This window comes from Rhinopithecus roxellana, chromosome 8, assembly GCF_007565055.1.
Source record: "Rhinopithecus roxellana isolate Shanxi Qingling chromosome 8, ASM756505v1, whole genome shotgun sequence".
Taxonomy (NCBI): domain Eukaryota; kingdom Metazoa; phylum Chordata; class Mammalia; order Primates; family Cercopithecidae; genus Rhinopithecus; species Rhinopithecus roxellana.
This window is the reverse complement of record NC_044556.1, coordinates 113,216,348-113,360,526: the sequence shown is the minus strand read 5'-3', so window position 1 is coordinate 113,360,526 and position 144,179 is coordinate 113,216,348. Positions and strand designations below refer to the sequence as shown.

The following is a 144,179-nucleotide window of genomic DNA, read 5'->3' as shown; positions in this document are numbered from 1 at the left end:
CCCTTAATTTACTTTATTTTTCATTTGTTGCAAATGTCATTGTTTCTGCTAATGTTGTTTTTTTAACATCTGTCAAGATAAAAAATTAAAAAAATCTCTTGTAATCCTTGTAGGTTGTTTTCTTCATGAGTCGTAGATGCTACTGTATGATAAACTTCAAGCAGTTGGGAAAAATATGTTTGATTAAATGCTTTGGAGATCATTCCTGAGCAGGAGTAGCATAATGCATTAATAAGTATATAGTGAAACTTCAGGAGAGATGGAAAGTGTTTACTCATTGAAGTAATTTCTGGGAAAGAAACTTGGAACAGACTTTAGAGGATTCTGTGTTCTGTTTCTGGGTCTTCTTTTGTTAAAATGGCAAAATTACAGCTTTGGAGATGATGGGCTTTATCTTCTTGACTCTAGACCTCAAGCTGTTTCCAGTAAATGCTATTACCAAATTACTCACTGACTTGAAGTACATCTGAAATTGACAACAATAGTGAAAATGGCAATAGTAGTAATGTTAGCTCTCAGCTATTGTGTGCATACAGTAGGTCAGAACTATACTAAATCCTTCTCATAGGTTATTACATTTAATGTTTAACAAAACTTAAAACTAAACATTTTAACTCCATTTTATATTAGAGTTTAATTATCTTAAGCAAAGTTACACAGTGAAGGAGCCAGTCTTTTGTTTGATTCTAAGGCATGTGTCCTTAACCAATACAATATTCTATCTCTCAGATTCACTGAGTCTTTTTTAAACCAACACGTGTATATGTGTGTGTGTTGTGTGAATGTGTGTAAATGTCTCCTCCTTTTTTTAAAAAATATTACTTAAATTCTGGGATACATATGCTGAATGTGCAGGTTTGTTACAAAGGTATACATATGCCATGGTGGTTTGCTGCACCTATCAACCTGTCATCTAGGTTTTAAGCCCTGCACGCATTAGGTATTTGTCCTAATGCTCTCCCTCCCCTTTACTCCCAACCCCCAACAGGTCCCAATGTGTGATGTTCCCCTCCCTGTGTCCATGTGTTCTCACTGTTCATCTCCCGCTTATGAGTGAGAACATGCAGTGTTTGGTTTTCTGTTTCTGTGTTAGTTTGCTAAGGATGATGGTTTCCAGCTTCATCCATGTCCCTGCAAAGAACATGAACTCATTCATTTTCATGGCTGCATAGTATTCCATGGTGTATATGCACCACATTTTCTTTATCAGGTCTATCATTGTTGGGCAGTAAATGCCTCCTTCTATGTATAAAGACACCTATACAAATGTATCTTTGCACTTCTGAGTATAGAATGTTTGCAAACATGTAGTAGAACTATTACCACTCACAGTGAGCTGCAGCTATAGAGACTCCTTTTATTCTCTCTTCCCTACAGTCCAACCAATACAGCTTTGCAGAAGTAATTTTATTTTAAATAGATCTGACCATGCCACTACTGCCCTCAGAAAACTTTAGAAGTTCCGTATAATGTAATAAAGCCTAAACTCCTCAGCCCTCTGTAAACATTTCCCCTGCTGAACTTTCTAATCCTGTATTTCATTACATCTTCCCTCCAATTCTAAGCTCTTCTTATAGTAGGCTACCATCATTCCCACCAATATACACACAGTTTCCTGACTGTGTATCTTTTTTCATGCTGTCCCTTCTGCCTGACATTCAATACTTGTCCTAAGTCTTAAACATCTTTTAAGACCCAGATGAAAACACTTAAGAACAGAATCTGCCTTATTTTCACATTAAATATTACATTTGATTATGGTGTGTTTCAAAGTTTGCCTTAGAGCATAATACTCATTTGTGTATGCATCTGTCTTATCTCACAACTCTCTTCCACCTGTGCTCCTTTCAAGCATGAGAACACCTGGTTTATTTTGTATTTAGAATTTCTTGCATAATGCTTAACACATGCTCAAAAAATGTTGGTTAACTTGAAGCAAATATTCACTAATGTCATTTATTTTTATAACTACTTCATGCCACCAGTGCAAAGAATGTACCTATGCTATGAAATGGCCAAAATGTAAATATTTTTCTGACATATTTAAAAATATGCCATGTTTGATCCATTATCTCTCTATCCTCAAGGAGCCACTAACTCAGATGTTTATGTCAAAACTTTTATATATCTCATCTATAAGACATGAATCAAAAATTTTTTTAAAAAGTTATTATTTTAAGAAAGCTCTTCCTATACAATGAAGAGATTTAATTCAATGCCTCACTTCCTTTATTCCAGTGCTAGCTGTGAAACGTGAAGAAGTAGCCTGAGGTGCTTGAGATTAATACTCTATGGACAATTAATCTAGTTCAGTCTTGAGCATAGAATACTTAATACAAGTACTATACTTATGTAGCCATTCATTTTCCTAACAAAGACTGATTATATCCCCAGGAAGTCAACCACAGTTCTCCATCACTTACAGTCACTGGCCAAAACTTCATTACCAGTGAAAATAGTGTGTCTTTTTCTATTTTAAATATTTACATATTATTTTTATACATGAATATCTGTGTATGTCACTGTTCTCTATCTTAAACTAAATATTTAAGAATGGAATGGCCATGCCAAAATCTGGTCAGCCTGATCATTTCAGTCATTTTAATTTAAAGAATGAATTGGATAAGCAACTTAATGATCTGAGTTAAGCTGGTTTGGAAGTCAGATAATGTGAGAATAAACGACCGTGGGTTGCATAAGTGTGATCCATACCTACCTGGAAGGAAACCACAAACCAGAATAACCATAGTCTGAAACATGGGGTGGAAAAACAGTTTTATCACAAGAAAATATTTTACTCCCAGTTTCTTCAGGTAGGGGAGGGCCTTCTAGAGAGAGACAAAATGCAACTATACCTAACAAGAGTTTAGAGCGGTGGAAGGGAATCTCCCAGCTATGTTCAGACCAGAAGATAATATATTTCAAGTAAGCCACAGAGGTCGTCATTCATTCATTTAACAAGGCCTGCTCTGTGCCAGGCACCATTTTAAGAACTGGGGATACAGTTAAGAACAACAACAAAAATCTGCCATTATTAAACTTACATTCTAGTCTGAGAAGAAAATAATCAAATGAACACATAATACAATATCAGTTATTATAGAAGAAAAGTAAAGTAGGGTCAAGACATCTAGCATTTGGGGATAAGTCAGATAACAGATAGAATTTCAGAGAGAGTGGTCAGGGGTCTCTTACCTAAAGACAAGTGAGCAGAAACCCAAAGGAGGCAAGGAAGCAAGCCATGAAGAGATCTTGGGAAGAGTGTTTCAGGCAAAGAGAACAACAAGTACAAAGACTGGGTGAGAGTGGTTGGTGGGTTTTAGGAACAACCAATAAAGTCATAGTGCCTGGGACACTGTGAGCTAGGGCTAGAGTGATTGAACATAAGATCAGAGAGGTAGCCAGGAAGATCATATTAGACCCAAGCACAGATTCTTTTTTAATTGAGGTAAAATTTACATACAGTGAAATGCATAGATTTTAGGATTAGATAACTTTTTTAAAATTTAGGAATAGGATCTCACTTTGTTGCCCAGGCCAGAGTACAGTGGCTTTTCCTAGGAATAATTGTAGAGAACTATTGCCTCGATCTCTTGGGCTCAATAGATCCTCCTGCCTCAGCCTGCTTAGTAGCTGGGGCTATAGGTATGTGCCATTACACCTGGCTGAGATAGATTTTGACAAGTATATTCCTTCATGTAACCATCACCTCAAACAAGTTACAGAATATTTCTATTTTGGCCTGGTGCAGTGGCTCACACCTGTAACCTCAGCACTCTCAAAGGCAGAGGCTAGAGGATTACTTGAGTCCAGAAGTTCAAGATCAGCCTGGGCAGCACAGCAAGACTCTGTCTTGACAAAACATTTAAAAATTAGCCAGGTGCAGTGGAATGCACCTGTGGTCCCAGCTGCTTCAGAGACTGAGGTGGGAGGATCATTTGAGCCCTAGAGTTTGAGGCTGCAGTGAGCTGTGATTACAACACTGCAGCCTGGGTGAGAGAGTGAAACCCTCTCTCTAAATTTTTTTTTCCAATTATCCCTAAGAGTTCCTTCATCTCCACTTCCAGTCAATCTCCACCCTGTCTCCTGATGCATATGGTCTAGTTTTTCTTCTTCCCACCACGAATTAGTTCCACCCATTCTAGAACTTCATATGAATGAAACCATAGAGTATACATTCTTTTGGTAAGGCTCTGTTTGTTCAATATGTTTTTAGATTTAGTTATGTTTTTGCATACACTATTAGTCAATTCTTTTTTTAACTGCTAATTAGTTAATATTCCCATATATAACCATTCCACATTATTTATCTATTTTTCTGTTGGTATTCATTTGAATGGATTCTAATTTCTGACTATTATGAATAAAGATATTATTTTATATAACTCACTGTGTTGACATATCTTTGTATTTCTCTTGGGTATAAATGCTTCGAGTGGAATTGCTGGGGCATAGGGCAAGTGTATTTTTTCCTTTTAATGAAAAAAAAAAACCCCTGCTGAACAGTTTTCTAAAATAGTTGTACCTTTTTTCAAGTTCTTTTGAGGCACTCATTTATTTATTTTGGAATTCAGATAAGAACAAACACATCATAGACAGTCATTGTACAAAGTAATTCAGTTATCTCAATTGCAATTAATAAACATTTTTTCTTCAAGACAGTTAACACTTTTTCAGATCAATCTGAGTGCCACCTTCTGCAAATGCTAAATTAAAAAAAAAAGTCTAAATAGATTAAGAGAGTAGAAGCCAATTATGCTTTTCTCAGTTGGAACTATTTCAACAGAACTGTTTCAGTAATATAAATCAGATCAAGAGGAGGTCAACTTCAGTTTAATTCTTGAAATACAATTCATAAAATAAGACATTTATGTTTAAGAGGTCCTTTAAACTGGCTTTTATTGTACTGTCATTTCCAAAATCTCACTAAGAGGGAGAAGGAAAAAATAGCCTTATTTAAAATGTTCTGACTTTTAGTAGCCACCAGTTTTATGTCTTCTTTATGCCATTTAGAAGGGAATCTTTTTCCATTTGGTAACCACTTTTCTTTTTCTTTCTTTTTTTTTTTTTTTTTTAGAGACGGATTCTTGCTCTGTCGCTCAGGCTGGAGTGTAGCGGCACGATCTCAGCTCGCTGCAACCTCCGCCTCCCAGGTTCTAGCAATTCTCCTGCGTCAGCCTCCTGAGTAGCTGGGATTACAGGCGCAGGCCGCCACCCCTGGCTAATTTTTTTTTCTTTGTATATTAATAGGGATAGGGGTTCACCGTGTTGCCCAGGCTGGTCTTGAACTCCTGAGCTCAGGCGATCCACCTGCCTGGGGCTCCCAAAGTGCTAGGGTTATAGGCATGAGCCACCGTGCCCGGCCGGTAACCATTTTTTTCCCAGTGTTCTCCCAGCTGTTGTAACAGAGCCCCAATTTCTTTCCCTGAAGAGATCCCCACTTTCCTGATGTCGTGACACTTGCAGTAATGGGATTCACCACTGCTACATTTCCTTTCAGAGACAGTGCTCTCCTTGGTACCTCAGTAGCTCACATACACGAGTAGTTGCATCACGAGCAGTTGCATCACATTCCCTAGAACCTATAATGAAGTCTTAATCGAGTTTTAATGGTTCTGAACTATCCGTTGCTTTAACTAAATTTTCATATTTTTAACCATAAATAATCCAAGGCTTTTCTCTTTTGGTGCAGTTTCAACCTCAAATCCACTTTTGCAACATCATCCTATCATTTCAATAATGAGGCAAAAAGAGTCATTGACTTTGATGAAAAACTTTCAACATTTTTACTGACCTTATTAAACTCTTCTAAACTTTAATTAGCAGGTAAACCTACATAAGGAGCCACATCAAGATCACAGATAGGGGAATCAAATGATTTACATGGTTACCAACAACATTTTCTTCAGTCCCACCCAAATCGTCATTCCTGATATTCCAGCCAAGTGTTTTGCATTTTCTGCAATTGTTTACAAAGTCTCAGGACCATGGTCACCAGGTTGCTCTACAATTGTCCCATAAAAGTGTAGGAAGGTCTAGCTAAGTTGGGAAGAATATTAAGAGGAAATTTCAACCTGTGCTAAGTGGAAGCTCATGAGTTTCTTATTTTAATTTAGCAATCAACACTCTGAGAGTTTCTACAACTCCTGGAGCATTTTGGAAGCTTGAACTTGAATATTGCAGCAATTTTCATGTTTAGTTAAAAGAAAACATTTGGATTTTGTTCTAACTTATCCTGTTCAGATTGTGGCAATTAATATGATTTTGACACTGAATTCTCTAAGGTGTTTGGACCTTTCCAAATAATGTTATTTGCAGTTCCTGTTATTATTTTCAAGGATATATGTAAATAATTATAAGATTTCATTAGTAAGAATATTTATCAGTCAGTCATGATTCGTACAAGTATTTTTAAAAAGCCAGTACTCTTATAAAACCTGAAATATCTTAAAAGTATAAGATAATCCTCTTTTATTTCTGTTTGGCATGTCCAACAGATCTAACTTTCTTATTTTTTAAATCATAACCATTAAAGTCATCAAATAAGGTATCATTAAAGTCTTAAAACAGAATTTACAGGGACAGCCTTGTGTTCAGCATCTTTCTGCCGGTCAGTTGTGACTTCGATTTCAGCATATCATCCGTCAGTGGCAACATCAATCTCTAGTGTAGTAATCTTAACATTTTCTTTGTGAAGCCTGGCAGTAATTGTTCTGCGCTCTTCTCCTTTGTTGTTTATCATCCAAATCCTGGCCGCCTGAAACATCGTCTTCATCTGAGTAGGAGTGGCAGTGTTGGCAAAGTCTACATTTCCAGGCTTTAGTCCATTGAATAAACCCCTCACTGTTCCTGCCCTCCTGCTTTTTTCTTTTTTCTTCTTCTTCTTCTTCTTTGAGATAGGGTCTCTGTCAGCCAGACTGGAGTGCAGGGTTGCTATCTCAGCTCACTGCAACCTCCACCTCCTGGTCTCAAGTGATTCTCTTGCCTCAGCCTCCTGACTAGCCATGCCTGGTTAATTTTTGTATTTTTTGTAGAGACAGGGTCTCGCCATGTTGCCCAGACTGGTCTTGAACTCCTCAGTTCAAGCAATTTGTCCATCATGTCAGCCTCCCGAAGTGCCAGGATTACAGGGTGAGCCACCACACCTGCCCCCTCTGCTATTCTTAATTCATGATTCTCTTTCACAAGTAAATTGTAAAACTCTTCAATCCTTCTGAGAAAAGTGACTGGAATTATGAATACTGCCACTTCATTGTAAATACACGTTGCTTCGGAAGGCAGACTACTACAACTACAGCTCAACGCTGGCCTGTGCAGAGGATACACGGGTCTCAGCATCTGGAGAGAATGTCAGCAGCCTTACAGGGACCCCACCGATGCTGCACCCATATTTCCTTCCCTTCAACAATGTTCCAGAGTTCTGGTTCTTCCACATCCTACCCAACATTTAGTGTCATCAGTCATTTTAAATTTTAATCTTTTTTTGTAAGTGCATAGAACCATCTCATTGTGGTTTCAATGTGCCTTTTTTTTTTTTTTTTTTTTTTTTTTTTTGACATGTAATGATGTGGAACCCTTTTTCATGTGTTCATTGGCCATTTTTTTTTTTTTTTTTTTTTTGACAGGGTCTCAGTCTGCCGTCCAGGCTGAAGTGCAGTGGCGTGATCTCAGCTCACTGCCATCTCCACCTCCTGGGTTCAAGTGATTCTCCTGCCTCAGCCTCCCAAATAGCTGGGATTACAGGCATGTGACACCACGCCCAGCTAGTTTTTGTATTTTTAGTAGAGACGGGGTTTCACCATGTTGTGCAGGATGGTCTCGATCTCTTGACCTCGTGAGCCACCCTCTGGGCATCCCAAAGTGCTGGAATTACAGGCATGAGCCACTGCCCCCAGCCCATTGGCCATTTTTATATCATTCTTTGTAGAGAGTTTGTTCAAGGGTTTTGCCTATTATATTACTGGTTTGTAGGAGGTATTTATATATTCTTTATAGATTCATATAGGTTATACAATTTTCTAACTGTGAAGGAAAGCCATCAGAACGTTCGGAACAAGGCAAAGCCAGTAGTTTAGTTATGCAGAATTTGCACTGTGCAATTTTAGGGGCTGCCATTAACATTTATAGTCATCATAGGTATGTATATTTGTTACAATTTTCCTTGATATAACAGTATATTTTGAGGAAGAAACAATTTTTTTTCTAATTTGCTCAGAAACACCACTTGAGGTAATGGTGGACCACTGCCATAGATCTTGATAAGGATTATTTTGTCGTTTGTATGGATAATTAACTGTGAGGAGGCAAGGAGAAGAGGTCATCCAAGCAGAAGGTTGAAAGTGTCAATGAGGTGTTTTGGGAAGTTTTGTTGTACTTTTTGTTTTTGACTGAATAAGGTATGAGAAGAAAGAGGCAATTTAAAGTAGTAGCTATTCAATTTATGAACAAAATTTAGAAGAAATATGAGGGGCCCCAATTATGCTGGATTGGAAGATGAAACTTTTTCACATCTCCTATCTCTCTAACTGATGTAATATTCTCAAAGTAAGAAATAGCCTCAGAATCTAGATCAAATCAAGGGCAAGACTATAAACCTTTTGTTAAAATCCTTGAAAAGATTTATGGCTATGCTTGCTAGACTCTCTTAGCTTGGCAAAAAAGCTCCTGAGAATTTTAAAGGCATTGTCCTGACACGATGTCTAAAGTGGAGAGAAACCTGCCCGAAAAATGAGTTGTTGGAATGGATTTTGTCTTGTTTGAATTATAACCTGATAGATAATAGAACCCCCACAAAGTTTTAAGAGAGATGTATTATATTAAACTAAAAACATCAGAGATACTACAAAATGAAAGAGACTTCTTGGCTTCTAACTTTCCACAGGCTGAAAGTTTGCTGAGAGAGCTACTCAGCTGCCAACACAGCCATTGCTTATGAAAAAAGATGTTCCAGCGGGTAGAACCAAGACCTGGAGCAAGAAAGACCCAGATAGGGAAAAACAAGAGATGAGAAGAACCATGGGTTAGGGAACTATTAATACTTTCAGGGATTAGAACTGGGCCCTAATCGAGAAATAGTCCCTACTGTGGGAGGTGAAATTAGCAACATGTCCATGGCTGGAGGTAAGAATTGCTACTCCTTCCATGAGTTTCTTGTCCTTCACCTTTTGAATGGGAGTGTTTGTAGCCAATATCCTACTACTTTTTCAACATTACATATTGTAGGTATTGGAGGAGATGATGTCATTTTTGTTCAGAGGTATCTAGATTAAGAGGAGTGGTGGCCGGGCGCGGTGACTCAAGCCTGTAATCCCAGCACTTTGGGAAGCCGAGACGGGCGGATCACGAGGTCAGGAAATCGAGACCATCCTGGCTAACACAGTGAAACCCCGTCTCTACTAAAAAATACAAAAAACTGGCCGGGCGCGGTGGCTCAAGCCTGTAATCCCAGCACTTTGGGAGGCCGAGACGGGCGGATCATGAGGTCAGGAGATCGAGACCATCCTGGCTAACACGGTGAAACCCCGTCTCTACTAAAAAATACAAAAAACTAGCCGGGCGACGAGGTGGGCGCCTGTAGTCCCAGCTACTCGGGAGGCTGAGACAGGAGAATGGCGTGAACCCGGGAGGCGGAGCTTGCAGTGAGCTGAGATCCGGCCACTGCACTCCAGCCTGGGCGGCAGAGCAAGACTCCGTCTCAAAAAAAAAAAAAAATACACACACACAAAAAAAAAAAAAAAAAAAAAAATACAAAAAACTAGCCGGGGGAGGTGGCGGGCGCCTGTAGTCTCAGCTACTCGGGAGGCTGAGGCAGGAGAATGGCGTAAACCCGGGAGGCGGAGCTTGCAGTGAGCTGAGATCCTGCCACTGTACTCCAGCCTGGGTGACAGAGCGAGACTCCGTCTCAAAAAAAAAAAGAAAAAAAAAAAGAGGAGTGGTATCAAAGATGTGCTTGAGAAACTACATCCAAAATGCCTCATCAGTATGTGGACCAGATTTATATGATGAGATCAAGAATTTTAAGTCTGATGCTCTGATTGAATGAGAATGTAGAAGGGATATGAATTACTCTGGCCTGAATTGGCTGTGGTAAATTGTTTCCAAAGGTGGTTGCAACAGCTCCGCATATTCTGCATGCCCCTCCTCCTATTTGGAGGCAGAATTTGTATCCCCTGTCCTGAATCTGGGATGTCTCTGTGACTTGTTTCGATCAACAAAATGTGGCAGAAATGATGGTGTACAATTTCTGAAGCCTGGCACAGTGATATCTTGTATCTTCTACCTCCAATCTTTTTGAACAGTTTCCTGAGGTTACCTAGGATGAAAGAAAACACAGAGAGAAAGTCTGAGCCATTAGCCAGAGCCAACTGACAGACTTGGGAGTGGGGGCATCTTGGGGCTCACAGCTCAGCCAACCCTTCAGGTGAAGGCAGCCCAGACAAAACCAGCCAATTCATAGAAGTGTGAAAAGATAATAGATTGTTATTGTTTTAGGCCGCTAAGTTTTTGTGTGTTTTATGACACGATAATAGATAACGAAAGCAGAGATTGACTTCGTTATAAAAAATCTTTCATCAAAGAAAACTGGTTCGATGGCTTTACAAACAAATTCTATTATCTTTATGGAGGAATAAAACCATTCCATATGAACACTCCCCAAGATAAAAGAGGAAGGAACACTTAAAGTCTAGTTTTATGAGATCAGCAAAACTGTGATGTAGATAATAAACAAGTACATTAAACAAGTACATTTCTTATAAGAAAAAAAAGCATTGGTTCACTATTCCTCATAATTATAGGTACAAATATCCCTAAGAAAATATTGAAAAATTGAATCAGGCAATATATAAAATGGAAAATATTTCAGTACCAAGTGGGTTTTATTCTAAGAATGGAAGATTGTTCCAGGGGAAAAAATATAATCATCTCAATAGATGTGTAAAAATTTGAAAATCCAATGCCCACTGATGATTAAGAAGTACTAAGAAAAATAGAAATAGAAAGAAATTTTCTCTGGTAAAGAACATCTTTAAAAATTCTACAGTGAATAGAATGCATTCTCTCTAAAATCAAAAACAAGGAAAGGATATGTGCTCTTATCTCTTCTATTCAGCATTGTGTTTGAAGTCCTAGCCAGCAGTAGGTCAAGAATCAGAAACAAAGGTTCAGGGATTGGAAATGAATAAGTGCTGATTGTCAGGCCTCTGAGCCCAGTCTAAGCCATCCTATCCCCTGTGACCTGCACGTAGACATCCAGATGGCCTGAAGCAACTGAAGAGCCACAGAAGAAGTGAAAATAGCCAGTTCCTGCCTTAACTGATGACATTCCACCATTGTGATCTGTTCCTGCCCCACCCTAACTGATCAATTGACTTTGTGAAAATACACTGTCCCTGCCCTTGTGATAATGTACGTTGTGATATTCCCCTGCCCTTGTGAATGTACTTTGTACGATACACCCTCCCCACCCTTGAGAAGGTACTTTGTAATATTCTCCCTGCCCTTGAGAATGTACTTTGTAAGATCCACCCGCTGCCTGCAAAAACTGCTCCTAACTCCACCGCCTATCCCAAACGTATAAGAACTAATGATAATCCCACCACCCTTTGCTGACTCTCTTTTTGGACTCAGCCCACCTGCACCCAGGTGATTAAAAAGTTGTATTGCTCACACAAAGCCTGTTTGTTGGTCTCTTAACACAGATGCATGTGACACTGATTATTGATTTAAATATTTATTTTAAAAAAATGTGTCATTTAAATTGAAATTTCCAAAGAATCCTACTCCCACTGGAAATTTTTAAAGCAAAGGAATAGCCTGCTTAATGAATAGGAAAGCTATTTGGGGAAAGTTTAACGCAGAACAGGATGCTTACATCATTTTAAAACATCTCCTATTACAGATCACATTAATTACAAAGAGAAAAATGGGAAAACCCCATAGATCTCATTTTAATCAGGTGGTCAAAGTAATGTCACCCATGACTGGACATACAATGACACAAAGTTAATGTCATTAATCATGTACCTCCTGATATGATGCACAGAGAAGAAAAAATATCACTGAAGTAGTGCTCCTGTTCAAGATTCATAATTAAATCTAACCATGGAGAAATATTTTTTAGAAATCCAAATTAAAGGAAATCCTAAAAATTGACCTTTTTTCTCCAAAAATGTCAACATCATAAAGGTTGAGGAATTAGAGTCATGACAATAATGAAATTGATTTTGGATTGGATCTTGAATAAGAGGGAAAAAATGATATAGAAGACAAAAACTTTGAACATAGACTGAATGGTAAATAGTATTATTCTCGATGTTAAATTTTCTAAATTTGATCAATATACAATGGTTTTAAAAGAGATACTCTGTATTTTTTAATTTTGGTCTATGCTATCCTTCATACTGGAAAATCATTCTTATTTTCTCCATCTATGCATTTTCTGCTGATCTTCAGATTCCTTGTAGAATTCTCTCTTCTCTGAAACCTGTTCTGATGACCCTAGCCCACATGCACATCTCCCTCCACAGAATTCTTACAATATTTAATGTATGTAACACACTATTATATTGATTGGTAAGTTAATGAAATAGAAGGCACATCATATTAACAGATTGAAGAGACAGGGTCTGTACCTGGGCATGTCTTCTGTTTAATAACATTCATTTCTACCTGTTACTTGACTCCCTTTCCTCCTTAAGACATTTCCTCCTTGAGAGATTTCCTAATCTCTGAAGAAGCAATCTACACTAATATATATGCAAACTTCAAACCACAGCCAATATTTCACCCAGACTTACTGTGTATATAACTACATCTCCCACAAAAAGTTTATACTTATCTTTAAGAGTGTGGTGAACAGAATGCCAGAAATGTATCAGATATACATTATTTGCTTCAGAAGGCACAGGAAACTCATTGAGTATGAACAGTGAATGAAGAGACACTAAGGTTGTGTGTCTCTGCTCATCACAAATAAGCAATTCAGAAAATTGCTTCTACTTTAAATGGACAATTGACCAATCTTCATCCCATAGCCTTGTAGCAAAAATCTCTCAAAGAATTAGAGTGCTATATCAAGTATAAGCAACCACTTAGTTCAGTGCCCATCCTTCCCCACCCCCGCCATCTTTGCATTTCACAAGAAAACAAAACAAAGCAATGGAGTACTAATAAAAGTAAATTAATCACCCAAGGGTATACAATTAGAGGGAAAAAATGTCTCTATAGTCCAGGTCTCATAACTTCTGGGTTTTTTTGGTTTATTTTCTTTGCATATCAGCCTCTCCGATTTTACTCTTAAATACAGAAACTACATTATTTGGGTTATAGCAACTACTGTAGTAGTGGGAGTACTTTACTTCTGCACATATAGTGATAACAAGGAAAGGTGGAAGGCCTGCTGTTTCCCAGTTGTTTTGAATGAAGTAACAATTTTAACCCTGAAGATAAGAAAATGTCCTATTTAGCCTTTTTTTTTTTTTTTTTTTTTTTTTAATTTTTACCACTTGTTTCTTCCCAGGGCACCAGATAAAGGAGGACTGATAAGCATAAATGGTCCTGGGGACTCTAGGACAGGGCTTGGACAAAAGGCAACAGCACCAAATAAGTTCAGTTTATTCTCCATCACACAAAACATTCCTTCAGGCTTACTCTAGCCTTGTGCATACCACTGGACTGAAAATAGACCCAATGTTTATTCCTGGAACATTGTTTAGTTTACTATTGTTAAATTTTCCAGGCAAAATGTTTTTCCTAGGAGATTACTTCTGGGGATCACAAAAGCTAAGGTTCTCCTGGGTTACTCCCCCAAAACATACTGCTCTCCGAGTCCCTCCTAACATAAACACAAACTCTTGTCTTTCTCCAATACACAAATTTAACAAGCCAGCTGTCATTTCCATGCCTCTGTTTTCTTGCCTGTAAAATGGGAATAATAACTGCTCTTGGTTATTTCATGGGTTTTGTGCAGCTCTAAGTACATAAATGTGTGCAAATGCACAGGATTATTATAGTTGTCAGAGTCTGAGAGGTATTTTTTTCATTTTTTAATTGTAATTTAATATTAAAAAGATAAAAATGTGGGAAAAGTTTCTCTAAATGTTATCTTTGTACTTTTAGCCTGTTCCTCTGGTCTCCCACAACTTCTGACATTTATGCAGTTTCTCTCACTCCACCTCCACTCTGCTGTATTGGCCACAGAATGGAGACTGACTTGACTTTGCCAGACAGACAAATGTCAATCACTTGTGCAAAGTCCATTTAAAGTCTACTGTTGCCATCTTATAATCAATAATGGGAAAAGTGACTACAAATGGAATTGAATTTTTGTAATGTGTCTTTATGGATTTTTTTAAAAGGACATCTGATTAACATATCCTGTTGTGCCTCTTATATGGCATATAGAAACTTGCTACAAATAATCAGATAACTGTCTTAAGAGGACCCTATTCTAACTAGTCAATGTATTGTGCACTTCTTTTTATATAAATCCAATATGCTATGAGCTCCCAAAGGTTAATGATCAGGTATTGTAAATTTTTTATCATTTGCAGAGTTAATTAATGGTAAAAGTAATTTAGTGGCAGAATAGTATTACTGAATGAATTGTCATCAGATACTGAACTTTAGACTGCTTTTAAAAGTAGTACGAGAAAGGCATGAGTTGACACAGCCTTCATTGATATCAGGTATGGCCAAGGTGTGGGTAGAGTCAATGAAGATGAAACTGGGTTAAACAAATCAGCCTATGTGTACTAAATCCACCAAAAGCTTAGTATCTTAGAACTAAGGTAACCACCCAGAGACAAAGTAAGAATAGCTCCTATTGGTGTTGTTAGCATTATCACTATAACATTTTTTCTTTTTTTGGCCTGGCTAATAAGGGAGAAAATAGGATTTAAACAAATATTGACTGTATACCTACTATGTTCCCTGCTCTCCTTCAAAGTTCACAAAAATCTTATGAGGTAGAAAGGGAAATTATGGTTATGTTAATATGAAATGCAAAGATCTCTTTTCCATGTCTTCAACCCAGGTCTTTTGACTCCCAGATCAAAATTTTGAATTTTTTCTCTAACTATAAACATCTCCTCTCTCAATGCTTTTGATTAAGAAATGTCATGAATTCACAATCAATAGTGAAAGCCATGAGTTTGATGGAGTATTATGACCTTAGTTTACAGAGGAATAAATCAAGTAAAAAGAGATAAAGAGAGGCTTGTTTCTTTTTTTTTTTTTTTTTTTTTTTGAGACGGAGTCTTGCTCTGTCGCCCAGGCTGGAGTGCAGTGGCCGGATCTCAGCTCACTGCAAGCTCCGCCTCCCGGGTTTAGGCCATTCTCCTGCCTCAGCCTCCGGAGTAGCGGGGACTACAGGCGCCCGCCACCTCGCCCGGCTAGGTTTTTGTATTTTTAGTAGAGACGGGGTTTCACCGTGTTATGCAGGATGGTCTCGATCTCCTGACCTCGTGATCCACCCGTCTCGGCCTCCCAAAGTGCTGGGATTACAGGCTTGAGCCACCGTGCCCGGCCGAGAGAGACTTGTTTCTAATCAGCCAACAATTAGATGTAAAGTCCAGGTTTATTTTATTTATATCATTCATTCATGTAGCTATTAATTTGGTGAATATTTGTTAATTACCTACTATGCACCAGGTATCTGGAATATGCTGGGAATCTAGAAATGAATAAAAGGAATGGAAATCTCTGCCCTTAAGAAACCCAAATGTTAGTGGGAGGAATTAGACAATAAAGCAGAAAGGACATAAGGAGAATATCGTGTATGTGTTGAAATTTTAATTAGAACCATAGGAAAAGTCTCATTGAAAAGACAATATTTGGGTAAAAGTCTGAAGGAGGTGAGAGAGACAGCCACGTAGCTGTCTGAGGAGAGCATTCCAGGGAAATGGAACTGCAAGGGCAAATGCCCTGAGTTACAGCAAAGAAACTAGTGTGGTGAGGACAGAGTGAGAGGAAGGGGAGTAGAAGACAGAGTCAGAGAGGTAGCAGTCATTGGACCTAGGGATGGAGGGAACATATGTCAGTCTTGAGACCTTGAATGTTATTACTCCAGCTTTGCCTGATGATATGGTTTGGCTCTGTGTACCCACATCTCATCTTGAATTGTAATAATCCCCACTTGTCAAGGGCAGGACCAGGTGGACGTAATTGGATCACAAGAGAGGTTTCTCCCATGCTGTTCTCATGATAATGAGTAAGTCTGAAGAGATCTGGTGGTTCTATAAGAGTCTAGCATTCTCTCACCTGCCGCCCTGTGAAGAGATGCCTTCCACCATGATTGTAAGTTTCCTGAGGCCTCCCCAGCGATATGGAACTGTGTGTCAATTAAATCTCTTTCCTTTATATATTACCCAGCCTTGGGCAGTTTTTTTATAGTGACGTGAGAATGGACTAATACGGTAAATTGGTATCCATAGAATGGGGTGCTGCTGTAAAGATACTAACAAATTTGGAAGCGACTTTGGAACTGGGTAACAGGCAGAGGTTGGAACAATTTGGAGGGCTCAGAAGAAGACAGAAAGATGTGGGAAAATCTGGAAGTTCCTAGAAACTTGTTGAATGATTTTGACCAAAATACTGATAGTAATATGGACAATAAGGTCCAGGCTGAGGTGGTCTCAGATGGAGATGAGGAACTTCTTGGGAGCGGGGACAAAGGTGGCTCTTGCTATGCTTTAGCAAAGAGACTGATGGCATTTCGCCCTTGCCCTAGAGATCTGTGGAACTTTGAACTTGAAACGTGATTTAGGGTATCTGCTGGAAGAAATTTCGAAGTGGCAAAGCATTGAAGAGGGAGCAGAGGAGGAAAGTTTGGAAAATTTGCAGCCTGAAGATGCAATGGAAAAGAAAAACCCATTATCTGAGGAGAAATTCAAGCCTGCTGCATAAATTTACATAAGTAATCAGGAGCCAAATGTTAATCATCAAGACAATGGGGAAAATATCTCCAGGGCATGCCAGAGATTTTCACGGCAGCCCCTCCCATCACAGGCCCAGAGGCCTAGGAGGGAAAAATCGTGTCCTGGGCTGCGTCCAGGGCCCCCTTGCTGTGTGCAGCCTTGGGACTTGGTGCCCTGCATACCAGCCACTCTAACCACACCACAGCTAAAAGGGATCAGAGTACAGCTCAGTCCATTGCTTCAGAGGGTGAAAGCTCCAAGCCTTGGCAGCTTCCATGTAGTGTTGGGCCTGTGGATGCACAGAAGTCAAGAACTGAGGTTTGGGAACCTCCACCTAGATTTCAGAGCATGGGTGGAAATGCCTGGATGTACAGACAGAAGTCTGCTGCAAGGGCAGGGCCATCATGGAGAACCTCTGCTATGGCAGTGAGGATGGGAAATGCAGGGTTGCAGACCCAGTAGAGAGTCCCCACGGGGGCACTGCCTAGTAGAGCTGTGAGAAGAGAGCCACCATCCTCCAGACCCCAGACCCCAGAATGGTAGATCCACCAATAGCTTGCACTGTGCACCTAGAAAAGCCACAGGCACTCAATGCCCCCTGTGAAAGCAACCTGGAATAGGGCTGTACCCTGCATGGCCACAGGGGTGGAGCTGCCCAAGGTTGTGGGAGCTCACCTCTTGCATCAATGTGACCTGGATGTGAGACATGCAGTCAAAGGAGATCATTTTGGAATTTTAAGTTTTAATGACTGCCCTATTAGATTTCGGATTTACATGGGGGCTGTAGCCTCTTTGTTTCAGCCTATTTCTCCCATTTGGGGTGGGAACATTTACCCAATGCCTTTACTCCCATTGTATCTTGGAATTAACTAACTTGCTTTTGATTTTACAGGCTCATAAGTGGAAGGGACTTGCCTTGTCTCAGATGAGACTTTGAACTTGGACTTTTGAGTAAATGCTAGAATGAGTTAAGATTTTGGGGGACTGTTGGAAGGGCATGATTGTGTTTTGAAGTGTGAGGACATGAGATTTGGGAGGGGCGGGGGTGGAATGATATGGTTTGGCTCTGTGTCCCCATCCAAGTTTCACCTTGAATTGTAATAATCCCCATGTTTTAAGGATGGTACCAGGTAGAGGTAATTGAATCATGGGGGTGGTTTCCCCCATGCTGTTCTCATGATAATGAATAAGTCTCACAAGATCTGGTGGTTGTATAAGCATTTGGTATTCCCTGCCTTGCACTCATTCTCTCTCCTGCCACCCTGTGAAGAGGTGCCTTGTGCCATGACTATAAGTTCCCTGATGCCTCCCCAACCATGCGGAACTGTGAGTCAATTAAACCTCTTTTCTTTATAAATTACTCACTCTTGTGTATTTCTTCACAGAAGCATGAGAACAGCAAATACACCTTATATTCAGCAAGATGGAAAGCCATCAGGAAGTTTTGAGCAAAGATGTGACCATACAGTGACTTAGCTCTTCCCATAACGTGATCACTCTGATGGGTGTGTTAAGAATAGACTAAAAAAGACAAGTGTGTAGGAATGGTAAACATTTAAGAGGCTAATTCATTAACTCAAATGAAAGATGGTGATATCTTGGGCCATGCTATCAAGCGCTGGTGGTTGTGAGAGTATTTTTTTCTAATTGTCACTTAGGGCTATCACTCCTCTTACTTTGTTGTATCACTTTTAAAAATGCCCAACATTTAGAATGATAATCCTTAAAAACTCAAGTGGACGAGAAATGCAAAACAACTATTGGTCTTTAAGGGTACTTATGGAGTAAAGAAGTTATGCACAGATAAAAATAAAATGCTAATTACTTGAAACACTTTTTTCCCACTAGATATAATAGCAATCATCTCCAAAGACTCACACATCACATAAAACTTAGCCCTATTTGTAATCACGCTTCTGTTGTTGATTAGAAAAGATAATTTTCTAGTTAGTTCTTCTTTGTACCCATAGTTGGCATTTGCTTTATGAACAAAGTCAAGTTCTGGAACATTCTTTGGTTACTATATTGAGCATCCTTATTAAGGTGGTGGTGCATCTCAAAAACCACAACAGATTTATGGAATAGGTTTGTTTTTCAGAGGTCTTGGTCCCAATCCCAATGTGCCCCTTTTTGGAGACTAGAGACTCTAGCATCAGTTGAGCTGTGCTTCCTCCTCAAAAGTGTGGACTACAGGTCCAAGGGGCCACTCATTCAAACTTTTAAGTTTGACTCCAACCAGATACCTTATTCCCCCAACTCTAGAGGTGGTAGCTGCTTCCTGCAGTTTCTACCCTAGTGATAATTTTGTGTTTACTTTTTTGCTTTTAAATGTACTCAGTGAACAATTTTTATACCTAATTGACAGTTTTTCATATTGAATCCTTTCTGTTAAAATTACCTGTGATTTTGACCTCTGGCCAGGCACGGTGGCTCCTGCCTGTAATACCAGCACTTTGGGAGGCCAAGGCAGGCGGATCACCTGAGGTCGAGAGTTCAAGACCAACACGGAGAAACCCCATCTCTACCAAAAATACAAAATTAGCCGGGCGTAGTGGCGCCTGCCTGTAATCACAGCTACTCAGGAGGCTGAGGCAGGAGAATAGTTTGAACCTGGGAGGCGGAGGTTGCAGTGAGCCGAGATTGTGCCATTGCACTCCATCCTGGTCAACAAGAGCAAAACTCTGTATCAAAAAAAAAAATTACTTGTGATTTTGACCTTCTGACTGAATTGAATCAGAAATTGGAATCAATATTGTCTCAGGACATAGTCCTTTGAAGATGGAATTTTGGCATTGGTTTGGTAATTCCTTGGACTTGAATTCAGTGCTGAGATTCTGACCTTGGGAAATGAGATGCTGGTAATTTATGAAATTCAGTGTCATCATAGTAAAATTATTATTTGTGATTGATTGAACTGGTATGTCTAGTGCAGCAAGTGCCTCAGGGTACCAAGTGTCTCATACACTTAACTCTATGGCAGTTACTTAGTAATAAGTTCTGCAAGGACTATGATATGTGTGTGAGGGGGGTGGGTAGGGGGTGTGGGTGGGTGTATTCAAGCAGTTCAAGAGAATGACAAGCTCAGATGTTTATGATTTAGCCTCTTAAATGTTTACCATTCCTACACACTAAGCTTGAATCATGGTGAGAGAGCCCTAAAAAAGTCTCTAATTTTGTAGCCAGAAGGTCAATATTTTCAAAAACCAAACACAAGATTTAATTCTATAGGTTGCAGAAGTGTCATAGCCTCCCGAAGTTTCTCATGTGAAACTTTGAGCCCCTGTGGATCCATTGGGAAGTAATGGATCCATGAGGATAGGTAAATCTGGATGGACTCAGCTATCTCAGCATATTGAAACCTGACTCACTGTGACTCTTCCTTGATAGTGGGAACAGTCTTCTCTTTTGTATCTGAGGAAGCTAGTCTTCTCTTGCTTGAAGAAATTTTAGTAACCTTAATTAGATGCTCATTATCCTCAAAACCCACCCCAGTGAAAACTATGAAACATAGAGAAAAAACATAGGGGAAACACTTCATTATTTTGATCGAGGCAAGGATATTTTGAACAAGACCCCAAAAGCATAGGCAACAAAAGTAAGAATAGAAAATGGGATTTCATCAAACTAAAAAGCTTCTGCACAGCAAAGAAAGCAATCAACAGAGTGAAAAGACAACCTATAGAATGGGAGAAAATATTTACAAACTGTGTATCTGATAAGGGATTAGTATCCAGAATATATAAGAAACTCAAAAAAGTCAATAACAAAAAAATTAATCTGATGGGCAAAATATCTGAATATATGTTTCTCAAAAGAAGACACATAAGGCTAAAGAATATATGAAAAAGGGTCCCATATCACTAATCATCAGGGAAATGTAAATCAAAAGCAGAATGAAATATCACCTCACTTCAGTTAGAATGACTGTTGTCAAAAATAAAAAATAACAAATGCTGGTAAGGATGTGGAGAAAGGAGAACTCTTATATACTGTTGGTGGAAATGTAAATTAGTACAGCCATTACAAACAACAGTATGGAGGTTCGTTTTTATAGAACTACCATATGACTCAGCAATCCCACTAATGGGTATATATCCAAAGGAAATGAAATCAGCATGTCGAAGAGATATCTGCACTCCCATCTTTATTACAGCACTATTTGTAACAGCCAAGATATGGAACCAATGTAAGCGTCCACCAACAGATGAATGGATACAAAAAATGTGGTATATATGCACAATGGAATACTATTCAGCAATTAAAAGGATGAACTCCTGTCATTTGCAACAACATGGATGAACATAGAGGACATTATGTTAAGTGAAATAAGCCAAACACAGAAAAACAAATACCACATGGTCCCACACATGTGGAATCTAAAAAGTTGATCTCATAGAAGTAGAGAGGAGACCAGTGGTTACTGGAGGCTGGGGAGGGGAGGGAGGAGGAGGGCATGGAAAGAGGTTGGTTAACAGTTAGATAGGAGGGATAAGTTCTGGTGTTCTATTGCACAGTAGAGTGACTGTATTTCACAATAATGTATTGCATATTTCAAAACAGTTAAAAGAAAGGATTTTGAATGTTCTCACCACAAGGAAATGTCAAGTGTTTGAGGTGATGGACATGCTAATTACCATGATTTGATCATTACACAATGTATACATGTACCAAAACATTACACTATACCATATAAATATGTGCGATTATTATGTATTCATTAAAAACAAAATAAAACTCAAAAAGTCTTACCACCATGACCTTATGTTGCTCCCAGACCCATAAATAGACTTCAGTCTCAGCAAATTTGGATGGCGGCAAGTGTGAAGTCTGACCTGGGAGGAAATAGCTTATACGCCAAGATAATTGCAAGGTTTTGCTAATTTATGTAATTCAAATTGGTGGAATGTGTAGATCAAGGGGTATGGAATATAACCTTGGGTTGTGTCTAATTTATTGATGAGTTCTCCTGCCAGATACTCTACAGTACAGCTGGAAGTAGTGATAAAAGTGTATTTGGTGGATTGATTAAAACTTGGGCTATGTCTTATGAGGGTGAGATATTAGATCTTTCCCAGCTTAAAGAGAAAGAAAGATATTGGAGATATAGGAATGCTGAAAAAGATTTATCATTTGTGCCTTACACACCCACTAACCCCTACACTTCATCCCTTAATGGGGTTCAGGTAGCAATTTCTTCTTCCCCGTGGCATTAATACATTAGTGGGAGGAGCAGCAGCATCCTTAACAACTTGAACTATATCTGTACCCTATCACCCTGTGATTGCAGTGGGAGATGCCACCATTAAGATGGGCTCTCTGATTTCACTGAGATTGTTAAGAGTCCTGGGATAGAAGTGGTCAACTGGCAATGCTTTATCACATATGACAAGGTGGATACTTTTATTGTAATGGGCAACAGGGACACAGTGGTAGTCAGAATTCTTCTGACTCAGAAGACTTTGTAGTGGCCAGTTAATCTTGAAGAAATCAATAGAGGCTGGGCTCAGTGACTCACATCTGTATTCCCAGCACTTTGAGAGGCTGAGGCGGGAGGATCCCCTGAGGTCAGGAGTTTGAGACCAGCCTGGCCGACATGGTAAAACGCCGTCTCTATTAAAAATACAAAAATTAGTGTATTGGTGTATGTAGTGCACATCTGTAATCACAGCTACTTGGGAGGCTGAGGCACCTGGGAGGCGGAGGTTGCAGTGAGTCAAGATCATGCCACTGCACTCTAGCCTGGGTGACAGAGTGAGGCCATCTCAAAAAATAAATAAATAAATAAAAATATAAATATAAATAGAGAAGCAGCTCACTAAAATTTTGCTTTACATAACAGGAAAAATTCCAGTTCTGTTGGTCGGAAACCTGACTGGTCATCTCAACAAAGACAGGGGTCTTTAACCTAGTCTCCACACCTAAGCCAGTTCACAGTCCAAGTCCTTTGAGTGCTGAGAGGTCAGGTCTCCTTGAGAATCTTCTCTGTTGCTCTGTCACAAGTATACACTGTAAAGATTCTTCTAAGCTTTCTGTAAAGGGACCTGTGGCTATTTAATAAGATAGCCATACATGGAGAAAAGGAGAACCCAGGTCTTTTAGGAATTACTAAATACTGCCTGTTGAGGATCCAATCACCACTTTGGTCCACCAGTCACGGTGGTGGCTTATGGAGGTCGGGTGGTACAATGGTGGTCCCCAATCTTTTTGGCACTAGGGACCGGTTTCATGGAAGACAGCTTTTCCATGTAAGTGGGGTGGGGGGTTGGTGGTTTGGGGATGAAACTGTTCCTCCTCAGATCATCAGGCATTAGATTATCATAAAGAGTGTGCAACCTAGATTCCTTGCATGCACAGTTCACAATAGGGTTCATGATCCTATGAGAATCTAACACTGCTGTTGATCTGACAGGAGGCGGAGCTTTGGTGATAATGCTCATTCACCAGCCACTCATCTTCTGCTCTGTGGCCTGGTTCCTAACAGGTCACGAACTGGTACTGATCAGGCGGCCTGGGAGTTGGGGACCCCTGAGGTAATATATTGAATTTTGGCCAAGTAAGTCCATCATTATTTCTCTGGTTCCTGAATAAAAAATTGAAAAAAAATATATTGGCAACTGGCAGATACCCCACATTGGATATCTGACTATTTGAGTAAAGATCATTATTATAGGAAGGGCCAAGTGAAAACCTATGGAATCTCTATTTTCTACTATGTTAGTAAATCATAAAAATACTGGGTTTCTGAGAGAACTGTAGAGGTTAACCTCATCATAAAAATCTTAAAAGATGTAGAGATGTTGACAGCTCTGTTATTCTAATTTAAGTCACATGGTTAGCATTTGCAAAAGGATCTTAGAGAATGGCTGTAGATTATAAACTTGATCAGGAAGCAACTCCAATTGCAGCTGCTCTTCTAGATATAGTAACTTTACTAAAATAAATCAGCACAACTCCCTGATAAGTGGCATGCAGTTAGTGAGCTGGCAAATATTTTTTCCCTATACTAATTTGCAACAAACATCAGAAGCCAATTCTTTTTATCTAGTATGACTAAGAGTAAAACTTCACAATCTTGCCTCATGGCTATATCAATTTGACTGCCTTCGGCCATAATGCACTCTACGGAGATTGTATTTATTATTTATTTATTTATTTATTTATTTGTTTATTTATTTTTTGAGACAAAGTCTTGCTCTGTTGCCCAGGCTAGTGTGATCTTGGCTCACTGCAGCCTCTGCCTCCTGGGTTCAAGCCATTCTTCTACCTTGGCCTCCCAAGTAGCTAGGACTACAGGTACACACCACCACTCCCAGCTAATTTTTGTATTGTAGTAGAGTGGAGTTTCACCACGTTGGCCAAGCAGGTCTCAAACTCCTAACATCAAGTGATCCTCTCACCTTGGCCTCTCAAAGTGTTGGGATTATAGGTGTGAGCCACCGTACCCAGTCTCTACAGAGATCTTAATGGTCTTCTTGTTCCCTACAACATTACACTGAGGAAAGAAGTTGGCTGATAGCCATAAAAGGTATCATTTTGCATACATATGTACAAATGGTGGGAAGGGCTGACACAGAGCGTCTCCTGATGTAATTCACTAAAAAGAACCTATTAGTTTCCTACTACTGCTGTAACAAATTACCACAAACTTAGTGCCTGAAAAAGCACAGATTTATTCTCAGAAGTCTAAAGTGAATGTCACAACAGGGCCGTGTTTCTTTCAGAGACATTGGGAAGAGTGATTACTGGACTTTTTCAGCTTCTAAAGGCTCCTCGCTTTCCATGACCCCTTCCTTGCACCACTCCAAACTTTTACTTCCATCATCAGATCTCCTTCTACTAATTCTGATCCTCCTGCCTTCCTCTTGTAAGGACCTTGTGATGACATTGGGCCCACTGAGATAATCCAGGTTAATTTCCCTATCTCAAGATTCTTATTCTTAACTTAATCACCTTTGCAAAATCCCTTTTACCATATAAGGTGACATGTTTACAGGTTCTTAGAACTAGGACATGGACATCTTTGAGGGAGGAGGGCATTATTCAGACTACCACAAGAGCACGGCATCAATTTTGTGGCTTGTTATAGAATTGGTCATGTGGAAATATCGGATGGACTAAGTTTGAAAGTCATCATAAAGAATTAAAGAGCTGGACTTTTTGAAACTGTCAAAGACTTAAAAGAGAGGAACAGAGGAGCTATTGCAGATTGAAGGAGATTCATAAAATATGATGACTAAATACAACACACACGTGATTCTGAAATAGAAAGTTTGGATACTTAGTAAAATTTGAATGGAGTCTGTGGATTGGATGAGTGTTATATCAATATTGAGAGAAAAACATATGATTATTTTAATGGATGCAGAAAAAGACATTTAAAAAGGAAAAGAACTAGGCCGGGCGCGGTGGCTCAAGCCTGTAATCCCAGCACTTTGGGAGGTTGAGACGGGGGGATCACGAGGTCAGGAGATTGAGACCATCCTGGCTAACACGGTGAAACCTCGTCTCTACTAAAAAATACAAAAAACTAGCCGGGCGAGGTGGCGGGCGCCTGTAGTCCCAGCTACTCGGGAGGCTGAGGCAGGAAAACGGCGTAAACCCGGGAGGCGGAGCTTGCAGTGAGCTGAGATCCGGCCACTGCACTCCAGCCTGGGCGACAGAGCGAGACTCCGTCTCCGAAAAAAAAAAAGGAAAAGAACTCCTACAACTCAGTAAGAAAAAGGTACCCAACCCAGTAGAAAAATAGAGAGAATAACTGAACAATTGACAAAAAAAATTTAAATGGTTAATATGCATATATAAAGGTGCTCAATTCACTTGTTTCAGAGAAATGCAAATTAAAACCTTGATATAATACCACTTAACAAGCAAAAGAATAGCTAAAAGTATAAACAGTATCTAGTGTTGATTAGAATGTAGAACAAGTGAAAGTTTTATAGATTGCTGATGGGAGTGTAAATTGGTACAGACATTCTGAAAAACTGGTGGTATCTACTAGAAACTAAATATATACTCCATGTCCAAGCAATACCAATCCTAGGTATATATAGCCAACAGAAAGGAGTCCATATGTTCACCAAAAGACACATTCATAGAAGCAGAATTCATAATAGCCAAAAATTAGGAAAACCCAATGCTTATCAACAATGTAATGAAGAATAAATTGTGGTATAGTCACAAAATTACAGTAATGATTTTCAAGCTTTTTGGTCTCAGGACATCTTTACTTTTTAAAAAATTTTTGCAGAACCCAAGGAACTTTTGTTTATATATTTTATATTTTGTTGTATCTATGGCATTTATCATATTGGAAATTAAAACTGAGAAAATTTTGAAAACAAGAATGCATGAACACCATCTACATATCATGTAGCCTCTGGACAACTCCACTGTACACTCATGAGAGAATGAGAATGAAGAGACATACTATATAGTACCATTTTATAAAAATGGTTTAGATCTTGTGAACACACTGGAAAAGGTTGCAGGAATCTCAGGAGTCCCCAGATCACATTTTTTAAAATCTCTGCTTATACAACAATGAAAATGAAAAAACTACAAGATGCAAAAGTATGGATTAGTTTCCCAAGCTTCATGAAGAGGCCTGATACAAAAGAGTACATACTATACAATACCATTTATATAAAAATAACCAGGACCAGCAAAACTAAACTGTGCTTTTTACCGTCAACATACTACAGGAATAGGACAAAGAGGGAGAACAGGCAGGGCTTCTGGGGTGCTCTTAGTGCTGTTTCTTAATCTGGGTGCTGGTTGTACGAGTGTGTTAAATTTGTGAAAATCCATAGAGCTCTACACTTGTAATACATTTCTGTATGCATATTACACCTCAATAAAGAGTAAGACAAATAAATAAAATATAATAAAAATGTAGTGAGCTGCTGATCTATTTACTTTACTGAGAGCCATAAATTATTTCCAGATAAGAGTCATTGAGTTTGAGAATTCCAGTCTCCCAGCAACAAGCTTTGACTCCAGCCCATCCCTCTGGTCCTCACGCAATTATAGATAATAGTTTGGGTGTAGACGCGCTACCATAATCTGCCTCTTGATCCCCAGCTGTTTCCCAATTACATCTTCACAATAGATACATTTGTTCCTTTTGTCAGGTAGAGAACACTTCTTAGGAAATGCTGGAGAATATCCTGAGGCAATCCGTTTGTCTTTTACCATAATCCCATTCCTAAATCTCCTATTTTCCTATAGTTTCTCTCACTAATTTTACCTTGGGTAAAGATTCCTAAACTTTTTTATGCCACAGACACCTGGGGAGTGTAAGTGAAGCCTATAGACTCTTTCTCAGAATAATATTTTTACATAAATTTTTTTTACTATTTTCTATATTTTTTATTTTTATTTTTACATATTTTATTTTGCATAAAATAAAATGCATAATGCACAGACAACATAAATTGAAATATAGTTGTGAAACTATTAAAAACATATGATATAAGTGTCTATAATTCATGTAAATTAATATTTAAGATATGCAAAATTAATATATAGCCATGGATCTACTAAAATTTAAAAATAGTTTTGAATGTAAATGATATTTTAAGATATTTGTGACAACTATAATGTGACATGAAAATATCTGTGAATTCTGTTGGTGACAAATTACAAATATCCATCTGTGGGTTTGTTGGTTCCACATTTATAATTACAGGAAATGCTAAATTTCAGTTAGAGGTTAATGAAAAGAAAGATATCACTTTTCTCTCATTCAGGTTCACATATGCTTTCAATTTTATCAACAGGCTCTCAAAGCACCCAACACACGTGGAGTCCTGATGAAGAACTCATGGGTCATGCTCAGCTTTTCAAACCTGCATAGCTCCAAATTATCAGACGCTTAGTTCACTTGGCTGCAGGTGGACTAAGTATGGCAAAACCATATTTCCCACATTTTTTTTTTTTTTGTAGACAGGTCACTTTTAGCCCAAGCTTGTCTCTATTCCAGGCATGATAAATGGTCAACACAAATCAACATTGTAAATAGAGGGTTCCTTATGGCTCCATGTCCTACCTCTTGCATCCAATCACTTCCGCAATTTAAAATCTGCTACTCACAGTACCCTAATGTGTGTACCAATTTTCTCTCTGTTAGTTTATGTTCCAAATAACATAAATCCCAATTCAAACAGTGTTAACCAATAAGAAGATTTAATAAACCACATATCAGAAGTTTCATGCAATGGTAGAATTCAGGTTCAGGATGCTTTTAATCAGTAGCTCAACAATGTCATCAAGGTTCCAGATTCTCTGCTCTTCTCTCAGCATTATTTCCCAAAATAAATTCTAAGGAACACTAGCCCAGGAAAAAAGTGTCTGACAAAACAAAGTAACAAAACCTCAGTGAAAAATATCCGCAGGAAACATTTCACAGGATATTCTCATCTTACAGATGCACAGTGTTCATTGGCATATCAATGTATGTACAAATATTAGTCTTAAATAATGGTTTTGTTTAATTTTATAATTTATAGGAAAGAATGTGCATAGTCATTTTGTGGAAGGAGGCCAATAGTGCTCTGTTTTAGGGCCCAAATTCCTTCTCTTTGATGGGAGGAAAAGTGCCAGTGCTGAATGTCTTTCAGGGACCATTCTTCAACAGTGTTCCTTCATGCAAAAAACCCAGAGTAAAGGCATGATTGTTTTGGTTCTGTTCTATAGGAAAGGTGAACTGAACAGTTGAGTCTTTTTATATTTTTAACTGTTATTTTAGATTCAGGGATACATGTGCAGGTTTGTGATATAGGTAAACTTGTGTCATGAAGGTTTGTTGTACAAATAATTTCACCACCCAGGTACTAAGCCTAGTACTCAATAGTTATTATTTTTTTTTTAATCCTCTCTCTCCTTCTACCCTCCTCCCTCAAGTAGGCCCCTGTGTCTGTTGTTCCCCTCTTTGTGTTCATGCATTCTCATCATTTATCCTCCACTTATATGTGAGAACATGTGGTATTTGGTTTTCTGTTTCTGCATTAGTTAGCTAAGGACCACACTTTGAGTGGACATTAAAAACCCACTGGAATTTATGAAGCCAACTGTAATGTGAATACTTGGGGGTTGTGAAGTTTAGTTGGCAAGGTCACTGTGAATCAAAATTTATTTCAAATTGAATTTCATCTAGAATGACTTTAAAGTAACTTTATCTACCCTTTCTCAGGGCCAATCACAAGCTGAGAACCCTGGAGCCCATAGCATGCTCACAATGGTCCTACAAAGTTATCTGCAAAATACTTGACACTTATTTGAGTCTTACATGATAATATCTTCAGTGAATTCAGTATTAGAGTTAACTGTTCTTATATTCAGCACAGTTTTTGTGATTGCAAATGATGACCTATAAAAAATCTCCTAAAAGTAGTTTGCTGACAGGTTATAAATCTCCACCGTGCTATCTATAGCTGAAGTCAATCTGCCTAGTTATTACACACTATAGAGTTGATGTGTAATGAGAAAATAAAAAATGTTTATTTATGGATCTTATTGATTTGTTTCCTTCACAAGACAGTGAGGGAAATCTGTGAGGGCTGGAGCCCATCTGCTTTGTGAGTCTTTGCACTGTCACTTTTCACATGGTTAAAATTTCCCAGGCCAAGAGGTTTCACTAGGCCCACTAGGCTGCAAGAGAATTGAAGCTCAAATGGTGCCTCATGTCACCCTCTCCTGACTTTGCAAGTCTTCAGGATAGCAAATCCTCCCTGCCCCCCATGCATTTGGCAACCTTCGACAAGGGGATGAGACAGGTAAGGAGCGCTCTTCATGGGTCTCTTCCTGACTCCCACATTAGCACAGGTAAAGCTCTAAGAAGTCCTGGTGAAAAAAAAAAAAGTTTAATTTTGTTTTAAGCACTGTTTATAAGCTTATTTAGCAAGAAACCCACTAACATCCTACAGAATCAGTGCTCTACTGAACATGCCTTTGGGAGGCCTTCATTACATGACTTCTGCCTGGCTCTGGCAACCTTTTTCTCTAAAAAGGTTTAGGTGTCTGCATATAGGAGTGTGTATAAAATTTGTATTTTATATTAATTAATTATTATTACTTAAATGAATAGACGTGGGGTCTCACTATGTTTACCAGGCTGTTCTCTAACTTCTGGCCTCTAGTGATCCTCCCACCTCGACCTTCCACGGTGCTGGGATTACAGGTGTGAGCCACTGTGCCTGGCCTAAAAACTTTTAAATGTAGTTTGGATATAACCCAAATGTCTAATAATTCCCTTAGGAAAGTGGGGGAAAGAAGACTGGGGAAGAGATTTCAATTTATTTATAAGATTAATTTGTTTTCTAATGTTTGCTTTCATTCTGGCGTAGAAATGTTAACATCTCCCTCTCGCAACTGCTGTCATGGGTAAAGGTACTATTCTTTGTCTTCCTCTATTCTCTAACTACACTTTCGTAATTTGCTCCTTTATAAGTAAACCCTCTTCCAATTATCCTAATTTGAGTGTGCCATCTGTTTTCCCACTGACACACTAGTATTGCATGTTTACTATGAGACAGAAAGATTCTAGGTACTTTAGATGAGTTAAATCATTTAATCCCAAAATGTAGCTACATCTATTAACTATATTTTATAGATGAAGTGACTGACATCAGAGAGTTTGGATAACTTGCCTAAGGTCACATAGCTAGTTAGCAACATGGGTTTGAGTAAACCCAAGCAGCATTGCTCCAGAATACTTGCTTTCAACCATTATACTATGCAGTCTCTCAAATAAATGATTTTGACTATGTAAGATGAAATACATACAGCATTTACAATGAATGACATAGATCAATATGAACCAACATGGGTAGAGCTCAAGAATCTAAGGTTAAGGCAAAAAGAAAGCTTCAGAATCATTCCATTTTATGTATATTTTAAAATAAATATGCAAAACTAACTTTAGATTGTTTATGGATATATGTGTGTGTGTTTGTAGTAAATTATAAAAGGTTATTTGAAAGCAAACTAAATGCATCATAATGGTTTTCTGGATAATGGAAGAAAGTGTGTCTAGGGTAGAGAACAAAGGAGATTTCAACTTCACCTGTAATGATTTCTTTGTTTAAAACCACAAAGTAATAGAGAATCTGGGGGGAAAAAAAGACAAAATTTGGCAATTTTTGATTCTAGGTCATGAGTACATCAATGTTTGCTATATTACCAATTGTACTAAAGCAAACACTTTTTAAAGCTCAATTCCAAAAAGCAAAAAGCAACAATAACACAAAAATTCAAGAAAATGAAATGTGAATAGTAAATAGAAGGCGAAGGCATGGAGATTAGATATGGAAAAATTCTTAAAAGACCTTTGGCCATAATGGGGAGAGATAGGGAGCTGTGGTTGGTGGTAGGGGTGAGATTAAGGGTAGGTTCTTGAAGAGAGACTGGAGCATGGTTGTGTGATCATGGAGAATGAGCCAAAAGGAAGGGAAAAACTGATGATGAAGATAGAGGGAGATTATATAGAAAGGAGCAAAGCCCTGTATCTGGGAGCAAGGGTATATGTATGTAGTAATAGAAATGTGAAGGTGTTCGTTTCTAAAGGATTCACCCTGGAGTGAAGTATGGATGTGGTGCAAGGCCTTGAGGAGAAGGTATGAGATAGTCATTTCAGCAAGTGGGAAACTGAACTTAGTAGAGGAAACTGGTAGAATTTCTGGGGAGGGCCAAGTACCCATTTGAAGTTACTGATCACAGATTTAACATGAAATCTGTCTTTCCTGTGTGAGAACCTATATGATTCTCTTCAAGAACATTTAGTTGCTTGGTGAAATTAGAGTAGGTTTTGCTATAAGAATACATTGGAGAAATCGGGAGTCAAGGGAGTGTTTGCAAGAGTAATCATACTTTAGTCCCATGGAGCCCAGCCATGGGACTAAAGTAGGAAAATAAATAGAAGAGCTATTTGAAGACTGATAAGAAAGTAGAGTTCAATCAACTGATTATCTGATGAGGTCAAAAGATTATTTTAATGGGATTACTTGATCAGTTAATCTCAAACAATAGGAGATGGTGTCAGAAAACGGAAGGTTTGGATTTGAGATCTTGCAGGTGGAGAAGTTTCTGGTAATGATGAAATTCTGAGTGAATTATTGGTGGAGTGACTGACGCAAAGCTAATTATAAATGAGTGTTTTTAAATCCCTGGTGGAAATGTCAACTGAAGGGAGATTCAGGGAGGCTTTCCCCTGAATACAGATGACACAATGAATGGAAGATTGTGATCTTGCAGTTGAAGTTCTTGGAGCATAGGAGGAAAAGCCAGGAGGGAGAAGACAGTTTTGTTTTATTTAGCTTCAAACATGGATTAAATAAAGAAAGAGTTTTGTTTTTGTTGCATAACCAGAAGCCTGGATGTAAGCTCTCCAGGCTGATAACAGTAGCCACATTATGCCAATAGCCTCCTTTTATCCTTCCTTTAAACCATCTTTAGCTTGTGGTTTTTGCCTCCACACCTGCTGCCTCATGGTTATCAAGATCCATCATCAAGTTAGCATTACACTCAGCAAGAACAGACAGGAGGGGTACAAAATGAGAGAGCCAGCTGACTCTTCCCCCATTTCAAGTGAGTTCTTGCGAATTCTGTCCAGTATTTTCTGTTTTCACCACATTAACTAAAACCATGTGACACGGCTAATCTTAGCTTCAAGGGAAACTTAAATTTTAATTTTTCCTTTAAACCTGGGCATATTTTTGCTCCATTCAAAATCAGTTTTCTTTCTTTTGGAAAAAAGCATGGAATGCATAGCAACTAATAGTATCTGCCATGTGTTATATCCAGGATGTGAGTTTTAATGAATAAATTAATTTTGTGAAACCAAGGAGGCTTGTTAATCTGAAAATAACTATGTATAGCAAAAGGGAAGACTAAATTACTTTTTGGTCCTGAGATCCACAGGATACAAGTAAAGAAAACTATATTTATTTTTTCTTATTTGAGGTACAGTTCAATTTCATTGAAGTCCAGGAAGTGGTAGAAATGAAAAGAGAAGAAGAAAAAGATAGGGAGAGTAAGCTAATTCATAAAGACACAGATATAGGAGGGCCAGTGATATGGATGTAAGAGAAAAAGGAATTGGAACAAAATAGTGTGAGATTAATAGTTGAGGAATGGTGAGGCTTCTGTCGGTGCCTGAGGTAAACAGAGACATAATATAGGATGGTGTTGATCCCTAACAGTATATTGGAGGAGGTTGTATATCATTTTGTGGCTGTGGTCTAGATACTTAGGTTAGTGGTGTAGTGGCTCCCAGGACAGCTGTCCCCTCGACTTACATGCAGAACCATGAGAGAGCTGTGAGGAAGCCTGCTCCTCAGTCTTCACTGGAGCTAAGATGCTGTGTGTCAGTGGCAGGCATGCCCAGCAGTTATGGAGGTTGTGTTCTGCACAACAGCACACGGCCAGAAGAGTTTGGTTATCTGATGAGCCAGTGCCTCTGCCTTGGTGCTTCGAGAATCAAACCATATACTTAGGTGTTTTGTCCACCTGGAAGAGCCTTTCTTTTCTTTTTTTTTTTTTTTTTTTTTTTTTTTTTTTTTTTTTTTTTTTTTTTTTTTTTTTTTTATTATACTTTAAGTTCTAGGGTACATGTGCATAACGTGCAGGTTTGTTACATATGTATACTTATGCCATGTTGGTGTGCTGCACCCATCAACTCGTCAGCACCCATCAATTCATCATTTATATCATGTATAACTCCCCAATGCAATCCCTCCCTCCTCCCCCCTCCCCCCTCCCCATGATAGACCCCAGTGTGTGATGTTCCCCTTCCCGAGTCCAAGTGATCTCATTGTTCAGTTCCCACCTATGAGTGAGAACATGCGGTGTTTGGTTTTCTCTTCTTGTGATAGTTTGCTAAGAATGATGGTTTCCAGCTGCATCCATGTCCCTACAAAGGACGCAAACTCATCCTTTTTTATGGCTGCATAGTATTCCATGGTGTATATGTGCCACATTTTCTTAATCCAGTCTGTCACAGATGGACATTTGGGTTGATTCCAAGTCTTTGCTATTGTGAATAGTGCCGCAATAAACATACGTGTACATGTGTCTTTGTAGTAGACTAATTTATAATCCTTTGGGTATATACCCAGTAGTGGGATGGCTGGGTCATATGGTACATCTAGTTCTAGATCCTTGAGGAATTGCCATACTGTTTTCCATAATGGTTGAACTAGTTTACAATCCCACCAACAGTGTAAAAGTGTTCCTATTTCTCCACATCCTCTCCAACACCTGTTGTTTCCTGACTTCTTAATGATTGCCATTCTAACTGGTGTGAGATGGTATCTCATTGTGGTTTTGATTTGCATTTCTCTGATGGCCAGTGATGATGAGCATTTTTTCATGTGTCTGTTGGCTGTATGAATATCTTCTTTTGAGAAATGTCTGTTCATATCCTTTCCCCACTTTTTCATGGGGTTGTTTGTTTTTTTCTCGTATATTTGTTTGAGTTCTTTGTATATTCTGGATATTAGCCCTTTGTCAGATGAGTAGGTTGCAAAAATTTTCTCCCATTCTGTAGGTTGCCTGTTCACTCTGATGGTAGTTTCTTTTGCTGTGCAAAAGCTCTTTAGTTTAATTAGATCCCATTTGTCAATTATGGCTTTTGCTGCCGTTGCTTTTGGTGTTTTAGACATGAAGTCCTTGCCAATGCCTATGTCCTGAATGGTACTACCTAGATTTTCTTCTAGGGTTTTTATGGTATTAGGTCTAACATTTAAGTCTCTAATCCATCTTGAATTAATCTTCGTATAAGGGGTAAGGAAAGGATCCAGTTTCAGCTTTCTACTTATGGCTAGCCAATTTTCCCAGCACCATTTATTAAATAGGGAATCCTTTCCCCATTTCTTGTTTCTCTCAGGTTTGTCAAAGATCAGATGGCTGTAGATGTGCGGTATTATTTCTGAGGACTCTGTTCTGTTCCATTGGTCTATATCTCTGTTTTGGTACCAGTACCATGCTGTTTTGGTTACTGTAGCCTTGTAGTATAGTTTGAAGTCAGGTAGCGTGACGCCTCCAGCTTTGTCCTTTTGACTTAGGATTGTCTTGGCAATGCGGGCTCTTTTTTGGTTCCATATGAACTTTAAAGCAGTTTTTTCCAATTCTGTGAAGAAAGTCATTGGTAGCTTGATGGGGATGGCATTGAATCTATAAATAACCTTGGGGAGTATGGCCATTTTCACGATATTGATTCTTCCTATCCATGAGCATGGTATGTTCTTCCATTTGTTTGTGTCCTCTTTGATTTCACTGAGCAGTGGTTTGTAGTTCTCCTTGAAGAGGTCCTTTACATCCCTTGTAAGCTGGATTCCTAGGTATTTTATTCTCTTTGAAGCAATTGTGAATGGAAGTTCATTCCTGATTTGGCTCTCTGCTTGTCTGTTGCTGGTGTATAAGAATGCTTGTGATTTTTGCACATTAATTTTGTATCCTGAGACTTTGCTGAAGTTGCTTATCAGCTTAAGGAGATTTTGGGCTGAGACGATGGGGTTTTCTAAATATACAATCATGTCATCTGCAAACAGGGACAATTTGACTTCTTCTTTTCCTAACTGGATACCCTTGATTTCTTTCTCTTGCCTGATTGCCCTAGCCAGAACTTCCAACACTATGTTGAATAGGAGTGGTGAGAGAGGGCATCCCTGTCTTGTTCCAGTTTTCAAAGGGAATTTTTCCAGTTTTTGCCCATTCAGTATGATATTAGCTGTGGGTTTGTCATAAATAGCTCTTATTATTTTGAGGTACGTTCCATCAATACCGAATTTATTGAGCGTTTTTAGCATGAAGGGCTGTTGAATTTTGTCAAAAGCCTTTTCTGCATCTATTGAGACAATCATGTGGTTCTTGTCTTTGGTTCTGTTTATATGCTGGATTACGTTTATTGATTTGCGAATGTTGAACCAGCCTTGCATCCCAGGGATGAAGCCCACTTGATCATGGTGGATAAGCTTTTTGATGTGCTGCTGAATCCGGTTTGCCAGTATTTTATTGAGGATTTTTGCATCAATGTTCATCAGGGATATTGGTCTAAAATTCTCTTTTTTTGTTGTGTCTCTGCCAGGCTTTGGTATCAGGATGATGTTGGCCTCATAAAATGAGTTAGGGAGGATTCCCTCTTTTTCTATTGATTGGAATAGTTTCAGAAGGAATGGTACCAGCTCCTCCTTGTACCTCTGGTAGAATTCAGCTGTGAATCCATCTGGTCCTGGACTTTTTTTGGTGGGTAGGCTATTAATTGTTGCCTCAATTTCAGAGCCTGCTATTGGTCTATTCAGGGATTCAACTTCTTCCTGGTTTAGCCTTGGGAGAGTGTAAGTGTCCAGGAAATTATCCATTTCTTCTAGATTTTCTAGTTGATTTGCGTAGAGGCATTTATAGTATTCTCTGATGGTAGTTTGTATTTCTGTGGGGTCAGTGGTGATATCCCCTTTATCATTTTTTATTGCATCTATTTGATTCCTCTCTCTTTTTTTCTTTATTAGCCTTGCTAGCGGTCTGTCAATTTTGTTGATCTTTTCAAAAAACCAACTCCTGGATTCATTGATTTTTTGGAGGGTTTTTTGTGTCTCTATCTCCTTCAGTTCTGCTCTGATCTTAGTTATTTCTTGCCTTCTGCTAGCTTTTGAATGTGATTGCTCTTGCCTCTCTAGTTCTTTTAATTGTGATGTTAGAGTGTCAATTTTAGATCTTTCCTGCTTTCTCTTGTGGGCATTTAGTGCTATAAATTTCCCTCTACACACTGCTTTAAATGTGTCCCAGAGATTCTGGTATGTTGTATCTTTGTTCTCATTGGTTTCAAAGAACATCTTTATTTCCGCTTTCATTTCGTTATGTACCCAGTAGTCATTCAGGAGCAGGTTGTTCAGTTTCCATGTAGTTGAGCGGTTTTGATTGAGTTTCTTAGTCCTGAGTTCTAGTTTGATTGCACTGTGGTCTGAGAGACAGTTTGTTATAATTTCTGTTCTTTTACATTTGCTGAGGAGTGCTTTACTTCCAATTATGTGGTCAATTTTGGAATAAGTGTGATGTGGTGCTGAGAAGAATGTATATTCTGTTGATTTGGGGTGGAGAGTTCTATAGATGTCTATTAGGTCCGCTTGGTGCAGAGATGAGTTCAATTCCTGGATATCCTTGTTAACTTTCTGTCTCGTTGATCTGTCTAATGTTGACAGCGGAGTGTTGAAGTCCCCCATTATTATTGTATGGGAGTCTAAGTCTCTTTGTAAGTCTCTAAGGACTTGCTTTATGAATCTGGGTGCTCCTGTATTGGGTGCATATATATTTAGGAGAGTTAGCTCTTCCTGTTGAATTGATCCCTTTACCATTATGTAATGGCCTTCTTTGTCTCTTTTGATCTTTGATGGTTTAAAGTCTGTTTTATCAGAGACTAGGATTGCAACCCCTGCTTTTTTTTGTTCTCCATTTGCTTGGTAGATCTTCCTCCATCCCTTTATTTTGAGCCTATGTATGTCTCTGCATGTGAGATGGGTCTCCTGAATACAGCAGACTGATGGGTCTTGACTCTTTATCCAGTTTGCCAGTCTGTGTCTTTTAATTGGCGCATTTAGTCCATTAACATTTAAGGTTAATATTGTTATGTGTGAACTTGATCCTGCCATTATGATATTATCTGGTTATTTTGCTCGTTAGTTGATGCAGTTTCTTCCTAGCCTCGATGGTCTTTACATTTTGCCAAGTTTTTGCGATGGCTGGTACCGGTTGTTCCTTTCCATGTTTAGGGCTTCCTTCAGGGTCTCTTGTAAGGCAGGCCTGGTGGTGACAAAATCTCTAAGCATTTGCTTATCTGTAAAGGATTTTATTTCTCCTTCACTGATGAAACTTAGTTTGGCTGGATATGAAATTCTGGGTTGAAAATTCTTTTCTTTAAGAACGTTGAATATTGGCCCCCACTCTCTTCTGGCTTGTAGAGTTTCTGCCGAGAGATCTGCTGTTAGTCTGATGGGCTTCCCTTTGTGGGTGACCCGACCTTTCTCTCTGGCTGCCCTTAAGATTTTTTCCTTCATTTCAACTTTGGTGAATCTGGCAATTATGTGTCTTGGAGTTGCTCTTCTGGAGGAGTATCTTTGTGGCGTTCTCTGTATTTCCTGAATTTGAATGTTGGCCTGCCCTACTAGGTTGGGGAAGTTCTCCTGGATGATATCCTGAAGAGTGTTTTCCAACTTGGTTCCATTTTCCCCCTCACTTTCAGGCACCCCAATCAGACGTAGATTTGGTCTTTTTACGTAATCCCATACTTCTTGCAGGCTTTGCTCATTTCTTTTTCTTCTTTTTTCTTTTGGTTTCTCTTCTCGCTTCATTTCATTCATTTGATCTTCAATCGCTGATACTCTTTCTTCCAGTTGATCGAGTCGGTTACTGAAGCTTGTGCATTTGTCACGTATTTCTCGTGTCATGGTTTTCATCTCTGTCATTTCGTTTATGATCTTCTCTGCATTAATGAGTCTAGCTGTCAATTCTTCCACTCTTTTTTCAAGATTTTTAGTTTCTTTGCGCTGGGTACGTAATTCCTCCTTTAGCTCTGATAAGTTTGATGGACTGAAGCCTTCTTCTCTCCTCTCGTCCAAGTCATTCTCTGACCAGCTTTGATCCGTTGCTGGTGATGGGCTGCGCTCCTTTGCAGGGGGAGATGCGCTCTTATTTTTTGAATTTCCAGCTTTTCTGCCCTGCTTCTTCCCCATCTTTGTGGTTTTATCTGTCTCTGGTCTTTGATGGTGGTGACGAACTGATGGGGTTTTGGTATAGGTGTCCTTCCTGTTTGATAGTTTTCCTTCTGACAGTCAGAAGGACTCTCTGTTGGTCTGTTGGAGATTGCTTGAGGTCCACTCCAGACCCTGTTTGCCTGGGTATCAGCAGCAGAGGTTGCCGAAGATAGAATATTGCTGAACAGCAAGTGTACCTGTCTGATTCTTCCTTTGGAAGTGTCCTCTCAGGGGTGTACTCCACCCTGTGAGGTGTGGGGTGTCAGACTGCCCCTAGTGGGGGATTTCTCCCAGCTAGGCTACTCAGGGTCAGGGACACACCTGAGCAGGCAGTCTGTCCGTTCTCAGATCTCAACCTCCGCGTTGGGAGATCCACGGCTCTCCCCAAAGCTGTCAGACAGAGTCGTTCGCGTCTGCACCGGCTCCCGCTACTTCCCCTGTTGGTCTTCAGCTGTGCGCTGTCCCCAGAGGTGGAGACTACAGAGACAGGCAGGCTTCCTTGAGCTGCTGTGAGCTCCACCCAGTTCGAGCTTCCCAGCGGCTTTGTTTACCTACTTAAGACTCAGCAATGGCGGGCGCCCCTCCCCCAGCCTCGCTGCTGCCTTGCGGATAGATCGCGGCAGACTGCTGTGTTAGCAGTGAGGGAGGCTTCGTGGGCGTGGGACCCTCCCGGCCAGGTGTGGGATATATTCTCCTGGAATGCCTGTATGCTTACAGCGCAGTATTGGGGTGGGAGTTACCCGATTTTCCAGGTGTTGTGTGTCTCAGTTCCCCTGGCTAGGAAAACGGATCCCCTTCCCCCTTGCGCTTCCAGGTGAGGCGATGCCTCGCCCTGCTTCAGCTCTCGCTGGTCAGGCTGCAGCAGCTGACCAGCACCGATTGTCCGGCACTCCCTAGTGAGATGACCCCAGTACCTCAGTTGAAAATGCAGAAATCACCGGTCTTCTGTGTCGCTCGCGCTGGGAGTTGGAGACTGGAGTTGTTCCTATTCGGCCATCTTGCTCCGCCCCCCGAGCCTTTCTTTTCTACTTCTCATTAAGAAAATATTTCTAGGCTAGGCTATGATATTTGTGGGTATTCCTATTTATTTAATTAACTTACTTTGTTTTACAGTAACAGAGATTTACTTATACAGGCTCTCCAGCCTACATGTTTTGGGGGACCCAAAGACAAATAAAACACGTTCCCTATTTATCCTCAAGAAGCTTAGTGTATATCAAGGAAATAAGACACAATAGCTGTAATCACCCAGACTCAAAGAGCCCCAGCATGTTAGAAATGGAAGGGAACTTAGAGGCCATCTATTCAAATCCCTCATTCAGACACGGGGACCAAAACTAAATAAAAACATTTGTGAAGAAGGAGATTAGGAATTGCAAGACTAATCCTCAATCCAAAAGATGTTTCTTATTTTGTAGAAAAGGAATTAAGTCTAAGACATTTTGGCTCAGAGAGATAAAAAAGGACTTTGTTTTTAAAATGTCCTTCAGTGCTACACTGGATATTTGTAGTGAGAACATGGACTTACAGAATGTTCTTCCAACAGAAATTATTTGTCGGGGGAGGATGCTGTTCTCCAGGGAAAGGGACAGCTTTTTTAATGGCCACTACTGACCTTGAGGATAAATACAACATTAGAGTAATTATACCAGAAAAGCAGGTCTCATAAAACTATGTTGACTGTTCTTTTTAGAGACAGAGTAGGACTCCTTGTTTATAAATATTATCCAGAGGCAAAAAGCATGGAGCCTGAACCCAACTCCATCCTACTTCTTATATATTGTATGTGGTGAGAGATTCCTGAAATTTCCATTAGAATTATCTTATTCTATGGTTGAGTGGGGTTTAGATACAGTGAGGCCACCCCCCAGAGAAAATTCTATCAAAACATTTAATAATGTAACAAAATAGGGGTTTTCCAGTCACAATTCTTTCATGAACCAAGCAAAGAGAGCCAGTGAGAATCCTTCTAAAGCTTCTATACCTTCACCACCTCCTCAACTAAGGAGTTACCAAAAAAGCCCCCAGCCCCTCACCTTTTGTTCCCTTAATAAGTTTTCTTAGAATAATCATTTTATTAATTTTCTTTTCACTTTGTCTCAGAATGGACCTACACATTTCCAAACCTCAGCCTTCCCACTCCATTCACTCTGCTCACATCTCATTCTCCTATTAAAATTAATTAACCTTATGGCTCCTTTAGTTAACATCATTTCTCTCCTTCCAATCACCCTTAACCTCCTGAAAAAAGAAATCTTTCCCCATTGCTTTAACTACCTCAACTCCCATTCACTAGCAAATTTCTTACAAATGGAGTTCTGCACCCACAACTTCTCCGACATCATAATCTTCAAGATATTTTTTCAGTCAACTAGCTTAGATAAACCTAAATCAAACCATACCCATCTCACTCCTATTTACTCCTGGCTTAATTTAGGATTCCTTAGTGCTCCATATGCATAATCCAGATTTAAGCTATTCATTACCCTACTCCATTCTCCAGATTCCAACCAAGACACCAACATACGACCAGGTTTAAAAAGCCAGTGTACACAGTAGAGTCAGGCATAGCCAGTGTAGAGTCCTGACCTTCATGTAGTCTATCTTGGGAGAAAACTCTTACAGGAGGTAGTTCCACAAAAGATAAAATCCTAGACAGAAATTAACAGCCATGAGTAAATTCAGTGTCATGGAAAAAATTTTAAATAGCACGATGGTAATTTCAATAGCAAATCTTTGTTGAGTGCTCATTGTGTGTAAGGCACTGCTATAAATGCTTTTAGGCATTGTCTCCTTTAATTTCACTTTATAGAAAATACTGAGGTGCTCAAATTTTAAGTAATTTGCCCAGTGTCACAGTTAGAAAGTGATAGAACTATAGTTTGAATTGGACACTTTTTCTTCAGTCCGTACTCTTAACCACTATATTATACTGCCTCCTAAAAAGTCACTGGAATCCTTTAAAAGTGTTTTTAAAAAATTCAAGGCAATTAAGCCAGGCCATTATATTCATAAAACTAGAACAAGAACAGTTATTCAAAAGAGCCAAATAGAAATCTTAGAAATAAAATGTATAGTCATTAAAATGTTTAATTCAGAAATAATTGATAATTCTTTAATAAGAATAAAGACATACAGCCTGGTGTGGTGGGTGGCTCATGCCTGTAAGCCCAGCACTTTGACAGGATGAGGCAGGTGGATTGCTTGAGCCCAGGAGCTCGAGACCAACATGGGCAACATGGTGAAACCCTATCGGTACCCCAAAAAATACAACAACAACAAAAAAAGAAAATTAGTTGGGCATGGTGGTGCATATCTGTAGTCCCAGCAACTTGGGAGGTTGAGGTGGGAGGATGACTTGAACCTGACAGGTTGAGGTTGTAGTGAACTGAGATTGCACCACTGCACTCCAACCTGACTGATAGAGCCAGACTATGTCTCTAAATAAATAAATAAAATAAAGACATACCAAAAAAAAAAAAAGAAAGAAAAGAAAAAGAAAATTACAGTTGTAATTTTAAAATAAATATCATACTTAATGAGGAAACACTAGAAAATGTTCACTAATATCAGGAATAAGGCAAAAACATGTATTTCTCAATATTGTACTATAGATATTAGATAACATAATCAAAGAAAATCAATTAGAGTCATACAGTTTGGTAAAGAAAAAGAAAACCATCCCTTTTGGCAGAAGGCATGACAGCAGGCCTCAAATACCCTAGAGAAATGACAATAAAACTACCTTGAACAATAATATAATTCAGTGAGGTATCATAATATACAATTAATAGGCTAGGCACAGTGGCTCACACCTGTAATCCCAGCACTTTGGGAGGCTGAGGCGGGCAGATCACGAGGTCAGGAGTTTGAGACCAGCCTGGCCAATATGGTGAAACCCCGTCTCTACTAAAAATACAAAAGTTAGCGGAGCATGGTGGCATGTGTCTGTAGTTCCAGCCACTTGGAAGGCTGAGGCAGAAGAATTGCTTGAACCCAGGAGGCGAATTTTGCAGTGAGCCAAGATCATGCCACTGCACTCCAGTCTGGGCAACAGAGTGAGACTCTGTCTAAAAAAAAATAAATAAATAAATAAAAATAAAAATAAATATATATATATATATACACACACACACACAATTAATAAGAAATTAATTAGATGACATAATGGTAGAGAAAATCTCAATTATAATAGAAGCATAGAAGATTAAATACTTAGGGATAAACTTAGCAAGAAACGCATAAAACTAACAAAAGGAAAATTATAAAACCCTCTTGGCAGATACACAAGTAGACTCAAACAAATGGTAAGCTATTCCTGTCTTTGGATAGCCTCACTCAATGTTATAAAGATGTCAGCTCTCCCTAAATTCATTTATAAATTTAACGCAATCCTAATAAAAATTTCAACAAGCATTTTTTAGGGAGTAAAATGACTTGATACTAAGGTTCAACTTGAAAAGAATGAACATACATGAATGCCTAGACAGTAAACACACTACCAATCTTGCATAATTAAAACAGTATTCTACTGGTACACGAAAGGATAAATATACTGGTGGAAAAGAATAGTCCAGGAATAGACTTAAGTACACATGGAAATTTAGCGTAAGATAAAGATATTCTGTAATTTCAATTTGTATTTCTTCTTTTCACTCAGTTATTTAATAGAAAGTTTTTGAATTTCCAGGAAGAAGGGGCTTTTAGGTTTTGTTAATCACAGCTAATTTTATTTCATTGCAATCATAGAACATTGTTTGTAATATTTCTACTTAATTAGACTTACTAATTTTCTTTTTGAATTATTATACCCTAATTTCCCATGAATATTTCACAGGTATTTGAGAAGAAGTTAGATCCTCTATTAGCAGGGTGTGGAGTTTGATATATATCCATAAGAACTACGTGTGTGTGTGTGTGTGTGTGTGTGTGTGTGACCATAATACTTATTTTTTGTTCTCTTTCTTGTACTAAGAATAAGGCAGGCCAGTCTCTGATTATTAGTGTGTTTCTATGTACCAGAAAGGTAGTCGCTGTGTTATTTTGTGCAAAAATATTTATATTTAATATTTCCATTTTAAGTTGTAGCTTTTAAGCCTTAAAAAGTATTTGCCTTTGTTATGTTCAGTACATTTTGGCTTGGATTTATCTTCTGTCAGGTTTACTTCTCTTGCTTTCTTGTTGTTTATGTCAGTTATACCCTTGTCCATTTCTTTATGTTTAATCTTTCTAAATAACTTTGTTTTAGGTATGTCCTTTGTATGCAGAATATAGTTAGGTCTTACTTCTTACTTTTTTTTTTTTTTTTTTAATGGAGATGGAGTCTTGCTCTGTTGCCCAAGGTTGGAGTGTACACTATCATAGCGCACTGCAGCCTTGAACTCCTGGGCTCAAGTAATCCTCCTGCCTCAGCCTACTGAGTAGCTGGCACTACAGGCATCCACCACCATGCCTGGCTACCTTTCTTAAAAATTACTTTTGTAGAAGTGGGGTCTCACTTTGTTACCCAGGCAGGGTTTTATTTGTAAGCCTAACTAAAACTTTTCTTTTAATGGAAAATTTATGAACATTGACATTTACTGATATATGTTTGCTCTCAAAATTCTATCACACAATATTGTATAATTGTGTGTCTTTTATGATATTTTCTATATTTCATTCTCTATGAACTGTTTCTTCTTTGTCTTTTAATCTTTCTTTTTTTATTTTTTGATACGTAGGAGGATTTATATTTCTGTTCTAATGGTTACCTTTGTATATATACTTTTCTTAGTGCCTTTCATCTCCTGTTTTCTTCTTTAGCCTGTTATCTGGTTTATCCAATTTTATTGGTATTCTTTAACAGCTTCTACAATAATCAGTGATCTATTTCTACTTTTCTCTTCTCCTTTCTTCCATATTTAGTTTCATTATTTTTATACAGAATTCTTGCACACCAATATTAAAAAGTCAGATAATTAAATTGTTTAAAGCATGGGAATATACAACTAATGGAAGAAAAATTAAAATGGCCAATATATATATATGAATGGAAGCTCAAATTCCCTAGTAATTAGAAATATACAAATGAAAAATACTTGGTATTTTTTGCCTGTCACTGGAAAAAATCAAAGCCTGGCAAGTGTTGTATATTGGGGAAAATGAGGCTCTCATACATTTCTGTTAGGAGTCTAAATTGGTCTGATTGCGTGATAATTTTGCATGTTACACCTCTCAGCAGTTTCATTTTATGAACTACATTATAGATAAATGCACCAGGAGACATATATAGGAATATTAATTTAAGTACTTTTGCCAGAAGCAATTAGAAATGACCTAACTATTTAACAATGGGTCTATAAAGAAATGCAATTATATTTAGATTATTTGATTCTAATGATTCTTAGATTCATGTGACAGAATTCTTTCCAGCAATTAAAAAGCATAAACTAGAGGTATAGACTTTATACTTCCCATGTTAATACTGATGGTTTTTAATCCTAAACAATTTCATTTCCATTTATATGATCAGATGTTTTCTCTTTGAAATAGCAAAAATTATACCACTTACCTCATGCTTTTGTTGTGATTGTGGAAATATATGAAGTGTTTTAAAAGGTGATTAATACATAGAAATTATTCAATAATGTAGTTGTCATTATAATCTAAAAACAAAAACAAAAAATCATAATTTTAAATAATAAAAGATGCAGATTATATTTATATAAATCAAAACACATACCAATAATTACCATATACTTTTTATGAATCCATATTGTCTTAGTTTGTGCTGCTATAACAAAATACCTGAGACTGGGTGCTTTATAAATAAAGAAATTTATTTATTGCCGTTTTGCAAGCTGGGAAGTTCAAGATCAAGGTACCAGCAGGTTCAGTGTCTGATGAGAGCTGCTCTCTGCTTCTCCAAGATGGTGCCTTGTTGCTGTCTCCTAACATGGCAGAAAAGCAGAAGAAAATGAACTGCCTCCCTCAAGCCCTTTTATAAGGGCTCTAATCTCATCCATGAGAGCTCTGACGTCATGGCTTAATCACCTCCTAAAGGCCCCACCTCTGAATATTATCACATTGGTGATTATTAAGTTTCAACACATGAGTTTTGGGGGAAGCATTCAGATCATAGTACATATGTATATGAGGACATTAAAAAATAATCTGGAAGACCATACACGAAAATCTTAACAGGTCCTGAGTGTGATGAAAGGGGGAAAATAATGGACATGAGAGTCCTCTTTTTTTCATTAAAAAACAAAAAGGCAACATAAACTATATACTTTTAATGAATCATATTGTCTTAGTTTGTGCTGTTATAACAAAATACCTGAGACTGGGTACTTTATAAACAGTGGACATTTATTTCTCACAGTTCTGGAAGCTGGGAAGTTCAAGATCAAGGTGCCAGCAGGTTCAGTAGGACTGTATTTAATATAAAGTCCAGGGACTTTAGTTTTATCCATTGCCTCTTTATTTCTTTAAATAAAAAAAGGCATGGAAGCAATATCACAACCTATTGACAGTATATATTTCTGAGTGGTAGAATTATAAATTGAGCTTGCATGCAGTTTAAAACATTTATCAGAAAGAAAGAGAAATCAAGCAACATGAAGGTGAAGACCTTGCTTCTGTTTACTCCATGTGCTCCCAGCTGGCTTTAGGGCGAGACTCTCACTGAGAGTAGGGAGATTAGTGAGGAGACGCTTGTTCACAATGGATGACATAGTCCCAGAGGTCCCCAAATTGGAAGTGATAAAATGCATCTCAATAAATATATTGCTAATAATAGTTAAAGACACTTACACACGATTTAAGGAAATGAATTAGAGCTGAATCAGAGCAGTTGTGTGGGCAGGAGATTCTTTCATCTGATGAAAATGTTCAGTGTCTCTCACTACTTCCACTTGTACAGCTAACTCCTGCCTTCTGTAGAACTCTAATATCTAGCGATTTGGATCCCAAACCCCTATGGCATCCTCCAGGGCAGATGGATATCTCTTTGAAGCACCCCCTGAATTCCTTTCCCTGTTTCATTAGGTACCAGTCCTAATCACCTCTTTTCACATTCCATGAGGAAGTGGTTGAAATCACTCAGAATACGATGGCTTGTTTCTCTTTTTCTTTGCTATTACAGATTTATATCTTTTTCATATATTTACTGTCATTTCTGAAGGATTCTCAGGAGGGAAAGGAGATTTCAAAGTAGTTCAATTTATTTTTTCAAAGACTTCAAATTTATTTTACATTGAATACTCTCTTTTTTTTTTACTGTGGTTAAAAAAACATAATACAAACTATTCTCTTCACAGATTTTTAAGTGTACAGTACATTTTTGCTAACTATGGGCACAATGTTGTACAGCAGATTCCTAGAAATTTTTCATTTTGCATAACTGAAACTTTATACCTATTGAAACTTGATTGAATAGCAGCTCCTCCATTTGTCCCATTTCTAACCTCTAGCAATCACTATTTTACTTTCTGCTTCTAGAGCACACTCTTTTACATACTCTCTGGCTATCCTATCCTTACAAAGTTTTAAAAACAAGTAAGTGTTGGATTTAATATTATTTCTATAGAATTTTACATTTTGGGTTCTGCTCCATGTTTTAGTAAATCGAGATAATTTTTATTCTTGAATAGTCCATCACATGATCTCCTTTGGGACAATCAGAAACACGCTTTGATTTTTAGCCCTCGCCAAGACATCACCCTCCATTGCTCTACATTAAACTTAGGGTTTTTCTTTTCCATATTGTTATCTCCGCAAGGTCCCTTGGTATCAAATAGTGATTTAGACTCTTGTCCCAAGGAGTCTCTTCTACTGGTTTTATATTCCCATTATTAGATTTAATGGTCAACAACAGTGTCCCTATCTCTCAAAAATGATAATTAATTGATTTGCTGATGTTTACTCAGTCAGTAGATGGCAGAACTTAGTTTGTTTAACTCATTCAGTATTTACAGATGTCTATGTGCCTGACATTGTGCTTAGTGTTTGGAAGGCGGAGGCAGGAGAATTGCTCGAAGCAAAAAGCTCAAGACCAGCCTGGACAACAAAGCTAGACCCTGTCTATACAAAAAATTTTAAAACTAACTAGGCACGGTAGCATGAGCCTTTAGTCCCAACTACTTAGGAGGCTAAGGTGGGAGGATCGCTTGTGCCCAGGAGTTTGATGATGCAGTGAGCTATGATCATGCCACTGCATTCCAGTCTCTGGTCTGGGTAACAGAGGTAGACTCTGTCTCAAAAACATGTGTGTGTGTGTCGGGGGGTGGGTTTAAAGTTACAACTTTCAAACTTTTCTGATTATGATCCATAGTAAGAAATATAGTTTACCTGATGACCCTGTACACACATACGTCTTGATAAAGTCAAAATTTCACTTGGATATTTGTCTATTCGATTTGTTTCATTAAAAGCATCAGGTCAAAATACACTGCATTGACTTTACAAGCCAGTAACAGCCGTTGATCAACCATTGCAAAAAGGGTAAAGACGGAGTCATTTAAAACAACTAATTTCAGATAACAGAGAAAATTATGAGAATAATCTTTAATTGCAAATTCAGAGCTGTTTTTATGGATTATGCAGTGCCACTTGTTTTTAGCTTGGACTCATGCCTACCTCAGACATTTACATTTACAGATTAACTTATGAGCACCTTGGGCCCCGACAGGATGAGACACAATTCAGGTAAATATTGGTAAATATTCAAGTAAATATTCCCTGAGCGATAGGAGGTCGGAAAAGTTTGAAGGGGAAGGGAAGACAAGCCTAGGCAAGGATGGCTAGGGTAGGGAGGTCCAAAGAATTACAAAGCTTTAGTCATCCAAGCAAAGAATAATCAGAAGACCACTGACAGAATTAACAGAGTTCAGGGATAATATCATTATACTCAATTCCTATTAAGATTTTGGTGTTTGGTCTCTCAGGTCACTTTTTTAGTAACTTCACAGACATATGGGTTCATAAAGAATATGTAGTAATTATTCATAGTTGTTTTGATTTATATAAACAGTAATCTTGTCTCTCAGCTCCAGAAAACCTTGCCTGGTGCTCCCTGAAGGCTCACAACATCCCAGCCTGGCCTCCATCACTCACTTATAATGTGTTTTGGGGTCTTGAGGGCAGGGAGCTTTCTCTTTCTTCTCTGAATTCCTAGGATCCAGCTGAGTGCCTGGCACATGGTAAGTACTCACATACACATTCCTTGAATTCCCTAGATTTCAATTTCCTTCACTGTGAAACAAGTCGGGCTAAACAATCTCCAGGAGCCCTTACAGTCCTCAGAATCTATGACTTTGACCGATCTGAAGTGGTCCAAGGCACTTTGCTTCACAGGAAGCTCACATCTTCGCTGTGATTGGCCTGAGATTAGGAGTTCAAACGACCAATGACCTGTGCACAGTTTAGGGCCTAACCCTGCCCTGGCCGGTCAGCAAGAGAGTGTTGTGATACGAGCAGATGAAAGGCTTATGCCACAGCAGTGCCTGCAGTAGAGAAAGGATTCCCTCCTCCATCTCAGGCCCCACTGCTGCTGCTCTCCAGCCTGCAGTTTCCTCTAAGGCTCTGGATTGGCTGGAAGAGCAACAGAGGGCTGGGAAAGAGCTTCTATATATACCCCAGAAGGAAAGGCGTCCCAGATAGTTTTGAAGTTTTCAAAGACTGACTCTGCTGTTAAGAAGTTGTACTTGAAGCGGAGGAGCTAAGCCACCTGCCAAAATGTGCAAAGGACTTGCAGCTTTGCCCCACTCATGCCTGGAAAGGTGAGAACCAAGTTATTTTGGTTTAAGAGATGCAGATTTGGAGAATCTTTACTCAAGGGAGGCTGTCCAGAGGTAACAGAGGTATTGTAGTTTGTGGCTAAGCTGAGGTGAAACAGGTGCTTGACTGTAGACTGGGTATTATCTCTTCTCTGTAAACAATATAGAGACTTTGGAAGATCCAAACTGGGAGATTAATACAGTGTAGAGTATTTCATACATCATTTAATATCCAGAACATCATTTCCTTCAAGGAGACGCCTATTCTATAAGTGCTTATTTAGAGTAAAAACTGTATGGTTAAGGATATAGATTCCAACATCAAACTGTCTAGATTAGAATCCTGGCTCTACTACTTACTATTTGTGTGGCTTGGGGCAATTTATTTAACCTTGATATAGCTCGGTTTCCTTATCTGTAAAATGGAGATACTAAGCGTTCTCTACCTCACGGGCTGGTTATGAGGATTGAATGAATTAATGTATATGAAGCACTCAGAACCATGTCTGGCACCAAGTAGGACTGTATAAATGTTAGTTTTTATTAATGTACAGGAACTGGGAGAGGGAGGCAAGTTTGCAGTGAGGAAGAGAAAAGTTCCCATTGTTCTTTGTTCTCTGACCTCATTAGATAGAAGTAGCTGGATGGCTAGACAGAGAAAAAGCCCTTGGGACATAGGGGTTATTTATTAGCTAGCATTCTTTTTCAGATAAATGCATCAAAATCTTTGAGGGTCCCTGGTTTCCCCTAGGCTGGACAACATTCTGGAGAATCCTAGGTATCTAGGCTAAGCAAATAGAAGAACAAATATCTTACTTATTAGAAAACTTAACCCAACCATCCTCTCTGATGCAGAGAAGTAGGGATGTTTCTTCCTTTATTAAGAATGTATTTGGTTAAATTGGGTTTGATCCCTCGTTATTTAAAGTAAATAAAGAAGATCCTTGCACAGATCTTCATCCCTAAAGGCATTAGCAATGTTTGTCTCAGAAGATTTTATTGTTTACTGGGCCATCTATGACTTCTGTCTCGTACAAGTTCAGGTCTTCTTTTTGATGACTTCCACTCTAGAAATAACCTAAAAATAATTTTTAAGGAGATAACATTGTAGCATATAATTTTTTCTCCCAACAGTATTATCTAGCAACTGAATATGAAACCTCCAGGGAGACTTACTCTTTGAATTATAACTTTCAAACTTTTTTAAAATTATGATTAATAGTAAGAAAAATAGTTTACCTAATGACCTTGTGCATACTTACATATTGATAATTAAATAAAAGCATAGAATGTTATTAGTGTTTTTAAATTTACATAAAAGAAACTTGTAGCTGTTAAGTTGTAGTAGTTAGATTGTAACTAGGGGATCAATATTGTCCATTGTACCAATCCTGGAGAAGAGGATAGGTTTTAAAGGTGGATACTATTTATTGCTATTAGCCTGTTCTTTCCTCTTACTTACTGTATAGAAAGCCTAAGAAATAGGGAGCATTTTCTGTGCCTTCTGTGCCTACTTATTGTTTGAAACTGTGTACTCTTATGTAGTGAATAAATCTTACCTTATTAATTGGCAAACAATTGACTTTAGAATGATTGTAACATCAGTTTGCCAAGCATTTTGTGATTCTATGACACACTGCTTGGCATTTGGTGAGAAATCCATAAAATTTCTGTTGAAACTTGCCATGTTCATTATTTTGCTTTATGTGTTCTCACAAATATGCATAATATTCACTGAGATATATGGATGGTACATTTCTTTCAATGATTTCTATTACTATGTTATATCTGATTCACTAGCAACATTAATATTGGATCACTTCATCTTTTAATGCACAGTAAATTCTTATGCACCAGGATATAACTAATGTTCATGTAGAATATTAAAGAGTGGTGAGTGGTAAAGGAGTGAGCTTTTTTCCTCATAGATTCACTGAGTCTTTTATTTATTGGAATGTGGTAGAATACTGCAATTATTGTGCGCTGTTACATGTTATTTCATAATCTGTTCTGATTGTAAACAGGGTCATTGTAATTTCTAATTACAATGCTGCCTGAGAAGAATGTTTTGGAGAAATGGAATTGTGGAGCTGTGAAGCTGTTAGCATGTACCCATGGAAAGGGTTTAACACTGTCTATTCTAAGGGGAAGATGATACTTGAATAAATGCTTCCAAATCTGCCTTCCATGGCTCTATTCTCTGACTCCCACCTTCCTCCCCCACACAGCCTCCTGCCTTTGCATTTCTTCTCTCCAAGCCACAAAAGGAACATGGATATGCTTCAATGCTTAGACAAAAATATTTTAAAATTCATATAAAATAACTTAGGGCAAAAAATACGCATATGAAAAATCTGTTTTAAATGAAAAGCTCTGCTGAAGAGTTCAGTTCTAACTTCTATATGGCATTAGAAACGAAATTCAGTTTACAAAAATCTGAATAGCATATCATTATTTATCATAGTGGAAACAGTACTAGTTAAGGAGTAAGGTGCAGACTCAGTTTTGTCATTATCTGAATTTGTGTCCCTGAGCAAGTTATTTCATTTTCCCAGGACTCTATTTGCTAATTTAATAGGTAAAAGTTGGATTCATTGTTCTCTAATATGTTTTCCAGTTCTAACGTAATGTAAACGAAGTGAGGTACGCTTAGTCTCAATGACTACTAAGAGATGTGATTAAAGGAAAATTTTACTATGTTTCTATAAAAGTTTGAGACCAGGTGGGGCATGGTGGCTCATGCCTATAACCCTCACACTTTGGGAGGCTAAGACAGGAGGATCCCTTGAGGACAGAAGTTTGAGGCTGCAGTGAGTCATATTGCACCACTGTACCCCAACCTGGGTAACAGAGCAAGAGCCTGTCTCTAAAAATCAATTAATTAATTAATGTAAAATAAACATAAAGTTTGGGAGGAATGAAGAATCAAATAATAAAAAATAATCAAGGACCCAGCCCTGTGCTGAAACCACTGGGCCACGGCAGAAGCAACCTGCTCAGTGATTCTAATGCTGATTTGTAAGAAAGCAATTATGAGAATAATTTGCTTCCTGTAAGGGGAATTGTTTTTGACAGCAACTCTTTATTAGCAAAGAATATAAAATAAACTTTTTCTTAACAACAAAAAGAGAAGTTTTTTTCCATAAGATTAAAAGGTGGAATATATATAATGGGTGAGGATATCCAAAATCTGCCGCATAAGGTAAGAAAATTTCAACAATTAACAAAGACTCACTTTTTCATGACATGTAAGGAGAAATCTAATCCTAAAAAATATTCCTTTCTGCATGTTTAGGGAACCTTTCAGCCAAAGTCAACTTTGATATATTTGTATAAACTATTCTTTATTTATTTAGATTTTTAAGACTTTTGCTTATTGAAATTTTAAGTAGGCCTCACATACTTTTATATGTTTGAAGAGGCAAATAATCCAAACATTTGGGCAATGAATAACCATAAGCACACATTTTCTGCCCTCGGCATATTGAAACCTGTACTACATGGGTGAGAATCTTATACTGTCAATGAAAAAGAAACGAGTCGCATCAATTGAAGATCTTACTTTTGCCCATGATTTTCTAGTTTGAATTTTAGGCTTCTTTTGAAAATTTATTTTATTTTCAGAGTCTGTTGAATTTCTCTAAACAAGTTTGCATTTTAAAGTAAATATTCCTCTTTGGGAAAAGATGAATGTATTATGAAACAAAAAGTGTTACTATTGGCCAGGCACATTACTCCTGCCTGTAATCCCAGCACTTTGGGAGGCCAAGGTGGGAGGATCACTTGAGGCCAGGAGTTTAAGGCCAGCCTGGGCAACACAGGGAGACCCTGTCTCTAAAAAAACAAAAAAACAAACAACAACAACAACAACAAAAACACCACAAATATTAGCCAGGCACAATGGATAGCACCTGTAGTGCCAGCTATTCAGGAGCTGAGGTGAGAGAATTGCTTGAGCCCAGGAGTCTGAGGCTATAGTGAGCTATGATTGCCACCATTGCACTCCAGCCTGGGTGACGGAGTGAGACCCCGTCTCTGAAAAAAGAGGGTTATTTAAAAAAACCGAAAATACTAATAATTGAACTGGTTGCTTTATGTTATGATTACAGCTTTGAATGTTAGGCTTAAAACTGTGTGCTTATGGTTATTCATTGCCCAAAAGTTTGGATTATTTGTCTCTTTAAATATATAAAAGTATGTGAGGCCTACTTAAAATTTTAATGAACAATAGGTCTCAAAAATCTAAATATCATCATAATATAAGGGAACCAGTGCAGATATTCATATTTTAAAGAGCTACAAGCCCTTTGCTACTCTGGGTGACTGGCATAGATCTGCTTTCTGTTTCAGACTAAAAAGGTTGCTAAGGGTATAATGTGCTTAATCCACAGTTCACACAGGGGCTTTTGGCCATCTCAAGGGTGTGTCAATGCTAAGAATTTCAGAAGCAATAGGAAGTAAATGGGAAAGGTAATTTTCAAACATTTATTATTTTTTAATTTATTTTAAATTTTTTGTTTTAAAAAATTTTGTTTTTAAAATGTATTTTTATTTTACAAAACAATCATTTTTCCCCATGTTCTCTGATTTATGTGGGTCAAGTGTGGACAATTTAGAATAGAAAGGCAGCTAATAAGCAGGACTACTAATGAACTAATCTTCTGAGGCTGTTCAACCTTTAAAAGCACTAGAGCGAGTCAAGGTTTCTGGGTTTTCAGGATTAATAAATACAGCCTTTTCCAAAGGCATGAGCACATCTTTGGGCTAATTGTAGAGAAAAGGCAAGCACCAAGTGAATTAAAGACTGGCAATTAATTTGAACAACTGATAGCTCAATTGGAGTGAATTGAGGACCATCAAAGAAGCCTGAGAGAGGTCCTAGCAGAGCCTTTGGTTGGGTTTAGGATTATGCTTGCTGAGAATAAGTATGAATTTCAAGCTTACTATAGCTGATATTCTAGAGACATCTTGAAAACATTGCAGTGAAACTTTAGAATATTAAGAAAGTGAATGAACTATTTAATAAAATTTGGAGGGGGATCACTAGGAAAACCATTTATTTTGATTCCTACTGATGAAACAATATCAATGGTTTCTCTAGATTGCCTTTCAAATCTGTATACTTGCCTTAGGCATATGGATGAAAGACCCATGCCCTGCTCCTATGGAAATTGAAGCCCAGTTAGGGAGATAAATAAGAAAAAATTAATGCTCAGTGTTGCAATCCACTATGAAGGAATATATCCATAAAGTGCTAAGAAGCACAGAAGTTGGGGTAGTAGGCGGGGCCCCTAGAGTTTTTGGTGGGCAGGGAAGAATTTACAAGGTTACAAGGATGATGCTTGAACAAAGTCTAAGAGGACAGAGTAGTTAGCCAGGTCTAGACAGGAAGAGGAGAGAGAAGGAAGGCCATGTAGGCCAAGGGGACAGCCTGTATGTGCAGAGACCCAGAGATGGGAGGGTGCAGCCAAATTGGCTGATGTTATGACATCTATGTACAACCTGTATTATCTCCCAGAGGCCAGCAAGGAGGGAAACCACTGAGTTTCTAGCCACAGTTAACCTCCTGGACAGCACACCCTGCATATGGTTCTCTGGGAACTTCTCCAGTGTTCATCTGTTCCCAACTCTGAGGATGGAAGAGATTTATTCAGGGGTAAGATGGCCATCCCCTTTGCCTAAATGATTCAATTACTAAAAAGATAGACTGTATTTGGTATGGTAGGCACCAAATAAACATTTTGTTGAAGGAATACATGAATGAATTTACAGCAAATAGAGACAGGAGCACTTCCAGGACAGCTTGGTGTTTTCTCTGCTTTCCTTGGGTATTGGGGAGACCAAGAACAGTATCAGTAGTGACATTTTAGGCCACAATGGGAAAAAGAGTGTGTGTTGCTAGATACAGACAGGTGTCTGCTGTGAGAGAAGGGGAGTGGGGATTAAGAGAAAAAGAAAAGTGAAGGAGACTGTCTGCATTTCTACAATGAGGAAAGCCTTGTTAAAGAGGTGAGTCTTCTTTTAGCTGTAATGATGGTATCCCTTAGGTGAGCTCTAGGAAATTGTACTACCTGGGCTGTTCCTCATGCAGTTACTGTTGAAGCTTCTTTAGTGAATTACATTCTGTATTCCAGCTAGTTGCCCCTTTCTATTCTTTCTTTCATTTAGTCTGGGTTATGCTGAATCACCAGATATCAATTCATAACACTTTTAGATCCCAGAATCTTACATTTTGAAACATCCCTGAAAGATTATCTAATTTGTTTCTCCTTCTCTAGCAAGGACTACACAATATTACGTGATAGATGACATCTAGGGGGAGAGTTTATTTATGTCTCCGGAGCCAGTGTTAATGGTTTTTGTCTGTACTGCTGACCAGAGAGCAAAGGGGCTAAATTTTAATTAATTCAGTCAGGATCAATAATTAGTAACAGGAACCAGAATATGGCTGGAGGCCAGAAGATAACAGCTTCCTATCTCTTTCCTCCTTTAAAGTTCTAATCAGTCCTCAGATAACATTGTATCTGCACTACTTTGAAGGCTGAGTCACCCAGAGGATAAAGACAGTGAAAGCCTGATTGTTTCTAACCATTGGAGAAAGTTACTCTTAAGATTACAGGATTCAGGAACAGGAAAGAACATGTGCAGAGTAAGGAAGGATGTGAGCTCACAATCTCTCCCTGGCCTCAAGACCAGCCCTTGAACTGTAATGTGTGGGGTAGAAAGAACAGTGGTCATAATTTCACTTCTATTTTTTCCTTACTGTGTGAACTTTGGGAAGTCACCAAACCTCTCTGAACTTCATTTTTTCATTTGTGAATGAGGATATTTATCTTGTGCTAAAAGAAATAAATGAAATATTATATGTAAGGTGACTAGTTTTTAGTAGAAGGACCCCTATTAAATAATTATTTTCCTTTTATCTTTCTTTTCCCCTTTGTAGGCAGTGAAGAAAACATAATTAAGTCAGTCAATTATGTGCCAAAGCCTTTGATAAAACTTACTTCTTTTTATCCTTCCTCATCATAGCCTCATCTTTTTAAAAATAATAAAGATAAATTTATAAAATAGTACAATATTTTAAAAATACTTTACTCGTATTTTTTCAACATATATATTTTTAAAATTATTATTGTTACTTTTGTTTCAGTAGTTTTGGGGGTACAGTTGGTGTCGGGTTACATGAATAAGTTCTTTAGTGGTGATTTCTAAGATTTTGGTGCACCCGTCACCCAAGCACTGCATACTGTAGCCTATAGGCAGTCTTTTATCCCTCATCCCCTTTCACCCTTGCCCCTTGATTCCCCACAGTCCATTATATCACTCTTATTCCTTTGCATCCTCATAGCTTAGCTCCCACTTATAAGTGAGAACATACAATATCTGGTTTTCCATTCCTGAGTTACTTCACTTAGAATGATAGCCTCCAGCTCCACCCAAGTTGCTGCAAAAGACATTATTCCATTCTAATATACAACATGGTGTATGTATAGCACATTTTCTTTATCCACTCGCTGGTTGATGGGCATGTAGGTTAGTTCTATATCTTTGCAATTGCAAATTGTGTTGCTGTAAACATGCATGTGCATATGTCTTCATATAATGACTCCTTTTCCTTTGGGCAGACACTGGATTGGGATTGCTGGATCAAATGGTAGTTCTACTTTTAGTTCTTTAAGGACTCCCCATACTGTTTTCCATGGAGGTCGTACTAATTTATAATCCCACCAGCAGTGTAAAAGTGTTCCCTTTTTACCACATCCGTGCCAACATCTACTGTTTTTTGACTTTTTTTTTTTTTTAATGGAGTCTCACTCTGTCGCCCAGGCTGGAGTGCGGTGGCGCGATCTCGGCTCACTGCAAACTTCACCTCCCGGGTTCACGCCATTCTCCTGCCTCAGCCTCCCGAGTAGCTGGGACTACAGGAGCCCGCCACCACGCCCAGCTAATTTTTTTGTATTTTTAGTAGAAACGAGGTTTCACCGTTTTAGCCAGGATGGTCTGGATATCCTGACCTCGTGATCCACCCACCTCAGCCTCCCAAAGTACTGGGATTACAGGCGTGAGCCACCACGCCCGGCCTGTTTTTTGTCTTTTTAATTATCAACATATATTTCTTCTTACAAAACATATCAACTCTTTAAAAAACAATAAAGACTCATTAAAAACCATGATCATACTTAAAAATTAACAATAATTCTATAATTCACTGAATATCCAGTAAGAATCAAAATATTTTCAATGCTCTTTTCTCAATTGGATTTTTTGTATTATGACCCCAAAATATTCACACATTGAGATTTCTTAATCTTATATCTTTCTTAGTCAATAGCCTTCCTGTTTATTCTTTCTTTGCAATTTATTCATAAAACACAGTCTTTTTAGACACAAGCCTAAGAGGCTATATAACATGTGAGAAAGGTACTGGATGGGGAATACAGGCATCTGAGCTGTAACACTGGCTTCTACTACCTGGTAGAGGATAAGTCATGTGCCAGTTCCCCTCTCCAAGTATCACTATTACATTTGTAATAAGACGTGATCAATTATATGGTCCTTTATACTCCTTCTAGCTCCAACACCTACCTATTCTGAATTGGGACACCATGGATTTTGAGAAAATAATCCATTTTTATTCTAAATTCGTATCTCATCTAAGTCATATAGGAAGGCCTGGGAAACAAACTTCCAGATGTAGCTTAAAAGAAGCAATCGGCCGGGCACAGTCTCTCATGCCTGTAATCTCAGCACTTTGGGAGGCCAAGGCAGGCGGATCGCCTGAGGTCAGGAGTTCGAGAGCAGCCTGGCCAATATAGTGAAACCCCGCCTCTACTAAAATATACAAAAATTATCCAGGTGTGTTGGCAGGCGACTTAATCCCCCCTACTTGTGAGGCAGAGGCAGGAGAATAATTTGAACCCGGGAGGCAGAGATTGCAATGAGCCGAGATTGAGCCATTGCACTCAAACTTGGGGGATAAGAGTGAGACTTATCTCAAAAAAAAAAAAAAAAAAAAAGCAATCAATTAAATATGTGCAATTTTCTTCCCATAATTTTTAAAAATCTCAATGGACTCAATTAAGAACCCCATATTTCTTTAAAAGACTTGTGATAAGTTCAGAATATACTCCCAATTTGTGAAAAGTATATATTAATATGCAGTGGAAAGTGATTCTGTTTTATTTTGGTGAATTCTATGAAGAAAAAGTTTCTTGTACAATTTGAGGATGAATTAGAATCTGAATCTAACAGTGTATGATGCTTGCACTTCATTTACAGTTAACTTCATTTTTTCTTCTTCAAGTGTGTAAGGTCATTGAGGGCAAGATAAAAAAGTAAACACAGACGCATCTGACTTTGGGGGTGTGACACCACTGACTACATTTATACAACACTACATTTTCTCCAGTGGGAAAGGGTGGCCCACTCCTGCCCTTCTGAATGCTGCTTAGAGGTAAACTTGTCGTTTGCCTTAACAGTGGAAAAGTTTTCATCATTGAGGATGGGATGAGAAGGGTATGTCAGGGTTTCTAGGCCTTTACATAATTAACCAATGTTCATCTGCCATCTGGGTAGATCATGGAGTACTGACAATTCTTGGACGTGCTATGAAGACTACTGACTGCATAAATCCATGTCAGGTGTGTATATGCTCAGCAACTGCAAATTCCAACCAGATTAGGCACATATAGTTTGCCTCCAGACTAGGCATTAGAAATTGGGTCTTTCCTGGAAAATCTGTAGGTGTGGTCAGCCTAATTATAGGATGCATGCATTATCAACACAGCTAATCCATGTGTGTTTTTAGGCTTATTTACCCTGACCGTAGAGCTCCTGAAATGTCCAGAGTATTTATTTGCAAGGCGTTCCATTCAGTTGCCATGCCTAGGTAAAATAACAACCTGATTTTTTTTTCTCCTTCAAAAATAAAATATTTCAATGTTTAAAGGAATTGGCCAAGCAGCTTTTGAATACTTTGGACAGTAGATACTTGATGATCATGTTGGTTTCATGAATAGTAAGTGAGGCTAAGACCTTTATCCTATATTCTGCATGTTTTCCTTCCTGTTTCCCCAGGCACTGCTCAAAACAGCACTTAGCCCATCTGGACAGATCATTTAGAGACTTAAAACTCTACATTCTAGAAAGACATTGGAACTATCATATTAGAGTCAGAAGAAGAAAAGCAACACAAAATAAAGTACTTGTAAAAATGTGAAGGGCTCTCCTTTGCAAGTGTTTGTTATTATTAGCAAAGTGTGTGGAACTGTTTTGTTCAAGCTTCCACTTCTTGATATTTTCTTGTGCCGAACATCTGTTTCTTGATGAGGCACTTGTCTATGGGATTCAGGAAGTTTAGAAAGAATCAAGATGTTCCATTAAAAAATAGCTTCCTGTATTTTGGTAAGTTATTTTAAGTGATAGTTTATGAGAGATATCCAGTGAATGGGAGTGTGAGACCACATAACTTGTGTACTTGGGACAAGGTCAACAATGCAGGTCACACTGAAGACTTTCCCAGAGGATCTGGTGGTCTGATGCTTTCTGGATGACGAGCTTCCAGAGTCTTAAATCTTGCTTCTGAATCACTGAAGTGCAAAACAAGATGTCATTTGAACACACACATGCATGTGCATGCACACACACTTACACACTTGTACCCTCAATATTGTTTATGACTTGGATAAAAGATGCATTGTTTGTTGAAATCAGAGATTTGTGCACACAAACTGAAAGTGTAGCTGGGCCTGGTAGGAAGAAACATTTTTTCTTTCACAAAGATGAATGTAGATTGATGGGAAGTTTTTCCACCTTAGGCAAATAGGTATTTTCTGTCTTCATAGTTTGGATTTTACACTAAGTGGGAAAAACAAACTTTTTTCTCTCCTCACTCAATACTTCACTTCTGCACCCAATGTGTGGATTTTCCCCACCAAGAAATTCTCCAACTTTTTGTAGGCACCAACTGTGTGTTCTACAATTCAATTCAACTCTGACACTATCTACTTGGAGTTAACGTCATATCCCACAGGTTGAGGGCTCAGCCCCACAAGACTGCCCCCCACTTCAGATGCCAGTTGCAAGTTCAGCTATAAATTGGGGTTTCCTGTAATCCCTTCTTTAGCTTCAATAATTTATATAATGTCTCATAAGACACAGGAAAACAATTTAACTTTTACTGATTTATCGTAAAGGCTATTGCAAAAGATACAGTTGCAAAGGATACAGTTGAACAACCAGATGAGGAGGTACGTAGAGCAAGGTATATGGGAAGGGGCACAGAGCCTCTGTGACTTCTTCGGGTACAGCACCCTCCCAGCCCCTTGATGCATTCTTGTTCACCAACCCAGAAGCTCTCTGAACCCTGCATTTTAGAGATTTTTATGGGGGCTTCATTACTTAGTATAATTGATTATTAACTCAATCTCCGGCCCCTCTTTTCTCCCCAGAGGAAGCTTTGTTGAAAGCTCCAAGCTTCTAATCATGGTTTGTTTTTTCTAGTGACCAACCCTTATCCAGGAGGCCACCAAGAGTTGCCTCATTAGAGCGAAACACAGTCCTCTTACCCAGGAATTTCCAAGGGATTTAGGAGCTCTGTGTAAAGAACCAAGGTCAAAAACCAAGTATTAGAACAAAAGACGCTCCTAGCACCCTTATCAGTCAGGAAATTAGAAGAGTTTTAGCAATTTTGTGCCAGGAGTTTATGGCCAGAGACCAGGGGTTAGACTATGGCATAATAAGAAACGCACTCATGAAGGTAGTAAGCCAGCCCTTCACCCCTTCACTGCTCCCATTTTAGACAACCAATGTTTCAGTTACTTGTTTCACTTCTCCATTAAAGTATTACTCTGAGGAGGATATCTATCTGCTCATTGTTGGACATTACAGGCTATACAGTGTGTTCCTTGGTCTGAATAAATGATGGCTGGCTACCCAAATTGCTGCACTATCTTCTTTTATTTTTTTATAGCATTTTGAGCATTTGCATCTGACACTTCATAAGCAAAACGCCCTTTAGGGTCAGTGGCTATTCCTGTCAAGACCCATTTGTAGCCCTCCAAGGCCACTGGCATCAGTCTCACTTGCCAGCTATGTCCATGCCCTTACCACCAGGGAATCTGCCACAGCCATCGGCAGTCTCTGTCTCTTTTGCTGACAAGCTGGACAGTTCTTACTGGCATTTTGTTTTTCAGAGTGTACAAGAAGAGTATGTCCATTTTAGTCCATCTCTGCCTTGCTGTAGTACTCCCATATCCACTCATTTCATGGACCCAGGTGGCCACCACAGTAGAGCACACAGGGATATATATATGTATTGATCCAATCACCTTTCAAACCTGAAAGGGACTTCTGATGGCCATCAGCATGTCCTACTTTAATGAACCCCTTGAATTCCCATAGTAGTTTCCATAGAGCTGTGCCCCATGTGGGCATCCCTTTAATGGGCTAGGCTTCCACTGACCATATGACCAGGCAGTTGGCCACTGCCCATGAGTCAGTAAAAACTGAAACACAGAGGCTTTAATCATTGTTAAATTATTCCATCATTGCTAGGAAAACAACATGCAATTCAGCCCACTGGGCTCACCTGTTTTTATCTTCTTTGATAGGAGTGACAGTCTTCCAACAGGATGCTGTCCATACACCTTGGAACTACTGTCCACAAACCAAGTAACTCTGTTAGTCACTCGAGCACTGTTTATAGGGTATTGTCTAAATGATGATAGAGTTTGGCAGCTCCTCACACAGTTCCACAGTCAGTCCTATGGTAAAAGGGGCTCCCTGCTGGTATCTTCTCCTTGCATTCTCCAGGTAGTATGATCCTATGTAAGATCCTGTTCATTTTACTATGGAACTTTTCCAGGCATTGCCATCCCCATTAGAGTGTTTCTCTGATATCACCAAGACACCATGGGTATTTCAGGTTTCAAGATTATTTTACATCCTCAGTTATAGAGGCAGTTTCAATTCATGTCCAATAGCAAGCTAATAATTGACCCTCAAATGGAAATTCTGTAGTCCAAAGTCCTCATAGTTGTCATGAGGAGGCACTCACAGGCTTTTGCTATAAACCTCAGTCTATGCTCTGTATAGGGCTTTCAAACAAAGTCTCTGTGCATTCAGCCTCTACTCTATATTGCTTGGGCTTGAGCAATCTTATTGGTTCTAATTTAGCATGTTCAATTAACATTGTTTGGAGAGCAGATTTACATGTCTTCTGTGTTACAATACTAGGTAGGGGAAATACTCCCCAGTCAGATACAATGTTGATCCCCACTTCACACAGAGCCTACTTAAGCATTCCAACTTTCATAATTCTATCACATTCAAATATTCTCATAATTCTATCAAATTTCAAATTCTATCAAATCTCAAATTTTTCTGTTCTCTCAATTTCATTGTAGCCTAAGTGAGGATTTTACCAGTGGGTTTTGGTACCATGGTACGTGAGACTCCTGTTTCTAGGAGCTCTGGAAACTTTTCTTCTCCACTCTCTGACCATTTACCCACTCATAGCAAAAGGCTTTGGGTTCCTACAAGGGGGTCGAGCCTGGAGACCCTGACCCCTTTGTCAATCTTTATCTCAATTGAGTGGTCTAACTTTTGCTCCAAGCAATTGGAGGTCATATTTCTCCTTGTAATCTTAGTCTTCTGGCTTTTTAAACTTCTCCTAACTGGGGTAGATGGAAGGACTTGGTTAGGGCTCTTTAATCACCAGAGATCACTTTGACTCCCACGAACTTTGACAGTGTTGTATTAAGACCCTTGTTTTAACCCCATCAATGTTTGCTGTATTCGTTGCACTTCTTAATAACCATCTAAAGATTTTATCATGCTTGCATGAGTCCCATTTTACATCTCTTTATTTTTCTGTTTGTTTTGCTCCATTGAATCACCTAATGTCTTAATATTTTAAACATTTTTACCTTGTTGGGAAGAGTTGGGATGAGTTCCTTGACTCTTCCTTCTGCCCTTTGCCATCCTCTTGTTAACTACTCATATCGTTTTTATTAGTATATGTACAGTCCATGAGGGGAAGCCAAGATAGCAAATTCAATAAAACTTCCTAGATTGTCTTTTAATTTTGCCACAGTAAGATTATACGGAGTGCCCATGCAAATGGTGCTTTCTTACCTACAGCATTTACCATGTCCTGGGAACACAGGCATATTGAGTGAGTGAATAACCTGATTATCACCAGACAGTCCCACATGGCTCGCACTCTAAGCAGAACAGCTGCTTCATCTGGCCTGTTCTAGATGGCATTTATGTGGGGAAAGGAACAGTTCATTTTCTTGGGACAGACAGACCTTACAACTTTACAGTAGCTTTCTTCTGTCTTTCTTTTTTTTTTTTTTTTTTTTTTTTTTGAAACGGAGTCTTGCTCTGTTGGCAGGCTGGTATGCAGTTGTGTGATCTCAGCTCACTGCAACCTCTGCCTTCCGGGTTTAAGCGATTCTCCTGCCTCAGCCTCCCAACTAACTGAGACTACGGGCATGTGTCACCATGCCCAGCTAATTTTTGAATTTTTAATAGAGACAGGGTTTCACCTCATTGGCCAGAATGGTCTTGATCTCTTGACCTCATGATCTACCCAGCTCCGCCTCCCAAAGTGCTGGGATTACAGGCGTGAGCCACCACGCCCGGCCACAGTAGCTTTTCTCTAGTTCACCAGGTTGCCTCTTCCCTCAGGAATAACCTCCTGTGTCTCTGGATCCTGTTTTACCATCTGTGATTATCTCATCATGAGCTGTGGGTCCAGAATCCACCCCAAATCCATTTTAGTAAAGGTTCTTCAGGAAGCTGATGATACCAATCCACAAAATGAAGGAACTCCTTCACACTATATGCCCTGGTTTCAGTAGTTCCTGGGTTGTGCCCTCTCCCTGTTGACTATCTTTTGGGTTACCAGAGGGCTCACAGGTAGTTCTGTTGTTCTGCATAATTTTTCCTTTTGTGGGTGCCCTTCAGGATAGTGGCTAAAGCGCAGACAAACTCATACCTGAACTTGGTCCAACACTGAGGTCTAACCCAGCACTTTGAATTTAGTTATTAAAGATAACAATGACCAGGGGATTGTATGCTTAGCATACCTCTTCTTAGTTTGTATTTCCTTACATATCCAATGAACCAGCTCCTCAGGAGTCAGATCTACCACCATTTCTAAACTCCATTGATAACTCTGGCTTTTAGCAACTGAGTGCAGTGCAGCTGCAGTTTCACACTATGTCGGAAAAGCTCTCCTCAAGCTGTGTTTTCCGTCTGCTCTCACACTACGACAACAATCATCAAGAAGACGTCTGCGACTTCTGGAAAAACTCCCACACATCAAGCACTGGACACCAGCTGAGTGTCCTCCAGTAAAATTCCAGCACTATCTACGCAGAGATAGCGTCAAATCCCAGGTTGAGGGCTCAGTCCCACAAGACTGCTCCCCCTACCAGTGGTAAGTTCGCACTTCTGGAACTTCTGACAAACCGACTTCAAGTTAAGGTTCTCAGGACCCCTCTTTGGGTTCGATTAATTTGCTGGAGTGGCTCACAGAACTCAGGGAAACACTTAACGTTTACTGGTTTATTATAAAGGATATTGGAAAGAATACAGAGGAAGAGACACTGGGGTGAGGCATGGGAGAGGGGGCGCAGAGTTCCCATGCCATCCCTGGTGCGCCACCCTCTGGGAAACTCCAGGTGTCCAGCTATCCGAAAGCTCCCTGAACCCACTTATCTTGGGTTTTTATAAGAAGTGTTTCTTATGCCAGGGTATAAGGCGGGACCTCTCAGGGGGATGTTTTAAGACCCGCAGTCACAAAGGTGGGAGATTAGAGTCCTGCCTGTGGTAGGTGAAAGGAAGGCTGGAAAGAGATTCTGTTTCCTAAGGCCTAACACACCCATTATCACAAAAGACTGTAACAAGGGCTATGGGAATTATGAACCAGGAACCTTGGACAAAAACCAATGTATATCGTAACACCACACATACTATAGGTGACTAGGGGGCCACAGCCATTCTCATTTAGCTGGCAAGATTGAGAAAAATGCAAATAAGGTTTTCTCAAATGCTAATCTGAGAGTTAAAATAACTTTTATTTTATTTTTAAAAATTTCCTTCTAATCTGTTATCTTCTGTATCCACTAAGTATAGCTCAGTTTTTATCTCCCTTCCTGGTCCAGATGGGGCCCTGATGTTTGTAATTACGCTGAAATGTGAGTGCAGATGGCTGGAGTGCAGCTGAGGGAAAGGGATACGTAACTGCCATTAGCTACTTATGGAAAAGATTTTATTAAATGGATTCTGGCTCAAGAGCATGAAAAAGAAACGGATACCAAAGACAGTTGACAATTGTGACAGACTAGGAATGAGTGCCTAGCACAATTTTGATCACACAGAGGCATGTAATAAAAGTCTACTGAATGGAATTGATAGATTCTGCTCCTTATATGGGATGTGAATTTTTTTCCCCTTTCTCTAATATGACCAGTTTAGAATCACAGACTGAGAATTGATTCAGGGTAACAGACCAATTCCTTCTTTTTTTTTTTTTTTTTTTTTTTCTGAGACGGAGTCTCCCTCTGTCGCCCAGGCTGGAGTCCAGTGGCGCAATCTCGTCTCACTGCAAGCTCCGCCTCCTGGGTTCATGCCATTCTCCTGCCTCAGCCTCCCAAGTAGCTGGAACTACAGGTTCCCGCCACCACGCCCGCCTAATTTTTTTTTTCATTTTTAGCAGAAACGGGGTTTCACCCTGTTAGCCAGGATAGTCTTGATCTCCTGACCTCGTGATCCGCCCACCTCGGCATCCCAAAGTGCTGGGATTACAGGCGGGAGCCACCACACCGGCCCAATTCCTTCTTGTCTAGATGAGAAAACAAGTCCAAACTGTTTTGGGGACTTGTCCAAGGTCACATAGTTGGAGTTTGAGCTTATGCAAGGCCTCTAGATTTACATTTAATCTTCATTTTATTTTATCAGATAGACTTTTATTTAGGAATTTTGGTCATATATTCATAATTTGGTCTGTCTTTGCTTTTCAGATATTTATTCTTCCGTTAGCACATCTTTCACAAAGTTTTGGTTACTACACTGCAATCTTTAAAAAGAAATGAGGCTGGGCATGGTGGCTTACGCCTGTAATCCCAGCACTTTGGGAGGCCGAGGTGGACAGATCACGAGGCAAGGAGTCCGAGACCAGCCTGACCAACATGGTGAAACCCCGCCTCTACTGAAAATACAAAAATCAGCCAGGTGTGGTGGTAGGCACCTGTAATCCCAGCTACTCAGGAGGCTGAGGCAGGGGAATTGCTTGAACCTGGAGGTAGAGGTTGCACGCCACTGCACTTCAGCCTGGGTGACAGAGTGAGACTCTGTCTCAAAAAAAAAAAAGACTTTTTTTTCTCTATTTCTATTTGCCAGATGCATATAACTGCCAGTTAGAATACCTGAGCAACACGAGAGAGGTGATTTTTTTTTTTTTTTTTTTTTTTTTTTGAGACGGAGTCTTGCTCTGTCACCTGGGCTGGAGTGCAGTGGCCAGATCTCAGCTCACTGCAAGCTCCGCCTCCCAGGTTCACGCCATTCTCCTGCCTCAGCCTCCCAAGTAGCTGGGACTACAGGCGCCCGCCACCTCGCCCGGCTAGTTTTTTGTATTTTTAGTAGAGACGGGGTTTCACTGTGTTAGCCAGGATGGTCTCGATCTCCTGACCCTGTGATCCGCCCGTCTCGGCCTCCCAAAGTGCTGGGATTACAGGCTTGAGCCACCGCGCCCGGCCGAGAGAGGTGATATTGCATGCTAATAATTAAAAGCCCATATGCTGACATGAGACCAGGTTGAATTATACCTCTATCTTTTACTTGGTGAATTTGAGCAAATCATCTAAGTTCTCTACGAGGTCACAGTAATACCTCCCTCACAGGATTATTGTGAGCACTAAATAAGTGTATGCATTGCATGTGTTGAGTGAACCATGCAGTTAACTGAGAAATGTGTGGTTTCCCTTAATGTTTGCTTTTTCTTAGTTATCTTCAGGTTGCGACAGCCTTGCAGCCCAACCTCAGAATGGATCTAGAACAGGGGACTGGAAAGCATCAGGCATTATCTTCAGTTCCCTACAGAGGTGTAAGAATGGGACTCCCATGAAAGGGCCCCTTGCAAGGAACATTAGAAAGTAAATGAGACAACTGGATGACAGGAGGAAGGAGAGAAGGGAGGATCACAGATAACCAAGTTGAGCTTGGGGGGTTGAGAGGATAACTGGACACTTGATGGAATATGATTATGTGAAAAGGAAGCTATTTGTAGCAGGTGATGGGTTCATTCTTCTGAACTCTCGCCTTGTCTTGTAGGAATTTTTAGATGATTTCAAGTCAAAAGCCCTGATCTTCCTGGACAATTTAATAGTTGTTAGTTATTAATTTGATTTCAAAAACAGCTATGACTCCAATATGCAAGACTCCAGGGAATAATTCATAGGTACCATGGCCATAAAAATGAAGCCCACCCACACCCCTCTGCGTGTGTGTGTGTGTGTGTATAAAGACTATAGGACACTGTCTTGTCTGGTTTGAGCTTTTGGGTTTAGGAGATAAGGAGCAATATTGGAACAAATAGCTGGTTCAGGAAAGGAAGATTAGATAAGGCTGAGAAACAGATAATTCAAAAGAGGTTAAAAGAATTAGGATTATCTATTAACTGAAACTAGAATGGTAGAATGAGGATCAGAGAACAGTCTGACTGGTTTTAAGTCTATTTTCTATAGTTAACTAAGTTTTAAAAACAAAAGCTAAGTGAGGTGTAATAGTTTCATATTTGCTGCTATAACAATTGTCACAAGCTTAGTCACTTAAAGCAACATGAATTCATTCTCATACAGTTCTGAAAGTCAGAAATCGAAAATGGATCCCTAGGGCTGCATTCTTCCTGGAGGTTCTGGGGAAAATTGACTTATTTGCCTTTTCTAACATCTAGAAGCCACTTGCATTCCTTGACTCATGTTACAGCCAGCAGTACAGCATTTTTTAATCTTTCTTTCTGCTTTCATTGTCACATTGCCTTCAGACTTGACCCTGCTGCCTTCTTCTTACAAGATTCTTGTAATTACATTGGGACAACTTAGATAATCCAGCATAAATTCCCACTTCAAGATCCTTAACTTTATCACTTCTGAGAAGTCCCTTCTGCCACCACAGAGGGCGATGTGGGGATGTAACTTTGACCATCTGACTTGTTCCCCTTTCTCCTTTTATTTCTGTTTGTATGCCACGCTAACCCTTCTTCTGTGACCTAGATACTTTTTCATTTAACAGACATTGTTCTTCCCCTATTTTTTTGGAGGGTTGGGGTGGTCAGTAAAGGTTCCTAGCACTCTCTGTGGCTTCTCCAAGTTCTCAGGTCTCTTTTTTTTCCCCTTGGTGGCATGTTTTGTAACTGATGGTCTCCTGTCACTTGTGACTTGCATTTGAAGTACATAAAATTATATTTCTATCTGTTTAAAATGGTTCACATCTACAGTCTAGGAAAGTGTACTCAGCCCAAAGACACCCTGTTGTCTTGTGGCAACAGGGTGACCTTTTGCTTGGTTCCTAGACTTTGTTGCTCCATTAAGCCCAGATCTCTAACTTAGTGACTCCTGTTCCAGTAACCACACAATTTAGGGGAGTTTCTATTCTTTAGTCCTCAATGTGCAAGAACAACGGGGCAGACTGCATGGCTTATCGGGATGAAAAGGAAGGAATATTCTAAGAATGCTGAGGAGAAGTTTCCAGGAATGTGATTTGCATGGACCCCGAAAACTTATTTGAAATTTTTAGAAAACGTATTAGGGAAATGTGAACTTCTATATTAAACATTGGAAGGAATCACTGGAGAGATGGGAGAAAGACAGGAAGAGGGTGCCTGCTTTGGGATCCAAACCAATACCATTTCCTTCTCTGGCATGCAAGGTCCCGGCAAGATCTCCCTCAGAGAGAAACTATCCCTTCATTCTGTAAACTCTTAAATAACTTTTCAATTATTCTTGTAGTTTATATCACTTTTACTCAATTTTCCTCAGAGTCAACTTGTCTGTGTATTTGATATTATCTAATTTAATTCTTAGCATAGTCTTCCAAGTAGATATTATCAACATTATTATTTTACCAGTGAGTAAGTTAAATGTCTGGCCCAAGGACAGAAAATATACTCCATAACCCTGAGCTTAACTTCAGATGTGTTAATTCAAAACCAAGGGCTCTACCATATCACAGCTGCATCTCAATAAAAGCATCTATACCTGTCTCCTTTGTAAAATGAAAGCAATTTGAGGTCAGGAATAATTGCTTATTAATTTTGTAAAACAACCCCATAGCATCTAGTACAGTGCCTGACAAATTTGGTGGTTGCTCTGTTAAAATCGGACAAGTAAATGAATACAGAAATGAATTGAATGCATAAATCAGTAAACAGATTGTTCCTGAAAATAGAAATCTTGGGAATAATAAGTGGCTGTTAAATTTTGGGGGGAGAAAGAAGAAATGGTTTGAGATCTAATGTTTCAGAAACAGTCCTCTTTTTCCTCATTGTGATGTTATTATTTTCCTCAGCAAACTATTTTAAAAAGCTGGCAAAGATAAATGTTGACTAAGTATTGTTGTTTGCAGTAATGAATTTGTATCTTTTATGTAAATGTATTGTGAGAGGACACATTAAAGTTCTGGGAAATGTAGTTTTATTAAGTGATGTAATACATGTTAATGTTTATTAAGATCTCAATTAATTTTACCTTTCTCTTCTTTCCCTCCCTCCTTCTCCAATACCTTTTACTACCACTTCCATTTACATTTTCATGATATATAAAATGAGTTAAAAATAGAGCCATGTACAATAAGAAACTTTCAGTCTATAAAGCCCCTCTGTATAATTCAAAGCAGAAGGACATGGAGACACTCCAAGGCTTTGAATGACTGCAGTGTTCAGAGGAGCTCTCGTGGGAATCCCTTCTGACCCCTCCACCTTTGGAACCCAAAATAAACCATAAATGCCTGTCTTCCTTGACTTGAGGACAATTTTCCCACTATTCATTATCTGGCTTCCAAAATGAATTGCCAGAAGTCCAGCCATCCTGCCAACAACATTTGGAATAAGATGGGGGAATTTAAGGTCAAAGGGAAATAAACTGTTTCTGTCCTATTGGTCTTGTCCCTCCACTGTCTCCTTCCTTACCCCCAGTAGCCTACTATGAGGGATGAGCATGTCAGAGACAGCCCAGAAAAGCATGGGAAATATCTCAATTTCCACGGGAATCCTTGAGTAGGGAATGGCCAGTGCTTGGGAAAAACAACACTGTTTTTAAAACTAAAGTAAAATTACAGCACCGGGGGGTAAGATTACAATGTAATTGAGCTGAATTAGGCAGCAGTGGAGGTCTCCACACTGGCTTTCTTTGTCACTCCACAGGAGTTCCCAATGAAGAGGCCAGCAGTGTATCTTCTCTTTGCTATCAGAATTGGTTGCATTATGAATGAGGTGGAGATCTTCTGAAAGGAGTTTACCTTGAATATTAGTCAAATAGATCTTTGTTGAGCCTATCCTATCCCATCCTGTCCTAGGCTAGCCTATCCATTCATCCATGCAATTAACATATATTAATCAACACACATATACGAGATACAATGATAGGGATAGGAGAAATATGATAGTGACAATAATAAAAATAGGTGACATTTATTGAGTATTTATAATACTATACACCAAGTTCCATGTTAAACCTCTTAATGCATAATTTAGCGTCACAGCATATCTATGAGTTAGAAATTCTATTATCACCATTTTTACATAGAAAAATGAAGGGTCGGAATTTAATTTATTTGCCCAGTGTCACTCTGCTGGTAAGTAAGAGCTGGAATATAAACCCAAGCAGTGTGGACCTGTGATCTTATCATCTATGTCATCCTGAGAGTTAAAGCAACTTTACGATACTTAGTTATTTTTAAGATGCTTTGGGGAGACCAAGGAAGTAAGACATGGCGCCCATCCACATGGAGCTTGCTATCTCACTGGGAGTACATACATATGGGACTCTTAGGCATACATTACAACAAGCTAGAGTCTTTCCGTGAAAACGTGCTATCCATAACTTTAGAAGAAGAAATGCATTCTGTTCTTTGCTCTGTAACTTATTGGCCATGAGAACTTGGAAACATCTTTTAATGTCTGTAAATCTCAGTTTTTCCACTTTCAAAATGGGGAGGTGCAAATTAAAAGCTCTCTGAGGTCCCTTAAATTTGCCTCTGTTTTGTGATTTTATAGTAGAAAAGCGATAAAGCAGTCTGGGATGGAGTCGTTACAGAGGTTTCAAGAAAAGAGTGAGACTTGTTCTGATCCTGGAGTATTAAACTGGCATAGAGGTGGAGGGAGAAAAAGATGGTGTGCTTGGGAGATACTGAGGAGGCCAACAGGAGTAGGTGTACACGTGGTTGTGTAGAATAATGGGAAATAAGGTTAGCAATTGAGGATGTTAGAAGGAAGAAAGTGATGTTTGAAGTAGATATGGTAGATCAGCGGTTCTCAAAGCGTGGTCCTGAACCACAGATGTGAATCCTCCAGCCCCACCTCAGACCTCCTGAATGAAGAAAAGCCAGAGGCAAAGGTTGCATACCATATGATCTTATGTATATGAGAAAAAACAAAACTGTAAGGATGGAGAACAGATCAGTGGTTGCTAGGGATAAGGACAGGGTAAGAGCTTTGTTACAAAGTGGCAGCATGAGGGAATTTCTGGGGGTAACAGAACTGTTCTGTATCCTAACTGTAGCAATAATCCATGTGTTAAAACTCATACATTTGTACACCCAAAAAAGGTGGGAAAAAAGAAACTTTGGGGTGAAGCCCAGTGTCTGTGTTTTAACCAGTCCTCCAAGTGATTTGGGTGCACACTGAAGTTTGAGAACTACTGTGGTTAATACAGAGAACCATTATAGGTGAGGAGGAAATTGTCTCTGCAAGGCTGGCCTGATAGGGAGTGCTGAAGGCACTGCAGTAGGAAGAGGGAAATGGGCAGGTGGGATGTTACAGTAATTCAGACCTGCAGAAAGGTGGTAAATGTAGGTATGAAGAAGCAAGGACACATTTAACAGGATTTCCTTGGCTGGGTGCAGTGGTTCACGCCTGTAATCCCAGCACTTTAGGAGGCGGAGGTGGGTGGATCATCTGAGCTCAGGCGTTTGAGACCAGACTGGGAAACACGGCAAAATGCCATCTCTACAAAAAATATTCATACAAAAATTGGAAGAATTGGTTGAGCCCAGGAGGTGGAGGCTGCAGTGAGCCAAGATCATGCCACTGCACTCCAGCCTGGGCGACAGAGTGAGACCCTGCCTCAAAAAATAAAAATAAAAGGATTTTCTGGGAAGACAGAAAAACACTTGTGAGAGATTAGCTATTGACAATAAAGAAGACAGTCTAAATAATGTAGATTGGAGAGTTTATAAATTGTGAGAGTAAGGAGAATATTATAGTTACATAAAATGGGATATTGGGAAGAAGGGTTGAGTAAAAAGGAATACATGGTGCCATTCACAAGGCATTGAACACCTCAGGTCCTTGATTGTTCTCATTTATATAGTAAATACATTAAATGTGATACTCTTGAAATCTTAATTTTTTACAGCTGGAGGAGCTATTAGAGGTTTTCTCACTAAACTGATTTCCTTCCTCCCTTTCTCTTCCTTTTCTTTTTTGACAGAAAACAAGAGAGCTCAAATAACATATTCAAGATCACCCAGAAAAGTACTGACTGAGTTGATAATAGGATTTAGTCAAGGGCAAATCTTTTGCTGTTGTACTGTTGTGGTTTTTTCTCTATTTCCAATTGTTATGCTTTATGTTACGTTCTATGTTGACAGCTCTCATTTTTTTTTTCTGTTAATAAGCTGGATATTTTCTTTTGTTGGCACAAGACTTTCTGTAAGTAATAATAATAATAAACCTTGCCCCTTATGGAGTACCACAGTACATGTGCTAGGCACTAATATTAGTGTTTCACATATAGTAACTCACTTAATCACAAGAGGCTTATGAAATAGATACCATTATTATCTTCATTTTACAGATGAGAAAACTAAGGCAAAGTAAGGTTTTAAAACTTGCCAAAAGTCACACATGTAGTAAGATGAATCTGGGCAGTTTGGTTCCAGTATCCATGCCCTTTACCACTATGTTATTCTGTCTCTTGCTTTAAGAAAACAGAGTTTAGTTTTGGTATTAAATGGATTTTCTAAGAGTTCAATATTTCACTTGACTTCCTCTCTAGGAACAGTCTTTTTAACATGTATTGTATTTGCTTTACAAACTTCCAGTTATATAATCTGAGGCAGGATTTTTGCCATGGTTGGGAGTTGGACACTTTCTCTGCCAAGTGTGGGGAAGATTTAACACAATTCAACATGTCACTTGTGACATGGAATGGGGATCTGGAAAGTATCTTATGATATTGCTTGGACAGATCCAGGTGGTCATATGACTTAGTTATCCAAAACAACTGGTTGCTAGTCTTTTCTTGATGACTTTTCTTCTGTAATGGAAACTTCACCACATTTGTTGTTCACAATTTCCATGGTTTCATCACCATTTTATGGTAAATTCTCCTGAACACTTCCTGTTTAAGTTTAAGCAATCTTCGTGTGTGTGTGTGTGTATGTGTGTTGGGGTAGGGGCCTTTCACACTTATAGATGGCTGGGTTTTGAAATTGTATAAATGCATCATTATTCATCAGTTTCTTGTTTGAAGCTTCATAATCTCTTGAAGCTAGAGCCCCTTGTGTGGGTTTAGGTATCATCTTGGCTAAGGGTAGGAACCCTGGTGCTTAGGATCAAGTCTCATTAGGGGTACCACATAGTTATCCCCTTCTGTATTACTACCACCTCCCTGGACACCTGAAAAGGTGTATGTGGCTAGAGAAGATGAGGATTTGATTAGTTACTGAACCCTAAATCCCTGTCCTCTGACATTTTCTCAGGGATTCTCTCTCTTTTCCCTATTTTTCTGCTTCTTTTATTTATTTATTTTTAAATTTTTAGGTTTTTAAAATTTTTTTTGAGACAAGAGTCTCCCTTTTGTTTTCTAGGCCCAAATGCAGTGGACCTTCTCAGTTCACTGCAACCTCCGCCTCCTGAGTTCAAGCTATTCCTGTGCCTCAGCTTCCCCAGTAGCTGAGCTTACAGGCACGTACCATCACGCCTGGCTTTTTTTTGTTTTTTTGTATTTTTAGAAGAGACGTGGGGTTTCACCATGTTGTCCAGGCTGGTCTTGAATTCCTGACCTCAGGTGATTCACCTGCCTCGGCCTCCTAAAGTGCTGGGATTACAGGCGTGAGTCACCACGCTCAGGCTTTCTGTTTCTTTCTTTACCACTCATCAAATACAGTAGTCTTTCAGTCCTTCTCTCTGGAAACAAGCTGGCGTATCTCAGTGATTTGGGGGTTCTGGAAAACAAATACCAAAATGGGATACTCTTGTCAATTATCCTTTGCTTTTGACGTCACCACACAACTCCCTCAGAGGCAAGAAAGCACGAAATGCCTGACTACAGTCTTTAAAGAGGAAAAATTACATGTGGAGAAACACATGAATTAGCACCCGATACATTAATATGCATTTAAGCTATTATTATTATCTTTAGGAGTTGCTACAGATCACTTGTTTTCTGCCTGTTTGCCATGGAGAGGGGTGACTGCGTGATCATGGGTGGAGTCCTTGCACCTAGATTCAGGAATTGTATGATTAAATGGAAGTCTGGTGACCTCATGTGGTCCTCCACACTTGGATGTATCAGGGATCTGGGGAGATAAAGTCTGTTTCTCCTCCAGGTGACTTAGCAAGAGGATGCCCAACAAGTAGGGACAGGTTTATGAAAGCAAGACCACCCTATGTATAACAAAATCCAACTGTGCCATACTTTTTGGACAAATACTTATTAATAAGCTCATGTAAAATGTTTGTATGACTTATTCTATAATCTCAATAAAGTCCTAGTTTTTTCTGCCCTGACTACACCTTGTATGAAAGGTTTGCTCAGATACAATAATATTCTAAGCCGGGATTCTAATACCCTTTAGTTGGTATCAGGCAACAAGAAATCTTAGCATCAATGTCTGGATAGAGGACTATGTGGGAATCAAGCCACAGGTGCCATCTCTAAGGGTTAAGAGCAAATTACATTTTTAAAACCTTTCTATGGAATAGGTGGGAGTTTCCACAATAGTGTCACCAGTCCAAATGACTTGAATATTATTATTGTGACTGGAGAGAGCCCATTATCTAATGAAGAAGCCTACATGTAAACACTCACTTCTAGCATGCGTTCTGCTAGTTGGCAAAGCTTCTGATGTCGATCTCGATAGGGATAACTGAGGCAGCTATAGCAGCCACCTTTGGAGCATGGTCTTTCTAAAGAGCTTGCTGACCACCATTGAGATGTGAATGCTTGATTAGGGCAAGTAACTGAATTAACTATGACGTACATAATGTCATACTGTAGTGATTACAACCAGCTAAAATGTCTTATTTCATTGTTTTTCATTTCTTGTTTTGTATCTGTCTTGCCCAATTTAAACATAAACTCAATGAGAGGACCTTATCTTTTTTTATTTCATTGAAAATATCAAAACATATTATAGTGTACATCATGTGGTAGGTGTTCAGTAAACATACTTTAAATTTGTTGAATAAATAAATGAACAAAAGGAGAGGCTGCCCAGGGTTTTCCTTTACTTTTCTTTTCTTTCTTTTTTTTTTTTTTTAGATGGAGTTTCGCTCTTCTTGCCCAGACTGGGGTGCAATGCCAAGATCTTGGCTCACTGCAACCTCTGCCTCCTGGGTTGAAGGGATTCTCCTGCCTCAGACTCCTGAGTAGCTGGGATTGCAGGCATGCACCACCACGCATGGCTAATTTTGTATTTTTAGTAGAGACAGAGTTTCACCATATTGGTCAGGCTGGTCTCGAACTCCCGACCTCAGGTGATCCACCTGCCTTGCCCTCCCAAAGTGCTGGGATTACAGGCGTCAGCCACCGCACCCGGCCTGCATAGGCTTTTCTGTGTCCACCATGGTCCTAAGAAATTAAGTCAGCTTATTTAAACAAGAACCCTGGGAGACTTCCTAGTCTGTTACTGCAGGTTACTTGTGATGGTCCCTTACTGACAATGAGTTAACCTGGGGCGGTTGAGGTAACAGCTTGAACACAAAAATGAAAAGAGTTGTTGTTAAGACAATCTGCTGAAGGGAAATGTTCGAACGTATCAAGAGTTGAAAGGGTATAATAGATAAACGTTTTTTCTGTGAATATATTTGACACAAATGACATTGTCAGTTTCATCTTTTCAGCCATCTTATAGTTTGAAGGGGCTTATTATGTAATTACCAATATGAGCGAAAGCCTAAAACACTGCTAGGGAATGATTCACTTGTGTTTAGAAACAGAGCTGTCATTTCTGAAGTCATATCATAACAAATTACTACTACTATATATTCGTTAGCATTTTCTTCACCTTTTTATCATTTGGAGCACCTGAGGAGTATTTCATATTAACTAACCATAGAGTCATTTTCCATCATGTATCATGTATTAATTATATAAATCAAGTAAGAAAATAAATATGTTTTAACATGATGTCACACTGCATTACTAAACTCTTTCATATGCTGTTAAAGCACGAACAATGAGTGAATTTTCTGTAGTTCAAATTGAAGTCGGTTAATTCAGAAAAAGGGTAGATGGTAGATGCCAAAACAATAGATTCTTTCCACCACAATCACCTGGCACTGCCTTTTCCTGCAGTTAAAAGTCCATCTTGATTTTAGGGGCCATGCTGAGGATCCTGGCAAGTTGAGGATTTCAGTCCCAGAACTGAGCTGACTTTCCACTATCATATTCTTATACTTCCCCTAAGGGTTTTCAAGATCATCCATTACCCTGTCTCGGAGTCACCTACGAGGAGCAAACTCCATTGATCTAAAGTTTTAAATGAGCAGCCAGGGAGAAGGCTTTTCCAGCTTTCAACAAAATGGATCCCCCTTGACGGGCCCGCGCAGGGACCCTCTGGGCCCCTTTCCGTCTGTCAGTTTCTGCTAGGTTCTGCCTCTGAGATTAGTTCTCAGCTGCACGGAACTCAGAGGAGCTCCTCTCCTCTGGTCTCCAATTCGGCAAATGCCTTACTCTCGGCTGTAGACATTGATGACTAGTGAGTGTTTTAGAAGCTTGTGTTTATCTTTCCTGGGTATCTGTTCCAGACATGTTCTTTTTAGTCCGTGGAAAGAAGCTTCGTAGTGTTTCTTCAGAAGGAAGCAGCCTGGAACCGATCTGCTCTCTGCTTAGTTCTTTGCTAATGCTCACGCCTTCCCACGGCCAGCAGGGGGCATCTGAGACACGGATTTAAATTGCACTGAATTTAAACGGGATTATCCCATGTTAGTACACCTCTTTCGGAAATGTGTTGTAAAAATCTTGCCTTATGCTTCTCAACTTTCCTCCATCTCTTCTTCCTTCTCGTTCCTGACATATGTCTGGCGTCTACAGCGAAACCTGTTTGTGATTGCCAAAAGTCTTTCAACCACAGGAATAGCCTATGCCCCAGGGCTACTTCTGTTTCTTTTAAATCCTGAAAAATTATGGTCTCATAATTGATTCTTTTCAGATTGCTAGTGATTGCAATTATCCTCCCTGCCTCTTCTCATCAGCATATGTCCTATATAATATGAGGAACTAAATGCCTCACTTGACCATTCTCAATCTCTTTCAAGGACAGAAATTGAATTCACTTACTTTATAGTCATTTAATGGTGTTACCTCTGTCCAGTTAGCAAATTAGAGACATCTTAGTCCTCAGTGACTCATTCTAAGCTGCACTCCAATATTTCACCTACTCCACCCCAAAATGCAGCTTTACTATAACCTAGCAATTCAGTTCATTCATTCATTTGCTCATTCATCAATTTACATGGCAAATCTTTACTGAATGCTATTACATGCCAGGCCCTGTGCTAAGTGCTGAAGCTGTAATTGTGAACTAAACAGATGTTCACTCTGCTCTTGGGGACCTGACACTTTAATGGGAACGATAGACAATATTCGCCTATACATATACATATGGAGATATAAATGCAAATTGAAAAATGCCATGAATGAAAAATTCAGACGGCTCTGAGAATATATTAGGAGCAGTCTTTAGGTATATAATGTCTCCCATTGCACATTGGGAAGTTAGGGCTCCTTGAGGTTAGAGTCTATGTTCTTTTATTTATTCGTTTAGAAACGGAGTCTCACTCTGTTGTCCAGGCTGGAGTGCAGCGGCATGATCTTGGCTTACTGCAACCTCTGCCTCCTGGGTTCAAGCAATTCTCTGCCTCAGCTTCCTGAGTAGCTGGGATTACAGGCACCTGCCACCACGCTTGGCTAATTTTTTTTGTATTTTCAGTAGAGATGGGGTTTCACTATCTTGGCCAGGCTGGTCTTGAATGCCTGACCTCATGATCCAACCTCCTCAGCCTCCCAAAGTGCTGGGATTACAGGCATGAGCGACTGTGCCCAGCCTGTGTTCTTTTGTTTTTATACTCCACCTACCTTCATCAATGATTGGAAAAATATCTGCTATACAGTTTACATGTATGTGTTTTATATTCAATTGTTCCAAGTGGCTCTGAAGTGAGAAACAACTCGGTAACCCTTGAAACACCTAGTATAAGACTTTATATATAATTGGTTCTTCACACATTCTGGTGGAATATATTTCTCAAAATTTAACTATGTTTCTGTTTTTAGTGATTGCTTGTGCCAGTTTTCCACACTTAGGCATCTTAAGGTGATAACCCACTAAATTCACGCACTAGCAGGAAGGACCGAGGTGGTCCATGGCCTTTTGAATTTTGACTTCCCAGTCAGGCAGCATACCCACACAGGGAGCAGATTTAAAATTGCACAGCCCCAGAATTATTCAAATCATTTTCAGTTTGAAATCACTAGTGTGAGTCATCTAGACAAAGAATTATCTTCCTCTGAGCCTTTAATTAAACTTTTACTCAAGCATTTTCAATTGATTTTATTTCAAAACAAGTTTTTCTTTGTAAAACAAAAGAATAACAGGAGGAGGAGAGATGAGAGGAGATAAAAATAGCTTCTTGTTAACTAGCATTAACGTAATGTGGCCAGGAGAAAATGTCTAGGGTGCAGTCAAATAGAGCCCGAGACCGAGCATGAAATTGTAAACAAGTTAGAAAATTATCTTCTCTGGGTAGTGTTGTTTTTGATGTTAAGTTAATGTCAGATACATTCAAGTTTATCTATGAAGGGAAAATAGTTTGGTAGGCTGGCGCTATTGTTTTGTTTGAATTTTTCATTTGGTTTGCTTCATTTTCATATGTTTGTGAGTCTATGGTAGGGAGGAAAGGGAAAGGGGGGATGAAATAATATTCCAGGAATTCTTGAGGAGAGAAACAAATCCAACATTACTTAGTCTTGTGAAAAAAGTGCGATGTTTAAAGTGGTTTGAACTTCAGCATTTGTCAACTCCTTGGCCTTTAAACTTTACTGTCGTATGAGCAGAAATGCAATAATGCTATTCATTCCCTGAATAACGAACTCTTAATTAAATTTAATGGACTTCACAACTTAAATACTCTTAACTTTGTAATGCTCTGTACTTGAGCCTATACCAAGCCAGACATTGAAGCCATAGAAAGAAGTGTTTTCCAAAGCACTGAATATCTTTTCTCCCTTACATCTCCAGGGCAAATATGAGGAAAAGAGTAACCTGATGTTCTGGTATGTTTGTCTGCTCTGAGGAAATGGAACATGATTTTCTCTAGGCAATGTTGTAAATGATAGTTGATTTCTAGATCATTCCACAAAAAACTCTATTTAAGCAGTGATATAGATAAAATAGTAGTAGGGCTCTGATTCATCCTGGTTTTAAAAGGATTTTGTGGCATGTCTTGAGCATGTAACTACCATTTATAAATGGTGTTTTCACAGAAGGTGCATCCTGAAATAGTAAAAGAAAATGTGAGATACATTGAGTTCATATGATAGGATGCCACTTCTTTACATACAGAGTCTTTGAAAGGCACCTTTCTATAGTTTTATCTCGTTTGTTTTCATACCAACTTTGCTGCAAGCTAGGTACTGTATAGAGGTCCCTCCAACATCCATCCCTCTATCTAGAAGGGAGACAGAGTAAGTTCATTTAATTGGCTTTCTGCTCTCTCACGTTTCACCCTTTTGCAGTACAGACTACTTTTACATCCCTTCAAATAACACGCACCCACCCTTCTGTCTGGAAAGCTCATTCTTTTCTAGCCCAACTGACTGACTGCTACTCATTCTCTAGTTCCACCTTTGCCTCCTCTGAGAAGTTTCCCCTGATTTGCCCTTGTGGACACTAGTGCTCCTCCACCAGAGCTCTGCTGCTTTCTGGACAGTCTGTCTTTAAGCACCTGTTTGTGATTGTTTCCACATGTAAGACCTCTCCAGGTTAAAAGCACCTTGAAAGCAAGGAACAAACTTAATGGTGTTTGTATATTTACTGCATACTGCCAGACACAGTAAACATGACCAATGAGTAAATCAGTAAGGAATCAATGAATTAAGTAACTAATAATTCTTTTACATACATTCAATTTCTTTGTTCTAATTATCCCTTAATCTCCAACTATTATTCTTGCATCAGGAAATCAAACACAAATATGTTTCTGCCTTTTACAAAAGCAAAAAGTTCAAATAGAGCAAGAGATAGAAAAAAAAGGAACTAAAGTTGAGAGGGGGAATAAAGTTAAAATCAAAAGGACCAACCGAACAGAAACCTAAACATGAGAGACTTTCATTACATCATTGTCATCTAAATATTGGTGAGTGGACTATTGGGTCAAGGTTGAAACTGCAAAGAGTTGCAGCATGCATTCCACAGATGTACAGGAAGGGAGGGACCTATGGAGCCAGGAGGACATGGATTATGGCTGAAGTTTTTCATGGACTGGGCGGGATACTGTGTCCTAGTGCACCTTGCATCTCTGACTGTAATACTGCACATTAGCCAGCAGAGGGCAGCCAAAAATATTGCATGCATTTCTCCTCCCCACTTAATGTTTTCTTCATTTTTCAGATAAATATAAAATTGGCAATTCTTGTCCCCAGAGGTAGAATATAGAAGGTTGTGGGTGTAGTAACTCCTTAGTAACTTGCAGGAAATTTTTTGTATGTTTCAATGTAATGTTCGAAGCTAGGGAACATGGGTGGTGGGTTGGAAAAATGTGTAGTTAGAACTAACTTTGAAGAAGCCGTGTTCTATGCCAAATGCTGTGCTAAGTGACTCATATGCATTCGTGTATTTAATCATCTCAAAAAGTCTTAGGATATACTATTTTATCAGTCCCAATTTCTAGGCAAAAGAAGTAAACATTAGATAATTTAAGTAATTTGCGACGCCTGGAATTAAAGCAACACTTAATCTAAATCACAATGTTATATAAGCTCCCTCAGCAGAACAGTCCCAGTTTTTACCCTGATGTCATGATGAGCTTGATCTGAGGTACTGTGGGACCTGAGTTGGCTTTAGTCAGTGAGAGGGTCTTAGGGAAAGAATGAAAGCAGAATGAAATGAAAAGGAAATGACACTGTAGAGATGACTACATCTAAAACATAGTTTTCAAAACCTTATTTACTAGCCTAAAGGAAAATATGTTATGATAATTAGGTATTTGTGGGGTTTTTATAAGTTACTACAGTAGGTCTCCTTACATTTTTCTTCCCAATATCCATAACTGCGAATCTTAGGCATTTACTTAAATTGCCTCATCACTGCTTCCTCTTTTGCCTCCTTTGCCTCCTCTGAGAAGTTCCCCCTGATTTGCCCTTGTGGACACTTGTGCTCCTCCGCCAGAGCCCTGCTGCTTTCTGGACAGTCTGTCTTTAAGCACCTGTTTGTGACTGTTTCCACATCTAAGACCTCTCCAGGCTAAAAGTACCTTGAAAGCAAGGAGCAAACCTAATGGTGTTTGTATAATTACTGCAGACTGCCCGACACAGTAAACATGACCAATGAGTAAATCAGGAAGTGAACAATCCCTGTGAACAAATGAGGAAAGTATGTATACAGTAGTAAAATCTTATTTGGCCACCATGTGAACTTCACCACATCTTTTTAAGACTTTGGTTATGATTAGCATTGACTGAGAGGTAAATGTTAGCAGATTTGTAAGGAACAAAATCCAGATGTTTTTAGTTCACTTTGGCAAATATTTTTAAATGTTTACTATGTTGCCAAGCATTGTGCTAGGCACAGGGGTTAAAAGGTATTTAAGACTAAATTCCTACCATCAAAAAGTTCTCATATCCAAGTTGAGAAATAGAAATGTAAGTCAATGACCATAATGCAATATGATGAAGCATCTCTTAAAAGCATAGGTAAGCAAGTGCTAAGGTGACCGGGAAAGGGTAGCTTTTTGGGTCTCCCAATATTCAACAGCTTGTCCTATGGATTAATATTTAATATTTGCCTGGTGCTTTTCTAGTTTAGAATTATGATAAAGTGATGGATAGATTAGGTTAGTTTTAAAACTGAGCATGAAAATAGTTGCATCCTGTGATGGAGGAGTACACAGAATTCTGACCATATCTACTCACTAAAATACTGAAGATACAAAGAAGTAGTAAATTCTGCTATAGTTTGTCGTTTGGCAATTAGTACTCATTTATCAAGGCTCAGTGCACATAAGATAGACAGCCATAGGGAACAATGGATAAGGAGTCGAAAACAAAAATTTTATAGAGAAATAAATAATCAAGTAGAATTATTTAATCTTATAGCTGGAAATGGCTCAAAAACCATCTAAAATGATGGATAACTTCATTATTTTACAGATGAGGGAACTGAAGTCTGGCAGTAAAAAGTGATCATTTTTTCCAAATGTCATATATCTAATAATAATGAGGACCAGAGCCCTCAGAAGACTAGCAGGCAATGCATGAGGAGTTCTACCTGGGAGCTCTAGCATCAGACAGCTTGGGCTCACATCTGTCTCCACCAAATACTGGCTGGTTATCTTAAGTTATTTAAACTCCTTTCATTCGGTGACCTCATCTGCGAAATGGAAATAATACTATAGTATCTGCAGACATAAAATGAGAGAACACATGTAAAGCAATAATGAGGATTAAAATGTAGTGCAAATTAATGAAGGACATACTAAGAGCTTGGTAAATGCTATTTATTAGAACTTACATATTCTAATTTCTGCATTAGTATTCTTTCTGCCACAAGAAAATACAAGTGAAATGGGATTTTGTTCATTTTTGTTTCTCTGACACAGGAAGAAATCTTTTTTTAAAATCTGTATGCACATGTGGTGTCCTCATTTCCCCTTGTGTCTCTTCTTTCAGGGCCAAGGAGATTAAGATCAAGTTGGGAATTCTCCTCCAGAAGCCAGACTCAGTTGGTGACATTGTCATTCCCTACAATGAGAAGCCGGAGAAACCAGCCAAGACCCATAAGTGAGTCATGAATATGGATTCCGCTTATTTCCTCCAGAGGATGGCTATTTTTCAAGTGTTTAGCACCATTCCTCATCTGTAGAATTACCTCCTTCAATTACTCATTAAGGATCTTAAGAGCCCTCAGAGGATTGGTTTGCAAAGAAGCTCTTTTTTTTTCTTAACTGTCTCATGTCTGGAGCATCTTATTGAATACAGGCAGAATACTTAAAAAATAAAAGATAGGACTCTGCCTTATTTTTGAGAGACAGACATACTTATAAAACAGACAGACCATACTTATAAAATGATACCAGCCACTACTGCAGTGTGGTAAAAATACCTGCTCATTTACTGCCTTGGTAACCACTCCTGATCCAGTTAATTATGAGCCCTGGATGCTTACGTGCTGATGAACTATCTAAAGCTGCTTCCTCAGCAGGAGGATGTGAGAACATTGCCCTCAGGAAGATACTAAGGACAAGGCAGACAATTTCAGCCTTATCCTTACTTCTCCAAGATAGTGCCCCTCAAGGTCCAACAGAGGAACAAAGTCTGTTACTTAAGTGAAGAACGAACACTTGACTAGCTATTTCTATTTAATGTACACCAGGTATTTTTCCCAATTCATAAATTCGTATTCTTGATTGAATTTCTGCAGTCCTCCCTCATCCCCATTCTCCTCTCCCTACATAATCCTCCTGTCAATTCAGGCATCCTAGGGAACTATTACTTCTAAAGAGTCGTGATGTTATGGCAGTGAATCCAGGTCTTACGGTGTGCATTGGCCCTGTTTTAACTCAGGAACATGACTCCCAGCATTCCCATTGTTCCTTATCATCCCTGCTAGCTGCAGAGGCTGTCGCTACCTAGACAGATACACTCCATCTTCCCGTTAAAACAGAGATACCCAGGAACATCAAGAAAGGAAAATGGGAAGAAGAAAAGGCCAAGGCATTCAAATTCCTTCACTGTTATGTTAGAGCTTTGAGGATATCACAGAAGTGTGGTAAAAATATATTAGTCCCTTTAACCTCCATTTCTCTTTTTAAATGGAGTATTTGTGTAAATTGGTCAGCCTGTCCTTTGTCCAAATGACCTCAACTTAATATAGCTGGATTGATTGGGAGATAAAGATATGAATTATTCTTTTTCTTTTTTAAATCTTTTTCCATTTTTTTATTACTTCAAAGTGATTCTAAACAGGAAGTGAGGCATAATTGAGTTTTCTGCATTTGAAAAGGAGAAGGTAATTCAGTGTGGAGCAGCAGGCACCAAGCGGTAGTGGAGAATAAGAACCACATTTCGTAGCAGCAACAGATCAAAACATCTATTTTGAAGTAAACAATATGACAATTTATTGATCTGTTGGAATTAACTTTAAGAAAATAGAGTTCTACATTTCCTGCTTTAAATCTCTACTTTAACATTCACATAGACCCTTAAACTGTTGGGGTTAAAAGGGATTCAGAGAGAAGCTGTTTTGGAAGAAACCCTGGGGCTGACCATTTATTGGATTATTTACTTCTCTTGTCTTTCATCCTCTTTCTTCCTCCAGAAGCCTAAATTGTTTTGGAAAAATTCCTTCATCTCCCTAGAGAATAATTCTGTGTCTATTACATTTTCAACAGTGACCAATAAAAAAGTTTCCCACTCTTTTCTGAATCCGTAAACCCCATCCCACCTCCTCATGTTTGGCAACTTTCTATGCCATTTATCTGACAGGAAATACTGTGTTCCGCATAAGCTCCATCTCTCTATCTCTTCTCTCACTTTAAAATTTCTCTGTATTTTTAACTCACGTTCTTCTTTCAGAGGGGAAAATAATTCTTCTCTTGATTGGAGGTTGTTTTTTTTTTTTTTTTTTTTTTTTGAGGCGGAGTCTCGCTCTGTCGCCCAGGCTGGAGTGCAGTGGCGCAATCTCGGCTCACTGCAAGCTCTGCCTCCCGGGTTCACGCCATTCTCCTGCCTCAGCCTCCCGAGTAGCTGGGACTACAGGCGCCCGCCACCTCACCCGGCTAGTTTTTTGTATTTTTAGTAGAGACGGGGTTTCACCATGTTAGCCAGGATGGTCTCGATCTCCTGACCTCGTGATCCGCCCGTCTCGGCCTCCCAAAGTGCTGGGATTACAGGCTTGAGCCACCGCGCCCGGCCTGATTGGAGGTATTTTTAACCCCTCTCATATTCTTTGGGTTACTGACATCAGTAAAATCCGTTTTTTAAAAAGCATTTTCTATTTTTTAACATGTAGTTTTGAATTCTCATTTTTTTAAAAAAATGGACCATTGAGAAAAACAGAAATCAGTGCTTATATTCCTACCCCCTAAACACAGCTCTGTTCCCCTTTTTGCAGTTTTAGTTGCCCTTTTGCTCTGTGGACCCTCTTCCCTTAGGAACAAACAGGTGCCCATGTCCCATGCTGAAAAATTCTCTCCCCGCCTTTCTCTCTTTCTGCTTCTCTACCTTCCTCTTACTTTATTGGCTAACTGTAGAAAGAGAAGTCTGTACTCATGGCTTTCAGTCTTTTCTGTATCTCCTTATTATCCAGCTTCAACCTTACTACCTCACCCGAACTAAGGCCCCATCTGTGACTTGTCTGCAGCATTTGATGGCTCACCAGTTGACCTACTCTTTTTTTTTTTTTTGAGATGGAGTTTGCTATTTCACCCAGGCTGGAGTGCAATGGCACGATCTCGGCTCACTGCAACCTCTGCCTCCCGGGTTCAAGCGATTCTCCTGCCTCAGCCTTCCGAGTAGCTGGGATTACAGACATGCGCCACCACGCCCGGCTAATTTTGTATTTTTTAGCAGAGACGGGTTTCTCCATGTTGGTCAGGCCGGTCTCGAACTCCCGACCTCAGGTGATCCACCCGCCTCAGCCTCCCAAAGTGCTGGGATTACAGGCGTGAGCCACTGCACCCGGCCCAGTTGACCTACTCTTAAAACTCTCTTCTTTGACTTCTAGTCCTGCATTCCCCTCCTGCCTTCTCTTTCTCTAAGTGCTCCCACTGTTGCTCACCCTCTGGATGTGAGCATTCCTTAAGGCTCCGCTGTAGGTCCTCCCAAGAAACAATAGACAACATTAATCAACCACATAGGTTTAGTTTGTGATAACTGTTATCATGGCTTACAATATCATCAATTGTAAAATGTTAGGAGCTGATATAGATATTCGTGTAGTTTATTTTATATTATAAATGTCTCCCTTTCCCCTGCCTATGTCAGCGATTTTTAACCCCTTTTTCTGGTTTATTGTTGTAGTGATCATTTTATACTAAAGAATGACCTCCGCACATAAACAGTACCTAGCCTGTGCTAGTGGAAAACAGTTACAGAAAGCTGTCCTGCGTACGCTCACCTGGTTAGAGTGAGCCTGGTTGTGAAGACTAAGGACCTATGCACAATTTCAGGCCTGCATATGGATGTCAAAAAATGACATGTTTTACTTGTTCTTAAGTCTGTATGCCCAACCATGGTGCCCAGGTCACCACTGGTTATCAGGTAAGGGCTCAATCCATGCTCATAAACTTGAACCTGGTCGTGAGCAGACTGCACTGTCAGGCAGGAAGGGAGAGGGGACATCTAATTCACAGTAAAAATACTTGAATTTTCTTTTCCTTGTTAAGAGCATCAATATGTAAGAACATTTTTAAGACATTTAAGTATGTGCCAGGCACTGCACAGATTAAAAATCAAAACAAAATGAAAACCAAAAACAAACAAAAAACCCACCACAGGCACTTGAGGTTATAGCTAGTAAGTGCCAGCATTGCCAATAGCAGTAATAATGGTTCTTGGGACTGGTCATTAAAATCTGAGTTTGGTGTTATTTGTGGCTTTCATAAACCAGGCTAACTCAGGACAAAACCGTCATTCATTTACTTATTAATCTGACACACATTTATTGCAAAGTGGATCGATACACCATGGGATAGGGTGGAATGGGAAAAGTTCTCTGTGCATGACAACCTATACCCTTTCATTGCCATGTGAGAGATTCAGTGAGTAAAAGCAGTAAGAGTAGAGCAAAAAGAGAGACAGTGCCTCCAGCAGAGATGGCCACTTCCTGGGCCAGGTGGCATTTACACTAGGCATTACAAAACATGTGGTTAATCATCTCTACAAATGTTTATTTTGAGTTTCATTTGAAATAGCTTCCTCTCTCTCCCCCACACTCCCACACATAGAAACTCCATACCCATTCTCTGTGGTCAGCTATGACCTTGCAAACCAGGACATTTATTGGCCATTTAGATCTGCATCTATCTTGTTTCCAATGAAGTCAGACCTAATGAGGACTCGCAAATTCTGAGAATAAGGACAGGATGAACCTCTGTTAACTCCTAGGCTGGTAATCAAAACACTGGGCTTCATGCTGTGGGGGATGTGTCCTACTTGACTGTGCCCTTAAATCAATTTGAACCAATTTCACCCCTAAGCAGGCTCTGCGCATTTCCTTTTCAGGAATTTAATCTTGGCTGTGATGTGCTGCTGTTATTGACCATTAGCCTGGTTCCAACAAGACCATTTGGGACAAATCAGATTGGATAACATGCTTAAGTTTGGTGCACCTGCTCATGTCATTTCTTCTTCCTTTGCTCCTCTATACTAACCAGAGGAAAAGTGGGGTGGGAAAGTGATTTCATTTAATGAGAATATTTATAAAATCAGGAGATCCTGTGAGTAAACCAGCCTTCCTCTTGCTCTGAGCTACTTTCTTTTGTCTAATAATTTAATGTCCTGCCGCTTCTGTGAACAATGAATAGGGACTTGGTGAGTGTCTATTATGTGCAAAACATTGAACCTACTATAGTGAAGAATGTAAGATGTGTAAGACCTTGTGCTAAACATGTAGGTATGAAATAATATGCACATAAAACAGTTCTCCACCTGCAGTAATATAAAAGAGCCAAGGTGAGTTATTGACCTCTAGTAGACAGGTCCTTTTCTGGTTAGAAATCAAATGAACAAGAATGCTATAGAGACATACTTATAATTACCCTGTTCCTGACATTTTCTTTTCTTCTTGTGATCCTTTATACTAGCCAGAGGAAATGGGAAGAGGGATGGGTAGCTCATGTGTCAGAAATACATTTCTGAGGCATTAGTATATTTTCCATCTACGATGCCTGTGTTTCTAGCCAGGAAAACAGAAACCACCCAAGATTATTTCACAAGGTTTGTTACCCTCAATTTGGCAAGTTTAACTTGCAAAGATTGAACACATAAAATTTTATGAAAAATCATATAATCAGGACTCAAAACCTATGCATGTTCTGCAATGAGGAATAGAGAAGTAAAGGGATTATTCATAATACTTTAGCCCAAACCTACTGCCGTCTTGGACTCCTTACATAAATAAAGTGAGGCTGATTCTGCACCTGGGACAGCAAAATGAAAAGTAGAACAAGCAACTGTCATTTCAACCAAAGCTACTAATCTGAATAATTAACCCGCCCCAAAATATCATTGTATAAAAACCTGAAGCAGGAATTTTTTTTGATTGCCTGGCCAGTTGATAAACAAATTAAGAACTAAGGAAATTCCAGTTTAGGAAAAACACCTGAATTGGCCTTACTATTCTAGTAAATGCTTTGTCAGTCTGTTTTGATTTGACAACGAAGAATTCACATCATAATGCAAGAGTTCGAGCCAGGTGAGCCGAAGAGTGTGCAGTCAGCCATTTTTCCCAGACAATACCAGCTCCACTTGACACATCCTGCTGTGAGAGAAAAATTGGTGGTTGAGATGAAATAGCTGCAGGGTTTCTGCATACATAAATGTTAAAATAGAAACAGCCTAAGGAGAAATTATATGTTGGCTATAACCTTCTCCTTTTGAGTCAGCATCTCGAGCATTTGTGTGTAACATTTCAATTCAGGATATATTAACAACTCTTTTTTTTTTTTCTTAATTAGACAGAGCAAATCTTTTTTAAAAAGTCTGATCCTGTTCTAAGTGGGTAAGAAAAATGCACCTACGTTTTTTTACATGTAAATTTGCTATGATCACAATCCCAACGTAAGGAAAGTGTTATACACTCGTATCTTCCACTAGCCTTAATTAGACGGCTTTGGGATGTGGATGTGGAACCCCAATGCCCGCTGCTGATTCAGTTAGGTGGTTAACATGAAGTATTGATGAGGCAGAAAACAGGAGTTCAATCTCTGTAATGGGACAACTAGATTTCATGAAGTTATATTTGGAAAAAAGACCACAATTGGAACAACTTTCATGGGATATATAAGAATATCAATTCAGGAAAACCAGAAGGAGAAAATAGGAATGAATCAAAATAGAAAGAAAAAAAAAAAGAAAAAAAGAGAGAATATATTTTAAAAAAAAGAATATCAAGACACAACTTAATGTCAAACAAACTCTACTTTTAAAAAGGGAAAGACCTAACCAAAATGTTCAAAAAAGATGAAGATATGCAATAAAGATGTATGAAAGCAAACCCAGCTCATCAAACCCAATTGTTAGAGAGAAAATAACTCAAACTTCCTTATCCTGAGGATAGACCAGCAGTCATGTCATTTCCATCTAAGAGAAACAGGAAGTAGTTACTGCTGGTACATGTGCTTCAATGCCTACTTATGCCATACCCCTTTTCTCTCCTTGTAATTGATGTAGACCCTCGCTGGACGAGGCCCTGCAGTGGCGTGATTCCCTGGACAAACTCCTGCAGAACAACTGTAAGTTTCCATTGTTTTTTTAAATAAAGGTCAGGTTAGGGACAGAAACAAAAAACACTTTTGTGTTACCTGTGTTCTTCTTCCCCAATTTTGACACTTATTCAATTTTTGAAGGTGGTATCAATAAGGGAAGGGGGCTGCGGGTATATGATTATCCAGTTCACAAGAAAAGGAGGGTCTGCGACACTACGGGGGAATGTGAACATAAGGTGTTCTGAAGACTCATGATTGCAATTGTGTTCCCATCTGTCCTGCTTACTTGCGTGAGCCGGAACACGTGGCTTGACCTCCTCAACATTCTCATCAGTAAAATAGAGAAACTACAGTTTTCTGACTTAGCTTCATAATAAATTAATAAAGATCAGATATAGCAGCATAAAGATCGCTAACAAGTCATGAGTTCAAGTCATCCTAGTTCAAACTATCATACTGCTCTTGTGACCTGACATGGGTTGTTATCTCCCCCAGCCTCAGTTTCCTCTTCTGGCACCACGCTTCTTACATCTTCATTCAAGAAATGACAAAGGTAGTGATCAGTGCAGACTCTTTTCCAAGCTAATACCAGTGCATCAATAAGAACTAGGTGCCTTTCCCCAATCCAAAATCCTTACTGATTCCCATGACTTACAGTATCAAGTTCAAATTTCTGATGTTCAAGATCACCACAACTATATGGCTGGTCTGTAGGCAAATTGAACAGTTCTCTGTTCCATACAGGATTTCTCCATATAGTCCCCTTGACTGGAATATCTTTTACTCATATCTCTCTCTCTTCAAATTCTCCCCCTCCTATAATAGATAATTCAAATAAGAAATGCCTAGTGTTCCTTGACCATCCAGAACGATTTATCCACCCTCTGAACTTCCAAAGTCATTTGTCCGCACATCTTTTATGCCACTTAATACTTGTTGCTTTGTGTTCTGTTCATAGTTGGCTCCCTTCTATGATAGGTTATAAACTCACCAATGGGCAAGAGTTAGTCTTTTTCATGTAGATAGTTTCACAACAGGAAATATATAGTATAGGGAAAACAAATATTTGTTGAATAATTCACTCTAAAAGTATGAGTCAATTTAAAATACCCCACCTATATTTCTCCATCTTTATAACAAGAATGGAATATAGAACTTTGTTACATGCTTTGCAAAAATAAGGATTTACAAAATATTTTTCACAAGACCATTATGATTAATGGGCACAGAATAGATGACAAAGAATGTACGTTGAATTGTACATGAACATTCCTTATGTCTTGCTTTTGGTGTCATAAGCTTTTCTGCTTACCTGCAATAGAATTAATCTTTTATTTTTGGAGACAGAACACCACAGTCTCTAATTTGGAACTTTCTCTAGCTTATTCATTTCTGATTCTCTCTCTTTTTTTCTTTTGCTAAACAAAGTACCCTGCCCTGACACACGTAAGAGGTTTGGTGAATATTTATGTAGTGAATAAGTGAATGAACTAATTAATTTTGCTTCTTGGACCTAGAAATTCCATGAGGTCAACTAGTAGAATAATATTTATGTTTATTAATGGACTTATTATCTTGCCCCAGTGGTTTCTGGGCCAATAGCAGATTGACAGTTGACCTATTGATAAATTATGAATACTAGTACTCTGAGCACAGGTATTTATTGCTATTGTCAAAAAACCTGAGAGTCAGCAGAACTATTTTCATGTTTTCAAAACCATTAAGGAGAATAATAAATATTTATGTGCCCGTATACAATCCTTTTCAGTCACACTAAATCCTTAGGGCCACATGTCTATATATTTCAGGCTTTTAGGAGACAGAGAGCTACTGGAATAAGACAGCTAGGGTTAGATAGAGTTAAAGAGAGTTAAGCTAGAGGAAGTTAGTGTTTGTTGAAGGACTGAAGATTTTCAGCTTGCAAACAGATGGTTACCATGGTGTGAGATTGAGGCCCGAGAGCCTCACAGTAATATTTTCTACTTCTCAGAGGGGAAAATATACATACACCTGTGTGTGTTCAGGTATGTGTGTGTGTATACACATGTATGTGTGTGTGTGTGTGTGTGTGTGTATATATGTTACAATATTTCATTTAATTTCTATATGCATTTTAAAATTATATGTGTGTATATGTGTATGTAGTATGTATATGTATTCTTTTGTGTGTTTGCCTGTGTGTTTATACATAAGTTCCACGTAATTATTTTCTTAAGTAATTAATATTTTTAAGACCTGGGCAATTAATTTCCCTAAAGCAACAAATAGGAAAGCATTTATAAGTATTCTAATCAATGCTTTCCTTGAAAGGGACACTAATCCATTCAAAGTAGCCCAACTAAAAAATAAGTGTTATGGTGTGGAGACCTCACAGAAACAAAGGCAAACCATGCCCTCTGGGAGGCGAAGCCGTCAGTAAGTTAGACAGTCTCTCCCCTCTCTAGTTCTCTTATCGTCACTCTATTGCTCTCTTCTTCTTTATCTGCCTCTGCTTCTCCCAATGACTTGTCTTTTTCTGTGTCTCTCTTGCCGCTCTGTCTTTGCCCTTTGCTTCTCTCTGTCTGGCTGTTCCTAGAGAAGAACCAGTGGAATGCCAGGCATGCCCAGATAATTCTACTCCAACATCACTGACCTGAAGAGACAATATTTGACCTATTTTCCCAGAAACCAGCTATAGAATACCATGAATAACTGTAAGCCAAACCGACAAATCAGTTCTTATGGGAAGTTCTTATTTGAATCCACAAAAACTAGTAGTCTATAATCAGAAATTACCCAACATTAGCTGTGGCTGATGCAAAACAGGTAATGAAGAAAGACACATTTGGGACATATATGTATCTAAAACTTCACAACTGGGGCCAAGTGCAGTGGCTCATACCTGTAATCCCAGCACTTTTGAAGGCTGCAGCAGGAGGATTGCTTGAAGCCAGGAGTTTGAGACCAGTTTGGGCAACATAAAAAGACCCCATCTCAAAAAGAAAAGAAAGGAAAAGAAAAGAATAGAAGAAAAGAAAGAAAAGAAAAGAAAAGAAAAGAAAAGAAAAAAGAAAATTAGCCAGGTGTGAGACAGGAAGACGGCTTGAGCCCAGGATCATACCACTGCACTCTAGCCTGGGCCACAGAGAGAGACCCTGTTGCTCTAAAAACAAATAAAGACAAACCACTTCACAATCTGTTTTTGCATATTTGATTTGATAAATTTAAACCATTTAACCTTGAGGAGTAGTAGCATCTTTGTCAATTTATAAGGGAAATTTGGCATTGTGATGTTAATGTAGGATATTGACTTTCACCGTTGATATGTTAAATAGTTCCCCAAGAATTCCTTATTTTCACATCTTTCTTAATTTTTATTGAGTGAAAATGAAGTTAATTGGTATCAAGCTTCTAAAAATTATAAGACAGTTAAGTTGCTACTCAATCTCTTCTAACAAGATTCTTCTCACTTTCCTTCATTTTTTAAGTAAATTTTAATCATCCAGTATATGTGAGTGTGTTCTGAAAGTACATCAACTTCCTACATATTTTGCCTTCAATTCTTTAGGTGGCACCATCTGTTTTCATTTCATAGGCACATGGGGCGTATAAACAGTGTGTTGTTCTTCAAACACAAAAATAGATTGCACATGGGAGTTTAAATAAGACAGTGACATTTAATAGTTCCCCACATAACCATTTTTAAGAGCAGAGAAGAATGAAACAAGCCAAAAGCAGCAAAGATTTTATGTGAATCTCCCTTCTCGAGGAGTTCCAGAAGGTCAGAGCATCTCCCTGAGATGCCCTTGCGATTTATTTGTCCATGGGAATTGAAGGAGCCTGGATCCAGACACATCTTTATGTTTCTATCTTTGCACTACCCTTTTGCTTCTTTCTCTTTGGTTTTCTTCCTTCTCGTTTCTGGCTCATTTTTGTCATTATCTTCCTCATGGGCAACCATAATTTCCTTGAAAATAATAATTATAATAATAAAAGCAATAGCTAACACTTATTATTCATCATGTGCCAAGCACTGTTCTAAGCACTTTGCATATGTTAGTTAATTTAATGATTGCAATAATTTTAGGATTTGAGTGCCATCACAATCCCTAGTTTTCAGAAAATGAAATTGAGATTAAGGGGGATTAGGCAACTTGCCCATGAAATAAAATGCTATAATAACAGCAAAATCCGTAAATTACTTTTTTGAAAGTTAATGCTGTTTGACTCCGTCACTTGGAAGGAAATGCTTCCCTGAATGTGTCTTATTTCTGTGGGAGCCTCTATTAAATGTTAGGTGTGCAGATTTAGACTGGGAGGTGGGATGCAAAAGAGGAGCAAACAGGTGAAACTCAAACCTTGAACTCGAAGAATGAACAGCCTCATGGAAAAGATATAGAAGCAAACAATCCCAACAAAGGAACAGAAAGTGACTGCTTCTCTCATAATGATAAAAATCCTCAAGAGCAAGTCAATGGTAGTAGGTAAAGACTACCTCACAGATGAGGCAACATTGGAGTTGGGCTTTTAATTAATTAAAATATTAATTTTAAATTTGTAATAAATAACGATAATGAACGCCAACATGTATTGAGCTACATAATGATAATTATGTCAGGTACCATGTAAGAACTTTATATGAATCATTTATTTCTTAGCACAACCCCATCAGATAGGTTGCATTAGTATCTCCATTTCACAGATGATGCAACAGAGTCTCAGAGAGATTTGATGACTTGCTCAAGTTATTGCAGTAATATAATTTTGAACCAATAAGCTAGAAATGGTGCTTATCAACTATCAATGACTTCATTTTTATCCTCCCTGCTTGAAGAGATTTGCATTAATCTAGTTTTTATTTTTTTTTCCTTTATAGCAAACTGACTTGGATTTGTCTAATACTCCTTTAATTTTCAAAGGGATTTTATAGGTATTTTCATCTTGTTCTTAGGTAGGGCTGGCTGCTAGTTTACATGGATGTCAAAAGTGACACCATTCATTAGGGCAAACTCTGGAATTGTAATGTAGATTACAACCCGGAGTGTTTCCCTAAGACCAGATAATCATGTGGGTTTCATTGGCTTTCTAGATAGTGGATGCCTGGAGAGGTGGGTTGAGAGGTTCCGTGCAGGCTCAGCAGGGAAGAATGTGGTGATCTGTCGGGGAGGTGTGCTGAGGCTTTACTAGAGTGGGTAGAGGAATGGTGGTAGGGCAAAGAAGAAATGGGTGTTCTTTGCAGAATAGAGATATTTGGCCTGGATTGTGTTTGACTCTGACCCAATAGGATGTCTGCAGGGGTGATAGGAACTAAACAGAGAGAATGGCTAAGGAACTAACTGACAGACAACCAGGGGCTAAAGAGGAGAAGGTGTCTCAGGGGTGGCTTTAGAGGGACCCTCTAGAGAGTGCCCAAAAGCCAGGGGCACAGATTTAGAGAAGGAATAGCTTTACACATCTTGCAGACCAATGCAATGTAAAGCTATTTTATGAGTCATACATGAACAAAAAGGTTAAAAGAATATTGTGGAATTTAATGAAAGTTATGAAATTAGTATCCAGGAAATGGACTTGCTGCACGGGAAAGTTATTTTGCAAGCTTATTCCCTGGAAAGACAGTAAATGTGAACATTTCTGCGGAATCCCGACATACATCCCTGGGTCACAAATAAGAATGTTTGGGAGGACTGAGATTTTGTCTCTACGCTTTCCAAAGATGCAGAATGGGTGATTCAGAGATAGGTTGTGAGGATATAGGGCTAATGAGAATAAATTTGTCACAGAGTTAGTCTGTGGAATTATTTTTGCCTCCACCATCTTAGACCTTATTGTGTGGGAACTCCTAAGACTTCATTTCCTGGAAGCTAAAACGTGCCTGAGAATGTTTTCATTTTAACAGAGACTATCTGACACCTTTTGTTTAAGAAACAATGGACATTTTAACCACGACAGAGAGAGAAACAAGTCTTATATTTTTCTTTTAGCACTTACGTTAACTCTCGTGTCACTAAGTTAAGACAAATAGTGCTGGAAATGTAGTAGGAAATATTAGAAGAGAGAGAAAATACACCTGATTTTATCCAGTTACAGGTTATCAAATGGTTTTAAAGTAATTCTTCAGGCCAAGTTTCTAGAAAAAATTGTGTTTTTTTCTTTTTTTTTTTTCTTTTCCCTTCTTTTCACAAGTGTTGAAAATTGTTTTTCATACCTACCATTGCTCCTAGATATATTTTTATTGTTAATCGATTAAAAATGTATTTAAGGTAAGTACAGGAAGAAGGGATCAAATTGCAAAGTATCTTGTTTGGATCCTGAAATCGATGGTGACCCTAATACAAGTTAATGATCATCCTAGCCATTTCTTTTCTTTAAAATTGGGTATGGTTTCAGGGTACTGTGAAGGGTATGAGAACAGTAAAATTATACAGGAGGTAAATTGAAAATGGAAAACTATATATAGTGTCTTTGTTTTTATCATTGCATACATTTTATGCTTGAGTGAAATCAATGTATTGGCAATGACTAATAAATACAAATTTAGAGCCTATAAAAAGAATAGGGAAAAAGAATAAATGGAAATTAGGCCAAAGGAAATGAATTCAGAATGTGAATATGATCCCTAAGCACAACTAATGTATTGCAGAAGTGTCTCCAGGTGGGGGCAAATTAGAGAAAACCAGACCCTAAAGTACTGGTGACAATAATCCTGCCTTCTGCCCTGGGGGGGCAAAGTGACATTCGAAACGTGTTACTGAGGGTAGGTCTGTGATTTTGACACAGCCTCTGGAAAATTAGAGTTTTTCTCTCTCATTTGAAATCTTTACTTTTCTTAGATATTAAATGAACACGAATTCTCTCCCTATAGCTATACATTGTTTAGAATTTTGGTGTGTGTGTATATATATATATATTTATATGTGTGTGTGTGTGTAATATATGCTGAATAATATACATATATATTCAGCATTAAGGAGAAGGAAAATATTGGATCAGGCCCAAGAATCCTTACATATACATAGTTTTATAATTCTATAATTTTAGTCTTATAGTTTTAGTTTACAACTAAAAACTATACCTATATATAATAGGCTATATCTATATGGACTATAATATCTATATATTATATATAGATATAGTTTTTAAATTATAAACTAAAGTTTATCCTACATGAGCAATTGTACACCAGAAACAGAATCATAATAGCTATAATCATATTAAGTTCAACATGTTAAAAAAACCTGATGTATAATTGATGGACATGGTAAGTATACTACATGGGGTAATTTCATCTGGCCCTTTCCCACTCATCCTTAGGGTCTCAAATTGAATGTTACTTCCTTGCTTTCCCTTAGCCTAAAATAAAGTCAGGACTCTCCTGTGACTCTGTTACTACCTTTCATACAGGTTTCCTTTCATTGTGTAAATGTTTCTTCTGTTTCTTCATTTACTTTCTACTTTTTCCAGAATCTATAATCTCTATTAGGACACGAACCGTGTCTATTTTACTTATCATGGTGACTTATCATAGTGCTTGGAACATAATAGTTAAACAAAAATTATCTGTACAAAGAGAAAATAAAGAATTGTAAGTAGTTCATGTTGATACTTAACATTTAACATTACTTATATAGACAAGCCAAGTTTTAAATGTATTATTTTCTCCTTGGTAGTTTGTTAAGTATCCAGAATGGCGTTAGTGTTAATAGTGTTCCTTGATACGTAAATAGGTAAACATTCGTCACTTAAATAGACATTGCATTTGATTGTTTGGAAAGACAATGTGGTAAATCTATCTAGTTCTAGAGTTCCATACGGCTCTGCATGATGAGCAGGGTTTGAGCTCTGTGTTCTCTGCTTCTATCTTCCATCTCTGTCTCATTCCTTCTGCATTCGAATGAAGGAGTAAAGGAAGCTAGACATGAATGAGCTAAAACTTTGTGCATAGAATAGTATTGGTAAGCCCTTTCCCTTTCTCTCGCGGATATAACATTTGTGTTGGCCTTGTATTTTTCTCCCAGTCCAAGTGCAGTAGATAGCAGGCAGTCATTATTGGACAGTTTCTTTTCCAAGAAGCTGAATTATGCACCTCTTGAGAAGTAGCTTAGAATAATGGATAAATGCACGAACTCTTGAGTCAGACTTCCCTGGATTTTAATTCTGGCTCTGCCACGTAGCAGCTGGTTATTAATGGGAAAGTCATTTGATCTTTCTGACCTCATTTAGGGAATGGGATATTGATAGCACCTGCCTCTTAGGTTTTTAAGGAAGATTCAATGAGTTAACATTTGTAAGATTCTTACGTAAATGACAAAAAAACGTTAAGTAAGACTAGGCTATATAGAAGAGTATGCCATTTGTTAAGTAAATTAATACATTTCTCCAACTGACTTTTTTTTCTTTCTAGATGGACTTGCCAGTTTCAAAAGTTTCCTGAAGTCTGAATTCAGTGAGGAAAACCTTGAGTTCTGGATTGCCTGTGAGGATTACAAGAAGATCAAGTCCCCTGCCAAGATGGCTGAGAAGGCAAAGCAAATATATGAAGAATTCATCCAAACGGAGGCTCCTAAAGAGGTTGGTCTGTGGGTAGGTGGGTCAATTAAGGGCAGCTCATTAGCTCTCAGGAAGGATTTACATCTGAGACACAGACCTCCCGTTGGGAGCCAAAGGCTAGTCCTATTTGTGAGTCAGCCACCTTATTAAGCACCCACTGAGTACAAAGGCAGAGCAATATGGTCAAGTATATATGAACATGAATCCTGTTCAGACCGCTTTCTAGTTTTACAGGTCTCACCTCACTAGCATGTAACCTCCAATGGGGATCATACCAATGTGAAATCTCGCATGAGTTGTTGAGTCTCATTTCTTCCTTTGTGAAAATAAGAATAATGGAGACTACTTTATGGAGATGTTGTCAGGATTAAATTAAATAGTGGGTATAAAAATTTATACAGGTTGAACATCTCTGATCTGAAAATTCAAAATCCAAAATGCCTCAAAGTTTGAAACTTTTTCGGCACCATGATGTCACAAGTGGAAAATTCCACTGACCTCATGTGATAGGTCTCAGTCAAAATACAGCCAACTTTTTTCATGCACAAAATTATTAAAAATATTACATAAAATTACCTTCACATTATATTTATAGGTATATATGACACATAAATGAACTTTGTGTTTAGACTTGGGTCTCATATTAAGATATCTTATCTCATTATGTATATGCAAATATTTCAAAATCTCAAAAAAATTCAAGATCTGAAACATTTCTGGTCCCAAGCATTCCATGATATTCATCCAGTGTATTATTCTTTTCTCACACTGCTATGAAGAAATACCTAAGATTTGGGAAGTTATAAAGGAAAGAGGTTTAATTGACTCACAGTTCTGCATGGCTGGGGAGGTCTCAGGAAGCTTACGATCAAGATAGAAGGCACCACTTAACAGGGTGGCAGGAGACAGGATAAGAGTGGAGCGAAGGGGCAAGCCCCTTATAAAACCATCAGCTCTCGTGAGAACTCACTCACTATCACAAGAATAGTGTAAGGGAAACTACCCCCATGATTCAATTACTGCAACCTGGTCCTGCCCTTGACATGTGGGAATTATTACGATTTAAGGTGAGATTTGGGTGGGGACACAGAGCCAAACGATATCAACCAGTATCCCAGTGTCTGAACTCATCAATGCTTAATGAGTATTTCTACAACTTTTCTTTGTTCCTCTTTCTTTTCCCATTCCTATTCTTTCCTTTAAAAGCCTCTCTTTTTTTTGCCCTCTCTACTCTTCTTTGTCCTTTATTTTCCCACTTGGACTTTGCCATTTAAACTGTAGTTGGGACAATGGTACATTTACTCACGAAAATCAAAATATAACAAGAAAGCGGTGCTAGAGATGTTGAAAGCCAATATACCACTGACTGACTACTAAAGCCCAGATTTTTGTTGATTTCAAAGGAACTTTGGGGAAGTTGATCTGCTTTTTTCTTTGTTATTTATAAAACCACATTGAAAGCCTATTGTGGAATTCAGGATGGCCACAGCAAGCCCTGTTCATCAGAGTTTGGTCAGGTTGCTCTAATTTCACTTGCTTCTTTTAATCCAGTCAGGAAATTAAATGTTTCATCAAGGTTTGGAGTCAAGCACAGAGGTGATCTGGGCAAGCCTTGTGAGTAGGCAGCAATCTACTTTAGATGTTTGAGAGAAAAAAACTCCCAAATATCCCTTTTCTACCGCAGACACTCTAGATTCCTGGAGTTCCACCATTAGATATGTATTTCTTTAGTTATGAGTTACCCTAAATGTGTTTGAGTGGATGGACAAATTATGTACCTTGGTACTAGTAGATGGGCTTCCTCCTTGACACCGGGTTGGAGGTTAGGAGTATGCGAATGTAGAGTACTGTGGGTCAAAGCCATGAAAATGAAAAGGTCCTAGAAAGCAACTAGATTTAGCTTTGATGTGGATATTGATCTTGAAATTCTCTCCAGATCACCCCTTCTTCGCCTCAACCTCCACCCTAAGCATATATGTTAGCTCTGCCCTACTTCTGTTATCATTTGTGCTGGGCCATCCTTTCTTCTGTCAGCATGTTATTTCTCTGTATATACTGACAAGAAGATTAATTTGATATTAAATTAGACATGCATTTTCCCATTTCAAAGGATTCTCCAACTTACCTTCCTATCACTTGACTTCCTCTTCACAGAATTCTAGAATTTGCCGAAATACCTACAAATGGTAGAAACCCCACTCAGATAATTGTTAGTTACTCTGAGCTCTGGGAAAACATTATTGGTTATTATGAAAATATGAGACATTAATCTAAAATATAATTTTAAAATAAATAATACCATGGCTCGCTGAGTTACAGGGACAAATAAATTGTGGTGACTAGTGGCAAGACTATAATTAAAATAGCCTTGCCCTTCATTCTAAATGATCTATGCTTATGCAAGGGTATAATAGTATACATTAGACCCCAAATACAGGCATCCCAGGATTATGTAGAATAATGATCCTGAGCTGGGCATTAGAGAGAATGCGAATCCTACTCCTAGCACATGAAAAGCATTCAAGAAATATTTTTGAGATGAAAGCATGAAAATATCCAACTTCAGACATTCTTAGATGTGGGACTTTGGGCAAGTCTCTAGCTATAGCTCTCTAATCCTCAGTTCTTCTAACTGTTAACATCTTGTATATATGTATGTGCACCTGAAGTATGTTAAATCATAGCTTTTATTACTTAAAAAATTCTCCAAATTTTGTATTTTGACGTAAATATTTACTATTTAATTTTGGTGAAATTGACCTATATAAGACCTAGATTACCCAGGCAAATAGTAATCTGAGTTTTGTTTCTCTGAATACTCACCTCAACTCTTTAATACAAGACACTGACTGAGAGATACAATGGTAAGAATTGGAACTAAATTTAAACAAGTGGAGGTCAATAAGTAGATAATTTATACATTGCAAATTATCATTTGACTGTATTTCAAATTAATGAAATAATATTTTTTCTGGATAACTAAACAGATAAATATGTATCAGAATGACTCATTAAAGAAGGCTTAAGCACATAAAAATAACAAGAGAAATAGCTGCTATTTGCTGGTGGATACTATGTCCTAGAGGGTTTAAAATGCATCACTCCTTTAAAAAATAAGATTAGGAGGTACTTTTATAATTTTTAGAAACTCAATCATTTGGAATAAGCCTGTTTACTCAGCTCAATACAGATATATATTTAATATAAGAGAAGGAAGAAGCATTGCTTTCAGTGTGGCGGGAAGAATAATAGACTGAGAACAGAGAAATCTATGTTATGGTCTCACCTCTAATTCTCACTAGCTGTTTGTGGGCATGTAATCTGAGCTCTTTGAGGTCTTCACATTTAAAGGCAGACATTGGACTTCATCAGCTCTGACGCTGATCCCAATTCTGACAGTCTGATCTTCCACCAGGCTTGCATAAAGTACACTGACCCCTTTCACCTCTGGAAAACCTTACGGTAGCTCAACGCCCTTCATCCTGGACTTTGAAGCGCAGTTCATTCCTGCTGTCTGTTCTGACCTGGCTCCTCAGGGAATCATGCATTTTGTCTCCAACTCTAACTAATAGCTGCTTCATAATTCTCTGAGCCCAAAGAACTCTATTCAGTACCAAGAACCTCTAACAGCCTAGGAGAGACCCAAAACCTTTATCAACGTTTCAATTCACAACCATAGGCTGATTTGGATTCTATTTCTGTCTCTTTTACACTCAAAATCCTTAAGAATCATTAAATCGTACAACATGGAGTATAAAGATTCCTTTAAACTCATAGTTAGCCAAGTTCAAACAGACTGTACCTTGCACAACTCCAGAGGAGCCATTCACATAGACCCTAGTATGGTTGCAATGTACAGGCCCTGCACTCAGGACATGTAAGCCACAGATCATCCCAGTGCTGGAGTCTACTAGAGCCACATCACTGGGTTTCTGAATCTTCTCTCTACCATTAATGAACCTTGAGTAAATCATGTAACATTTCTGTTCATCTGTTTCCTCAACTGTAAAATGTAGATGACAGCATCTATTATACCTCATAGAGTTGTAGGAGTAAATGAGTTCATCCTTGCAAAGTGCCTGGCACAGACCGAGCACTCAATAAATGTTAATTGCTCTTAGCTGTTTTCATTATTATTCTGTCAGAATGACTGTTTCCTGGTTTGTTTTTGGAAAAAACAAGTTTTCTTGTTCTTCTGGAGCCATGAAAAAGGTCCTGGATCCCCAGTCAGAATTCTTCCACTAGATGTGAAACCCAATATTGTGTTAGAATTTTAAAATTAGGCACCAGGGCCAGATGCAGTGGCTCACACCTGTAATCCCAGCACTTTGGGAGGCCGAGGCAGGCAGATCACCTGAGGTCAGAAGTTCGAGACCAGCCTGGCCAACGTGGCAAAACCCTGTCTCTACCAAAAATACAAAAATTAACCCAGTGTGGCGGCACATGCCTGTAATCCCAGCTACTCGGGAGGCTCTGGCAGGAAAATCACTTGAACCCGGAAAGCAGGGGTTGCAGTGAGCCAAGATGGCACCACTGCACTCCAACCTGAGTGACAGAGCTAGACTGTATCTGAAAAAAGAAGAAAAGAAAAGAAAAGAAAAGAAAAGAAAAAGGCACCAGGATACCTGGATTCAAATTCTGATTCTCTAGATTCAAATACACATATCAGTTCTGTGATCTTGGGGAAGCCACTTAACCTTCTGCATATACATATTTTTTTCTATAAAGGGGAAGAATCATTCTCAAGATTGTCGTCAAGGATTAAATAAGTAATGTGTGTGTTAGCTTCTATGGGAGGTCTGACACCTGGTGGGTGTCTAATACCGGTTTGGATGCATCTGTTGGAACATCAACTGTCTTAATCCATTGCCTATAAAGTGAGAAGTGACATGTCTCACTTTTTAATGACTTTCCTCCCCTCCTATGTTTTATTGACAAGAAATTCTAACTCCCTCTTCATGCCTCATCAAATTCTATAACCTAGGCTTATGTAGTGACCCTGTTTCCTGGCCCACAGGTGAATATTGACCACTTCACTAAGGACATCACAATGAAGAACCTGGTGGAACCTTCCCTGAGCAGCTTTGACATGGCTCAGAAAAGAATCCATGCCCTGATGGAAAAGGATTCTCTGCCTCGCTTTGTGCGCTCTGAGTTTTATCAGGAGTTAATCAAGTAGTAATCTAACCAGGCTATGAAATCATCCTGTGAGTTATTTCCTCCATAATAACCCTGCATTTCCCATTAATCTACATATCTTCCCACAGCAGCTTTGCTCAATGATATCCACATGGAAAAATCCCAGGGGATGTTGCTTACTCTTTTTGCCCACATAGATTTCGATACTTATCTACCGTCCAAAGGCCTTGTTTCCCCACTCAATTCTTCCTGCCCTGTTATTAATTAAGATATCTTCAGTTTGTAGTCAGACCAGTCAGAATCACAGACAAATCCTGCCTAAGGCAAAGAAATATAAGACAAGAATATGATATCAATGAATGTGGGTTTAGGTAATAGATTTCCACCTAAATTGGTCTAAAACAGAATATAAGTGTGGACAGACCTATTTCAAAGGAGCTTAATTGATCTCACTTGTTTCAGTTCTGATCCAGGGAGATCACCCCTCTAATTATTTCTGAACTTGGTTAATAAAAGGTTATAAGATTTTTATGAAGCAGCCACTGTATGATATTTTAAGCAAATATGTTATTTAAAATATTGATCCTTCCCTGGCACCACCTTCATGTTAGCTGGGTATTATTAATAAGAGATACAACCATGAATATACTGTGTTTATACAAAATCAATCTGAGCACAATTCATATAGATTTCTCTTTTATACCTTCCTCACTGGCCCCCTTCCCCTGCCCATAGTTACCAAATTCTGTTTTAAATCAATGACCTAAGATGAACAATGAAGTATTTTATAAATGTATTTATGCTCCTAGACTATAGGTCAAATGTTTCCATTTTCAAATTATTTAAAATTCTTATATGTTTAAAATTCATAAATTTCTAAATCCAATCATGTAAAATGAAACTGTTGCTCCATTGGAGCAGTCTCCCACCTAAATATCAAGACAGCTATACACTAAGAAGAGAAAATATGGTCAAGTCTAAAATGGCTAATTGTCCTATCATGCTATTATCATAGACTAATGACATTTATCTTCAAAACACAAAATTGTCTTTAGAAAAATAAATATGACTACAGGTAGAGGCCTTCTAGGTGAGACACTTTTAAGGTACACTGCATTTTGCAAAAAAAAAAAAAAAAAAGTAATCTTTTAGCAACCCCAGTATTCCCTCAGTATTTTGCTTCCTGCATTAGTAAATTTTACTTACAGTCAAAAGCACAGATTTATACTACTGACATGCCTCATTCACAGCTAAATGATAGGCCATAGGACTTTTGGTAGGTTTAAACTTTTAATTCTGTATTTCATGATTATAAGTCTTGCTAGAATTTTTTCTAATATTTAGTAGATTTGATTAAATAATGATTCACAGAATTTAGTAACAGAATCAAACTAAACCATGTATGATGGTAGTCGAGATGAGGATATTAACTCAAAAGAAAGAGGGTGATTTTTAAAGGATTAATAAAATTCTGAAATGTTAAGTAGAAGACTACATTGTCTAGTCTTGTATTTCCTCCTTCTGTTGCTCTTTTTCATTCACACACTCTTAGTTTCCCATATTTGTAGCTCATTTATTTGGTTATTTCCTAAGAATGTTGAAAGTGAAGCAACTATGAGACTGTATTCTTCGGGTAAACACTGACTGTGCTTGTTGGATTTTCCCTATTTTTGTGACTTCAAGGATAATTTGCCCTGCTGAATACTTGCCATTTCACATTCTGAAAATGGGTAGAGTGGCTGGGTGTTCTGTCAACAATTGCTAGTGGTATGAATTCATTCATATTTGCCAGTATTGCTCACTTCAGAGAAACTCCTTCATCAAGCAGTCCAGAGCTAGGCCAGATCAACGCTGCAATCATGAAGTTCTCATTGCATGCAATTCTGTAGGATTGACAAGAAACTCAGACAAAAATTTCCAGAGTGCACTTCCAGTACCAGCTTCAACATCTGTCTACATTGCCACCAAGTTAATAAAGTGCCAACCCTTTACTCTCTCATACAGCTAGAAATGTTTGAAATCCAAAATCTTGGTGCATTATTTTTTCATTAATGCTAAAACATTTGAAGAAACAATTATTTAAAATTCAAGTATTTTATTCACATTATTTGAAATATCCAAATGTTTGAAAATTCCCAGATAAGTAACTAGCTATTACAGATCTCACCTAGAGGGCTGATGTTATGAAGACTCCAATGGACTGTACTCACAAATTGACTGGACACCCTGTGAAAGTGGGTAGACTTTTCAGTGGAAAATAAGAAGGGCTTTTACCTTTTAACAAGCTGAATGTGGGAGGTAGAGGGCAGGAAAGGGCCCCATGAGAGCAGTTCTGTGGAGATATAAAAAGAATGGAAGAAGGAATGCCTTATAGTGATATTGTGACATTATATCTATATATCTACATATATCTATCTATCTGTATCTACAGCTATATAATCTTACATTTAAAATTGTATTCATACACATATTAGAAACTCTTCTAATATATGAAGTAATAAAATTAAAAAGAATACAAATATTCCAGCCCCACATGAGAAATCTAACATATTAAAATTGTTCTAGAAAATTTCTTTGAACACTTTTGAAAGTTTTTGGAAACTTAGAAAAGAGAAAAAAAAAATCCTGTGTTACTAGTAATTTCCATGTTAATACAGATAAAATACATTTTTTTAAATTCTGGGAAATTAGAAAAAATGGGGTGATCTTTCTCCCACAAGAAAAACATGTGTAACATCTACTTGTCACTCCATCTCCCTCCTCCTCTTCCTCTCCACGTTCCCTTGAGTAAATAAATGTCTGGGAAAGCATGAAGCTTGATGCAAGAACACTGTTGTGCTGGAGTTTTCCTCCCCTGTGAAAATGTAACTACAGTTGGGAGTGCATTGAGGATGTAGAAAGGTGGCGGAACCAAATTGTGGTCAATGGAAATAGGAGAATATGGTTCTCACTGTTGAGAAACAAACCTAAGATTAGCCCAGGTAATTGCCTGTAACTTCAATTTTTCTGCCTGGGTTTGATATAGTTTAGGGTTGGGGTTGGATTAAGATCTCAATTACATCAGGACAAAGAGACAGACTATTAACTCTACAGTTAATTAGGAGGTATGTTCCATGTTTATTTGTTAAAGCAGTGTGAATAGCCTTCAAGTATGTGAATAACCTTCCATCTTCCCCGCCACACACACATGCACACATTTTTTTTTGTTTCTTCCAGGTATACACCTTTTAAAATGCAGAACTAATTGAGGCATTTCAGTGACTTTGCTTTCAAATCAATAAAGTCAAATGTATGGAAACATTTTGTGCCCTACTCTCCATACTCCATGTACTCCAGTTCCCTACTGTATGAATTATACTTTAAGTAGAATTCAGTGCCAAGGATAACTTGGTGAAAGAAATTATTTTTATTTTTATCCTTTACAAAGCCATGGATTTTATTTGGTTGATGTGTACTCTGTACACAAAGCCATTTGAATAGGATGGAGCTGTTAATTATTTTCCAAAGAGTAATAGACATGCAAACATTTCAATAAAAACTGGGCCATTAACAAATAAATAGATAAACTAATAAGCATTCCCTTGTAGGTTTACCAAACTGCCTATCCAATAACAAATTTGAGAATCATTGAAAAAGCCAGTTATATTTCAGAGAAATGATTTCATTATTGAAACTGTTCCCCCTAGCAGGTCATTTCCCCTTTTTCCTGGGAATTTAGCAAGTTTAGGAGGGAATGGTCATGAGAAGAAAAGGAAGAAAGGGAGAAGGGAAGTGGTTAAAAAGTAAATGCCCAGACCTATGAAATTAATCCCTTTGCTGGGAAATATTTAAGAGCAGCTCAGCTTGGTTGAAACTGGCTTTTGTCATCTTCCATATTTGCAGGAAAGTACTTCCTGACTTGCAATGCAGCTAGATGTAAATTTTGATTTTAACATCCTAGAAAGTCTTGACCAGAAAAGTGAGTAAATATTGAGGGTCTCCTGTCCATATTTGGCTGCATGTGCCAGAAAGCAGAGAATGGAAAATGTAATTTCCAACATCCAAGCATCCAAACCCAAGGACTAGGCAACTCTATGTAGGTTTCGGACATAAAGTTTGGTGCATCTTGGTTTATCCTGGCTCAATTACTATTAAACCTCTCTGGTTTATAGTCTCTTCATTCTATTAGACAAAGATGTATTGAACACTTGCTTTGCACAAGGCTCTTTAGTTAACAATTTAGCAGCTACTGTTATGTTAAACACACTTTTCACCAAATAGATTCTAAGGCAAACAAGAGCAATTAATATTTAAAGAAAGGCTTTCCCAGCATCACTTACCCATCCCCGAACTAAAATGATCAACTCTTCCAATTGAGAAAACACTCCTGGCTTTGAATGGAAACTTACAGCAGAGAGTAATAGGCAACAACAACAATGACAACAACAAACATTTGGAATATTATTCTCAACTCACGGTTTAATAATAAATCTTATTATTTTTCTAGTAGAGAAACTACAAATCAGCCTCTTCAACATTTATATACAGTTTGATAAGCCTCTTGCAAGTTACTTGTTCTCTCACCTGAGGTATTTTTTCCTCCCCACCTTGCCCCTATTTCTCCGTTCCTCTTCTCCTTTTGCAAGAGGAAATATTTAACATATTTGGGTCTAACTTCAATTATGTAATAATTAATAAGTTAAAAGCATTTAACTTCCTTTCTAGAAAAAAGTACAGGCTAAGGCATAGACAAAACAAAGAGAAATGCTGAGAAATTTGCCACTGGAGACAAGTAATCTGAATAAATATTTGCCAAAAGTTTTTTCTATGTCATATAGTGTCAGGATTTGAAGGAGCTATCTTCTTAATGTTGCAACTAGCAACTCATCTTCAGAAGACACAGCCCGGAGAATGAAGTAGAAGTGAAAGATTTATAAATCCATTTGTAAGCATTTATCCCACACATTTTAAATTCAAGAACAATTGTGTTTATCTTTAGAATTTTGTACTCAATACTTTATGTACTATGTGACTCATGCTTCTGGATAAATAAAGCACCAAATATGTATCTGTAACCACAATCACACATATTATATTAAATATATATCTATATAACAGCCTCACATGAGTCCTTCTTGACTCCCAAGTATTTTCTATATGAAACATTATTCCTTAAGATACACTTGTGCTTTCACCATGCTTCGTACACCAGGTGAGCTCTTGATCAGTTGGGAAGATGCTTACTAATAAAGGACAACTGTAATACAGCCTGACATGCAAAACTCAGGGAAATACAAAGTGCCCCATTTTTATAAACTCTGTTGACTACTTTCCCTTGGATTTAGGTGACAATAATTTATTGACTCTGCTGCCATCACTGTTAGAAACTGACTTAACATATTATATCACTTGGATCCTGCAATATTCAGTGAGTATAGTAATTCTTTTCTCTTCCTCCCCTGGTGAAAGATCTGAAAGATTTGAAATCCAGATGCCACTGTAAGCAGCTTAATTCTGTGACCGTAGATTTGGTGCTCAGGTAGTTAAGATATTGTGGGATTGAAACTGGGTAAAAGGGGATCATACAACTAGTGGGATTGGGACTGGGTAAAAGGGGAAAGTTTATGTTCAGAAAAAAGCATTAGAAGAAGATTTACAAGGAGAAACCATGGAAAGAGAGAGAGAGAGACAGACAGACAGACAAAGAGAGATTAAAGAGAGTGTCTGTCTTGGTCTCTGGTAAGTTTCTTAATTTTTATTCCCAGGTCCCATGAGGCCTAGCTGTATTTAATATAGATATAATGCCCTGAATCATTTCAATACCACCTACTCTTTCTTTATTTTAATTATCTTGAATGAGTTTCCAAGAGTTTTCACCAAAAACTATTATTAGAGCAAAGATCATCAACACCTCTTTGTTTCCCCTACAGAGAAGTGACATTCTCGAGGTCACTCTGCAAATCAGTAGCAGAACAGAACAGAGATTAGAGATCAGTTTGACTGTCTCTCAGATGCCCATTTGGTCTGATAAACAAAAGTAACCCCATATAATCCCTCACGACATTAGGGTTATTGGCTCTAACTTGAGCAAAAGAGGCTAAATTAACCACTCTTCAAGCGGGAACCCATTTTACCATCTGTCAAAGTCAGATAGGCCAAGCTCTCCAGGTTATCAGATTTCTAAAGCATATTGTACCAGTTTTACATTTCCTAAATCAGCAGTACCTTGAAAATTATTTTGCCTATAAACCACTTACCAAGTTCATTACCTTTTCAGATGGCTTCCCAATGCCTCCACTGCATTCTGCATTTGAATTAGTCTCATCTGGCAAGTTCCTAGAACACTTTCCATGCCTTTCCACTTTTTGGTCAAATCTTGCCCTCTTTTAACAGTTTAACCTGTTAAAGCAATAAAAGATATCAATGAAAATTTTATTTAAAAGTAAACCTAGTTTTAAAACAAGGAAGGTGAAAGCAGCCAGTCGTCATGGCCAGGTTAGCCTGGTCTCTGTTAATGAGGTCACATTTTCAAGTCACTTTCACCATAGAAAAATGCTGTTGATGACAGGGGTACAGGGGTGGGTATGCCCATAGGCAATTTTGAAGGTCAGTTATGCTTTGAAAAAGTGATGCCTTGTGACTGCCACTAGAAGGAACTGTCTGTGACAAGTGAGAAATAGATGCCTGCCTCAGATTTTGCTGCTAAATGCCCTAAGCCTCTTTGCTTCCAAGCAGAATTCTTGGAAAACAGAAGAGACACTTAAACAAAAATTGGAGCCTAGACACTTTCATGAATAAGTGTGAATGAAGATTAATGTTCCCTTATTTCTTTTAACTGAACATTTATTTTGACTATTTTAATTTCACCAAACAAAAGCCTTAACTTCTATACTATTTGAGTTTCTCAAGCAATTCAACTAACAATGAGCAAGGAAGGTGATAAAGAAAAAGTCTAGGCTGGGAGCGGTGGCTCACACCTGTAATCCCAGCACTTTGGGAGGCCGAGGTGGGCAGATCGTGAGGTCAGGAGATTGAGACCATCCTGGCCAACATGGTGAAATCCCATCTCTACTAACAATACAGAAATTAGCTGGGAGCGGTGGTGCATGCCTGTAATCCCAGCTACTTGGGAGGCTGAGGCAGGAGAATTGCTTGAACCAGGGAGTCGGAGGTTGCAGTGAGCCAACATCACACCACTGCACTCCAGCCTGGGCAACACAGCAAGACTCTATCTCAAAAAAAAAAAAAAAAGAAAAGAAAAGAAAAAGTCCAGATACAGAAAATGTCAGAGTCGGAATAGACATTACAAATGCTCTCATATGCCCAGGATGAAAGTTCACTCCTCCTCTCTGTGCAGATTCTTTTCAGCTTAGACGCCAGCAGCTTGGCAGGCACAGACACTTAGAGTCCAGGGAACAAAGGAGCAACCTACTCGCCTGACCAGTCATATCAGCCGAATTACTAATAGTGATCAGTCAGGAAATGGTCATCACACATGAAAAACCACTCTGCCCTCCTACAATGGCACCGTACCCAGTCCAATCTCCATTTTATATATGAGGAAATTGAGGCCCATAGAAGTGAAATGTTTGTCCAGAGTTACACATCTGTATAATGCCATAATATTTACAATATGATCTGATTCCTAGTGTGGGTGGTTTTTTTTCTCTGGAATAAAATTCATTTTATGTCACATTTACATATCTATAACCATAATAATGGACATTCTTAAAGTTGATATCAAAGAACTATAAGACGCTAGAGAAATGATAGGATAGAGTTGACCCCAAAACATCCTGCTTCTCAAACTAGACTCCTCTCCCATATCTCTGTAATAATTTTCTCAACTAACTAGCCTTTTGGGTTAGCAAACTACTCCTTTAAGTGTAAAATGTGCTATTAGGAAGTTAAAAGCCATTCATTCTTTAATGTAAATAACTCCAATGGGATGACACATATTGCTTGCTTCTTAAAATCTTTCTGAATACAGCCCAGAAACAAAGGGTGTTCTGATTGAGAAGACTGGTTTGATTGAGGAAGAGAGAGGTCTCTCTATTGTAGTGTTACTTTATGAAAATGGGTAATTCATATGCATTATATGCATCTCCATTCTCTGACAATACCAGGTAATGAAGATTTATGCACACATAAGTCTTTTATCCTAAATATTACTCTAGCAATGATCATGTATTTGCTTTATTCTTTACTGAGATTCGAAGAACTGGCAGAGTTCTCATACTAAATTTCCCAACTACCCATTGCAAACTGTCATCTGCAATTTATTCCATTTTGTTAAGTATTGTCCATCTCTTAAGAATTCTCCCTTAAATGAAAATTCTTATAAAAAGGTAACACTAATTTTATATATAATCTTATATATATATAAAATCTAATTTTATATATAATCTTTAACTGCTTTTTGTGGCAAGGGAGGAAATAATTTAGAGCATTTATCTGATTATGTTATTCTTCTGTTTCAAACCTTTCAATAGTTTTCCAGGCTTTACAGCCTCCTGTAGTCTTCAGACACAGAGGACAGAGAAAGACTTGTCTAGTCTATAAATCCCTGTGGGTATCCTTCACTATCCATTGATTGAATAACACCTCACATATCTATATGTTATTATTATTGTTATTATTATTAAGACAGAGTCTCACTGTGTCAGCCAGGCTGTAGTACAGTGGTGCAATCTTGGCTCACAGCAACCTCTGCCTCCCAGGTTCAAGCGATTCTCCTGCCTCATTCTCCCAAGTAGCTGGAACTATAGGCATGCACCACCACATCTGACTAATTTTTGTATTTTTAGTAGAGATGGGTTTCACCATATTGGCTAAGCTGGTCTTGAACTCCTGATCTCAGGTGATCCTCTCACTTTGGCCTCCCAAAGTGCTGAGATTACAGGCGTGAGCCCCCATGACCAGCCCATATATTATTTTAAACTCACTCAGGTTCAATTGTTGATAGTAAAATACAAATTCACTTTAGAAACTTCTGAATTTCTGTCAGCTTGCATTTTGAATATTTTAAGTGAACAGATAATGATATTATAGCCAATCATATATGGATGCCCTCAAAAACCACTCTTAGTCTTAAAATGTTGTTATAATTCTAAAATTTTGATTACCATTGCTGTGGAGAATAGTGTCTTGAAACCTCAGCCTGAGAGATAAAGTTCTCTAAACCAGCCAGTCGTCAGCAACTTCTTGCAGCTCTCCAAATGCACCAAGCTTTCTCACGCTGTAGGCTATACACAGGCCAGTACTATTCACTATATTCCCTCTATTTCACCTAGCCAACACCTACACATTTTTTAAGACTTAGCACACAGATGTCATTTTCCCCAGGAAGACTTCCTTCACACCCATCAGACCCCAATTAGCCAAAATGGGTGATATTCCTCTAGTTTGGCATACTTTCACTAAAGATATGTCTCTATAAATTAGATAAGATAAATGTTTCAGATGGTTAGAGAATTCTCTTTGAAGTGTGTTGAAAGAGTCAATGTCTAGTATTTTAACTTCTGAAAAAAAAAAATCTGGACATGTAAACTTTCAGATACCCATCTCCTCCTAAGTTCCTAGGAAGATAGGCCAAGAAAAGAAATTAAAATTACTATGTCTTTTAACTGCCCTCAGGAAACAATATCCCTCCCACATCCCGATGTTATCCAATGTGATGAATACCAAGTCAGAGAGGAGGGAAGGCTGGTACCAAGACAGACAGGAAGCTGTTGGGACCATTGATAACCCCAAACCACTCCAGGCAGATAGTTACCTACTCTGTCTCCTTTAAAGTAGCTACATATCAAATTTCCTTGACTCTGTGGCTTTGCTCCTTTTCTGGATAAGTAGATTAGATACCTATTGGGTTCTTTATCCCTGCACATCCCCAGCCAATTTGCTAACCATTGAGAAAATAAATGAGTTATTTATTATTACTTTATAGCAGGTAACTATTGTGACTTTCCATTTTAATATCATTCTGTTTCACTTAAGGGGGTGAGCAGTTATAGGGGGATTATCTTACTCCTTTAAAACTGCACTTTATTTCTCTAAAAAGGTTTAATGACATTTAGGAATTGTGTCTCTCATTTTGCCACATTTTCCCGGTCCAGTCTTTCTCGAATGACTAAATATAGGTAGAGGAAACAAAATAACATATATTTTTAGCTTGTGTGAAGGGCCTTGTGTTTTATTAATTAGCAGCCTGTAGGCTTGTGAAGTGTTTGCTTGTGAAGATAAAGGCAATTGAAATCCAAATGAATGAATTTACTCAGAACCTACTTCCTCAAGATAGGCAACAGACTTAAAAGAGATTCCAAAGATATAGATGGCATATTTTAGTAAAAGCTAAATCAGTGACTCTTTGAACTGTAGGTACAGACATCAGAAAATGGTGTATATGCTACGCAACTTCAAATTATACTACAAGGCTACAGTAACCAAAACAGCATGGTACTGGTACAAAAACAGACACACAGACCAGTGGAACAGAATAGAGAACTCACTAAGTCCGCAGATTTACAACCATCAGATCTTCAAACCTGACAAGAACAAGCAATGGGGAAAGGATTCCCTATTTAATAAATGGTGCTGGGAGAACTGGCTAGCCATATGCAGAAAATTGAAAGTGGACCCCTTCCTTATGCCTTATACAAAAATTAACTCAAGATGAATTAAAGACTTAAATGTAAAACCCCAAACTATAAAAACCTTAGAAGAAAATCTAGGCAATATCATTCAAGACATAGGCATGGGCAAAGATTGCAATAACAAAATCACCAAAAGCAATTGTAACAAAAGCAAAAATTGACAAATGGGGTCTAATTAAACTAAAGAGTTTCTGCACAGCAAAACAAACTCTCATCAGAGCAAACAGGCAACCTACAGAGTGGGAGAAGAATTTTGCAATCTATCCATCTGACAAAGTTCTAATATCCAGATTCTATAAGGAACTTAAACATATTGACAAGAAGAAAAACAATCAACCCCATTAAAAAGTAGGCAAAGGACATGAACAGATACTTCTCAAAAGAAGACATTCGTGCAGCCAACAAACATGTGAAAAAAAGCTCAACATCACTGATCATTAGATAAACGCAAATCAAAACCACGATGAAATACCATCTCATGCTAGTCAGAATGATGATTATTAAAAAGTCAAGAAACAACAGATGCTGGTGAGGTTATGGAGAAATAGGAATGCTTTTACGCTATTGGTGGGAATGTAAATTAGTTCAACCATTGTGGAAGATGGTGTGGTGATTTCTTAAAGATCTAGAACCAGAAATACCTTTTGACCCAGCAATCCCATTACTAGGTATACACCCAAAGGAATATAAATCATTCTATTACAAAGATGCTTGCACATATATGTTCATTGCAGTGCTATTCACAATAGCAAAGACATGGAATCAACCCAAATGCCCACTAATAATAGACTGGATAAAGAAAATGAGGTACATATACACCGTGGAATATGCAGCCTTAAAAAGGAATGAGATCATATCCTTTTCAGGGACATGGATAGAGCTGGAAGCCATTATCCTCAGCAAACCAAGGCAGGAACAGAAAACCAAACACTGGGTGTTCTCACTTATAAGTGGGAGCTGAACAATGAGAACACACGGACGCAGGGACGGGAACAACACACTGGGGGCCTGTCAGGAGTTGGGATTGGGGGAAGGGAGTTCATTAGGAAAAATAACGAATGCATGCTGGGCTTGATACTTAGGTGATGGGTTAATAGGTTCAGCAAACCATCATGGGACACATTTACCTATATAACAAACCTGCACAACCTGCACATGTACCCTAGAACTTAAAATAAAACTAAATTTTTTTTTTAAATGGTGTATAGGCAATATGAGGCTTTAGGGATGAAAGAATGGCTTTTCTAATTACCACCATCATCTCCCTCCCTCTAGTTGGATTAGTATTATGTGGCTCAGAGTCACAAAATTTTAATTGTAGGGTAGATTCTTTCTCTATGTGATCTTGCGCAGCACAAGTAACTTAACTCCCGAACCTCTTTTTGTTATTGCAAAAATGAAAATACCTAGATTTCTATAACACGGTGAGGTGATGAGGAGTAAATGAAATACAACAGATAAAAAGGTTTTATAACCTGTAGAATAAGGCTATTTTCTCAGATCCTCGTCCAGGCCAATTTGCTTCCTTTTTTATCTTCCTGGTGAAAATCATTAGGACATGATCAGAGAAAGTAAGCAGCAGGTATCACCAGGAGAGACAGCAGTAATATGTCCTTATTTCCATCCCACCACTCCCTTCTCTCCGCCATTTCCTAAGTGTGAGCTAGAAAAAGACATAGAACCATGCCTTATTCCTGGTGTTCTTGTGCTCTGAAAGCCTAAAACATAACTTAGCCAGTTGACACATGATTATGGACAGTTAGCTGGTCTACCGGACATCTACTGCAGATGCTTTGGCCTCCTCAGCACCACAGTCTACTCGATGACCTAATAATAACTACTATTTGTGTAACTTTTCCCTGTGGTATTTCACTTGATCATCATCACAACACTGTGATGTGGTTAAAGTAGGTAGGATTCAAGTGTGCATCTCACACATAAGAAGTCTGAAGCTCAGAAAATTTAAGGGACTTGGCAAAGTCACATGGATAGTACTGGCAGAGCTGAGCCTAGAGCATGGGTCTCCACCTCCAGCTCCGTAGTTCCTTCTTTATACCAGATTCTGCAGCGTGCTGCTAACAAACTCAGCATTATAGTATCTTTTCAGGGCTGGTAATAGAGACAGAAAAAATCTTCAATGATATCTGTGTGCTCTGTATTGGAGATCTGTGTTATAAATGTGTGTGTATGTATACTATACATACGGTATCTCATTGTGGTTTTGATTTGCATTTCTCTAATATGTATATATTAGATAATATATATTTTATATATGATATATACACACACACATATATACATAAATATAATCTTTTAGAGTTATTCTTGCTGGGCACAGTTTCTCATTCCTGTAATCCCAGCATTCTGGGAGGCAGAGGTGGGAGGAATGCTTGAGGCCAGGAGTTTGAAACCAGCCTGGGAAACATAGCAAGACCCTATCTCTATAAAAAATAAAAATTATCTGGCTGTGGTGGTGTGTGCCTCTAGTCCAAGCTGTTCAGGAGGCTGAGGCAGGAGGACTACTTGAGCCCAGATGTTCAAGGCTGCAGTAAGCTATTATTGTACCACCGCATTCTAGTGTGGGTGACAGAGCAAAGCCCCAGCTCTAAAAACAATAATAATAGTAATAACAATAATAAATCCTTCTCATTAGAGATTAACGCTAACAGGTTCAAAGTTTATCTAAGTGGTTAAGAAAAAAGAGAAAGATATAGTAGCACATACGTGAAGGACTGTTTTTTAGTTTGCCATTCAGGCTTGCATATAAAGCCTTTGCCTAGCTTTCTTTGTTTAAAAAAGGTGTTTGATCGCAGATTGCAGCCGGCTGGACCATCTGTCACTCTTGTTTCCCCAAAGTCTGGAACTCTTTACTAACATTTGACGTTATGCTTTAATGTCCACTTATGGAAGCCTAATATTGGCTCATTTTGTTCATGGTTGTCTCGCTTTAGTATTTAATGACTTCATACATCTGGATGTTTCCTTTACATTTCCAAATAATTTCTACATTTTTTATTACATTGGCTTCCAAAGTCCAGCTTCTCTTCCTTCAGAGTCTTTGTAGCTACTCTGTCTCTGATGTTCCACAATTCTATGTTTTTGATATGTTTATATCATTTGTTCTTGGACTTAATCTTTCCTATCTTTTTCTGAACTTCCTCTTTTTACTACTTGAGTCCTTTCTACTACTTATTTTTAATTTCTATGGTAGAATTTCCTTCTTACTTCAAATTTAATTTGCTTATATTTTTGTTGGATACTATGCCAGATATCTTGCACATCTGATTTTATGAGACTAGAATTTTTACTCCATTTTTCTTATGAGAAACTGTATTAGTCCATTTTTACATTACTGTGAATTAATACCTGAGACTGAGTAATTTATAAAGAAAAGAGCTTTAATTGGCTCATGGTTCTGCAGGCTGTACAAGCATGGCACCAACATCTGCTCAGTTTCTGGTGAGAGCCTCAGGAAGCTTCCAACCGTGGCTGAAGTTGAAGTATGAGCAGGCACATAACATGGCAAGATCAGGAGCAAGAAGGGGAGAAGGGAGGAAGTGCAACACTCTTTGAACAACCAGCTGTTGTGTGAACTAATGGAATAAGAACTCACTCATTACCATGAGGAGGGCAGCACATGAGGTATTCCCTGACCCCAACACCACTCACCACACCTCACCTTCCACACTATGAATTACATTTCATCATGAGGTTTGGAGAAGACAGACATCCAAACCATATCATCCTGCCCTTGGCCCTCCAAATCTCACATCCTCCTCCCATTGCAAAATATAGTAATATCTTCCCAACAGTCCCCTAAAGTCTTAATTCAGGCCAACATCAAGTCTAAAGTCTCATTTGAAACTCAAGGCAAGCCCAAGCTCCTTCCACGTATGAACCTGTAAAATCAAATCCAAGTTATTTACTTCCAAGATACAATGGTGGTACAGGCATTGGATATACATTCTCATTCCAAAAGAGAGAAATTCACCAAAAGAAGGTGCAGTAGGCCCCATACAAGTCTGGAACTCTGCAGGGTAGTCATTAAATCTTTAAGCTCCAAATTCATTTCCTTTGACTCTGTGTCCACATCCAGGGCACATTGGTGAAAGAAGTGGGCACCCAAACACTTGGGTAGCTCTGCCCCCTTTAGTTTTGCAGGGTTCAGGCCCCATGGCTGCTCTCTCAGGTTGTAATTGAGTGCCTAAGGCTTTTGTAGGTTCCAGATGCAAGATGCTGATGCCTCTATCATTCTGAAGGGCGGTTGCCCACTTCCCACAGCTCAAATAGGGAGTGTTCTTGTGGGGACTCCATTTAGGGGCTACCCCACAGGTCCTCTTGGTGCTGTCCTAGTAGAGTCTCTCCATGGGGACTCTGCTCCTGTGGCAGGGTTTCTGATACAGACTCTGAAATTTAGATGGAAGCTGCTAAGCCTCCTTCACTCTTGCATTCTGCAAGCCAGCAGATGTAACACCATGTGAAAGATGCCAAGGCTTATGGTGGCTTTCAATCTCCAAAGCTGCAGCCCAAGCTGTATCAGTGCCTCTTTGACCCACAGTGGGAGCTGGAGCAGCTGGGATGAGGGAACAGCATCTTGTAGCTGAGCAGTGAAGTGGCCCCCTATGCCTGGCCAGCAAAACCATTTTTTTCTCCAAGGCTTCTAGGCCTATGATGGGAGGGCATTTCCTGTAGACTTCTAAATTGGCTTCAAGGCCTTTTTTCCATTGTCTTGGATATTAGAAATGGCTCTCTTTTAGTCATGCTAATCTTTCTAGCAAGTGGGTGCTTTGAAGCCCACTTTTATTTTTCTCCTGAAAATGCTTTTTCTTTCTCTTCCATGTGATCAGGCTTCAAATTTTCCAAAGTTTTATGGTCGGTTTCCCTTTAAATATGAATCTTAACTTTAAGTTACTTCCTCACTCCCATATATGATTGCAGGCTGTTAGAAGCAGCCAGGTCACTTCTTGAATGATTTACTACTTATAAATTTATTTTGCCAGATATCCTAGGTCATCACTCTTAAGTTTAAACTTCCACAAATCCCTAAGATGTGGACAGAATTCAGTTAAGTTCTTTGCTAGGGCATAATAAGGGAGACCTTTGCTCTGGTTACCAATAACTTCTTCATTTCTATCTGAGACCTCCTCAGCCTGACCTTCACTGTCCATACTTCTTTTTTTTTTCTGGGGGTGGGGCGGGACAGAGTCTCACTCGGTCGCCCAGGCTGGAGTGCAGTGGCGTGATCTCGGCTCACTGCAAGCTCCGCCTCCCGGGTTCATGCCATTCTCCTGCCTCAGCCTCCCGAGTAGCTGGGACTACAGGCGCCCGCCACCTCGCCCAGCTAATTATTTTGTATTTTTAGTAGAGACGGGGTTTCACAGTGTTAGCCAGAGTGATCTTATCTCCTGACCTCGTGATTCGCCCACCTCGGACTCCCAAAGTGCTGGGATTACAGGCGTGAGCCACCACGCCCAGCCCACTGTCCGTACTTCCATCAGCATTTTGGTCATAATCGTTGAAAAAGTCTCTAAGAAATCCCAAACTTTCCCTGGTTTTCCCGTCTTTTTCTGAGCCCTCCAAACTCTTCCAATTTCTGCCTGTTACCCAGTTCCACAGCTGCTTCCACATTTTTAGGTATCTTTATAGCAATGCCCCACTTCTCAGTACCAATTTTCTATATTAGTCTGCTTTTTGCATTACTGTAAATACCTGAGATTGAGTAATTTATAAGGGAAAGAGGTTTAATTGGCTCACAGTTCTGCAGGCTACACAAGCATGGCACCAACATCTGCTCAGTTTCTGATGAGAGCCTCAGGAAGCTTTCAATCATGGCAGAAGATGAAGCAGGAGCAGACACATAACACGGCAAAATCAGGAGAAAGAGAGAGAAGGGAGGAGATGCCAGGCTCTTTAAACAACCTGCTCTCACGTGAACTAATAGAATGAGAACTCACTCACTACCCTAAGGAGAGCAACATGCCATTCATGAGATGTCTTCCCCCGACCCAAACACCTCCTACCAGGTCTTATCCCCAGTATCAATGATTAAATTTCAATATGAGAGTTGGAGGAGACAAACATCAAGACCCACATCAGAACTAAACCTCAGAGAGAGTCAGTGATAATTCCATGTTCATGCAGTTTGAAAACAGCCAAGTTGGATACATGGGAGCTATCAACACTGAGTTTATTGTTTTCCATTCTTTCCTCTCTTAATTTTATTACTCCTTTTTTTGATCTTCAAACAAGGTTATTTTACACTGAAGAAGACCTATATTTTCTCTTTTACTTATTTCAGAAACGTAATTTTTATGTGCAGAGTACGTGTTCTTTTTTCTCTTCCTATCCACTTTTTGTTGATCTTCCTCATTTATTCACATTCCACTGAATCCTATCCAGCTCCAATTTCACTCTTATCAACCACAGACTATATCCTATAGGAATCGAAGGGATTCATACATTCTTAGGCACAAGCAAGTAACAGGCTGTGCTAATAGCAACTGGAGGTTACAGAGATTTTCCAAGACAGTTGCCATTTTAAATATCTTACTCTGTTTTTTTCCAGAAATACATGTGTCAGACTATGTGTTCTGATTTTGAGTTTAGAAAATATATTTCTTCCAACCCAGCTGTAACTCAACCCAGACAGACCAAGTTCATATAACCCTAATAATGTTAACAAGTCAGCAGCTGTAGAAACATGCATTCCTAAGCTTCAAGAGACAAGCAGCTGAATTTTCTAGATCCTGAGGCATCAGTGTAATAAGTCACATTATGCCTAAAAAGTTTTATTTTAGAAAGTTGCAGTCTAGTAGGATAAACAAAAAGATTTTGATCTGATCATTGTGGATATTACTGCTTAGGAAACCTTTGCCAACACTCAGCAAAGCCAGTGGCTTCCTGCTTTTCAGCACTTTAACACTTTGTTCTGAACTCAAGTATAGAATTCATCACAGTTGTTTAATATACATGCCTTTATTGAATGCCAACTATGTGCCAAGTCCTATGCAAGTTAGGAATACAGATATGAAGTAAATCCAATTCCTGATTTCCAAGGAGCTTGGAATTTATTTGGAAAGATATATGTATAAACAGTTCCAACATAATGTGATAAGTGACATGCTAGAGCTCAGGATTGTGGAATCCTCAAGGAGGGGGCCCCAAATGGCCCTCCCTGTATAGTGCAGCACAGTAGATGAATTTGATTGTATATCCATACCACATTGTCACTACCATTTACCTCCTACTTGAATGAATTAAACAGGTGCTGCACTGCACACAATCACTCTTACTCTCCTCATTCTTCAAGCAATGCATTCTCCTTACCTGCATGAACTTTCTCCATCCTCTCTCAGATGAGCCATTCTTTAAAGGCTCAACTGAAGGGTCACTGATTAATGGAGATATTCTGATTATCTGTAAAATAATAACATATATTTTTCCATTTCAATGGTTGCCTTTTAATTTTGTTGATTGAGGCCTTTGCTGTGCAGAAACTTTTTAGTTTGATGTGGTCTCATTTGTTTATTTTTGCTTTTGTTGCCTGTGCTTTTGGTGTCACGTACAAGAAGTTATAGTCAAGATCAATGTCCAGGAGCTTTTTTCTTAGTTTTCTTTTAGGAGCTTTACAATTTAAATTCTTATAATTAAGTCTTTAATTCATTTCCAGTAAAGTTTTGTTTATGGTATGAGGTAAAGGCCAATTTTATTCTATTTCATATGGATATCCAGTTTTCCTGACATCATTTATTGAAAATACTACCCTTTCTTTATTATTTATCCTTGGTGCCTCCTTGCAGGTCACTATGCAGGTTCTTGGAAAGTAGGATTGTGGCTAAAAGGAACTCGAACCAAGTCGCAGGGCTGCCTCAGAGTCCACAGCTGTAACAAAGGTCTACAGGTCGGCCTCTGGGGGTACAAATGGGTGTGCCTTCTGTCAAGTTCCTGGGAAGGCAGAAATGCCCCAAAACTGCAACTGAGAGGGGCCAGAGCCTGGTCACAGGCTGCTTCAGGGTCTGTCACTAAGACTGAGGGTGGCAGGCCTGCTATCCATAGTATAGGTGGGCATGACTTTCCCTGGGTACCTAGTCAGATGCTACTGGTGACAGGAGCAAAACCAAACAGAACTATAGCTGAGTCCACAGAGGGACAGGGCTATTTCTGAGTCTGTACCTGGGATCACAATCTGTTACTTGGGGGTAGATCTGCTTTCTCAGAATTACTGTCCTTGGTCTTAAGGTCCACCAGGGTTTTGCAACTTTCTACCTGATCTCAATGTTCCAACAGTGGCACTTTGTTCATGGCCTGCTAAATTATTGCTGTGGGAAAATTTGAGCAGAGGGCCTCCTATTCTTCTATCTTGCTGATACACCTTTTTTTTTATTTTCTGAAAATGTTTTTACAAAATTAGTGTTGTTTCTTCCTCAAATGTTTGATAGAACATAATATTGAAGTCACCTGGGCCTGAAGAGTTCTTGACAGATACGGGCTATTTGAGTTTTCTATTTAATCTTATGCCAGTTTTATTAAGTTTCAATTTTTACGGGCTTTTCCTCCTTCATCTAAGCTATTGATTTTGCTGACATAGGTATTATATGATATAGAAGATATTTCCTCTTTTATTTCTGATTAATCATTTGTGTTTTCTTTCTCTTTTTCTTGATTTGTCTAGTGAGATGTTTATTACTTAAGAAAACATCTTAAGAACCAGGTTTTGGTTTCATGAATTTCTCTACTGTTCAATAAAGTTTGCATTTTATATTTTCTCCTGCTTTCACTTTTATAGTTGCCCACATATTTATCATTTTCAGTATTCTTCATTCCTTTATTTAGGTATGAGTTGCTTAAATAACTGCCATTAGCATTTCTTGTAGTGTATATTTGCTAGTAATACATCTGCCACCTTGGTCTTAAAATGTCTCATTTTGTCTTCTTTTTGGATATATATTTTCTTTGGAAAGAGAATTGTACATTAGAAAATGCTTTTTTTGTTTTGCTTTACTTCTTGTTCGTTGTTGTCGTTTTGGATTGTCTTCTAATTTGAATTACTTCTGATAAGAAGCCAGTAGTCAATCTTAACTTTGTGCATCAATTGTCTTTGTTTTTTCTTTTTGTCATTGATTTATAGCTATTTTCCTGTAGTATTTGCCTGGCATTATGAGTGCCCCATTTTTGAGAGTCTGATTGATATTGTCTTCTTTTAGACAGTGTTGAGATTTTACTGGTAAGCAGATAATTTGTTGGCAGATTGGCATTTTTGTGTGTGTGGAGGCTTGCTTTAGGCTTTGTTAGGATCAGACCAGTAATACCCCTTACTTCTGAGCTGTATTCAGCATTGTGGCCCTTCTGCAGTTTCAGCTGTATATCGCACATGTTACACCAGGATTGTTTAAGTGTTCAAAACTCTAATAACCCTAGAACTGTGTGAACTCCACAATATCTGTTTGGCTCACAGCACCGCCCCCTCCCCCCCCACCAGTGGCTTTCCTCTCAGTCTTGTGCAGTATCCCCTTGTGCATGCTCAGTTTTAAATTTGACTGGAGACTCAATGAGACTAATTTTCAGATTTTTGGAGCTCTTTTTTTGTGCAATTCTTACTCTTGAGTACTACGACCTGTAATTTACAGCCTCTGTAGAAGTTTCAAACTGTATTTTTTTTTCTTCTGCTTGGAAAAACCATTGCATTCTATTTTGATTTCAGTTTCCTCAACTGCAGTTTAGAAAATGTTCTTCAGCAGAAAGCTGGGGTGAAAGTAGAGCTCGGTTTGTACGTTTCCATTCTCTCCAGGATCATAGAACCACTGTCTGTGTCCAATGTCTGAAACTAGTTGCTTTATACATTTTCTCCAGTTTTATACTTGCTTAAGACAGGGAGGTAAATCTGACACCTGCTATTCCAGAATGGTGTAAATAGGAAGCCCCCGTTATTATTATTTAAAAACTTCTGGTTGAAGTTTTCTTAAGCTTGCATACAATAAAGTTCATTTTTTGAGTTGCATTATTCCATAATCTTTGACAAATGCATAGACTTGTGTGTCTATCATCACAGTACTATACAGAACAGTTCTATCACCCGAACATTTCTCTTATGGGGCTTCTTTGCAATAAACTCTGTCCACCCTCTTCCAACATCTGACAACCATTGATCTGTTTTCCATCTGTGTAATTTTGCCTTTTCCTGAATATCAAGCACATAGAATCATCCAATATGTAGTCTTTTGGATCTTGCTCCTTTCCCTCTGCAAAATGAATTTACAATTTATTCATGTTACATGAATCTATAGTTCATTTATTTGTATAGTTTATAATATCTCACTGTATGAATTGCTACACAGATTCTTTATCTATTTACCTATTAAAAATCATCTTAGTTGTTTCTAATTTTGACTACTATGAATAAAATTGCTATAATACTCATATATAGATTTTTGTATGAATATAAGTTCTCAATTCACTTGGGTAAATACATAGTTAATGGATTCTTGAGTCATATGTAAGTGTATGTTTAACTTTATAAGAAACAAATTGTTTTCCAAAATTACTGTGCCATTTTGTATTTCTCACCAGCAGTAAATATGAGTTCCTGTTCTCCACATCCTTAAGAGAATTTGATATTGTTAATTTGGTTTCTTGCTTTTTAATTTAAGCCATTCTAATAAGTATGTAATAGTACCTCGTTGTTGTCTTTATTTGCAGTTTCCACATCTTTACATATGCTTATTTGCCATAAATATGTACTGAATAAACTCGACTTAGTTATCCTATATAAACGATATGCCCCTAAAATGAAATGTATTTTTTTCCAAGTGGACATGGATCATTTAGCACAAATGACCATAAACTGGCAGATGCATCAAGCCTCAAAACTTTTCAAGATATTAAAATCATGCAGTTATCAGAATTAAGTAATGATAACTAAAAAATTCTCAGATTTTAGGAAACTGAGCAATATACCTCTAAATAATCCATGAGTCAAATAAAACTAGAGAAAATTGGAGAATATTTTAGCTGAATAATTACAAAACTATGACATAAAATTTGTGAGATGCAGCCAAGTCTACGTTTAAAGAATAATTTACAGCTTAAGATGCTTATACTAGAGCGAAATAGTATCTAAATATAACAATAGTATAAGCAGATATCTGAAAAGGAAAGCAATAGAAAAATATAAACTTAAAAATAGTGGTTGGAGTAAGTAAGGTGAAAATTAGAATAAAAAATAACTAGGTAGAATTTAAAAGTAAAATCAAATGAATCAAGAATGTTAACGTTTGTTATTCATAAAGGCTAATGAAACTGAACAAGAAAAACAGAGAAAACCAAAATTGGAAAGGGATAAATAGGAATAAACAAGATCATAAAAAAGAACATAAGAGAATAAAATGACAATTCACTGGAAGAAAATATTTTCAAATTATATATATGATAGAGGAGTGCATCCAGAATACATAAAGAACACTGAAAAACAGCAGTAAGAGAACAAATGACCAAATACAAATGGGAAAAATATTTAAACTTTGTTTTTACATATCTAGTTATAACATATTTATAATTCTGTAAATGCTGAAAGCTTTAATTGTTAAACATTCATACGTGTACAAAACACATGGATACTCTTTTTAAACATAACTAGCCAAAATCTACCTACTGTGATTCTGTGATTTTTTTATCCTACTTTTCCTTTTAAAAACATGTTTAGAAAATCGATACACTCATTCTTTCACATGACATCTATTTGAAGGTTACTTTTTCGTTTTCTCCTCCAGGCTCAACTGTTCTCCATACAATTTTATTTTTAGATCATTTTCCATCCAGCTTTAAACTTTTTTTTTTTTTTTTTTGCAGCACAATTTTGTGCTCTGGTCATCCACAGAAAAGAGGAATAGGTGATATCTATGGCCTAATTCTCCAGATGGGAATTATAGAGCTAAGTGTAGAAGTATTGATAGTTCCCCTATTTTGAATCCTATTTCTTTTAATTTTGCCTAGTTTGTCTTAAGTAAACATTAGGCTGGGGGGGGGGGGGGCAGTCAAATGTCACTTTGCTTCTACAAATTGTACCCCAGCGCTCCTGCACTATCAATTTTTACCTTCTGTCTGGATCATTTCCACCAGCATTCAAACATGATGCCATATCTCCCTTTTTTCAAACAGCAACTTGAAAAAGTAAAACAATTATCCTCCTTTAAGTACGACCTACTATATTGAAAGGGTTTTCAGTCTCCACAAACTTATTTTTATTCTCTCTTGAAACTGTTCTGGTCAAGCTTTCATCTTAATAATTCCACTGAAATCATTCTTGTCAGCATCACCCCCTAACTCCCACATTGCCAAATCTAACAGTGAACTCATAGATATTGCCTTATTCAAAGTCAGCAGCATCTGACAGTCAATCACTTTGTTAACTTGATTTAGGCTGTATTACCTTCTTTGTTTTCTACTGTCCACTTCTGAGTGTCCTTACTTTGATCTTTCTGACTTTCAAATGAAGAAGCATTTGAGGGCTCAGTTTTTGGACTTCTTCCTCCTCTTCCTTACTGAATTACATACAGTCATACAGCTTTAAATATAATCCATACATAGATAACACCAAAATATGTTATCTCCAACCTCCACTTATGTAATAGAATAAGGATCTCAAGCTTTAAAATACTTTAAAAATGTAAGTATCTATGGACCTGAACATTTTACCTTGTATCATGCATTTGTTGAACAAATAACTAGATTTACGTTGCTTTAAGTTGAAAAATTTTGTCTTCTTTCTATCCACCAGCCTTTCAGTCTTTCAGAGATAGATTATTCATGTATAAGCAAATATATACATCTTCCCCTCCTCATTATACAAATGATAGCTTGCTAGTTTGTACATTTTTGTCCATAACTATATATCATCTTGGACATTACAGCATGTAAACATAGATCCTTCTCATCTATCTCTTTTTTACTGCATATTTTATTATATAACTCTATCTTAATTTGCTTAATCAATTCTTTACTGATTAGCACTTAGATTGTCTCTATCTTTTGCTATTACAAACAATACTACAATGAATAACTTTATACACATGCTATTTCTCATCTATGCAGGTGTATCTCTAGGATAGATTCCAAAAGTGGAATTTCTAACTCAAAGGAGAGAAGCAACTCTAATTGTGATTGATTTCTTACAAATTGTCCTTCATATGGATTTCACAAATTTATATTCCCATTAGCAATGTATGAAATATCTTGTTTTCCCACACCCTTGCTAACATTGCCTATAATGTTGTATTAAACTGTTTTATTTTATCAATCTGATAAGTAAAAATATTATATCTTTCAGGAATTGTAATTAGCACTTTTCTTATTTTGAGTGAAGTTGGACATCTTTTCCTATGTTTAATTAATGCATGTACAGTATATTCTTTTCTGTGAACTTTTCATATTCATTCCATTAGATTGTTGGTAATTTTCTTATTGATTCATATAAACTCTTTATAGATGAGGAAAATTCATCCATTGTAATATGATCCAAACTTTTCTTTCATTCGTCTTTTGTCTTCGAATTTGCCTGTGGCTTTTAGAAACATATTTAGGAATAGAAAATACAAACTATAGGCACCGTTTAAAGAATAATACACAAATAATGTATCTCTGCATAGTTCCTTATATGCTAATCTTAAATGATGTATTACCCTCTCCAACTGTTATCCTAGATTTTGTTAATTACACTTTGGTTTCCTTTTTAAGTTATGTTCATATATCCTTATTTTATGTTCATGTATCCTTAAATAAAACATTGTTTAATTTTGTCTGTTGCTGAAATTTACATAAATGGAATTATATATATTTTGCCTGAGGCATGTGAAGACCGTGGATAGAGTGGGAGCCAGTGTGTGGGTGAGCTGCCTACAGCCTGGTTGGACATGTAGGTGAGTTATTAATTCTTGCCAGCCTTTAGGGTGAAAAATGCTATTTTATTATGGTTTAAATTTACATTCCCTGATTATTATTGAGTTTGAGCATTTTAAGAATACGCTTTCATTTATCTATACACTATTCTTGTTTGTCCTGTGGGATGCCTAGTCATGTCTTTTGTGCCTTTCTTTTTTGTCGCTTTCTTATAATTATAGAACTGCTTTTTTATTTTTTAAAACTTCGTCATAAAATAAACATGAAATAGTGTTTATTTTCGTAAACTTTTTTCAATTTCAATTTTAATTGACAAACAATTTATGAGATACAATATAATGTTTTTTTTTAAGAGATTCAAATGTTTTGTTTCTAAGCAGTTAAAATATACAGAGAAAGGCCGGGCGTGGTGGCTCACGCCTGTAATCCCAGCACTTTGGGAGACCGAGGTGGGCGGATCACGAGGTCAGGAGTTTGAGACCAGCCTGACCAATATGGTGAAACCTTGTCTCTACTAAAAAGAAAATACAAAAATTAGCCGGGCATTGTGGCACATGCCTGTAGTTCCATCTACTCAAGAGGCTGAGGCAGAAGAATCGGTTGAACCTGGGAGGCGGAGGATGCAGTGAGCTGAGATAACGCCATTGCACTCCAGCCTGGGTGACAGAGCAAGACTCCATCTAAAAAAAAAAAAAAAGAAAAAAAATTGTTTTCAAACACTAAACAAAACAGTAGGTCTTTTTCATAAATACCAAATGCCTTATGTTGAAGACAAATAAATGGGAATATTTTCTGTTATCATTTAATCCATCCATAGATGGATATCATTTCTGGCATTCAAAAACATACAGTAATTGGCAAAGCAATGCAACTTTTAGAATATAATAGAAAAGATTATTTCAGTGTCTTCAGGGTAGAGAATAAATTTTCTTTTTTATCATTTTGAAATATCTTTTTAATTTTTTTCATCTTTTATTTTAGATTCAGTTACCTGGGCATATTATGTGAAGTTGAGGTTTGGGGTACGATTGATCCTGTCACTCAGGTACTGAGCAGAGTACCTGAAAGGTAGTTTTTCAACCCTGGCCTTTTTATTTCTTTTTGAGACAGTGTCACACTCTGTCACCTATGCTGGTGTGCACTGGTGCGATCATGGCTCGCTGCAACATCCCAAGCTCAAGAAATCCTACCTCAGCCTCTCCAGTAGCTGGGACCATAGGTACATGCCACCACACTCAGCCAATTTTTGTATTTTTTGAAGAGATAGGGTTTTGCCTTCATGCCCAGGTGGGTCTCAAACTCCTGAGCTCAAGCAATCTGCCTGCCTCAGCCTTCAAAGGGCTGGGATTACAGGCATGAGCTATCGTGCCTGGCCTAGAGTTTGCCTTTTGATAAATAGAATTTAAACAAAAAAGATATTGTTTAATATGCCCATCTATTCCTTAATAACCCTGTACTTTTTGTTTTTAATATCTTTCCTATCTCAAATTCATATTTTCTATTGGTTTCTCTTAATTATATTTAAGTATTGCTTTCACATTTAAATATTTGAGATATTAGAATAGATTTTGTAAATGTTATGACTGGTTCCCATTCCCATCCTCATTTTGACACTTGATTATCCCAGCACAATTTATTGATTAGTCTTTTTTTCCACTGATATTAATTACCTAATCTGTTATTTATCATACTTTTGGTATGTGAGTAGGTCTGTTTCAGTACTCCTTTTGTCTATATTTCTCTCCTGTGCTAGTACCATACTATCTTAATTGTTTGAGTTTTATACTATATTTAATAAATTATAAGATGCATGTTTAGTTTACGTTTAGCCTATCTGATGATGGAATATCACTTGGCCAGAGGGCAGTCATAATGTAGATTTTTTTTTTCCTAAGCAACTGCAAATTTAATTATACGTGATCATACTGTAGTCACATTAAGTTATATGCATTATGACTTATACATGTGATGTCTGCAATTACTACTTGAATTTCTTTTAAAAATTTGCACTATGATTTCTCATTGAAAGGAGGATTCATTTTGTATTCATAACATCTCCCAAACATAGCAGTTGGGCATAAAGTTGCAAAAAAATTCTTGTTGGAGAAATAACCATAGTTTTATATTTTTAAAGACAATATCAAATGCTTAATAGAACCTAATAAATTAAGATAATCATAAATAGATGACACTATTTTACTTTTATTTATTAAGATACATGCAACAATTTTTCTATCACAAACAAAGTAATTAACCAAAAGACAGGAGAAATGGTCTAATCTCAAATAGATAAAAGAAATTTCAAAGCATTGAAAGGCTAGTGTGACTCATTCATGCATTATGCAGCCTATCATCAAGTCTATCATGCTTCATCTCATAGTGATAGTGTTTTTCTTTCTTAATGGTACATAAATAGTAATATATCTCACAAATTATGCCAGCTTAGATTTGAGGAAATAAGATAATTAAAATCGATACTAGCAGAGCAAGTTCTGAGTCTCAGTTTTCTCCTAAGAAATACATAGATTATTTTTTGTTTCACTTTTTCATACAGATTTTGGGAACAGTTTATCAAGTTTCTCTAAGAAAACAGCAAACAAAACCATTGATTTATTGAAATTGTATTGAATCACTGACTTAATTGAGATTGAATTCCATTATTTTGATAATGCAAGTTTTTATCCATGAATATGACATATCTCTCCACTTTGGAATATCTTCCTTATTATATTTCAACAGATCATTATAATTGTCTTCATAAAGTCCATGCGCATTTGTTATGGGTTGAAATGCACCCCTCCAAAACATATGTTAAAGTCTTTTTTTTTTTTTTTTTTATACTTTAAGTTCTAGGGTACATGTGCATAACGTGCAGGTTTGTTACATATGTATACTTATGCCATGTTGTTGTGCTGCACCCATCAACTCGTCAGCACCCATCAATTCATCATTTATATCATGTATAACTCCCCAATGCAATCCCTCCCTCCTCCCCCCTCCCCATGATAGGCCCCAGTGTGTGATGTTCCCCTTCCCGAGTCCAAGTGATCTCATTGTTCAGTTCCCACCTATGAGTGAGAACATGCGGTGTTTGGTTTTCTCTTCCTGTGATAGTTTGCTAAGAATGATGGTTTCCAGCTGCATCCATGTCCCTACAAAGGACGCAAACTCATCCTTTTTTATGGCTGCATAGTATTCCATGGTGTATATGTGCCACATTTTCTTAATCCAGTCTGTCACAGATGGACATTTGGGTTGATCCAAGTCTTTGCTATTGTGAATAGTGCCGCAATAAACATACGTGTACATGTGTCTTTGTAGTAGAATAATTTATAATCCTTTGGGTATATACCCAGTAGTGCGATGGCTGGGTCATATGGTACATCTGGTTCTAGATCCTTGAGGAATTGCCATACTGTTTTCCATAATGGTTGAACTAGTTTACAATCCCACCAACAGTGTAAAAGTGTTCCTATTTCTCCACATCCTCTCCAACACCTGTTGTTTCCTGACTTCTTAATGATTGCCATTCTAACTGGTGTGAGATGGTATCTCATTGTGGTTTTGATTTGCATTTCTCTGATGGCGAGTGATGATGAGCATTTTTTCATGTGTCTGTTGGCTGTATGAATGTCTTCTTTTGAGAAACGTCTGTTCATATCCTTTGCCCACTTTTTGATGGGGTTGTTTGTTTTTTTCTTGTATATTTGTTTGAGTTCTTTGTAGATTCTGGATATTAGCCCTTTGTCAGATGAGTAGGTTGCAAAAATTTTCTCCCATTCTGTAGGTTGCCTGTTCACTCTGATGGTAGTTTCTTTTGCTGTGCAAAAGCTCTTTAGTTTAATGAGATCCCATTTGTCAATTTTGGCTTTTGCTGCCGTTGCTTTTGGTGTTTTAGACATGAAGTCCTTGCCCATGCCTATGTCCTGAATGGTACTACCTAGATTTTCTTCTAGGGTTTTTATGGTATTAGGTCTAACATTTAAGTCTCTAATCCATCTTGAATTAATCTTCGTATAAGGGGTAAGGAAAGGATCCAGTTTCAGCTTTCTACTTATGGCTAGCCAATTTTCCCAGCACCATTTATTAAATAGGGAATCCTTTCCCCATTTCTTGTTTCTCTCAGGTTTGTCAAAGATCAGATGGCTGTAGATGTGTAGTATTATTTCTGAGGACTCTGTTCTGTTTCATTGGTCTATATCTCTGTTTTGGTACCAGTACCATGCTGTTTTGGTTACTGTAGCCTTGTAGTATAGTTTGAAGTCAGGTAGCGTGACGCCTCCAGCTTTGTCCTTTTGTAAAGTCTTAAACCTCAGTATCAGTGAATGTGATCTTACTAGGAAATAGATTATCTGCACATATAATCACGTTAAAATGAAGTTACACTCAATTACAGTACAACCTAATCTGATGTAAATGGTGTCCTTATAAGGAGGGAAGAGAGACATACAAAGAGAAAACAGCTATGTGAAGCACAAAAATTAGAGTTAAGCTCCCACAAGACAAGATGTGCCTAGGGCTACCAGAAGCTAAAAAAATCAAGAGGGATCCTTTCCTAAAGTTTAAGAAGAAGCATGGTTCTGCCAACACCTTGGTTTCAGACATCTAGCCTCCAGAACTGTGAGAAAATGAATTTCTATTGTGTTAAGCCACCCAGTTTGTGATAATTTGCTATGGTACTTCTAGAAAACTAATATTTTGTTGCATTTTAACCATTCGTGTATAGCATACAGAAAATCCATTGAGTTTTGGTATTGATATATTTTTATTAGTTTAACAATTTGTATATTCTTTTGAGTTTCTCTGTATAGATAATTACATCAACTAAAAAAAAAGTGTAGATTTTGTTCTTTCCAATTCCAAAATTAGAATATATCTTATTTTTCTAATTTTATTATGATGGTTAGGATTTTTAGTACAATGTTGAATTTAAGAAGTGCCCTTTTCTGATTTAAGACAATAGTTTTTAACAGTTCATATTTAGATATGACATTCACTGTAGTTTTTATGTAAATGTCACTTATCAGATAAAGAAAACGCTTTTCAATTTTTAATTTGCCAGATTTCACTATAAATGAAGAGAATTATTCTTTTTTAATGTGATTAAGATACTGGTTTATTTTTATTTTTTATTTTTATTTTAAGTTCTGGGGTACATATGCAGGGTGTGCAGGTTTGTTACAGAGGTAAACGTGTGCCACGGTGCTTTGTTGCCCCTATCAACCCAACAGCTAGGCATTAAGCCCAACATGGCATTAACTGTTTTCTCTAATGCTCTCCCTCCCTCAACCCCACCCTCCAACAGGCCCCAGTGTGTGTTGTTCCCCTCCCTACGTCCATGTGTTCTCATTGTTCAGCTCCCACTTTTAAGTGAGAACTTGTGGTGTTTGGTTTTCTCTCCCTGCTGTTTCTCTCAGGGAAACAGCGTTTCCCTGAGAGAAACAGAAGGTGTTTAGTTCGCTGAGGGTAATGGCTTCCAGCTCCATCCATGTCCCTGCAAAGGACATGATCTTGTTCCTTTTAATGGAAGAGAATTCTTAATCAAATATGTTTCTATGTGTAACAGACACTTGTATACTTCCCCCCTTTCATTGTGTAATTGGTAAAAACGTGCTGATTTTAGTGTTAAATCACTTCAAATTTCTAGAATAAATTTAAGTCATAATGTATTCCTCTATTTTCTTGTGAAGTGTATTGTGTAAATATATATTTTTAAATTTTTGTTTCCATTTGCATGAGTGAGATCTGCCTTTAATTTTGATATTAGTATCAAAATTATGATAGCCTTGTTAAATATGTTGAGAAACATTCTTTCTTTTTCTGTTTTCCAGAAGAAATTATATGTAATGGAGGTTACCTGTTCCCTGAATATTTGGTAGAATTTATCAGTAAAAGCCATTTGAGACTGATTCAGTTTTGTTAGTGGTTATTGGATTCCTTGGGTTCTTAATTTTTCACAAGTTAGTCTCTTTTGTGTTTACTATTTTTTAAAAAACTTATTTGTATATGTTTTTACATATTACATGCTAATTTAAAATATCCTTCATTGTTTTTAATCTCTAGGATCCATAGTTATCACACACACATACATACAACTTTTTCTAAATATTATTTGATTGTGAATTCTTCTGATAATTAGCAGAAAGTTTGGTTTATTTTATTGGCTTCTTTTAAAAAAACTTTTGGCTTTACAAATCTTTTTTATGTAATTTTTCCTTATTTGGTTAGTTTCTGCTCATGTCTTTATGATTCCCTTCTTTATTTTTGTGGTCTATCTGGCTCTCCTTATTTTAATGTCTGAAGTTGGATGTTTAGCTCATTATTTTTTAGACTGTCTTGATTTTTACTGCATGCTATATAATAAATCTAAGTACTGCTTTAACTCCATTATATAAGTTTTGATACATAGTCTTTTATTAATTATTTAATTCTAAGAAAATTTTTTTTCTATTATAATTTTGTCTTTAATTATTTACAAGTATGTTTCTAAATCTTCAAATGTATTTTTTCCAGTCATTCTTGGTTTTGATTCATAACCTACCTATATTGTTCAATTATAGGTATTCTTTATGAAAATAATTCATTGAAATTTGTTCGGTTCATTTTATATCTCAGCACATGGTAAATTTTTGAAGATTTTTCAAGATAACTTCAAAAGAATGTGCATTCTCCAGTTGTTAGTTTTCATGTTAAGTTTATAAATGCTCAAATGTATAGATTGTACCTTTTAAATCATCTAAATTCTTACTGATGTATTGTTTGTGTGATCAATTAATTACTAAGAGAAGGAACAGTCGTCCATGACAGAGGAGTAACTTGTGTCATGCAAACCCTCCTACTGAGAACAACTATAATATGTGGAAGAAATAAAAAATAGCCATATGAGGTCATCAAAATGCACCCAAAACAGTCAGTAATTGAATGGTAAGATCCTAGAGTGAAGAAAAATGTACTGAGATAAGTCTTACATTTATCCATTGCTTTTTTCCCCCAGAGAATTTGTTGACTCTTGGCATGGAGTGTAAATTCTGAAAAGAGAGTAGTAGAACCCTACAGTTTGCAGTGGTATCAGTGGGCTGAGGGACAAATATTGGGAGCAGCCAGGACTGAGGAGGCAATATCATTGAGAGGGAAGAAATGGTAGAAAAATTAGCCAAAATTCTGAATTCAGTTCCTCCTGTGTCAGTGATAGATTCCTAAGCTGCACATGCATGATATGGAGGCTATGAAACCAAGCAGAATGCATCTTGCGTTTGCTAAAGCAGAGATTTTGACAGTGTTGAGGGTTTAAAAATAACATTGCGTCATGGGAAGACTTTGTCTAAATTAAGATTATCTAATTTTCCAATTTTTTTTCCTCACAATCTTATAGTTTCATTTACCATTAAAACTGATTCATTTGGAACTTATTCCAGCGTAAAGTCCAAGATAGACTTTATTTTTTGTCATATGGCTATCCATTTGTCCTCGAACCACTTATTTAATAATCAACTTTTTTCTTCTGATTTGAGATGTTATCTTCATCACAGAGAAAATTGGCATCTTAAAATAAATATAGCCAAAATTAGAGTCAGACATTTTGTTCTCAAACTCACCCTCCTCTGTCCCTTCTCCAATGTTTCCTGTTTCAATGAATGATACCACTAGTCACCCAATTGTTAAACCAAAACCTTAAACTCATCCTTTACTCCTCTTTTCTTTAAACCAATTGCCCATTCCTTCTACAAATTTTATTGTGTCACCTTCAAAAATATATACAGGATGTGACCACTTTTCACCACCTCCACAGTTATCATCTTGTGTCCAAGCTATCAATATGTTCTTCTGGGCTCCTGAAATAGCCTCTTAACTGTCTGTTTGCTTCCATTCTTGCCTTCGCTTTCTTAATTCACTATATTCGATTCTTCACACTGCAGCCAAAGTGATTTTTTTAAAAACCTAAATCAGTTAAGAGCCATATGATGGTTTCCCATAAGACTCAGGATAAAATCTAAAATGTTTACCATGATCTTATATGATCTAATGCTCACCTTCCAAACTCCTTCTCTACCACTCTTGCCCTAGTCATTTTTTATTATCCATCTCAACGTTCTTCAAACATTCAACACATTCTTTTCTCTAGGACTTTGTGCTTGCTATTATTTTATTTAAAATGTTTGGATTTGGGGGGCTGGGTTTAGTGGTGCACACCTGTAATTCCATCACTTTGTGGGGCCGAGGCAGGCAAATCACTTGAGGTCAGGAGTTCAAACGCAGCCTGGCCAACATGGTGAACCCCTGTCTCTACTAAAAATACAAACAAATTAGCAAGGAGTGGTGGTGGGTGCCTGTAATCCCAGCTACTCAGGAGGCTGAGGCGAGAGAATCACTTGAACCCAAAAGGTGGAGGTTGCAGTGAGCCAAGACCGGTCTACTGCATTCCAGTCTGGGTGACAGAGCAACACTACATCTAAAAAAAATAAAAAATAAATAAAAAATAAAATAATAAAGTATTTGGATTTTTTCTGCCAGATATACACAAGGCTCACATTCTTAGGTCAATTTAAGCTTTCATTCAAATGTCCCTTTCTCTGATCTTCTACTAATACCTATCTAAAATATTACATTGCCACTTTCTATTTTCTTACTCTGTTTATTTTTCTTTACACAATATTATATACACACATGTGCATGCATACACACACACATATGCATGTATATTTCCCATTTGGTTAACTACACATTCACTTAACTAAATTGTTGGCTTTTTCCATATTTTTCAATCTGGTATCCAATAGTATTTTAAAATATATATTAAAATTCTGCTGGAATCTAAATATATTGTTTTGACATTCTCTGATATGCCAGTAAATCTACTAAAAAAAGAAGAATGAGACCCATTTGCAATTACTTGTTTCCTATGAATCAATGCTTTTTTCCAGTAATAACTACTTCTTTCACTACAATGTCTTACCAAGCCATCTGCATAATCAACTTCTCAAAATTTTTTAGGAGTTGTATTGAACTGATTAGTCTCTAGTATAGATAAAAACCTCTTTTTTCTTCATTAGTTTCTTTAAGAATATTCCATTTGAGTACCATTTTCATTCCATCAAATTTTCCAAAATTATTGGCTATCGTTCTGGTGTTTTTAGTACTCTGAAATAGAATTCCCTTGAACATGAAGACTTGAACTCATTTGAAAGCATAAAATTCATGCAACAGAAGCATAGAATAAGAAGAATGACAGAGGCAGATATAAGCAGCACCCATAATCAATGGCCAAGTGAGAAGAGCTCTGTCATGTCATTGTCTATTTATGTGTATCAGAGACAAAACCCCATAAACCCTTGAAAATATAAATAACCTTCTCATGTTTTGATTCCGTGCTTACTATGAAATCTGATTATCACACAGCTTTAAAAACTATCCTTAGAGCTGGAAATAGAGTGTCTCTTCAGGAAGAAACCATTATTGTTTGGAAAATAAGTTTAAAAGGTTGAATTGGTAGGTGAGATCTTGTAAGTATTGGTTGTCCAAAAAAAAAAAAAAAACGGAATAAAACAAGAAAACCAAAGAAATAAATTTCTCTGCTCCAGAAATAAAGAGCAAATTATTTGAGGTTGGGAAGTATCTTTTTTTTTTTTTTTTTTTTTTTGAGACAGAGTCTCGCTCTGTCGCCCAGGCTGGAGTACAGTGGCCGGATCTCAGCTCACTGCAAGCTCCGTCTCCCGGGTTTACGCCATTCTCCTGCCTCAGCCTCCCGAGTAGCAGGCGCCCGCCACCTCGCCCAGCTAGTTTTTTTGTATTTTTTAGTAGAGACGGGGTTTCACCGTGTTAGCCAGGATGGTCTGGATCTCCTGACCTTGTGATCCACCCGTCTCAGCCTCCCAAAGTGCTGGGATTACAGGCTTGAGCCACCTCTCCCAGCCGAGGTTGGGAAGTATCTTTATTGTCAATGTTCTGTGTTGTTTTTGACGGTGGATGTATTAATGTGTGATGTGGTTTGTCTGTTTCCCTATTCAAATCTCACCTTGAATCGTATCTCCCAGAATTCCCACGTGTTGCGGGAGGGACCAGGGCGAGGTAATTTAATCATGGGGGCCGGTCTCTCCTGTGCTATTCTCATGATCCTAAGTCTCACAAGATCTGATGGGTTTATTAAGGGTTTCTGCTTTTGCTTCTTTCTCATTTTCTCTTGCTGCTGCTATGTAAGAAGTGCCTTTTGCCTCCTGCCATGATTCTGAGGCCTCCCCAGCCATGTGAAGGCTCTTTTTCTACTCAGTCTCATGTATGCCTTTGTCCATATCATGAAAATGGACTAATACAGTAAATTGGTAATAGGAGAGTGGGGCATTGCTGAAAAGATACTCAAAAATGTGGAAGTAATTTTAGAACAGGCAAAGGTTGGAACCGTTGGAGGGTTCAGAAGAAGACAGGAAAATGTGGAAAAGTTTGAAACTTCCTAGAGATTTGTTGAATGACTTTGACCAAAAGCCTGAGAGCAATATGGACAATAAGGTCCAGGCTGAGGTCATCTCAGATGGAGATGAGGAAGTTTTGGAAACTGAAGCAAAGGTGACTCTTGTTATGTTTTAGATAAGACTGGTGGCATTTTGTCCCTGCCCTAGAGATTTATGGAACTTTGAACTTGAGAGAGATGATTCTTCTGGCAGAAGAAATTTCTAAGGAGCAAAGCATTCAAAAGGTGACTTGGATGCTGTTAAAAGCTTCCATTTTTGAAACGGAAACAGCATGAAAGTTCAGAAAATTTGCAGCCTGATGATGCAGTAGAAAAGAAAAACCCAGTTTTTGATGAGAAATTTAAGCTGGCTGCAGAAATTTGCATAAGCAGCAAGGAGCCTAGTGTTAATCCCCAAGACCATGGGGAAAATGTCTCCAGGCCATGTCAGTGACCTTCATGGCAGCCCCTCCCATCACAGGCCTGGAGGCCCAGGAGGAAAAAGTGGTTTTGTGGACCAGGTCCAGGGTGCCTATGCTGTGTGCAGCCTAGGGACTTGGTGTCCTGTGTCCCAGCTGCTCCAGCCATGGCTGAAAAGGGCCAACATAGAGCTTGAGCTGTGGTCTCAGAGGGTGGAAGCCCCAAGCCTTGGCATCTTCCATGTGTTGCTGAGCCTGCAGGCACACAGAAGTCAAGAACTGAGGTTTGGGAACCTCTGCCTAGATTTCAGAAGATGTATGGAAACACCTGGATACCTAGGCAGAAGTTTGCTGCAGAGGCAGGGCCCTCATGGAGAACCTCTGCTAGTCCAGTGCAGAAGGGAAATGTGGAGTCAGAACCCCCACACAGAATCCCTACTGGGGCACTGCCTAGTGGAGCTGTGAGAAGAGGGCCACCGTCCTCCAGACCCTAGAATGGTAGATCCACCAACAGCTTACACTATGCACCTGAAAAAGCTACAGACACTCAACACCAGCCTGTGAAAGCAGTCAGGAGGGAGGCTGTATCCTGCATAGACACAGCAGCAGTGCTGCCCAAGACCATGGGCATCCACCTCTTGCATCAGTGTGACCTGGATGTGAGACCTGGAGTCAAAGAAAATCATTTTGTAGCTTTAAAATTTGACTGTCCTGCTGGATTTTGGACTTGCATGGGCCCTGTAACCCCTTTGTTTTGGCCAATTTCTCCCATTTGGAATGGCTGTAGTTACCCAATACCTGTATCCCTATTGTATCTAGGAAGTAGCTAGCTTGCTTTTGATATTACAAGCTCATAGGTGGAAGGGACTGGCCTTGTCTCAGCTGAGACTTTGGACTGTGGGCTTTTAGGTTAATGCTGAAATGAGTTAAGATTTTGGGGGACTGTTGGGAAGGCATGATTTGTTTTAAAATGTGAGGACATGAGATTTGGAGGGGCAAGGGGTGAAATTATATAGTTTGGCTCTGTCCCCACCCAAATCTCAACTTGAATTGTATCTCCCAGAATTCCCACGTGTTGTGGGAGGGACCAAGGGGGAGGTAATCAAATCATGGGAGCTGTTCTTTCCTGTGCTATTCTCATAATAGTGAATAAGTCTCACGAGATCTGATGGGTTTATCAGGAGTCTCCACTTTTCCTTCTTCCTCATTTTCTCTTGCTGCTGCCATTAACAAGTGCCTTTCACCTCCCACTATGATTCTGAGGCCTCCCCGGCCATGTGGAAGTGTAAGTCCAATTAAACCTATTTTTCTTCCTAGTCTCGGGTATGTCTTTGTCAGTAGCATAAACACAAACTAATACAATGTGTCACTTGTGTATAATTTAAAATTCATAAAAAATAGCATCAACAAAACAAAGAACTAAAATCTGGATACTGGGAAAATCAGGGAAGACAGGTAAGTAGAGGAGAAAATATTATTGGGCATCTTGGTAGAGTGGCCAAAGTACTTTTAAGAACATGGTTACCTAACTTAGAATTACAAGTTTTATGTTTTCTTATATTGAAAACCCTGTCAGCCTCCCAATACCTTCTGTAAAGTCTTATACACGAATCTTTGCCCTTTAGCCTTGTTCTGTGTGTGTATGATGGTAGAGGGGAATCCAAGAACAAGAGATCGTTTCCTATTCTGGATAGCTTGATCAGGGAGAAGGAAAGAGCTACAGGAATCCTAAGTAGGTAACCAGTGAAAGAATGAATCATGAGGCAGAACTGACTGTAAACTGTAAGCCCATTAGCACACATAAAAAAGTGGAGATGGAGATGGAGATAACTAAAGAGATGAGTGGAGATGATTTGAGCTGCTGAGTTTCATGATATTTTGATTTTTTTCCTTGTCTATGGGAGGATAACGCTCCAATCCAGTGAACATAAATACCTTGTTCCAATGAGAATTTTCATACATTAGTTGGCATTCTATTTATGAAGAGTGTAAGTCTCAGGTGAATTCTATCATTATGAGTCACCTTTTTCGAATTGACCTGACTCAGATGGAATCAACCTAGGTGCCTGTCAATGGTGAATTGGATGAAGAAAATGTGGTACACATACACCACGGACTACTACACAACCATAAAAAGTATAAAATTATGTTCCTTGTAGCAGCACACAGGTGGAGGCCATTACCCTAAGCAAATTAACACAGAAACAGAAAACCAAATATCACATGTTCTCACTTGTAAGTGGGAGCTAAACATTGAGTATACGTGGGCATAAAGTTGAGAACAATGGACATTGAGGACTACTAGTTGGGGGAGAGAGGAACGAGGATCACACAGTATACCCATGTAACAAACCTGCACATGGATCCCCAAGTCCAAATAAAAGTTGAAAGTTTTTAAGAAAAAGAACTAACTCAGATTATTGACCAGTCTTCTTTGAACCTATGAAGTGGAGGTTCATCTCCTAATTCATGTTAAATTTACCATGGGACTTTTTAGCATTCAGCTATTCTTTCCTGGAGAACCCTGTAACATACTTATATTATTCAACTTCTATACTGATAGCTTTCACTTGCTTCCCTTCTCTGTTTGTTGTTGTTGTTGTTATTGAGATGGAGTTATGCTCTTGTAACCCAGGCTGGAGTGCAATTGCACAATCTCTGTTCACTGCAACCTTCCTCCTGGGTTCAAATGATTCTCCTGCCTCAGCCTCCTGAGTAGCTGGGATTACAGGCACCCATCACCATGCCCAGCTAAGTTTTGTATTTTTAGTAGAGAGGGGGTTTCACCATTTTGGCCAGGCTGGTCTCAAACTCTGGACCTCAGTTGATCCGCTCGCCTTGACCTCCCAAAGTGCTTGGATTACAGACATGAGCTACTGTGCCTGTCCGTATCCCCTCTCTTTTGAGTCATTTTTCTATTTAAAAAATGTCTGGGACAGCAAATCATACCAACTTTTCTTTTGGAGTCCATATAATCTTCTCTGTTCAAGCATAGGTCATAAATCTGACTATGTCCATGCTTGCCCTCTTGCCTGTGACCTCAGTCAAGTTATTTAGTCTTTCTGAGCCTCAGTTTTAATTTTTGTAAAGTGGAGATAATAATAACATCATTAAAACAGCAATAATTAAACAAGATACATACTTGCCAAAGTGCTTATTACCTTTCTAGCTACATAATAAGGGCTTAAATTAATTCCAGTTCATCTTATTATTTAAAGATTCTGCTGACTTTAATCACAAGTTCTTTCTTAACTTGAGGGTAGCATTTTTTTTCTCTGCAGTGGTATTGCTATCAAGGCCAAGTGAGAAATTACTAACTCTGTTGCTTCTGGCTGAATGACACTTCTCCACTAATTTCTTCTCTGCTTTTGTAATTCTTGGCTCAAATGGCAGGTTGGTTCTCTACAAAAATTTCATAGTCCATTAATTACATTAGTGGGGATTATAACTATTTTGGAGAGAAAAATTTAATCTTCTCTGTTTAGCATTTTGTAGAGGTTGAAGCTATGAAAACATTCACACTAGGCTATTAATGGCAGCAAGCCAGATGTGGAGATAGAAAATATAGTCACAGTTTTTTAATAGTATCTTATTGATTTCTAGGTGTTAGGCAGGGGTTAAGCTTGTTAAAATTATGTTGAATTTCCTAAAATAAATGCCACTGTATGCACTCTTTTAGAACGTAGTTATTATTTCCTAGAAAACTTTGTCATGTGTCTTATACTACTGAACTTTCACCTTGTTGGCACTCATGTTTTAGAACCTCTCATCTTTTTTGAATCATTTACGTTTTCAAAAATTTGAGTGATCTGACCATATCTACCTTTTTTTTCACTCTTATACCATCTTTTCTCTTAAATATAGACCACAAATATGATTATTACCAGGACTCTCCTTGCCCGCTTAAGCCCTGCCTAATATCCATAAATGGATAAAATGTGTTGTTAAGAATAATGTAGTTTTAAACTAAAGAGAGTGTAACTACAAAACTAACAATTAAAAGTAAGTAAAAATGTTAGGTGCAAAGTAACACTTCCCAAATGCTTAAATTCACTGTTCCAGTATAGAATTATACTATACAAGTCAGACTAATAGTGTAATTTCTGAATCTGTTTCCTCTTTTTTTAAAAAATGATTGGATAGGATGATCTGATCCACTAACCTTCCAGAAAAAAGACTTATATAAATATGAGCTTTATTATTATCAACAATGTTCTGGCTCTTTTCGGATCTTTGATTCAGGTTTGTTGAAATAAAGCTCAGAACAGACAAAACAACTTGAAAAAAAGAAAACTATCCTTCAGTGGAAATTATCTTTATTGCATCTGCCAGAATACCAAGTGATGAGATAAATCAGGACTTAGCTTTTTATTAGGCAAGTCAGATTTCTCAGATCAATGTTTTGTTTGAATAAAGATAATTAGGAAATTTTTGCTCATCTTAAAGAAAATATGCAAATCTTTTTTTTTCTTTTTAGGGAACAGGAAGAAATTTAGCATAATTTCAGGCAGAGTGAATTAGGAATGTTAAGGTTTTTCAAAAGAAGTATTTCTTATAGAAAA

The 144,179-nt window shown here is 38.2% G+C and overlaps 1 protein-coding gene and 1 pseudogene across 1 annotated transcript; one reads left to right on the top strand and one right to left on the bottom strand.

Moving 5' to 3' along the window:
* Window positions 1–4,989: 4,989 nt before the first annotated feature.
* On the bottom strand, window positions 4,990–7,338 carry LOC104670168 (annotated as a pseudogene).
* A 41,696-nt stretch (window positions 7,339–49,034) lies between these two features.
* Window positions 49,035–109,335, top strand: RGS5 (regulator of G protein signaling 5). Its single transcript, XM_010373356.2, has 5 exons — window positions 49,035–49,416; window positions 83,814–83,924; window positions 90,537–90,598; window positions 98,952–99,118; window positions 104,115–109,335. Exons 1-5 carry the CDS (start codon window positions 49,373–49,375, stop codon window positions 104,274–104,276), a joined length of 546 nt encoding a protein of 181 aa, XP_010371658.1. The 5' UTR covers window positions 49,035–49,372; the 3' UTR covers window positions 104,277–109,335.
* Window positions 109,336–144,179: the final 34,844 nt, after the last annotated feature.

Coding starts and splice junctions, on each gene's coding strand:
- RGS5 (XM_010373356.2), top strand. CDS start 49,373: ATGTGCAAAGGACTTGCAGCTTTGCCCCACTCATGCCTGGAAAG. Junction 83,925..90,536: donor AAACCAGCCAAGACCCATAA/GTGAGTCATGAA, acceptor TAATTGATGTAG/ACCCTCGCTGGACGAGGCCC. Junction 90,599..98,951: donor CAAACTCCTGCAGAACAACT/GTAAGTTTCCAT, acceptor TTTTCTTTCTAG/ATGGACTTGCCAGTTTCAAA.